Source organism: Rattus norvegicus, chromosome 2 (genome assembly GCF_036323735.1).
Source record: "Rattus norvegicus strain BN/NHsdMcwi chromosome 2, GRCr8, whole genome shotgun sequence".
NCBI classification, from domain to species: domain Eukaryota; kingdom Metazoa; phylum Chordata; class Mammalia; order Rodentia; family Muridae; genus Rattus; species Rattus norvegicus.
Window position 1 is genome coordinate 197,521,097 of NC_086020.1, and position 144,179 is coordinate 197,665,275.

The 144,179-nt window shown below is 43.3% G+C and overlaps 5 protein-coding genes, 1 long non-coding RNA gene and 2 pseudogenes across 10 annotated transcripts in view; 4 read left to right on the top strand and 4 right to left on the bottom strand.

The window, feature by feature from the left end:
• The window catches only part of Cym (chymosin), a 10,361-nt gene extending 4,150 nt beyond the window's left edge, over positions 1-6,211 (bottom strand). Inside the window, exons 1-5 of one of the 2 annotated variants that reach the window (NM_020091.2) lie at positions 6,140-6,211; positions 4,077-4,227; positions 3,081-3,198; positions 2,585-2,703; positions 455-654 (exon numbers count right to left, since the gene is read on the bottom strand). In NM_020091.2, the coding sequence (NP_064476.2) occupies positions 455-654; positions 2,585-2,703; positions 3,081-3,198; positions 4,077-4,227; positions 6,140-6,201 (650 nt within the window). In that variant the 5' untranslated portion in view covers positions 6,202-6,211. Of the gene's footprint in view, positions 1-454; positions 655-2,584; positions 2,704-3,080; positions 3,199-4,076; positions 4,254-6,139 lie in introns of those variants that run through there. The other variant, XM_039102996.2, reaches the window with a different exon arrangement.
• An 11,439-nt stretch (positions 6,212-17,650) lies between these two features.
• Positions 17,651-26,454, bottom strand: Prok1 (prokineticin 1). The gene is made up of 3 exons (NM_138851.2): positions 26,290-26,454; positions 23,867-23,992; positions 17,651-21,222 (listed from the first exon to the last, which is right to left on the bottom strand). The coding sequence occupies exons 1-3, from the start codon at positions 26,359-26,361 to the stop codon at positions 21,103-21,105; spliced, it is 318 nt and encodes a 105-aa protein (NP_620206.1). The 5' UTR covers positions 26,362-26,454; the 3' UTR covers positions 17,651-21,102.
• Positions 26,455-52,452: 25,998 nt separating this feature from the next.
• Positions 52,453-64,292, top strand: LOC134485948 (uncharacterized). The gene is made up of 3 exons (XR_010064384.1): positions 52,453-52,646; positions 55,028-55,174; positions 63,661-64,292. It is a non-coding gene; the product is annotated as an uncharacterized LOC134485948 (long non-coding RNA).
• Positions 64,293-67,145: 2,853 nt separating this feature from the next.
• Positions 67,146-72,502, top strand: Lamtor5 (late endosomal/lysosomal adaptor, MAPK and MTOR activator 5). The gene is made up of 4 exons (NM_001106462.1): positions 67,146-67,399; positions 68,223-68,284; positions 70,309-70,426; positions 72,058-72,502. The coding sequence occupies exons 1-4, from the start codon at positions 67,170-67,172 to the stop codon at positions 72,116-72,118; spliced, it is 471 nt and encodes a 156-aa protein (NP_001099932.1). The 5' UTR covers positions 67,146-67,169; the 3' UTR covers positions 72,119-72,502.
• Positions 72,503-72,641: 139 nt separating this feature from the next.
• On the top strand, positions 72,642-100,473 carry Slc16a4 (solute carrier family 16, member 4). Of its 4 annotated transcripts, none has more exons than XM_039102076.2 (9): positions 72,642-78,492; positions 79,600-79,717; positions 85,231-85,363; positions 86,213-86,356; positions 86,485-86,646; positions 88,755-89,273; positions 91,488-91,699; positions 92,606-92,699; positions 99,799-100,473. In XM_039102076.2, exons 2-9 carry the CDS (start codon positions 79,631-79,633, stop codon positions 99,948-99,950), a joined length of 1,503 nt encoding a protein of 500 aa, XP_038958004.1. In that variant the 5' UTR covers positions 72,642-78,492; positions 79,600-79,630; the 3' UTR covers positions 99,951-100,473. The 4 variants fall into 4 exon arrangements, with proteins under 4 accessions (XP_038958004.1, XP_063137726.1, XP_008759611.1 ...); XM_063281656.1 differs by having other exon boundaries at positions 79,603-79,717; positions 99,641-100,009; NM_001013913.1 differs by having other exon boundaries at positions 78,344-78,492; positions 79,603-79,717; positions 99,799-100,224.
• A 12,604-nt stretch (positions 100,474-113,077) lies between these two features.
• Positions 113,078-121,601, bottom strand: Rbm15 (RNA binding motif protein 15). The gene is made up of 2 exons (NM_001399561.1): positions 117,868-121,601; positions 113,078-113,973 (listed from the first exon to the last, which is right to left on the bottom strand). The coding sequence occupies exons 1-2, from the start codon at positions 120,731-120,733 to the stop codon at positions 113,951-113,953; spliced, it is 2,889 nt and encodes a 962-aa protein (NP_001386490.1). The 5' UTR covers positions 120,734-121,601; the 3' UTR covers positions 113,078-113,950.
• A 418-nt stretch (positions 121,602-122,019) lies between these two features.
• Rps13-ps5 (ribosomal protein S13, pseudogene 5) lies at positions 122,020-125,386 on the top strand (annotated as a pseudogene).
• On the bottom strand, positions 136,316-136,654 carry Ndufa3-ps3 (NADH:ubiquinone oxidoreductase subunit A3, pseudogene 3; annotated as a pseudogene).

The following is a 144,179-nucleotide window of genomic DNA, read 5'->3' on the forward strand; positions in this document are numbered from 1 at the left end:
TCTCTCTCTCTCTCGTAAAGGAACACCCTGTACTCTTTAGGACTGAGGTTCTCAAAGACATTGCCAAATGATTCCGGAGATCCTATCGCTTTGGAAGAACAGGTTAAAGGGCCTTATCTAGAGGTGGAAACAAGGTTTGTTTCTGTCGTTGTTATTTATAGCGCCAGGGATTGACCTGGGACCTAGCACATGCAAGCCTTCTAACACATTTTAGCAAGGCTCTGCTTTTTGAGGGGGCTGAGGGTGTAGAATGGAAACCATCTCATCTTTGACCCAGTAAACTCAGTTACATGAATGGTTCCAGTCAGGTCTTCGGACAGAAGCTTGGAGGATGGAGATAGTTTGGATGCTGATGGCTACCTTGGCAGGTAGTGTCTCCAAAGGGCAGACATTCACCTCAGTCAACAGGGCTTACCAGATTACCCGTCAGACCCTTGGTGGGTGCAGCTCCTACCTGCTCATGTAAACGGAGAACAGGTCTTGGGCCACCAGGTGCCTGTTCATCATGTTGTCAAATATGGGTACTGAGTACTTGGAGGCAAAAGTAGGGTAGGCCAGGCCCAGGATGCCATCAAATGGAGAGTAGGTGAAGATGTCACCTGGTTCCTCAGTACTCAGGCCCACAGTCTGATGGGGAACTACAATGTCAGAGACCTGGGAAGATGAAAAAGAAACTGTCGTGGTGGTTTCCACCTGTGAGCTTCTGCAGCCAGAGATGGAGGATCCCAGGACTAGGGGCAGCCAGTCTGGGATCACAGGCCGGTGTCAGAACTCCAGCCCTCTCTGTCCTGTCTCCACTTTGATAGCACAGGATTAGTTTTAGCTTAAGAGACTGGGGTGGGCCAGGTCCTCCACGTTTTCTGCTTGCTTTTGAGGAACTGCTCTGATGAGACTGGAAGGGGAAGAGGAGAAGGTGCTGGTGCAGACACAGCTCTCATCCTGGGGACAAGCCCGAAGGAAGGGGGCTTGTGATTGTTCTAAGGCCGTCTGCAGAAACAGCTGCACCTTCGAGTCGTGGTCCTCTCCCATGATCCTCCCTCCCATGGAGGCATCGCTATGCACAAAGAGGGTGCCATGTGGGTCTCCATTCAGTTACTTGCTGACTGAGCTTGAATCTTTCAGGCCCTTATCTGATAAGTGGAATAATAATGCCTGACTCTCCAACCGGTGCCTAAGCTAAACAGCTGAACAACCACTGAACGCTCACTGAAGGTCTGCTTACTGAACAGTCATTGGTACCATGCTAAAGAAAATTGTCCTTCACTTGCCCATTTCCCCAGAGGGCAGATGTGTCCACCAGCCTGCTCTAGACACACACGAAGGGCTGAAACAGGTCTCCTGCCTCTGCTCTGTCTTATAAACTGAAAGTCCCCACACAGAGCAGCAAATGTGAACTTAAAACCTGAGATCAAACCTGCCACACAGGCTACGACTGCCTCCGCATCTTAGTAGATGCAGAGTGGAATCACCTTCTGGTCCTGCCCCTCACAGCTTTTCTCATTCCCGACCCTTAGCTCCCATTGCCCCACCCCCAATGCTGGCCTCTGACCCCTTCCTCAATTGCCCTAGCTCCTCCCTGTCCCAGCATTTTTGTAATCAGCTCTTCTGCAGTGCTGTCCCCAGATCATCTCTGGCCTGGCTTCTGGAAGTGTATCACTGGGGATCCAGCTTGCCATGGGCAACCATATCCACTAAAGCATTCTCCCACACATTCTAGCTTTATTTTCTCCATGCCATACTCGGCACATTCAAAGCCATCTGACTTGTCTTTTGTATATAGACCTTGCTCTCACAAGGCCACCAGGATGCCTTTCGCTAGAAAGCATGAGGCAAGCAGGTCCTCTCTCCTCTTGCCCCACACTCTATCTTAGAGCAAGCATTCATGGTGTGAATAAATGAACAATGGCTAAGGACTAAGGCATAACACAATTCTCTCTCTTTCAGCCAACAAGCTATCATTGAGGAGTTCTGGGGTGCCGTGTGTAAGGCTTTAGAGATATAGTAATGGAGAGAAGAAAGTCCCTGCCTGGGGGAACCTTTTATCCAACAGGAATGGTCAATCGTGGATTTTAAAAAGCAGTGGTGTAGAACATGTCAGGTACAATGAGCCCTCAGAAGAAAAACAAATCAGGGTAAAGCCATAGGCAGCGTGTGATTCTACAGGATGCTGGAGAGACCTCTTTGATAGAGTAACATTCTGCAGAGAAGCAAAGGCTGGGGGAGAACTGGCCAAAGGGAAGGTTAGTAGAGGTGACGGGACCATGTGCGTGAATGTGCATGGAGTCAAGTAAACTGTGAGTGACCCAAATCCAGAAGTCTGGCCAAGATGGGAACTTGAACACCAGGAACTGGGGAAGCATTCGAGGGGAGTTCTGAGCGCAGCCACAGCAAGCAATGGAGGAGGGAAGGAAGCATCACACAAGTGGGTACCAGTGGGAACCCCTCTCAGAAGCCACCCAGTGGACAGGACCCAAGGGGCCCTCATTCCCACCAGATGCACAACCCATTGAAACTGGAACATCTTGGGAGAGAGACAGCGTCAGAGAAACATCAGGGAAGCCCAGGCTGTTGCCACCTCACTTACCGTGACAGTGTCATAGGCCAGGAAGCCCTCCACACTGCCAGTACCATACTGGACAAACAGGGGCTTGCTCAGGTTCTGGAAGGTGAAGGACTTGGATGGGTCAAAGCGGTTGTGGTTTCCTGCAGCAAAGACCCAAATTAGTGGATCCTTGGTGTCCTCTTGCCTTCAACATCCTCAAGCAGAGTGGAAAACCTCACTAAACCTTGTGAGAGTACAGCTATGAATCAGACATTCTCTCTGTGGAAAATATATAGTTTGGTCTCTCTGAAACCTGGCCCTATAGTTTAGTCAAGAAATCCAAACCCCATCCCCAAACCCGTGCCCATGTAATTCCAAACACAGAGAGAAGAAACCCTGGTGTGTGTTTTCAAAGCCCATTTTCTGTTATCTGAGTAGCTTTAGCCAAGACCCTTCTCCTCTCTGGACCTCCATTTCCTCATCTGGGAGATAGAAAAGGAAGGGACAAGAGGGGTGGGCAGAGTGGAAAGTCACTCACTGCAAACTTTGCTGCTGCAGTACACAGAGGGCACCCAGAGTTCTGAGGAGCCTGTGTCAAACACCACCTTGAACTCCTGGGGTGGTGTTCCAACGTAGATCAGTCCGAAGTACTCACTCTAAGAACAGACATCTCAGGGTCAGAGGGGTAGTCAGGGATGGGGGACACTGGGGAAGAGTTGATCCTGGGAACAGATGCCTGCGAGTCCTGAGTTTCTACTCAGAGACCTGAGAAGGGGAGCATCAAGAAGGAGAAAGGAGAGGGTGGTGCCCACTCCACACGGAGGGCTCTTCATCTCCAAGTCTTCTGCACTCCCACCCCAGCAGCAGTCTAGAATCAGCTCAGAAGCACACAGTGAGCCGGAACTACTTTCTAGACTTTAAACTTTAGAGTCCTGCCTAGGGAAGAGACCAGGCAGGAAGAAGCTAGCCATAGACCTACGGCATCTGCTGAGAGCAGGGTCCCAGGAGGGGACCCACTCAAGCTTCCACATTACCTGCTCCTTCCAGCTCCCTTGAGGCTGGGGCAGGACTGTGACCTAGATGTAGAAATGTAAACACAGGCATAAAAGCATTGGCTGTTTGGTGCCATGAGTGATGGATGGGGGCAGATTCCAGAAAGGAAAAGAGAACAATGGCACTCTTGCCTGGGTGGGAAGAAGAGAAAACTAGAACTTATTCCTTAGAAGCTAAAGACCAGGTATCTGCTGCCTCCAGATCTGATGACCACACACTAAGGCATGTTTCCTCTGATCCCAAGAAGCAGGCTGTATGGCGAAGGTCATCTGAACTCAGACCCATCCAGCAAGGCTTTTGGAGCCCTGAAGACCAGAGGGCTGCCTTTGCTGGCTCTACTGGCCCGTGATAGAGCTACTGATGGCAGGGAAGTGGCCTCCATGCCCCACAGGCTTCACAGTCCCTGAAGGAAGGGATGCCCTTGCAAGGCAGGAGCCTAGGAACATTAGAATCATCCCTGAGAAGGCCCTCCGACACTCACATCTAGATAGTTGGTCAGAGGCTCACTGGCCACCACCCCGATGTTGGAGTTCTTCTCACTGAACTCATACTGGTGTCTCCTCAGAAAGTCCTCCAGCAGTCCTTGCTCCTTCAGGGTGTTCCTCAGAGACTTCCCTTTGTGCAGAGGGATCCTGAGGAGGGGAGGTGAAGTCACCATAAGGAAGAAGACTGGGCTCCATGAACCATCCCCACACACATTCCCAGCTCAGCCTCTGGCCAGCATTCACTGACAGTACCAGTCAGTGATTTTCCAACTCTAAAAATCATACCCCCAAAAAAGTAAAATAATAGATTCTGTGTCGCTTTACAGGTCACTGTATAGAGCCATTAAATACAATGCCCTGATATTTCTTGTTACTTTTCCTTTTTCATATGGTAGAGACTCGCTACATTTGTTTTACGACATAGTAAGTAATAAGTTTTGTTACTCCTGGTTGGAAAGCCACCAAGAACACTGTCACTTACTCGCTCACCAAACTCTACCTGTGACCTTACTGAGTGCCAGACACTGTCCAAAGCACAGAGGTCCACAGTGAGGAGGACCCCTCTGTGCAGAGATGATGACGTCTCCTACATGGCGGCACCTGCTTCCAGCAGTGACACCACCTTCTGCCTATTGCTTTTCTCTTCTCTGAATAGTGTTTTCCCCAAAGTGGCTGAAAATTCTTCAAAACCTCCTCAGCATGAGCAGGACACCAAACTGGACCCCTTGGCCCCGTTTAGGTTTGGGATAATGAAGGCAATTCAATTTGAGGGGGAAAAAGATCAAGAGAGGAAACTGCAGAAAAGAACAGATCTGCCTCTGCCATGTCCCTTGGCCCCCCTGAAGACTGCCACAGCCCCCTGAAGACTGCACAGCCCCCTGAATACTGCCACAGCCCCTGAGCTTCCACCAGGAGACTCTCAAGCCCTGCGCACTTCCACAAGCAGGCTGCCAAAGCCCTGTGGCCTTCACTCTGGGGGACTCCGATGCCTTCGTCTTCAGTTTCTTCTTAAACAATAGGGTCGATCCTTCCTTCCCAACACTTTTTTATTCTGTACTTGACCGTCTGACCATTTTCTCTCCCTACAGATTAAAGCAGAACTTTGTGCATACCACAGTCCCTAAAGTGTCTAACAATCACACCGTCCCCTCTGAGAGCTAACAGAAAAGACAACTTGAGATTACAGAAGTACGGGTGCCACGCATTGGATTCAGGGACCTCTTCTTCCAGAGGAAAGCCAGCTACAACTAGAACTCGGCTGCTACCGCATGCAGAGCCAAGAGGCCAGCCATGCCTGCAATTCATCCCAGGGTCCTCAGCTCCGGCTCTGGCTCTTATGTAACTGCCAGCACACCTTGGACTTGAGAAAAAAATCATTGTCAGAGAGCCCTAGCGAAGATACTCAACCTCTTTTTAAAGATCCAATTCAAGAAGGTGTGCAGTCTTCTCTACAGTCTTCTCTATGTCCGAGCCTTGACAGAACACACATACAAGCACCTGGGATGGGGTGGGGGCAGCAAGAGTGCAAGTCCAGCCAGATTGAGCCCTGGCTCCATTACTATCTACATGTCCCACATGGTGTTGGGTAGCACAGGGACTCTCCCTGGACCATGGTCTCATCTGTAAAGTGCAATCATCTAGAGGTATGCTCGAGCTATTTTTGAGCCTTTCTAAAAGAGTTCTTAAACCAAGAAATCTATTTTAACGAGTGCATATATAGCTTCCATGGTAGGTCTAACATTATTTGAGGTATTTTACAAATATTAACTCCTGCAGTCTCATAGCAGCCCTAAAAGATGGGCATTATGAAGGCCCTAATTTCATAGCAGATGAAGAAATGAAGGCACAGAGGTAATAGAGCTGGGAACCAAATGCCAGGTAGGTCTTTTTTCTGGAAACCATGTTTTCCTATCCCCGAGGCTTCCTGTCTGGCACCCCGTCCTCAGGATCACATTCAGTGTGTAAAGACCAGAGGATGAGCAGCTCCCCTGGAGTCCCCAAGAGAACTGAGCGCTGGAAGAGCAACAGACCCCCTGCCCATCCAAAGTCCAACATTCACCTGGTGACCACATGGCTCTGGGCGATGGCAAGAACCGCGAGGAGCAGCACAAAGCACCTCATTCTGGACCACAGAAAACGGCCTCTGTAGCCAGTGCCCATCCTTTCAGCCTTTATAGAGTGGGGCTCCCTCTGGCTGGGTGCCCCCAACTTCAGACTACTTCACAAACATAGTGAGATAGCACCTACTACCCAAGACCCACACTGATAAGAACTACAAAGTCTACCATTCTAAAGACTTCAACCAACAAGGGTACACAGGCCTTCAAGCTGGGAAAAGTCAACACAGGGCCCTGCACAGCAAACCCCGATCTAGACGGGACCCCTGAGCTAACACAGGTGGGGCTACTACCAGGAACTTGTTTCATGCTGTACCTTCTGCTCTTTGAGCAGCCTGTCCCCACCAGGCCATGGACCTCCCTTCTCTTTGCCCCTTCCCTAGGCCAGACTTTACCGGAGCAGATGTCCCAGATGCTCCTGATTTGAGTGTCCCAGACCAATTTCTCCAGAAAGGGCTTGGTCTAGTCTCAAAGTGGCATCTGAGACCAAGAATGCTTGTATAATCTATCACCCCAGTGGAGGAAGTTCAACTTTCGAGCCCAGGCCAACCATACCCCAAGTTCCCACAAGGAGCACTGTTTAAAAGAGAAGGAACATGCGTCCCTAGAGACACTCAATGGAAAGAACGCTGAGAACACGGGTAGCAAATGCCTGCTCACAGCTGGAAGGACCGGGAAGGACAGAGAGGGAAGGCAGATGCCTGCCCCACAGGAAGGGATAAGGGAAAGAGGCCAGTAACAGCTCAAGGAGGAGGGGAGGCTGACACTGCATGTAGAAGGCCCACTCGTGGGTGCAGGGATAACACATGTGCAAGTATGTTGAGTGTCCTATTGGAGACTAGATCAGAAGCCAGACACTCATGCTGTCTGGCCTAAGAGAGGTTTGAGACAGGAAAGATACTAACATTTGTGGAGACAATTACGTGCCAGGCCTATGAACTGGAAAATGGAAATGAAGCCAGGATAAGGTGGGCAAATTGGAAGACAGGAGGTTCAGGAGCATGATGTACAAGAGAACATGGTGACAGCTGTCTGCTGTTAACAGGACAAACATCTGCATGGAGAGGAAGACCTGGCAAGGGTGGAGAGTGGAGAGAGAGCAGATGAGGCCGGGTGGGGATCTGAATACATCAACCTTTCTAAAAGAAGTGTCAGCTGAAATTCCACACATCTGGCTTATGGAGGCCAAAGGAGGGCCCCAAGAGGCCAGGCACAGGAGTATTCCTACAGATGGAAGGACAGGAGCCAGGCCTGATCCTGACAATGGTACCCACAGCTGCTGTTCATCACCTTCTACTCCCAAAGCCAGAGAAGTAAGTGGTAAAATCAATACTAAGTGAAGAAGCTTACTTCTTGTTTTCTTCCCTTAGGATACTGCTCCCATGGGCCAGGGCCCAGAGGCCCGGTACCAGTTGATGACCCTGAATCTGAGCTGTATCTCCTCCTTCAGCACTGAGTAAGATATACAAGAGGTGCTCAGGGGATGCTTGAATAAGAAGATGTGTAGTTAAGTGGTCTTGTCACTGGTGACGCCTATGTGACACACTGCAGATGAGGAGGTAGAAGTTCACAGAGGCCTGTAGTAAGAGCTTGGCGTTGTCTCAAGTGTCCTGAACAAATATCTCCACACTCCACTGCAAGACCAATTCTCCTTCTATCTCTTTTGTCTCAACCTCCAGACACCCCTTGAGACAGTTCAGTGAGTCCCATCTGCAGTATCTAGCACTCCAAGGCTGTTAGCTCCATTAATGGAGGGAGGGTAATTTGTGGCTCTATGTCCCCAATGGCCCCAGTGGCGACCTTTCAGGGATAATGACCACAGGTGTTACGTGCAACCACCTCTCCCACTGGAGGGTGACCACAAAGCCAAGAATCAAACATCCCTTCGTGCTATCTGCTTTTTTATTTGTTCACACAGTTGGCAACCATGTGAGAGCATTCAAGTGCATGCTGGAACACTGCCCCACAGCCCTGGTGCTAAGATAGGTTATCTGTGGATGCAAGCCACAATCTAGAAAATGCTCTTAAGAAAGACCACGATAAGAGTTGAGCACTCCCTGCCTGGCACCACACAAGGACAAATCACCTTGGTTTAGAAGGCTTATGTCAGGACCCAAGGGCACCCCTTCTTCAGCACAAGGTTTTGTCCTCCACTCAAATATAGGCACTGATGAGGACAACTGAGGTCGATTTCTTACATGTCTCCTATGTGTCTGCACTAGACACAACAGGCAGAACTATTGTCACCTCAACCCACAGGGAGTCCAGTTGAGTGAGCTCATATGGGTCTAATTGAGGAAATTCAAAGGAATTCCCCTCTCCAAATTGCAAGATGACCTAGAGGGAAAGTGTGGCTTCTGGAAAAAACATGTGTGGCCACGTGGCCTTGAATCCAGGGTCAGCTACACATTGTATGACTTCGGACAAATGTCCTTACCACTCCGTGCCTCAGGTTACCTGAGATTCAAAGATAAAGGTATCAAGGGCTAACATCCTTAATACCATAGAAACGAAAGTTCCCAACTAAACACTTGCGGTCTGAATTCAAGAGCACATAAAGAAAGTCATGCACTGGGGCTGGGGACTTAGCTCAGCGGTAGAGCGTTTGCAAGGTCCTGGGTTCGGTCCCCAGCTCCGAAAAAAAGAAAGTCATGCACTGTTGTCAAGTTGCTTTCCTTCCAGGGATGCAAGAGCGGTTCAACATATGTAATGGATGTAGTTCAGCACATGAACAAGCTTAAAGACAATCCCTACTTAAAATACATAAAGGGGCTGGAGAGATGGCTCAGTGGATAAGAGCACTGACTGCTCTTCCAGAGGTCCTGAGTTCAAATCCCAGCAACCACATGGTGGCTCACAACCATCTGTAATGGGATCCGATGCCCTCTTCTGCTGTGTCTGTCTTAAATCTTTAAAAAAAAAAAAGAGGCAAAAGAACATAAAGACTACATTACAATCTTACACAGATCTCAACAGATACAGAGAAGGCCTCGGGCAAAGTTCAATATCCCTTCATTATAAAAGCCCTGAAGAAACTCAGAATATAAGGAATACACCTCAACATAATAAAGGTGACATATGACAAACATATTATGTTAAATAAGGAGAGACTGAAAGCACTTGCTCTGAAAGGTCAGGAAAGGAACGCGTGTGCTGTGGTGGTTTGAGTAAGAATACCCCCCATATATGTGAAAGCTTAGTCATCAGGGAGTGGCACTATTTGAGAAGAATTAGGATTGAGGCATGGCCTTGTTAGAGGTGTGGCCTTGTGGGAAGTGTGTCACTGGGGATGGGCTTTGAGATTTTCTAAAGCCCATGCCTGGTCCATTTTCTTTCTCCTCTCTACCTAAGGATCAGGATATATCTTTCAACAGTTTTAACACCATGCCATGCCCGCTGCCATGCTTCTGCCATGATGATAATGGACTTAACCTCTGAACTTATTAAGTAAGCCCCCAATTGAATGCTCTCTCTTTTATAAGAGATGTCTCCTCTTCCAGGGCAGTGCTTAGAGGAACTCAGGGGGGTCCAGAGTTTGACAACCATCATAGGCTTTCCTACAATACAGCCTCTAACAAAACTAGGCTGTCTTGAACCCTGGCAATAGGATTGTTTACCTTTACACCAGAAGGTCGGGAAAGCACCCAAATCCGCATGTGGCGTATGCCCAGGCAGACTGCGAGGGGTTCGTGAGACCCAAAGTCCTTCTGAGATTGCCTAAGACAAAGAAGTACATCAGCAGGGCCTATGGTGGCTCCATGTGTGCCAAGTGTGACCGTGACAGGATCAAGCAGGCTTTCCTCATTGAGGAGCAGAAAATCGTTGTGAAAGTGTTGAAGGCCCAGGCACAGAGTCAGAAAGCAAAATAAATGTACAACATTTTTAAGTAATAAAAATCAAGACTTGGAGGGAAATAAGGAGTTGTCTTAGTTATGGTTCCTCTTCACAGCAGTGGAACAATGACTAAGACTCCCCACCTCTGTTCAATATAATACTCAAAGTCGCAGCTAGAACAATAACACAAGAGAAAAACAAAAGAGATACAGACAGGAGAAGTCCAACCATCCCTGTTTATACATTACAGGATCCCTACTTAAAAGACCGTGAAGACTCCATTGCAATCTTAGATGACGAGCATTCAGGGGGCTAGGGAAAAGTTACATGCCAGCACGAGGACATGAGCTCAATCCCCAGCACTCACAGGAAATGCTGGACATGGAGGCTCAGCAGCTCATGCTCGTACTCTCAACACTGGGGAGATAAAGAAGATAGATCTCTGAAGCTTGCTTGCCGGGCAGCGGAGCCTAATCATTGAGGTCCAGGCCAGTGAGACATCCTGTCTCAAAACCAACGATGTCTCCTAAGGAGCAACACCCCAGGTGGACCTCAGGCCTTACATTCATCTCCATACACAGACCACACATCCAAATACACATACTGCACTTACACTCACACGAACACATATATACATACCTGCACACATTCACACACACACACACACACACACACACACACATACACACACATACATACACACACATACACACACACATACACACACATACACACACATACATACACACACATACATACACACACACGTACATACACACACATACACACACATACACACACATACACACACATACATACACATACACACACACATACACACACATACACACATACATACACACACACATACACACAGTAACTTTTTTGCCAAATAGTAAACTTGCCATGAAAGTAAAAGTAAAAAAACAAAAGCGAAAACAAACAAAAAAAAAACCCAACTATGAACAAAGTTAACCAAAGAAGCAAAGAATCTCCTTAATGAAACCTTCAAAACACTGAAGAAAGAAATCTAAAAAGCTACACCCTGTGCTCATGGATTGACAACACTCACATTGTGAACTTTCAGGATGCGGATCCTTGGTGAAGCAGGTACACTACAGGGCACAGGCTTAGGGGGACCTATAGTTTCACCCCAATCTAGTCTACTTGCTCTGCTACTTCACATAGATGAAAATGTGATTGGCCAGCTCCCTACTCCTGCTCCTGCATATGGCTCCAACCTCTGGAGCTGTAAGCAAAGATAAACACTTCTAAAGCTCCCCTTGGTCACGTTTCTTTATCACAGCCACAGAGGAGTAAGTAACACAGACCCTGCTAGGTAACAGAAATGATCAGCAGAGTCAAGTGATGGCCAGCTGTAAGTCTGATGAGAAATTAATGTCTAGAATCTATAAATGGAAGTCTAGAAGCTAAATAATTTAAAAATCATCCAACAAAAAGGGCTGGTAAATTAGGTTTCAGAGGAAGAAACACAATGGCCAACACAAGTGGTTTAACATCCTTAACATCAGGGAAAAGCAAATTAAAATTAAAATATTCCGGGATTTCCTCTCAACCCTCCAACCCCCATCAGACCTATCACCAAGAAATCAAACAATGGGGCTGGAGATACGGCTCAGAGGTTAAGAGTACAAACTGCTCTTGCATAGGGCTCAAATTAGTTCCCAAAACCACAGACACTATACTTAGGTTTACACACACACACACACACACACACACACACACACACACACACACAAACAAACATTTTAGGGGAGAAAAAGAAAACACATGACAGCAAGTGCTGGAGAGGAGATAGTGAAAGAGGGACCTTTATACAGTACTGGAATGCAAGCTAGGACAACCATAAAGGAACTCCATATGGAGACTCCTCAGAAAGCTGCATAGAGAATTACCTGTGATCCAGCTATAGCACTCTATACTCAGAAGATTTCAAGTCAGCATCCATGGTGAAGGCTACACTATTCAAAACAGCCAGCCTATGGGGCCAGCCCAGATGTCCATTAACATGAACGGATACAGAGATTGTGATATAAATGCAAGGTGGAATTGTGTTCAGTTGTATAGAAGAATAAATTATGAAATTTGTAGGAAAACAGATAAAACTAGAAACCATACGATAAGTGACACAAACCTGGCAGAAGGGGCTGTGAGAGAGGAAGGAGCCTAAAGGGACAGGGAGGGAAAACAAGAGAGGGTAACAGAATATAGACGTCATGAAAACAGGAGGGGCTACTCTTTGGGATGAGGGAAGAGGACCAATGAGCAAGGGGTAGAAGAGGGTAGAACAGTGGGAGGGGTGGATAAGACAAAGTATGATGATAAGATGAATCAAAGTGTCACCATGAACTCCATTTCTAATGAAAACATATGTTCCTTTTAAGTAAAAGATAAAGAGTGCTGGTGGACCATCTTCTACCTCCTGGGGTTTTCTCATAACTGATGAGGCCCTAGAAGGTTCCCGAATGTGTTCTGAGCATGCAAGCTCTTCCTACGCTCCACAAAAGCTCTCATCCTTACACTCCTCCTCCTCCTCTTCTCTTATAACTCGTTTCTTTTGTTGTTGTTTGGTTTTGTTTTCATTTTTTAAGACAGAGTCTTGGTGGGAGCCACGGCTTACCGTGCAGACATGGCCAAGTCCAAGAACCACACCACACACAACCAGTCCCCCAAATGGCACAGAAATGGCATCAAGAAACCCCAGTCACAAAGACCCCAAGTTCCTAAGGAACATATGCTTTGCCAAGAAGCACAACAAGAAAGGCCTGAAGAAGACACAGGCCAACAATGCAAAGGCAGTGAGTGCATGAACAGAACCCTCAAGGCCCTTGTGAAGCCTCAGGCCATCAAGCCCAAGATAACAAAGGGCCCCAGCCGCAAACCCAGCCGTCTGGCTTTCATGGCTCACCCCAAGCTTGGGAAGAGGATTCGAAGCTACATGCCCAAGGGTCATAGGCTCTGCCAACCAAAGCCCAAGGTTCAAACCAAGGCGCAGGCCACAGCTCCAGCTAAGGCCCAGGCTGCAGCTCCAGCTCAGGCTCTCAAGGGTGCCCAGGCCCCTGCGAAGGCCCCATGGGAAAGGCTCCTGCCAGTGTGAAGACAGACAGACGGCTGGGACACAACCACCTACACACTGTTTGTAGATGATCAGTGTCTTATGCTGTTTTTACAAATAAACTTGAGGCAAGAAAAAAGAAAAAAAAAAAAGGACAGTGTTTCATATAGCCCAGGCAGTCCTTGAACTCACTAAGTAGCTGATGATGGTCTTGAACACCTGCCTCTTTACCTTCAAGTGCTAGTATGGTGTTTGTGTGCCACCATGGCTTTGGCTCCTCTTTTCTGGCCATTAGAAAACTGTGTGCAGCACAGTTGCTGTTCAGTGTACTCTACAACTAAGAAAAATGACGCTTGTAAGAGTTGAACTTCCTACCCAGCTGGAAAAACCTAGTAAGTTCAGTTCCCTTCTTTTTTAAATTAAACTAACTCTTTAAAGTGTATCACAACAACATCAGGCAGACCAAGATATCCGCAGGTCTGCCCTGCTCTAACACCAGCACAGCCATTGGATAGTAGACACCATGTACCGGTGGACTCAGGAACATGGAGACACGGTGTTAGCTCCATGAAGGCAGCCTGAAACAGAAATTTCTGGGGCTTGCCATTTTCCAAGAAACACCAAAAATGTGGACTTGGGGGCAAATACATATCTCTGAAATAATGGTAGACATTAAGTAATATTATACAGACAAAATAAGGTGGGTAGGGCAAAGCCCTCATCCCAGTAACAACCTAATAATGGGCTTAGCAAACCTCTACTGAAGAAATGCCTTTGGACATGGGAATCAACTAGGGTTTCTCTAGGAGAAGGGGTGGGTGAGAGGGAGGCTGTGGAGGGCAGGCCCAGGCTGGGCCGTCGAACACCAGAGAATCCAACATCAGACTACAGCTATTGCCTTCTGTTAGATCTTTACCTGAAGAGGTTAAATAAACCCCCGTCAGTGAAAACACTGCTCACCACCATTAATTAAGAAGGATTTTTTTCCTGAGATGTACACGTGTTCAAAATATCCGATATTAACCTCCAACATCATTAATTAGTAATATGCTTGTTTCCCTCTCGATGTCTTAGCTGATATCTGGCATAAGTACTTTGAAGCTAATGCTTGCTGCCCTGTGGGAATCGCAAACAGCCTTGATTATAATCTTCACCCTAAACTGAACGGACAGACCCCACGGGGCAGGGCACAGGATGGAGGGGCTGCCACATAAAGTATTAGATGGGTCTATTTGGGGCAAAGTCTAAAACATTAAAGCAAAACAGAAATTCAGATGTGATGTTGCCCACCTGTAATCCCAGCACTTGTGATGTGGGGCAGTAGGGTCAGAAGTTCAAGGTCATCGTTGGCTACACAGAGAGTTTGAGGCAGCCTGGGCTATATGAGTTGAGGTGCTCTGTCTCAAGCACCAAGGAGGAGGAAGGATTATGCCCCATTCTTTCTGTCTCCTTTACTATCCTGGTACTTCTTAGTGTTTGCATGTGTGTGCTCATACAGGCATACAGGGGTGTACATGTGTGTGTGCATGTAGACACCAGGGTCAAACTTTGGTTGCTTTCTACCTTGTTTATTCTCTCTCTCTCTCTCTCTCTCTCTCTCTCTCTCTCTCTCTCTCTCTGTGTGTGTGTGTGTGTGTGTGTGTGTGTCTGTCTGTCTGTGTGTGTGTACACACTCATGCACTATTGTGCTCATGGAAGTCTGAGGACAACTCTCAGGCCTTGATTTTCTTCTACCACCCTGTGGGACCCAAGGTGTAAACTCAAGCTAGCAGACATGCATCCAAACGCCTCTCTACCCATTGACCCATCTTGCCAGGCTTCTGCTTTGTTTATGAAACAGAATTTCTCACTCTTACTGGGAGCTTGGTGACTCAGCATGGCTGACTGGCCAGCTAGCTAGCCCCAAGGGTCAGCCTCCTCTGCTTACCGAGTCCTGAGGCCACCACCACACCAGCTGTTGTGGTTTTGGTTTTTTGGGTTTTTTTTTTTTTTTGGTTTTTGTTTTTGTTTTTTTTTTTAAATGGGAAACAAAATCATGTCCTCCTGCTTGCCCAACATAGGTATTCCTAACTGAGCTATGCTGGCAGCTCGGCTGACCCTTGCTCAGATATGAAGTCCACATTCTAGATAGACTGGAGTTCTAGCTAATGGGAGCCACTTCTGTTTGCAAAGCAGTGTAGATTTTTCATTATTTGTTGAATTGGTTTCCTCCGATGGTTGGGTTGACAAATGTCCTGAGGTGGAGCTTATCGAAGAAGGTAAAAGGTACAGAAGTCCCATATGGGAGTCACAGCTAGAGAACCAGTGAGGGGCCAGGTACTCAAGCCTGCTGGTAACCCCACAATCCACCCTGTGCCACTTGGCATAGCTGGAAACTGCAGGGAGGCCTATGCCAATGTGTGCTCGTGATACAGTTGTGCTGCCCACAATCTGGGAAAAGCCAGGGCGGATCAGAGCTGTGTGGACAGCTCAGTGCTAAAATCACAGACAGAGCAAACATTGTGCTTCACTTGCAATTGATGCCTCTCCATTTAATAGGGTCTCGAGGCACTGGGAGATACCAAGAGAATATTTCTCTTTCTGATCTTGACTGTTATCAGGCCTCGCCTCCAGGAACCGGTGTGTGAACTTGAACTTGGCAAGGAATGAACACTGTCTGAACACACAGGGGTTTCTTGCTGTTAGGTTCCTATGTGGGGGCTCTGAAATGAATCCAAAAAGCTTCTCTTCCCAGATGTTTGGTTTTCCCAACTAAGGAGAGGCATCCAAGTCTGGTGGTTTAGTAAGGGGTGTGGCACAAAAGCCCCCAGAGGCTGGGCCAGGGATCTGAGAGCTGACTCTTGGTGATGCCTTCGTAAGAATGAAAGATAAGTACCTGACCATCCCCATGTTGCGTCCATGGTGGATGATATCCTGAGCACTTCCCATTCACTAACACTCAATCTCCACGGCCACCCAAGAAGCAAGAGCTGCTGCAGCGACTACTGCTGACGATGATGATGATGATGACGATGACGATGATGATGACGATACTGTTGCGACTGCTGCTGCTGCTGCTGCTGCTGCCACTAATGAAGAGGGAAATTGAAACACATAAACTGACCAAAGTCCCAAGCTAGGAAGTAGCTCGTGCAGGCTGTGACACTAAGCTCTGGACAACCTGCCCCTTGTCAGGAATGAGACGCGCAGACTGCAGCAGCTTCCTGAGGGATACAACCATCACCGTGAGCCAAGGAAATGAAGACAACTGCAGGTGTGTCTGTTTAACCTTTGGACTTTGCTTTTGTGACAGAATTTCAGGGGCTCCTGAAGCATGCTCACAGCTCCTTATCCTCCAGCGCATCTCTCTGCCTAGGCAGCCAGCTACAGTAGTCACACTTGTAAGCCCAGCATTTGAGAGGCAGAGGCAGGAGGATTGCTGTAAGTTTGAGGCCCATCTGAACTACAGAAAGAGTTCCAGGATATCCAAGGCTACCTGACGAGATGAGATGAGATGAGATGAGATGAGATGAGATGAGATGAGATGAGATGAGATGAGATGAGATGAGAAAGAGAGAGAAGGAGGGAGGGAGGAGGGGAGGGAGGGAGGGAGGAAGGAGGGAGAGAGAGAGAGAGAGAGAGAGAGGGAGAGAGAGAGGGAGAGAGAGAGAGAGAGAGAGAGAGAGAGAGAGAGAGAGAGACTGAGGACGGTTCAGGGAAATGGTCATATGCCACATGATCTTCCCAAGATCCAAGCACTATGCTGGTCTCCTCAGCTAAGCAGGAGAGATAGGGAAGGTTGAAGCGGTGCTACCTGCGTGGAGTGGGGACACATGGCGCTTTCTTCACAGATGTTGAAGGTAAAGACATATGGAGGTTGGGGGGCTCACCCTAACCCATCTGAAATTCATTTGCCTCCGAGGTCTAGTGGCTGTCGGCTTCTAGCACTAAACAGCCCCAGCTGGGGAGCAGACAGAGAGGGTACACTTCACACACCACAGCCTCGCTCCTGCCTAGTGCTCACCACGCATGACGCTATCCTAATGGGTACGACCAACCCAGAAATACACACAGGACTGGGTGCCCATTAACACTATATCGGACCCTCTGGTCCTGCTGAGGTGGGCAGGGCAGCGCCCTCCAGGGAAGGGGAAAAACGATCCTCGTGTTCATTTAAAGACACCACAGTCACAGCAGGTTGGCACCCCAACCCTGGCCTACTACGCGTGGTCTAGTACTTTGGTACTACTGATCTCTCGTAGCCTACTGCATCATCAAAACTTCCATTCGGAAAGTTGTTGTCTGAGGCTGAAAACTGAGTATTCCAAATATGTAAGGAAAGAGATAACAGTATCCCTGGAGTCCATAGGACTCCCAATGGATACCAAGATCTGAGGATGCTCAAGTCCCTTATAGAAAACAGTGGGATCACCATGGACCTGTGCACACCCTCCCACGCACTTTAACCCTTCTGAGGTTACTTATAAGACCTGACACAATGCCATGCCACACGGTCATATGTATGGTTCAGAGGATAACAAGAACAAGCTCAACGCATGTTCAATGCACATGTACTTTTTAATATGTTGATCCCCAGTTGGTGGAATTCCCGTGAAGAAGCCCCAGGGTTCAGAGGGCTGACAAGCTGTAGTTTGGTTTGTATGAAACTATATGTAGCTTTAGTTAATGAGATATCAACCCTCTTCGCCACAAAATGAGTGCTAAATAACCATTAAAAAACATGCTCCTGTTTTCAGGGAAGTCAAGCCACTTTGCACTGCACAGTGCACACATTCTGTTGGGGTAGAAATCTTGGCTCGCATCCGGACAAAGCACAAGCCAACATGGTTCCACGTGGAAAGGTCTAATGAAAGAAGAGAAGAGGAGAGAAGTAAAGGCCAGCCATGAGCATGTGGAGGAAGGGGGGAGAGGAATGGGGAGAGAAGGGAGAAAGGAGAAGGGGGGAAGAGCAAGTGAGAGCAAAAGAACAAGAGAATGAGGAGGGGGCAAGCAGCCCCTTTTTTTTTTTTTTGGTTCTTTTTTTCGGAGCTGGGGATCGAACCCAGGGCCTTGCGCTTCCTAGGTAAGCGCTCTACCACTGAGCTAAATCCCCAGCCCCCAAGCAGCCCCTTTTATAGTGCCAGGCACAGCTGGCTGTTACCTGTTGTAACTGTGGGGCAGAGCATACCTGCCTGTTGCCATGTAACGGTGGGGGTGGAGCTTAGACAGAATGCCAACACTTAGTGTGCCCCAGGCCAGCATGTGCTTCTTCTCTACCTACATGGCAGGGTACGATTTTTTTTTTTAAATAAATTCCACACAAAGCCTCGAGGTTGGCTCTTTGGGTCAAAGGTTGAGCTGACCTTGGGTCAACGATTTGGGTCCACTCTGCAGGCTCATCTGTGGGTCAGTGTCCAACCCTGCAGCCTTTCTTCCCTCTCTAATTTTTCTCTTCAACTTTAGGAGCCTCTTGCTCCTCCTTGGTCCAGGCTCGCCCTTGGTTATGGCTTTCAGGAAGCCCTTTATCACCAGGTAGTAACTGGACAGATCAGTACCCGGCTAGTTTACCAGGACCTTACTCAGAGCGCTAAGAGCCACAATGGGGGAGTTTAAGGATGAACAACAGAAAGAGGAGACTCTGGCAGCAGATCTGGGAGCACACATCCCCACACAGTCTCTGCTCTGGCCTTATGTGTCTGGCCCTTTTGTCTGGAGATATGGGGGAATCTCTAGGCCCTGGCTACCTAAAGACTTGTGGAGACAATGGAGGCAGTCACTCAAATGAGCCAGAGATGAGGAGGAGTTCAAGTGATTAAGTTTTAAAAGCGGCTCTGCGGAGTCGCTACTTCCTGGTGACTCACAGCGGGAGGTTGGGGTGAGGGGCTTATCCACATCTGCTCTCTCATTCTAGAGAACCTGTGAGCAGGAAAATCGTAGCACCTGGTCTAAACTCAGCAGGAAGGAAACTGAGGCTTCCGTGACCGTTTGTAAGGTGGGGCAGGGCAGCGTGTTAATAAAGCGTTGTTTTTGGGGTCCTTCGTACGGCAGGCTTCTTGGCAAGCACTGTTCCGGATCTCCGATGGAATCCAAATCATGAAAAACTCCCACTTCTAATTCTGGAAGCACACAGTCCTCTTCGCGTTCCTTGCTATTTCCATTTTGTCCACGAGATGGCGCCAGAAACCAATAGTCGAAAAGGAAAGATTGAGCTGAAGCACAGTCGCTTAAATTGATAATCTTGAGAGAATGTCAACTTCGCCTCTCATTCTTCTAAAATATATTCTTCTTAGGTGCATACTAGCTCTGTAGGTAGTTTTTTTAATATCCCTATTTCTGAAGAGCATATTCCCGAATATAAATATATTTTCTAAGCTTCCTAACCTCTCCACTGTCCTATTTTTTGCCACAGCAGAGAAGACGGGAGACTCATTACACAGTCCTCAAAATTAGGAGATTAATAACGAAAACGAATAAAGTTGGGGTTGGGGATTTAGCTCAGCGGTAGAGCACTTGCCTAGCAAGCACAAGGCCCTGGGTTCGGTCCCCAGCTCCGAAAAAAAGAAAAAGAAAAAAAAAAAAACGAATAAAGTCGCATTAAATTGTTGTTTCACCCTATAGTTCTGTGGCTAGGATGGACAGGCAAAATGACAGTGTGCTGGGGGTGCCATAGGCCACCCCAACGTCTTATCTATGGAGCACTGAGGCACTGGCTGTAGACCACTGCACTCAGAGTTGCTCTGTGTGCTGCAAGGGACACAATCAGGACCCGAGGACAGTAGTGAAACCTAGAGACCTGTGAGACAAGGAGCAGCATGGGCCCACAGACTTGGAAGGGAACTTCACACCTAGGAACCAGGGCTGGAACCTGGAAGGAAAGAGATCGTGGTGCATTCAGGGAAGAGCTGCACAGGTCAGCAGAACAGGTGACAGTGTCTGTCTAAATGAACAAAAGCTCGGAAAGGACCCTGTGCTGGCCAGTGCCCAGGCTAGTGGGCCCTGGATTAAGGACTGAGCAGAGACGGGTAGAGGGCAGGATGGGGGGCGGGGGAGTGTAGCACCCTGTCTTTTCATATTTTATGTTCTTTAAGTGTTTGTTCATTCGTTTGTTTGCTTGCTTGCTCCATTGCTTGCTTTGGAGAGCTGTCAGTGTGGCCCAAGACAAAAGTGTAAGCTTTCTGAAAAAGGGATTGTGTTGTCCTAACTCAATTGCTCCTCTCTGAACTTTGTAGATGGCAACATTTTGTCACAGTGTTGTTGGACACCCTGTGTGTAGAATAAGAATTAGGTTGGGAAGTCAGAGGTACCAGCGACCTGCATGTAGAGAAAGCTCCCAGGCCTGCTTCAGGCTCTGGGCCTTGCCAGCTCCGTTCCTGACACAAATTACTGTCACTAGGCACACATGGCCTGTGGGTCAAATATTTCACATAAACCCAAAGGGACTGGACTTCAGCTCCAAGAGTTGCAGTAGGCCCATGCTAAGTCTGCTCCATGGTTTCCTCACCCTCCCATCCCTTCCCAGCCCACCTCACACTCATACCCAGAGCCTCTGAGATGCCTCTCACCCCAAACTCAAAGAGTCCCTGAAATCCTCTTGCTTTAGAATGGTGCCCTAAGAAGTGCTGACTTCGGACTTACTCCTAAAACAAGGAGCTAGCCAATGAAAGAAAATGAGGAGAATGTTGATCTTCCCCCCATGGACCCCGTGACTTAGTGACGCACCCACAGGCCAGGGCCTGGGAGGTGTGGTTTAGGGAGAAGGGCACATGCAGGAAGGGCAGACAATTGAGGAGGTCCCAGTGTCACAACTTCAGGCGGTCTGGCCAGGAAGGCCAGGCTGGCCCACTTCTCAAGGCTGCAAACTCCTCTCTGCACGCTGCTGGACTGTTCCGTAGTGGAAGATATGCTTGTCTGCACACACACGGACAGGGTGGGGAGTGGAGAAGTTGCACGGAACTAAGTCACACAGATGTAACACAAGAGGTCACCCAGTAGGGACCCAGACAGAGTCCAGATAAACTAAAAGTTGACATTCTTCAAGTCCTGGGAGCAGCGGTACCTGCCATCTGGGAACCTGGAGCACAGCAGGCTGGGTGAACAGGGACAGGTATGGTGTTGGCGTTTCCTAAAGAAAGGGATCTGGAGAGAGAAGAGGTTAGTATGTTAGCCACAGGACAGTGTTGGGGACCAGACATCAGAACTAAGCAAAGCTAGAGCCCTGCCCTGAGCAGATTCCTGAGAAGGGCTTGACCTTTTCAAAGAACTTGTCCCCGGAAGACTGTTGCCTCAGTGTCTAAGGAGAATATCTTGCAGTTTAATGATTCACCTTATGTCCTTGGGCACTTCCCAGTACTCCCCCGCCCTAAAGTTCAGTTCGTGCTTCAATTCCTGCTTCAGAGCTTTAAATGCTGTACATTCCTCTCAATAAACGAGACCTTGACAACAGAACCTTGCTTGGTCTCCTTCTTTTCTCCCCACCTTGACCCTCAGGTAGCGCCTCTTTGGGACCCTGAATAACTGGACCTGCTGGACGGGTCAGGACAGGCCTGCAGATGTCCCCTCCTACTCAACAACAATGGTGACTATATTCACCTTGGCACAGAGTGGCTCAATGATATGCCCACATCACACAGCTAGTTTGTGGAGAAACCAGGATTTGAACCCAAATACGGCCAATGTTCCACGCTCAGAACACCTGTGGGCCCATCTGCACACACATGCAGACACTCTCACACCTCTGCTCAGTGACTCTCTCTGCTTCCCTGAGGTGTCCTCAGCTCTGTGGCCAGGTTCTTAGAGCTGTGAAGGGACAAACACCCTCTCTGTCCACCGATTCACATCAAAGAGCACTGCTAAACACCCAAGGTTTCCTCGAGTTTTGAAAAGTTTGTGTGTATGTGTGTGTGTGCGCGTATGCACGTGTGTGCATGCGTGTGTGCGTGCATGCGTGTGTGAGAGGGCATAATGGGGAGAGCACGTCTGTGGAGATCATAGGACGTCTTGTCTGTTCCTTCCTTCCACCTTTACATGTGTTCCAGGGATCGAACTCAGGTCACCATGTTGTCATAGCAATGCCTTCACCTGCTCAATCATCTCACCAGTTCCCCAGTGGGTTTTAAACAGAGCAATAAGGAGACTAGGTCCAGTACCGGACTACATGGGTTCAAATCCCAGAGCAGCTGTTTACCAGGTTTGTGATAACTGACTACCTATTTTTCCCTTGCTATGCTTTGACCTTATCATCCATAAAATGGGTTAATAGCACCTGCCACATGCGGCTATAAAGAAACTGGGACTATATATATATACTGAAAACTTACTGTGGAAAAGTGGCATGTAAGAAGCGTCTAGCATTTGTTTTTTATTAATGCTGCTGTCCCTATTGGGACACTAAATCATTCTGAACTGTCTCCCATAGCCCAAGGCAATGAAGATGACAGAGTGTTTCAGCTTGCAGCTTCCTGAGCCTAAGGTGGTTAAGAACAAATTCATGCCTTGAGGGGGATTGGGAGAGAGGCTGCTGGAAAATTCTCTGACCCCAAATGAGCACTGGAGCTATATAGACAAGCCAGCAAGAGCCTGAAAGACGCTAAGAGGAACTGAATGTGGTTGCAGGCCCTGCCCAATAAGATCCCTGCCCCTTAGTGGCCCCACACTCCAAAGACTACAGGCTGTGGCTTTTTCACCTAACCCTACCAAAACCAAGACCCTCTTGACTGTCCTGTGCCCTTGGAGGCTAGAAACAGACCAAGAGCTAGCTGCTTGTGGCATAGAAGAGGGAGTCCCAAACCACTACGCAAAGAGTACACATGGACAGACCCATGGCTCCAGTTGCGTATGTAGCAGAGGATGGCCTTGTTGAGTACCAATGGGAGGAGAAGTCCTTGGCCCTGCCAAGGCTGGACCCCCCCCCCACCCAGTGTAGGAAAATGTCAGGGCAGGGAGGTGAGAAGGGGAAATGGTTTAGGAGGGGGAGCACCCTTATAGAAGAAAGGAGAAGGAGGATGGGGGCTTATGGACGGGAAACCGGGAAAGGGAATAATATCTGGAATGTAAATAAAAATATCCAATAAAATATAGGATGAGGAAAAAAAAGAAAAACGAGGGAGTCCCTCTTAGAGAGGTGTGTTGCTCTAAGTTGCAGCCCTGTATAGGAAGCCATTTTCTGTGCTTGAAGAGAGGCCATTCCTAAAAGTAAAGGACACTCACTTCAGGGAGCTAACCTGCTCCCTTTGGTATACTCTACAGACCCGTTAAACAAGACAAAGAGCTGAGAGTGGCCAGCCTGAAGGACTAGCAGCTTGTGTGATTGGTATCACCGCTCCATCAAAACCAAGGAGGCTGTACCCCCACACCAATGAGCTAGGACTATGGTTGACTTCAGAGAACTCAGTTCTAGTCCCAGCTGTGTGACTTGAGCAAGTAACATGATTTGTTGCTCCTCAATTTGCTATCAAAACTCGGGAATACTTTAAATGATAACTGTGTTCCTTCCGCCTGTCTAGAAGGGGGCAGGTGGACAGTGTTCGAACCAGAACCAGTATCCAAACGACGTTTGCAGGCCTGCACGAGGCAGCTGCCTGGAGCAGCACCACCAGGGCTGCTTGCTGGCCTTCCTTCAGCCAGAGTCTAGATCCACTGTGGGGGAAGCAGCATTAACCTTCCCCACATCGCCCTCAGAAGCCGCAGACTCCCTGCTCTAAGCTGGCCCTATGCCCCAGGATCCCTGTCTGCTGAGCCCATGCCCGTTCACACACTTGCCCATCTAATGCCAGCACAGTACCTTGTGGCTTCCAGGGTGGCACTCCTCTCCTTCCCGCCCCAGAGGGGTACACAGCCTCAGGCCCCGCAGCCACAGGCTGATAGCACAGCAGGTGCCAGCCCCACACTGGACATCTCGTTCACAGGCCTAAGGGAGAGAGAAAGGGCTAACCGGTTAGCGTCACCCAAGGGAACAAAGGAAAAGAAGCGCTATGCATCCTTGTCAGCATCTGGAGGAGGTAACTAAGCACCTCAGATCAAGAGGACATCTTGGCCTGGGTCTTGTCTCTTGAGAGGGACACTTGGGGTCAGCAGAGCACCAGACTTCATGGTGAGGCAGTCCCTGTTCCCCGGGAAACCCTGTGTTAGAAGGCATAGCTTTTCTAATGCCAGTCGACACTGGTAGAATACGATGAGTAAGAACTCTGTGGTGAAAGAGGGACGGTCCTTCATGGTCCAAAACCCCTGGATGTTCACCGCTGAGCTTGTGTTGTCCTCTGTCCTCCAGCATCCATTATGAGCTGCCTTTCTGTGGGTTCCAGGCAACCCACAGAAGCCTGGTAGACAGTTATTCCCCCCTCCCACTCTCCCAGGCTTGTCTGCTGGCCTCCCTAGACCCCTGACATGGATGTACCCTTCTAGGTTGGGCTGCTTGGACCTGCTGGGTTACCAGGTAATGAAAGAAAGTTTCAAACAAGTTAACTTTACACCAAGGCCAGGGTCAAGAAAGCAGGCAGAGCTGCATGGAGAACCAGTTAACCTGGCCACTAGCCAGAGGCCAAGTAGCCTCAGAGCTGAAGTCTGAGGCTGAGGTTTTATTCATTTTCCTCTAGTAGCAGGCCACAGAACACCATCAGGCTACCAGCATGGGACATGACAGGACCCAGAAGCTCCAATCTTTCTATTTGGAAGGATGAGGAAGGAAACAGATAGCAAACTTTTCATCACTCAGTGAAGGTACAGGTGGCAGTCACCAGCAGATAATCTCTAGCCCAGCAGGGATGCTTCTCATACCCAAGCCAGCTCCCTGAGAACTGAGGAGAGGGAAGTGGACCCCACTTGGACTCGTCTCCCTCCACAATAGTAGGCATGGTACTCTGGGAGGTTGGGCCCTACAGCTGGACCGTCACTAAAGAGCAATGGAATGCAGCAAGGTCAGGAGCTGACATCTTTCTGAGAGTCAGACAAGGAACATCAAAAGAATATGGGAAACAGAGGCAGCTGGGCATACCCGGCTTCCTCCCCTCAATGTTCTGACTGCGACTGCTCATCCTGCCCTTCCCTCACTCCCTGTGACTGACCCCACCTTCTTCTCTCATTGTGCCCTTCAATAACAGATGTCCCACCTCCCTTAGGCCTCTCTACCTGTTGCTATTCTGGAATAGATGTTGGAGCTGGCTTGGTGACACTGTGACTGAGCAGCTCATGGGTCCTCCGTGTACCCCCATCCCTCACCGTGTGAGGGAATCCTAACGTCTCTCCTGGATCTGAACCCTGGTCTTCATGATGGCTTTCATCAGTCACACTGCTGGAGGCAAGCCTGCCCTCAGAGCGTTCGCTTGCCCTGCGTGTTATTTTGAATGGAGTCTCTTTCCTGTGAAAACGAGGTTGCCTTTTCTGTGAAAACTAATATTTATCCAATTCCAGGAACTGGCTGGCTTTACGCTACACTTACCTTCCTTGTAGAAGGTTGCCGGAAGCTGAAATAAAACTTGATTCTCTCTTTTTCTTCCTGACTGTTACCTGGGAGCTCTTAGGAGAAGCACTGTGTCTTAGTTTGTAAATAGGTCCAGCAGAGGACCTCTGTCATGCAGCATAGGACATCCGAGAGGACACCGTGCTCTGAGTGACATGCTCAGTGCCCCTGCGCTGAGCCTCTACTTCAAGGTTAGCATGTTTGGAGTGCGTTCTGCCAATGTTGGTGCCACCCATATTCCCCTGGGAGACCACTAAAGAGTGAAAGGGGGTGTTTGAGCATCCTTTCTAATAGCCAAAGTGGGACTGAAGAGGGACCCTGTGTGCTTGCTGCCCTGAACTCATAGAGTGCTCTGTGAGTTACCACCGACAAGTGAAAACCAAGGTGGACACGAGACAAACGGTGCCGGGAGAGCACTCATCTGTCCTGTAGAGGAATTTCCTATGGCACACACCAAGGAATCTCCATTTTACTGAAGACTCAATGTCAAAATCCAATGCCCTCCTAATGTATTTAAAATGCTATTATATTTACCCACAACATCTCAAAGGTCGACTCTGTCTGCCAGAGTGAGGTCTAACCCATCCGAAATCACATGCAACCCCACTCCCAGGCAGTGACCACCTCCAAAATCCCCCTGGTTTAGGTGAATTGGAGCAGCAAAGTCTTTGTGGTTCTCAGTGCACACCCTGTGCAGAACCCCGATCTTGGCCCCCAAGCCAGGTCTATGGAGAATGCTAGAAACTTACCCCTGTGATCACCGCACAGTCAGAGACAGTTGCTAGAAGGAGCATGATGAAGACTTGCACAGCACCTCTCATGATCACTTGGGGTGAAGGCAAACACTGTCCACTCTGGAATCCCTCACTTCCTTCTGCACTGCCTTGCACTAGACAAGCTAAGAAGGCCAAGCTGTCCTACCTTACCTCCTTCAGATTTATATAGTCGGATCCAGGGCTGCCTCTAAATGCCTCATCTCTCTTCCTCCCATCACCAGCATTATTCAGATGAGCTCAGAGGCGAAGATGAGACCTGAATCTCCAACAGCATCACATCACCATCAGAACGGATACAAATGGACACATTGGGGACTTTGACAGTTGCTCTAACTCTTCCAAGAGCACCACACTTCAAACAGTTGCGTGAGATTCACTTGTTATCCATTTCTGTCTCTGCATCATTCTTCGCTGCTTGGGCTGCTTGGGCCAGGAGGATGGCTTTAGTGATGAATTAAGAGATTTGCAACATTGATTTTTTTTCCTCGCCCACACTGTACAGCCTACAGGAATGTAATACTCTCATACTCAAGCCATCAAGCACTATGTGAGCATTTACCCTGGATTCAACACAGAGGTAGTTGAGAAGACAGAGAGTAAGGTGGTGTCAGTTGCTGAACTTTGAAAAGTTAAAATTCCCAATATAGAGACAGGAACTACATCTGTGGTGTAGGTACTTCTCACAGATATACAGGTGGGTCTGCTCTCTAAGAAGTTCTTGACAGGGATTGGGGGTTTAGCTCAGTGGTAGAGCGCTTGCCTAGCAAGCGCAAGGCCCTGGGTTCGGTCCCCAGCTCCAGAAAAAAAGAAAAGAAAAAAAAAAGTTCTTGATTGGATTCAGAATCACTATGGCAACACACCTCTGGGTACACCATGAGGATATTTCCAGAAAAAAAAAAAAGAAATTGAGGCAGAAAGCTCTACTATGGCTGTGAGAACCATCCTGTGAGCTAAGGACTCAGATTAATGAAAAAATGACTGAGCACCAGCAATCGGTCATCTCCCCATACTTCCTGGCTACAGATACAATGTAACCTGACAGCACCTGTTCCTGCCGCCTTGATCTCCCTGCCATGATGGGCTGGACACTCAATCTGGGAGGCAAACTTAAGCCTTTGCCAGCAATGACAAGGTAACTAAAACAAGCAGTAAATGCCCTTGAAACATTTACCAGGACGAGGAGCAGAAGATAAGAAAGCATGCAGATTCCACCCTGGCAGTCCCTGGTAGTGAACTCGGGCCATGCTGGTGATCTTCCAGTAGTGTGGGTGAGCATACGAGTGGCCTTATCTGCAAGCAAACACACACAGTGGACTCAAATAGCTGGTGAGAAGGTGACTCTGTGCATGGCCTTTCTTGCTGGAAGGAAGTCCTCCAGCTTTCTCTACTACAGAAAACCAGAGAGACACAGCCATGGATCCTCTATTGGCCCATTCATCTTCTCTCCACAATAATAAAAGATAGTGTTTCCCAAGGAGTGTTTCCTAATATGTCAATACAGGATGAACTTCTCTAACCCAAAACTCTAAAATCCAGATGTCTCCAAAATAGAGAACTTTCCGACATAATGTGACCCGTGCAAAATTCTACACAGTAGGGTTGGGGATTTAGCTCAGAGGTAGAGCACTTGCCTAGCAAGCGCAAGGCCCTGGGTTCGGTCCCCAGCTCCGAAAAAAAAAAAAAAGAAAAAAATTCTACACAGTAGAACCTGGTTGTGTGCACAAAACCATTTAAAATACCAAATAGAAAATAGTCTTTAGGTATGTGTGTAAGGTGTTCATGAAACAGACAGAATTCAAGTTTAGATGTAAGCCCCATCTAAGATATACCATTGTGTATGTGCAAATATCCATTTTTATGGTGGTTGTGGGGGACCCTCAAACCTGGGACACTCAAGGTCCCTAGAATTTCAGAGCAGAGAAACTCAGTCTACAGTGTTGCACGGGCAGTTGTTTTCCACAGTCAGAGATTTGGGGGACACAGTATCCCAACCTAAAGCGTTCCTTTCTGTAGAATTTTTCAGGGTCTTTCATGGCTATACGGGAAGCAGCAAGTGGGAAACACAAACTGTGGTATTACTCAGATTCATCCACAATGCCATTTTCTCAAAGTATTTTGTGAAAATAGGGTTTACACATGCAAACGTCAGCAGGCGTCCATGAATAGTGAAAGAATCTGGAGCTCATGGCTGGGAGCCAGAATCCCACAGGCAGACACACTGACTTTTGAACCAGACTGTTTGCTGGCGTCATGACTTTGAGAATATTGCTAGTCCTCAGAGCCCCAGTTTTCTAAGGGCCTCCAGTTCCCACCATCCTCCCTGGTTCCTTCCCAGAACACACAGTTACCATGAGGAAATTGTAACGAGGAAATCTTATAAAGTAGTGGCATTGGCTGAAAGTGTTTTCCTCCCCTTAGATGTCAGTGCTTGAAGAAGCGCCAACTTCGTGAGCTGGGCATGAGTGACAGCTGGCGACTGGCACTCACAGAAGAGACCCTGGGAACTTAAGGGCGGGCTGGCATTGCTCCTTTCTTCAGAAACTCAATTAAGCAGGAACTCATGAGACCCTCCCCTGTGTCAGGACCTGGAGCTGCTGGGCACGGCATCAAATTTGCCAAGAGTAACCCTCTTGGCACTGGTAGGGTGGCTTTGTGGCTAGCAGAGAGTGTAAGGTGACCATGGGAACTAAACTGGCATCACCTCAAGGATTCAAAAGCAAAAAGATGAACATGGAGGTGAAGTGAGTTGAGAGGCGAGTTTGGGGAAGTGGGGGGAATGACGACAGAAAGTGCTAAAAATATGGCTTCCCTTCTGAGAGAAGCAACCTGATGGAGAAGGTGTGCTGGACAAATTGTTAGCAGATCTCTATGCAGCTGCAGACATGGTAGGAGCTGTGGGCAGCAGACAACATGCAGCAGAGGATTTGTGCAAAAAAACCATTTGTATGTGTGCAGATCACAGAGACAGAGAGAGAGGGAGGAAAAGAAGGAAAGAGGGAGGGAGGAAGAGAAGGAAGGAGGGAGAGAAGAGGAGAAGGAAGGGAGGGAGGGAGGGAGGGAGAGGAGGAATATGAGTGTGTGGTACACCTGGTGCGTGTCTGGCTGAAGGATTGGCAAGTATAAACCCTGACCTGGTTTAGGCTCCTGGGATGGTCTTGAGGTCATGGTCACTGGTTTACAGAAACAAGAAATCTTCCTTTAGGGACCTTGTTTCTTCAGCCTGAACTGTGCCCTATCCCGTATAACATGTCTTACAATGTATCATCTCTGTTATTGGTTCCTTATAGTGAGGTGGCTGTGATACATTTTACAAAAGAGATAAATTAACGACAGGACAAAGGGAACTCCGGCTTCCAGCCTTGAGTTCTTGACCTGGGGCAACTCTCCCCTAAGCAACACAGGAGAACCTTGAGCAAAGAGGAAAAAGTCTTTAGTTTCACTAAGTTCCAACTGAATTTTAATTTTTTTCCATTTTAACTTCAGTCTAGAACCTACAAAATGATTCATAGAACCTATGATTTCATCACCAAGAAAAAATACCATTTTAATACCATTACTACTGCTGCTAACAGCTCAAAATACCCCTTCTGCTCATCACTACATGGAAATTGTGGTGCCTGTCAGACCATTTCTAAGTTCCTGACATGTTAATAAAAAATATTACCCACTGCCACATTACAAATAGGTTTTAATAGATACTTTTGATAACTGTATTTCAATATAATTGAGTTCCTTTGAAATCTTACTTTATATATCTAAAACCATTAAACCAAAACTTTGACAGATGGTACAAACCAGCAAGAACTGCTGAGGTAAACGGCGTAGACTTAAAGAGAAGGAAGAAGGACTTGGCTTATTGTATATAGGATCGTGAACTCAGGCTAGCCATCGGAGAGAATCTGGACTACACAAAGAAGAAATTGTCAAGAAGCAAAGAAGTGACGGGAGATGGAGAGGAGCCAGTTAGAACAAGAAGGAACCAGACAGGGGTCAGACAGAATAGGGACAGAGAGCTGCGGGGTAACTTAATGTTCTACAGCTATAACCAAATCAACCTTAGACTGTGTCACAAACCTACTGCTCTCAGTCATGGACTCTAGGGCATTCAAAATTAGGATGCTGGCAAATTCAGTGTCAAGTGAGGGCCCACTCTGCCTCACAGCCAGCACCTCCCTCCTCACTGCAAGCTCTCCAGCATCTTTGTAAGGACACTACCCCATTTCTGAAGGCTGAATCCACCTAACTAAATCACCAACCAACCGATCCACGTCTTTAGCCTCTCCCGTTGAAGATTTGGTTCCAACATAAGATTTTGAGAAAACACAAACACTGAGACTGTGGTGGAATATGGCATCCACATGGAGAGGTCATGGAAAATACCCCTGGTCTCTGAGCTCCCCAGCCCTTGTAGGACTCATAATCCCATACCACTTTATCTTTAGCATTCCTTAGATTTCAAAAACTAAGGACCAAGTATGCTTCAGTCCTTAGAACCTGAGTCCCCACCCACATAACTTCACCCCACAACCTACCTGAGCTTCAAATAACTGCAAGTCTTTTTTATTCTACGATATGCAAAGAGGAGACGGAATTACAGTAGTATTAAAGAACATCAATTTCCTACCAGTGAGAAACCTAGCGACCTGGACTGCCTCGTGGATATTCCCACCCGGCCTACACCTCAGGACCAGACAGTGCAACTCCTCCTGAGCCTGTGGATGCTGTCAGGCGTCTGTCCTGTCCCTGGCACTTCTTCCTTGTATCTCTGCTCAATGGATTTCTAGATAGAACAAGCCCCACTTCCCCTTCCCATTTCCTCCTGGACCTCTGCCAGCCCCACTGTTCCCATTCCCGAGGCAGCTGCCTGTATCACCCTTCACCTTGTTAATGCCTAAAATGCCATCTTCACCATCTCCTCCCTCAGTCTGCTTTTTGTGCCCTTCACACAAGTGCCTCCTCTGTCTTCTTGTGCTAACATTTCCTCTAGGATCTCTTGTTTTCTCTGAACTCTCCTCTGCTTCCTTCCACCCCTTAAATGACTTTCCTGAGGTTGCAAACTCATCCCAAAGCACTTCATAGCCCCCAACGTGCTAATGATCTCAAGTCTGTGTTCCCAGCCACTTGGCCAGAAGCCCCTTGGACATCATCCCAGGTTAGTACCTCTCTGACACCTCTAATAAACCCCTGTCCCTTGGCACCTCTTCCCATCTGCCCTTCTAAGGTTGTTTTCATGGCTCATAATTGTAAATAACAGAATACAGCCTGCCTGGTTTAAGTGGAGAAGAAATTTAATGAGGCCCTTAAGAAGCTCATTGAATTGCTGGGTGTCTTGAGAAACAGGATGGAGCTCCGTGTCCAGAACAAAGCCCAGAGTCAGAGCACAGAGCTGCCCATTAAGGACCACATCTTCTGAAGCCAGATCTCTGTGGACAGCCAGGCCGGCAGCTTCTCCCTGAGCGTTGCTCCATTCCTGTGGGAAGCTCTTAAGTATACAATGTAACTTAATGTGGGTCTTGGTTCTCAGCCTGCCTTAGACAAGGCCAGACTCCCAGATGTGTACAGGGAGCATACAAAGCTCTCAGGGAAATGCCAATCATGTTTGCTAGTGCCATGCCTGCTCTGCTCCATTAGTGGTCCCACCGACACTGGTAGATGGATTTCCTAGACCCCTGAATTTCCCTGCATTCCTTAGTCACTGATCTCATCGTGTAAACTCCCCAACGGGACCACCCCTCAGCCTAGCTCTTCTGCCATTCATCCTCCTAGAAGCCCAGAGATCTGCTCTCACTTCCCGAAAGCGGATGTCTCATGGACTCCTCACTGATCTCAATATCAAACCCAGATTCTGAGCACATTTTCTCCTAAAACCCAGCCCATGGTTTTGAACTACCTGGTCAGACTCTCCTTTTGGCTTTATCTGTCTTTCTACCATAACACCTTTCAACAAGATGAAACTGACATCCCTGATCTTTCCTCATCCTGTTCCCTATCTCCAATCCTGGCCAGGGTCCAAACTCTAAGTTTCTGTCTTGGTCCAACTCCTTACTGGTGATGTAAATGTAAACAAATTCATCTTTTCTCTCTAAACATTAGCCATCGTCCCCCAAAGTGTTTGGACACTATAGTGACTGAATAGTAGTTTTCAAAAAAGGTCTTTACACCATTACAAACTGTGAATTTTTTTTTAACTAATTCCTTTTTTAAAGACAAAGTCTTAAGCCCTGGCTACCATGGAACTCGCTATGTTGATCACGCTGCCTTCAAACTCACAGAGATCTGCCTGTGTCTGCCTCCCAAGTGCTGGGATTAAAGGCATGAGCCGCCAAGACCAGCTTAATTTTAAGTTTATGTGTGTAGGTATTCTGTCTGCATGTATGACTATAGGTCACATGTATAGAGTACCCTAGATCCCCTACAACTGGAGTTATAAGCTATTGTTTACTGTCATGTGGATGCTGGGAATCAAACCCAGATTCTCTGCCAGAGCAGCATGTGGCCTTAATCGCTCAGCCATCTCTGTCTACACACACACCTCTACCAGTGAATTTGGCCTTCTCTGAAAGTAGTGTTGAGAATCCTGAGAGGCCGCACAGTCTAATGATCTGAGTTTGATCTCTAGAACTCACAGTGTAACAAGAGAACCTGCTCCTCAAAAGTTGTCTTCACATGTGCTTACATGCACACACGAGTGCACACACGCACACACGAACACACAGACACTAAAAATAAATACAAATAGTTTTTTAAAGCATGGTTTGGGGCTCAGGAAATGGCTTAGTAGAAAAAGAACTTGCCACATAAACAGGACACCTGAGTTCAGATCACCTGCTCCAGTGTAAAACAAAACAATGGGCTCAGAGCGCACTGCAACCCCAGAACTGCACAGGCACAAACAAGAGGAGCCCTGTGGCTTGCTGGCTGGCCAGCCTAGCCAAGGTGACAAGTTCATGCTCCAGGATGAGTGAGAGACACTGTCCTAAAAAAGGTGATAGAGAGTGATTGACCTGTGGCCTCCTCGTGCATTTGTATGTACATATCCACATGTGTGCTAGCACTAATGCACATGTACACACATGCACGAGTGCACACACACACACACACACACACACACACATATCTCACACATCTCTTTTTTTTTTTTCCGGAGCTGGGGACCGAACCCAGGGCCTTGCGCTTCCTAGGCAAGTGCTCTACCACTGAGCTAACTCCCCAACCCCTACATCTCACACATCTCACTAGTGGCCTAGAACTCTTATTGACCACAAGAGAACTTCAGCGTCCATGTACTCCAACTCCTCCTCCAATGGTTCCCAGCCTGGTGGGAAGACTCCTAACCCTAGAGGCCAAAGGAGAAAAGTGCTAATGTGCAGGAAGTGTGGAGCAAGAGGAACACAAACTCCTGAAGCCATTGGGAAAGATTTCCCCCTTTCAGTGCTGCTGAGAGAGGCCATGTCAGCACTCCTAGGCAGTCTTACCTGGCCCTGCTTCTTCCTAGGTACAGCTGGAACTTGAACCAATGAAGACAAGAGTAAGGGGGAGGGTGGGCAGAATGTCCCCGAGAGGCCTGAGCCACAATCCCTGTTTCTGGATCTGTATTATGTGTGGTCAGACCCTTCTGACCCTTGGTTTTCCATCACATCAATGTGAACTCTCATCTCTAAAACCCAAAATGCTTCAGCCGGAAGAAGCTTCGAGATCACCCATGTAGGGTCCTCAGCTCGAAGGAGGCAGAACTCTCACTGGGCTGCATAGTGACCACCATACTCAGGACTCAGGAGGCTTAGTACTGTGGGGACAGCCCTTCCCTCATAGCAGGGACCCTTCTGTGTCAAACCAGGGCTGACATAGCTTGTCCTGTTCACCCAGGACGGGTCACAAGCAAAACAGAGACAGACAAACAGGCAGGCAGGCAGACAGACAGACAGACAGAGAAATAATTCCTGTGTGTCTTCTAGCACTTGATTAAATGTCATCTAGTTACTAATCCCTCTGTTCTGCCCTTAAGCAGGGAAACTGGGCAGCCAGAAACCATAGCTAATTTTTGGAGGCTCCCTGGGTTGAGTCACTGTGGTACATTGTGGAAACCAGTTCTTTCCCCTGGGAGGGAGGGGAGCAGTTATTCAAATTCCTTTAGAGAGGCTTTCTTCTTAGCCTATAAAGGAAATGGCTTTTACTGTTCTACCATTGGTTGGGCCTGGTTTTTCTTGTCCTTTGTTTAACAGCATCCTAGAGGGAGGGGAGGGTAAGCAGATACCCTTGGAGTCTGTGTTGGTTTCCTCTGTTTGTCATAATAATTTAATGGCTTAAGAGGCAGAAATTCACATTTTTTTCTTTTTGGCGTTCTTTTGTTTGTTTGTTTTGTTTAGTTTTTAGATAGAGTTTCTCTATGTGGGTTTAACTATCCTGGAACTCGCTCTGTAGACCAGGCTGGCCTAGAACTCAGAGAGATCTGGCCTGCCTCTGCCTCCCTAGTGCTGAGATTAAAGGTGTGTGTCACCACTGTCAGGCCAGAAATTTATTCTTTTTTTTTTAAAGATTTATTTATTTATTATATATAAGTACACTGTAGCTGTCTTCAGACACACCAGAAGAGGGCATCGGATCTCTTTACAGATGGTTGTGAGCCACCATGTGGTTGCTGGGAATTGAACTCATGACCTCTGGAAGAGCAGTCGGGTGCTCTTAACCGCTGAGCCATCTCTCCAGCCCCCAGAAATTTATTCTTATACAAGACAAGAGGCCTGACATCTGAAGTCAAGGTCGCCTGCAGCCTCCGGGGAGAATGTTTCCTTGCTGGCAGCCTAGCGCCTCACCTTTGCAGCATTATCTCTGTCACCTCAGTTCTGTCTTCCCCGAGGGTCACTGCTCTTCTGTTATCATACTACACTTGATCTTAGCCAAAAGGCTGAGAAGCGATGCTCTTCTGTTATCATAAGGGGACTTGCCATTGGATTTAGGATTCATTTATAATCCAGATTGACCTCATGTCAGGATCCCGTCTGTCTGTCTGTCTGTCTGCGCCTCCAGCAGCTCTACAACTGGGTGCCTTAGTGTCTTAGCTAACTTAGCTAAACCACCCTCAATTAGCATCCTGACATCTGCATCCTGACCCTGCCACCACATCCAATAAGGTCTCTGTGACTCTGTGGCCTTTTAAAACTCTCTAGGAGCAGGTCTGTAACACACACACACACACACACACACACACACACACACACACACCATTGCTGCCCACTTAATGCCCCAGGCATCTCTGTGTTAGAGAAACCCAGCCTACCCATTGGCTCAGCCTGAAAGCTCAGGAAGTGAATCCCTTCTCACCTGAGAGAACCACCACAGGAGTGTGGGCGACAGAGAACAGAGAGTAATGAATGCAGCAACCTACGAAGTCTCTGACCCCTTCTCCTGAAGGTCCAAAGGAATACGCCCCCAGCCTGAAGAGCGTATTCTTTGTTGCATTCCAACTCAGGTCTAGCCCCATTCAAAATGGGTCGTCAAGGTATTCCCAGGGGAAAGTGGGGCTTGCTCTAGCTCAGTCATTCTCAACTCTACGGTCATGACCAGTCATAAGGTATAACTGACACCCATAAGCATGAACAGGTTCACAGAAACTACCAGAAAGAGTCGTGCAAACACATTTGTCCTTGTCACATGGAGTAGTCACTGTTATTTCCTGCTCTAGTCTAACCCGGTTCATCGTTTCATCCAGTACACAGAAGGGTCACTGTATGAAGGGGACCGTTTACCACATCTCTCTTCCCAACAGAAATCAGTGTTTCCTTTGCTCAGTATCACCTCTCCTCTGAGGAGCACTTTCCCCGGGGAGCTCATGAGCTGTGACTGCATTTCCAGCACCAGTGCTGACTCTTGATCAAAGTCGATTAAGCACACAGGAGCTGGATTGGCTCAACCATCAGCAAGTAGAGAGTTTAAAGTCCGTGCCCAGAGCAGTGACTTCTTCACACGGTTGGATGAATCAGAGGAGGAAAGTGTGAAGTCCTATTCTTCCATGGCACCACGAGACATTAGAGGGCTGAAACTCTCTAGGGAGGAAGTTTTAGGGAAAAGTCACTGCTGAAGATAACAAAGCAAAAAAAGATGAAAACAGCCAGGCTGGGTAGGCAGCTTGGTTGGTAGAGTGTTTGCCTCAAATGCCAGAAGCCCTGAGTTCAATTCCCTGAACAGTTTGACTCTTGAATCCCTTATTCCCAGCAAGTGAGACACAAGCCCTTCACCTGCCAACTGCTGTGCCCTCCCCAGGTAAGGGTTAGACTGGGCCCTCTTTTTGTGCTGTCTAAAGCAATGTGGGGCTGGTTACGAAGGGACATCGTTTGGGTGGCTGTCTATTCTGACGGCTAGATTGGGTCAGATATTCATTTCTCCTGCTATTCATACCAAATCCTACCTCTATACATCCCTATGTCTCATAGTGCGTCTGATTTAATCCTGCCCATGCCCAGTTATGCATAGGCATGTGTGGTAAATGGGTGATTCTTCCTACAAGTTCACTTGAAGGCCAGAATTTGCCTGACTGCAGCAGGCACCCAAACAGGATTATTTGGAGAGGTGAGTGAGCGTAGCCTGATGCAGGTAGAGGTTGGGGGTGGGTCCTGAGGTTCTAAGTCATTTGTTTGAAGAGGAGTATGCAGGTGAAGACTGACAATTACACTACTGCAATAGAGGGTTTTATGCAACCCGAACTAAATAGGATCCAGTGCTAAACTGCCTCCCATGCTTGCTACCCTCAGTGGTGTTTGGCATGGGTCCAGCAGCCTCTATAGACCCATAAAAACTAAGATTAGGTGACCTTTTTCTAAAACCAGAGCCAACCCACTTTGATGGTCGTGATAAGAGCTTCCTGTTAGACTTTGGTTGAGGGAAGACAAATTCAGTAGGAAACTCACAGTTAGCAACAGAATGGGTGGTTGGAACTGAAATGTTTACCCATTTCTGGGCATCCAAAGGAATGGGAAGAAATAAATTGGATCACTGTCATTAGAGCCCAGCAGCTAGAAGGGAAGAGAGTGTTCAGAGCTGCTGGGGTGTACACCCAGATATGGTTAAAATGACAGGATATGGGGCTGGAGGAGCTCAAATCCTAACAAACCCCCTTGAAAATACAGGCTGACTTCCAAGAGGACCTGAATGGAGTTTAGCACCAGAGGCTGATGGGTTGGTCAAGTGAGAAAAGACCTGAGGCTGATAAGAACAACAGAGCCAGCAGGAGACCACTTCCCTGCCCCCTAGTCCAGCCCCACCCTGGGTGATAGAGTCCAGAATTCTCCTGTGCAGTTACTCTCACGGGAAACTGTAATGCGTCCGTTAAGTGGCAAGGAGACCACACCTTCTGGGCCCCTAGCTAGAGCTAGGAGGCACAGTAAAGGAAAAATGGTGCCGGTACATCTAGGCACCAGGAGGCTTGGGCTGCTGGACTACACACACTACAAACACACATACACACATGCACATACACACACACATGCACACAATACACACATACACACACACAACTACACACATGCACATACACACACACATACACACACTCAACTATACACATGCACACACACACACACACACACACACACACACACACACACACGTAGCCCTAAAGATGTGAGGAAGGTGAGAAAGACTACGGGAAGGCATTGTCTCCTGGAGAACACTAACACAGTGGGGCACTAAGCAGGTGTGCCCCTTGGTGTGGGAATGGTGGGTGTGGCTGAGCTTGGGAATTGTTTCTGCCTGTCCTTCCTTTCTGGGTGCAGACAAGAGAGTCTGGATGCAGCAGTTGTCTTATTACCAACTACTCTCCACCAGGCCGGAAGGGAGAGCCCCGTAAATCCAGATGACTAGAAATCCACCCTTTCCTTCAGTCTCTGCTGGCCAACCTGAAGTAAAATTCCACCACAACACCTCAAAATCTACAGGGAATTGGGGCTTCTATTGAAATGAAATTTACCAAGTACGTAGAAAATAAGTGGATATAAAATAAATGTTTTTAAAAGTTCAAAAATATGGGCAAAAAGAGACAAGCAGCTCAACAAGACTGCAGAGACAACAATCTAACTTCTTGTACCTTACAGCTAGTCTTTCCTCACCACAGAGCATGAACATCACACGTGCACACATAGCACACACACTATACACACACAACACACAACACACACATACATACATACACACCACACACACATACACACACACACTACACATACACACACTATACATACACACAATACACAACACACATACACACAACACACATACACAAACATACACACCACACACACTACACATACACACACATACACACATACCACACACACCACACACACACCACACACAGACACCACACATACACCACACACAGACACCACACATACACCACACACACACCACACACACACCACACACACACCACACACACACATACTACATACACCAGTAGAGCTGCCTATCAGGGACTTTAATCTTTCGAACTGACAGGCTCAGCTTTTTGACAGCTGTCCCTATTTCCTATCTTTCTTGACAGAAACCTCATCTCGACTGCAGTCCTAACTATCACAATGCCCAGGAAATGTTTCAGGTTAAATGCTGGAAGCCAGAGGACAAGGAGACTCTTTGTAGACAAGAATTGAGATTATTCACAATTATATTCATAATTGAGCACCTTCCTTCTGTTGTCTCATGCAACCTTCTCAATAACCTCTATGAGATAGGTAGCCCCATGGAAGCTGGTTCAGGGCAGTGGAAAGAACATCAGCTTTGAAACCAGCATTTGGGTACAACTCCTGGTCCACTCTACATGGCTTAGGAGGGAGGTGGGCCAATAAATATATCCATTGCAGAGACATCAAATCCCATGGTGAGCAAAAGGAATGTTTCATGGAAGAAGGCTACTCAGGTAACAGTGTGAGTGGAGACCACTCAGCAGGCCCAGGAGAAATTGTCCCAGCCTGAATCAAGGTGTTCATGATTGTAGGGGGCACAAGCCCACCTCAGTGCATGTTGTGGGTGATAAGAATTCATCTTGGAAGTGAAGAACATGGGCACAAGGCTGGAGGCCTGTATACTGCACTGATGGATTCAGACTTGATGTTGTGGGGGATGAAGAAACACTGGAAGCAGTTAGTGTATTGAGAGACCTGGGGTGGTGAGATGGCCCACAGGAAAAAGTCCTAGCTGCAAACCTGATGACCTGAATGGTGTCCCAAGAACCCATGAGGTAGAAGGAGAGAAATGATTCCCACAAGATGTGCTCTGACCTCCATAGGCATCTTACATCTGTACGCATGCACAAAGAGATAAATAACTGCAGAACATTCTAATTAAAATAATACATCAAGAGACCTTCAGCCAGAATAAGGTAGATGGATAGTCCAGCCTAGAGATTCTGGGCCAGCTAACATCTCTTTCCTCAGATGGGATAGAAATGGAGAAAGCCCTGACATGACAGAGTAGGATGAGGCTCTAATGGATGGACCTGGATGGCATCTGGGCCCCAGAATAGGTGAAAATATAAAGTGTATGCTTAAAGTTGGGCTGGGACAGCTTTGTGGATGTGGGTGCTGTTTGCCAACGTGACAGACACAGGAAAGGAATGTATCACCACGTCCCAGCAGGAAACAGAGCCCAGCTGAGCTAGTTACTTTCCTCATTGCTATGACAAAATACCTAGGAAAGACAACTTAAGGAAGGGCTTGTTTTTGTCTCACGATTTGAGGACACAGTCCATCATGGTACAGATGGAATGACAGCAGGGGCAGGAAGCAGCTCCTTACGCTGAATCTACAATGAGGAAGAGAAAGAAACCACTGCAGTTCCCATAGCTTTCTCCTCCCCTCTCCACCCTCTCTATTCAGCCCACCACCCCCATCCAGAGGAAGGTGCTACCCACATCCAGGGTAGGTCTTCCCTCCTTTGTCCAATCTCTCCGGAAATACCCTCACACATATACACACCCTTTCTCGTAGATGATTCCAAGTCCAGTCAGATTAACAAGGAGGTTTAACCATCAAACCCATCCAATGAGGGCTGTCCATGAAGGTATAGGTGTCACATGGCTAATTACATGTGATCATGCAGGACCCTGGAGCTGAGGACGGCAGAAGGGAGGAGCTACTGCAGTCACCCATGAAAAAGCAACCTGCAACAGAGCAGACAAAGTCTCGTAGGAGACGCCCTTTCCAGCAGATCTTCCACCAAGCTCAACCAACTCAGGATCTTGTTGCAGGATATTGGACCACACTGTGAACCCTGAGATTGTGTTATTGAAAAAAACTGTTTCTAGCTGTGGCTCAGCCTCAGCACACATCCCTCTGGCACAGACACACCCTTAGTACACACCTTTAATCCCAAGTAATGAAGGTAAAGGGAGTTGGCAGAAGAAAGCCCCAGGGTTTGAAAGTGATGTCTAAGTGAGGGGCAGACAAAGTAATGAATCAGAGAAAGATTTGACAGAGTGGGATAAGCCGAACTCTCAAAGAACAGAGAAAAGAGAGGCTGCTTAAGAGAGCAGCGTAGAGACAACTAAAACAAGAAAAGAAGGAGGCAGTTTTACTGGGAGAGTTTAACAGAGTCAGGTTGAAGAGAAAACAAGTTGGACACAGGTAAAGACAGAGCGAACAGGAAGGAGCCAGAAGTAGAACAGGTTGCTAGGCTTAGTTTGAGGTCATGCGGAGCAAGCAATTCAGGAGAAGCAGAGAGAATCAGTCAGATTGGAGAGGAGTTTGAGCTAGAACAGCGAGCCAGAGCTCAGAAAGAACTAGAAAGGGTGATCTTATTCCGCAGTGAGTCTCAGGCTGAAACATTCTAGGCCTAGATAAGATTGTACAGAGACGAGACACTTCCAGGACGAGGCCTAGGTTAGCAGACTGTGGCAGAAAGCCTTGGAAACAATCACTTCAGACAAATAAAAAAATACTTCACAGGCTCTCACAAGGAACATGGCAGCATAGTAGTGAAAGCTGGGTTTCCCTTTTGCCACAGGTTGCTCTTGTGAGGACTTCACAGGCAAAACCCAGTCAGAAGGCAGCACGAGAGCCAGTGCTGCTGAACTCCCAAGTCATCCTCCCCCGGCACAGAGGAGGGGAAAGGCAGAAGTGGACTGGAGTGGCAGACACTTGAGGCTAAGAGAAGACTTGGAGAAGCAGTGCAGTGTGGCCCTGGAGCAAGTCTGTCTCTGCCGATGTTGCAAACAGCTGAGGCTCTGTTTGGATGGACATCATGAATAGTCTAGAAGCAGTAGGTAGCCCAGAGCACCAGAAGGTCATGGCTGGGTTTCCAAACCCGGGGACTTGTAGCTCTAGGCCTTGAGAATCAGACTTGGCAACTCTAGACTTTTAAAGGCAGATACAGATGCTTAGAGCTCTAATATCTCAAAGCCAGAAGCTTGTGGTTCTGGGCTTTCAAAGCCAGAGACTCATGGCTGTAGGTGTTCAAGTTAAAGGGTTTTTACTCTAGACTTTGAGTGGTTTTCAGCTCTATGCCCAGCAGTTAATATTACAACTCCAAGCTTCAGGTACTGGGGCCGTCCGTTTAGACACGGTGACTCCCTGGGACTCTTCTGCAGTCTAGTTCTTCCACATGGCCTTTGCAGTCTCCTGCTTTCTGCTGACTCAGCTCTTCGCAGCCTCTTGCCTGGTGTCTTCGCGGTTCTCCACCAAGCTGTGTATACTCTGTGCTTTGACATCCTTTGGAGTCTCTCTCTGCTCTTAGCAGTTTCTCTGAAACTCTTCATTGCACTGCTAAGTGAGTCAAGGTTTTCTTACAGCCCTGGGAGCCCTGGCTGTACTCACAGGAAACATTTTCCAGTTGTCTCTCTACCTGCTGCTGCTTCTCAGTATCTATGAGGAGGGGGTGGGGGGACATGATTTTGCCTGCTGTTCTTACAAACCGCTCAGCACAATCAAACCATAATAGAGACACAAGTCCATTCCAGAGAGGCTAGTATTGGGGCCTAATGCTGCAATACAACATGAGTGACATCTAGGAACAAGGCCTTTCCAGCTCATCAGGGGACACTTACGGAATCAGGCTGCTTCCTTAGAAAAGGGGCATGATATGCTTATGTCTGGCTTCCAACTTCATTAGCCATAGGCTTCATGTATAAGTCGCCTCTGTCTACCATTCACAGGCATTTTGTTGAGTCTCAGCATGGGTACTGCTTCTCTGGGGTGGGTAGGGAAGCAAACACAGGGGAGGTCTCTGGAGGTCACTGAGATTAATCATGATCTAAGTGAAATCTCCAGGAGCTGGTGCAAGTGGCTGCAGCAAGGCCTCCCAAAACAGAAGTTATAACTTTGGTAGCAGCCTTGATCACAGTGGTCTTCATATCTGGAGTGCAGATTCCTTGGGGTCATGGAGGCAGCTGGGCTGCTAGCATGACAGTCTAGCTGCTGACCAAAGAAAAACTACTTGATCGACAGTCCTCCTCCCAGGGCAGTCAGGCACAAGAGGAGGTCTGACAGTCAGTCAATCAAGAATCAAGTAATTTAGCCTATGAAGGAAAGATTGAAGGATGCTTACAATAAAGACCCACCATGACATTGGCAAGCTTAGTAGTACTAACAGCACGTAGCTCCTGTTCAAATACTCTTAGGTAGGACTGCCTGGCTCACTCCTAGTTGTGTGACCTTGGTCCTCAGAGGGATGTTGGAAACTGAATAATCAAGAATCATCAGTGGAGGGCTGGAGAGATGGCTCAGCGGTTAAGAGCACTGACTGCTCTTCCAAAGGTCCTGAGTTCAATTCCCAGCAACCACATGGTGGCTCACAACCATCTGTAATGGGATCTGAAACTCTCTTCTGATCTGTCTGAAAACAGCTACACATAAAGTAAATAAACTTTTTCAAGTGCAAGGCCCTGGGTTCGGTCCTCAGCTCCAGAAAAAAAAAAAAAAAAGAAAAAAAAAAAAGAATCATTAGTGGAAGTTGATATCATACAAGGGTGTGGTTGTGATTCCCTATCTCACGGCAGAGGAAAGCCTGGGGGAGGTTGAGGAGAAAGAGCTGGTGATGGGGTTGAGATGAAGTCACTGTAGACAGCTATAGGCTCCTTTCTCTGGTGCTAAAGCATTCTCCCTTCAACTTCTGTCATTAAGATTCCCTTTCATCTCCCCGCTACCCCCAGGTCTCTGTTGAGAGAGGGAGGTCTCATGTAGCCCACATTGGCTTCAAACTCACTACGTAGTGGAGGCTGGCCTTGAACCACTGATCCTTCTGCCTCCCTCTCCCAAGTGCTGGGGTTTCACATGCACCACTGCACTCTCAGATTATGCATTTCATCTGCCTTGCTTCCCATGTTCCTCACTTGAAAATGCAGGCACCTTTGTATGCCAGCCTCTGTGAGCTGACATGTTTCTGACCCTACTAGTGGAGAGAATGAACTGAGAGTTCATTCTGAACACTGAGAGTCCGCCTCTGAGAACCAGGACAGCCACTGACAGGTGACGGAGGGCAGAAGATAACCTGGAGGAGGAGGTGCCAGAAGAGATTGACTACAGAGTAGAGAGGTGGCTGGAAGACCCTGAGTCAATTTGCTGGACATTCAGTAGAGATAACCATGTGTGAGGTTGTGTTTAGGACTACAGGCCAGAGAATAGAGTAAGGCTCAGCCTTCATACACAAGGACAGTCACCTAACAAAAGCACAGGGTCCCTCCTCAATAGAGCTGCCCAGGTGCCTAAGTACAGACCTCTGTAAGTGTGATAAGGTCAGGTATGTTAGAAGTTGTCCTGTCAATTAGCAAAGACTTGCTTGGCAGTGAGGGAGGGAAGAGAAGCATGCTGACCCAGCATTTAGGGCCAACTTTTGATACAGGGAGCAGTGAGACACAGCTCCTTAAGACAGATGCAAGCAGACAGGAGCTGGAGGAGGTATGAGTGTCTAGACTTGAACTTCTAGATGTTGGGCATTGTTCCTAAGGAGGAGTTGTTTGAGAAGAGCATGGTGAAGTAACTTCTGAGGCAAACGCTGGTGAGGCCTCTTCTGTGTGAGGCACTTGGGTAGTGTTGTCATAGTGATTGTGACAAAACTTCTTCTGGGGCTCCAAACCACTAAGCAAAGTCATAGCCCTGGTTCCCAGTGAAGACATGAGTTACTCTGACGAACAAAGCCCCTGAAGATTAGGCAACCCAGCCCCTACCAATGCAGCACACAGCAGCCATACCCTCTCCTCCTTTTGTGGATATGAGAAAGCTAAGAGGCAAACCAAGGCCAAACAGCCAGTTCCTGTGCTCAATAACAACAAATCCAAGAGATCACCTGAGGATTATAGCATGAGAGCTGCCATGCGGGAGAAAATGGTTACTTTCTAGATCCTAGGAAAGTGTTCCAGAACTGCAGGGCTTCATAATCACCCTGGCTGAACCACACGGACACTTAGGGGTTATAAGATGGTCTCTGTATGAGTACCAGGGCAGAGAGAACCTATTCACCTGCCCATCAGAACTCCAAGGTCTTACCCAGGGGAGGACATTACTTCCTTCCATTCAGAATGCAGCAATAAACAAAGCTGCCCAGGGAGCGCTGAAATTCAGTGCTTTAGACTGATGATAAATCTGTGCTAGCCAATATCCCACTACGATTACTCAGCCATGCCCCCGCAGAGTCCTCTGGGGAGAAGGGGAAGCTTAGTTCAGGAGCTTCACTACCTCTCATTGAAGAATAATCCATCAGTTCCTTAAGCTGCATAGAGAGCCCATGGGTTATTGTCGATGATGTTATTATCTAATACAAACTTATATGAGCTTTCATACATTTGAAATGTTTCACTAAAATAAATACAGGCAATTAAAAACAATTTCCTCAGTGACAGATTAGAAACCTTCCTCGGAATATTGGTCTTAGCTACTTGCCTTTTTTTCTCTCCACACAAAATTTGGCAACTGAATGTGTATTTTCTTTTTTTCTTTTTTTTTTTTTCTTTTCTTTTTTTTTTCTGGAGCTGGGGACCGAACCCAGGGCCTTGCGCTTGCTAGGCAAGTGCTCTACCACTGAGCTAAATCCCCAACCCCAAATGTGTATTTTCTTTAGGGAGTGAGACTGGGGGACCTTTCCATTTAGGCTGCATTTACTGTGTGTCCTGAAATCCTGAGCCACACACATAGAATCAGTGACAGATCTCTGTCACTTGCTGTCCCTGAAGGAAAGGGTGCTCACCTCCAGGCTGGAGCTCTTATAGAGGAGGAAAGACTCTCACAATTAGACACACCAGAAGAGGGCATTGGATCCCATTACAATGATTGTGAGCCACCATGTGGTTGCTGGGATTTGAACTTAGGACCTCTGAAAGAGCAGTCAGGGCTCTTAACCACTGAGCCATCTCTCCAGCCCCAACTCACACAATTGGAAGGACTAGAAATGTCCAGGAGCGAAGGATGTCTGTGCAGTGCCAGCAGATCTGCCCTGTGTCTTAAATCAGAAAATAACAAAGCAAGAAAAAAAATCCTCACCTCTCTTCAACACAGCTTCCGCCGTCTGTCCCACCCCCTTTTCTCTGTGAGAAAACAAGTGAACAACAAGCATGAAGTCTTCTGAGTATTTTATTCAACAAGAACTTAATGTGCAGTTTAGCCTGTGATTGCAATTAATTCAGAAATAGCAAAGAGTTTCAGTCCCGAGGGCAGTGCCGGTTGACCCACAACAGATGCTAGAGAAGGAAGGGCTTTGAGACTGAGTCTGAAGCCACCTCTGGGCTCAGTGGGAAGGGTGCCGATGTTAACTATCGATGCCTGCCTGGGGCGTCAACACGCTGGCATACATGAGTATACTCTCTGACCAAGGAATCTACAAAGAAACTACCCATTTATACTGGGAAAAACCCTAGTGAGATAAAAAATATTTACAGGTCCAGAATCAAAGGAATTGTAATTCCAAGTGGCAGCCCTGAGGTTATATTTTTGCTTAAGATCACAGAAATCAATTCGAGCAATGCAGTTAGCTTCTGGGTTCAGGTTTCCTTGCTGGAGTCACAACGCTTCCTTGGGGAGCTGCCTGCGGACTGATGGTGTGAAGACTTGATTGTCAATGCTTTTCTCTAGGGGTTCACAGAATAAACTAACTTCTGCTTGAGTGTGGTGGTGCATGCTCCGGCACCCGAAGCCCTGAGACGAGTAAGGAGGTTAAGTACCTGGGTTACGTAGCAGAACCCTACTATGCAGGCCTTTAAATACCAGCACTCGGGAAACAGAAGCAGGCAAATCGCTGTGAGTTCTAGGGCAGCCACAGTTACATGGTGAGACCTTATCTCAAACAAACACACACACAGTAGAACCCTGTCTCAAAACAAACAGAAACAAGAAAATCAATTGCTTCTTTTTGGAAAAGCCTTTTGGCAATGAGCCAAGGTTGGCCCAGGGAGAAAGCCGATTAGGGGACAGCAAGGTGATGATGACGCAGGGTTAAAATGCTTGCTATACCACCCTGGTGATCTGAATCTAAGCCAGGAACTGCTTTTCTGAACAACGATACAGAGATGCAGGGGCACACCTCTGTGCCTCCAGCACTCATGCAGTGAAAAGGGAGGTGGAGACAGGAGACCTTCCTGAAAGCTAAATGACCAGCTAGCCTGGGTACACTGTGCAGTGGGAGAAACAAGGAAGATCTTGTTACAGTGTGATGGAAGGCAAGGACTGATTCCCAAAAACTTATTCTCCACACATGCGTCATGGCACATACGTGCCTGCAGTCACACATCATGACATATGAGAGATAGGGATGTGGAGGGTAGGGTGGGATTGCCAGTACTTCTTAAAAGAATTTTTTAAAAGGCTGCCTAGTGATCCCATCTTTTGGAATATTAGTCTCATCTAGGTCATATGACCCAGACTCGTGGACCAACCAACTCCTGTAGGGCCTGAGGGTTTTTCTTAATGCTGATAGTCTTCATTCTTCCCTGAGTTAATGACTATTCTCTCAATGTGTTTCATTACATCTCTGAGAAAAACAAGACCTAGTGGCTTCACTTCAAGGTCAGGGGTTCCCATCATACCCACAGAGGCCCACGTTTGAGAATTGATTCCCACAACAGGATCCTTTTAGGAGCTGAACTAGAGAGGCAGCAAGGAGTTGGCCACCCTGACAGGGCTGTGCACACCTCTCATTTGGTTCTGAATCAACTGTGGACATGCATATGAAGGGGAACTCTGACTGTGGGGTATCTTTCTGAAGACTACTCACACTGTGGACCCATATTTATTTTCTTTCTCTCTCTGATAGACTTTGACCAAGATAGCAATCCTAGGCTAAATAAACTTTGAAGAATCATGAAAAATAAGGACTACTGAAAGAATGTTAGTGTTTCTGGGGGCACAGACCAGAAACCAGGTCTATGACTAGACATAAGGCAAAGAGGTTGGGCAGCACCCTGTGTGGTTCCATGTTTGTGTGTGTGCACCTGCACGAGTGCACAGGTCTGAGCACAGAGTGGGGGAAGGGGCTGAAAGAAAAATACTAATCTTTTATTTTGACATGATGGGACTACCCATGGTTGGGTTGTTTTGATTTTCTCGTTTACTGTTGGAGCATTAAAACCAATTAAGCCTTATTTTTAAAAGGGAGGAAAATGAACCATAAGACAGAATGTGAATATTCAAGTCATATAGAGCTGAGCCCAAGGTCTCATCTTTTATGTCTTTGTTAGTTGACGTCCTTAGACAAGTTATTTAACTCTTCCAGGCTTTTTCTTTAGTCTTTCCTTAAGTCACTTAAGTACAGCATGCTTAAAACAAAAGGCCAGATGGATGGTGCTAAGAAGACATTCTTGGATTAAAACAGAGGCAGAAGAAACACCCATTCAAAGCCTGCCCCACATGTGGCCCATACATATACAGCCACCCAATTAGACAAGATGGATGAAGCAAAGAAATGCAGGCAGACAGGAGCCGGATGTAGATCTCTCCTGAGAGACACAGCCAGAATACAGCAAATACAGAGGCGAATGCCAGCAGCAAACCACTGAACTGAGAACGGGACCCCCGTTGAAGGAATCAGAGAAAGAACTGGAAGAGCTTGAAGGGGCTCGAGACCCCAAAAGTACAACAATGCCAAGCAACCAGAGCTTCCAGGGACTAAGCCACTACCTAAAGACTATACATGGACTGACCCTGGACTCTAACCTCATAGGTAGCATTGAATATCCTAGTAAGAGCACCAGTGGAAGGGGAAGCCCTGGGTCCTGCTAAGACTGAACCCCCAGGGAACGTGATTGTTGGGGGGAGGGCGGCAATGGGGGGAGGATGGGGAGGGGAACACCCATAAAGAAGGGGAGGAGGAGGGGTTAGGGGGATGTTGGCCCGGAAACCGGGAAAGGGAATAACACTCGAAATGTAAATAAGAAATACTCAAGTTAATAAAGAAGAAAAGGAAAAAAAAAAAGAAGAAGAAGACGTTCTTGGTTTCCTTTGTGGAGACTGAAGGTCTAGAGAGGAATGAAGCTATTCCCAAGGAACCAGAGACTGGAGTTAGATGTCACTCCGCTGCCATCAGAGCAGTCCGTGGGAAGAGAATACAAAAAAAAAAACCCTGCAGTCCCCCGCAGAGGGACACCAGCAGACAGCAGACCTGTTCTGAGGCCCCTGTGCGCGCTTGTGAGCTGGGATGGGGGTGGAGATCCAAGCCGTGCCTGCAGACGAGTGAAGTAGCTAGACTTCCAAGGCACCAGGATGACGTGGGGCAGGCGGACACGCAGGGATGCAGCCACGCACGGCTCCAAAGCCCTTTAAGGACACTGCACAGCCTAGGAAAAGAGGAGGCAACCCCCACAGTACTCCAGAGGGGTCTGCCAGAGGAGCAGCTCCAGCAGGCCTCACTCTGCTGTGTAAATCTCCCTCCAAAGCACTCAAATTAATTTCAATAAGAGCTCCCTAGAGCTCCCAACTGTGTCACCCAGACTCCTCCTGTCCTGAAGACAAACAAGAAAAGGAACAGGCAGAATTTGTCAAGAAATTAATTGAAAACAGCAATGAGAGGCTCATGAATTTGTAATAAGCCGGTAATTTGCTTTCTCAAGGGCAGACTTGAATGCTTGTTTCTCCCCATCTGGGGCTTGCTGACCCAGGGCCCCCAGGCTTCTGGGAAGAGACTTCCTGCCACCAACAAACAGCTGTTCCTTGGCTAGCAAAGCCACAGAAATGCACATCCTTACCCCTACCCCAGCCCTACCCCAGCCTACCCCAGCCCTACCCCAGCCCTAACCCAGTCCTAACCCAGTCTAGCAGCCAGAGTCACAGGCTGCAAGTAGTCTGTGTCTAGGGTGTCTCTTTCAAGAAAAGCTAGAAATTTTTCTCTGGGTGTTGTGTGAGTCGGAAACATCTATTCATTAAGTTTGGATTACAAATTTGCATTGGTAGTGTCCTTTTTGTGCTGATGGTTAAACCAAACCAGAATCTAAGCACTATAGAGCTAGAAGGTAACAGAGAGATTGGATCCCAGACCTAGGGCGTAGCAGAACACTCAGCTTATCATTTGATGCGGAGAAAAGGAGAGTGCTGGGAGCTCACAGAACTGGCCATTGCCACTCCTGACTCACTCTGCCCTTCCCTATTTACTCTGCCCTTCCCTATTTAACAAGCCAGTTACGAGGTGAGGAAACCAAGATGAACATGAGACACAGTCCCCAGTCCCAAGAGACCAGTGGGGAAAATGGAGCATAAATGACTGTGATGTTAAGAAATAATACTAATAATTCAAGCCCTGGCAGCGGGGCCATGTGAGAGAACTGCTTGTGCTGCCAACCTCATTTGGGGCATTGTTTCACAAGCCTACCCGGGAACTGCTTAATGACCTCGGGGAATGCGTCTCCCTGCGAGGCCATAAAGCCTCCTCTTTATGAAACTGCATGTTACTCTGTATGTCTTGTCCAGTAAAAAAATTGTAAATTGTTCTATGACTAGAATTACAGAGCAGATAACACCAAGGAATATGAATATATATATATATATATTAATTCCTCAGTTCTGCTGCGTTTTTTAACTGTTTAATTGTGGTAAATGCACCTAACATGAAAGCTCCCGTCACAGCTGCTTTCCGTGTGCCGCTCGGTGGCGTGAAGTACATTGGCATCGTTGTAACAACCATCGCCACCAACCCTCGTGGGGCTTTTCCATCTTGCAAAAGTGAGACTCACTTCATTGAATAATGTGTCCCTGTTCCTTCCCTCCCTCCCTCCCTCCCTCCCACAACAGCCCCTGGAGCCACCCTTGGGCATTGTGTGTCTGTGAATCTGATTACTGACTATTCTAGGTACCTCATGTTAAGGGAAGCTAGACAGTACCCGTTCTATGTTACTGGTTTATTCTATGTAGCCCAGTGTTTCTACCATGCTGTGGTATGTGAGAGAATTCTCTTCCATTTTAAGGGCTAAAATACATTTCACTGTACATAATATGTCAATTTTGCTTTTTCATTCATCCACTGATAGACTCTTTGGGGTGCTTCTTTTAGCTAGTCTTCTGATTCATTTTTGTCAATTCAACACAATTAGGGTCATTCTGGATGAAAAAAAAACTTAGTTAAGAAAATGGTTCCTTGGGGCTGGAGAGATGGCTCAGCGGTTAAGAGCACTGACTGCTCTTTCAGAGATCCTGAGTTCAAATCCCAGCAACCACATCGTGGCTCACAGCCATCTGTAATAGTATCTGATGCCCTCTCTTCCGGCCTGCAGGCATACATGCAGGAAGAACATTGTATACATAATAGATAGATAGATAGATAGATAGATAGATAGATAGATAGATAGATCTTAAAAAGAAAAGAAAATGGTTCCTTAATATTAGCAATAGGTAAATCTATGTAGCAATTTTTTAAGCTAATGGTCTCTGGAGCCACACCATCCCGGGGCAGGTAGTCCTGGATGTACAATAAAGCAGGATGAGCAAGTCAGTGTATATGTGGGGGATAGAAGCAAGCCAGTAAGCAGAACTCCTCCATGGCCTCTGCTTCAGTTCCTGTCTCCAGGCTCCTCCCTTGAATACTTGCTCTGACTTCCTTGAATGATGGCCTGTAAACCATAAGTTGAATCAAACTCTCTCCCCCAAGTTGCTTCTGGTCATGGTGCTTCTCACAGCACCAGAAAGCAAACAAGGATGGCTATTATGAGCAATGACTACATACATACATACTAATGTGTACATGGTACACACAAATATGTGTGCAAGACCTTTTTCAAATCCTTTGCATATACCCAGAAATGTAGTTACGGAGTCGTCGAGTAATAATCTTCGTTGGATTTTTCTGGAGGAAGCATTATATTCTCCATGGTGATTTATCATTTAACCTCCCCTCTAACAGTTTTTCCACCTCTTTGTAACAGTTCATTGTTTCTGAGTGTTTAGCGCTACAGCAGTGATTCTGACTGTGGTCTTGATCTACAATTCCCTAACCATTAATGATGTTGAAGGCCGGTCCACATTTGCTGGCTCTTTGTCTACCTTCTTGGAAGGAATGCCTATTCAAGCTCTCTGCCCACTTCAAACTGAGCGCCTTGTTGCTGAATTGTAGGGATATTTGGGGGGTATTCTGAACATCAACCTGTTCTTAGATATTTGACTTACACATACTAGCCCCCATTATTGGGTGGCCTTTTCAATTCTGTGGAGTGTCCTTTGACACACTAAAGTTCTTAGTTTGGCTGTGCTTCCACTCACCTATTTTTCTCTTCTGTTGTTGTTCTTTTTTTTTTTTTCTCTCTTCTGTTGTTTACACAAAACATTGGAGCTCGAATGTTGGATCAGTGAGACCCAATGTCATCAAATTTCCATTGTTTCTATTTTTTTTTTGTAAGAGTGTCATAGTTTTAACATGTTAATCTTCGATTCATTTTGAATTTAGTTTAATATACAGTAAACAGGTCTGACTTGATTCTTTGCATGTGGATATCCAATTTCCCAACACTGTGGTGAAAAGACCATCTTTCCTGCTGAATCATCGTGCTGCCCTTGTCAAGATAATCAACTGCATGTGCAAGGGCAACCGGTTTTGGTTTTAAACTGGAAATTAGTTTCTAACAATTTGCAAATGCACCTTGAACAGGCTTTGCTCTCTTACTCATGCCTTCATCAGTCCCTAAGCCCTTGCTAAGCCCTTGTCACATATCCTGTTCATATCTGTAGGAGAATTGTATCTTTAAATTCTGGCACAGTGCTGTGGGAGTCATGGCAAAGCTCACTTCTTACTGGCAATTTGCAAAGCTTTCCCTTTGAGATCAGCCTTGTGAGTAGGGAGAAATGGGGTTATGGGCATATATTTCAGATGCTAGGGATGGCAGAAAACTGTTTCCATCCTATTTTTTCCTTGTCGTGCCCAGTGGAAGCCAACGGCCAACAGAGGTAAGTACTGGGCTGGCTGCTCCTCTCCTGGCTGCCACACTTCCCCTAACCCACAGGCTTAAAAGAGCCCAGCCCTTTCCATCACAACTCCCTCCAACTCCCATTCGGCTTTAGCTGGGGAACCACATTTCCTGGCTGTTTCTACCCACCACAGAGAGCATCCATGAAATATTTCCTGACAGACTCTAAATGTTACCAACATCAATCTCGGGATAAGCAGCAAACAAGCATGAGACAGAGCCGCCATCTCTGTCTGGTCCAAGGTGGTAATAATTAGGAAACCAGGATGAGGCCTGTAGTGCAGGAGTGACCTTGGCTTTGGCCCCAGCCGGGCCCTTTCCTCTGGAGGGAATCCCTCCCCATAGTTGGTATGAAAATCTCAGGTATTCATATTACTTGTTTGTTTTATTTTTAAATTCACAATGTTGCAGTCACCTAAGCTTTTTATCCCATGGCCACAGCATCTCCTCAAGTTCTCAGAGGCATTGTCTTCTGTGGCTAGTCGTGCTGGAGGCTCAGCTGCCCACTGCTCCTGGTCTCTATTCTTCCCTTAGGAATCCATTACATAGGCACCAGGAAGAAGCTCACCTCGATGAACCCGAAAAGCTGCTGAAATCCTTGGCCTGTGGCTTTACCCCTGCTGGAGCTTCTGCTGTGCAGGGTCCCTGCTAAGGGACGTGACATCTAAGAAAGGGCATCTCCTCCTTGAGCTGAGTGAAGCTGGCTAAAGACAGCCAAGGACAAATGAGTGGAGTGGGAAGAGGACACAAGGTTCTCCACTTTGGGAGATGCGTTGTTTTCACGACTTGTGTGTGGGGAGTGGCAGGCTCACGGTCGACCATCTTTGTCTGGTTTTACTCTTTACTATATGATGAACCTTGGGCAAGGCAACCTCTTAAAATCTGTTTCTTGGGTCTTAAAATGGTGCAATTAACACAATAACACAATACACGAAGCTTCTGAAACAAACCCCGATGTGTGACACAGCAACAGGTAGACTATAAAGTAGCCCCACAATAATGATGGGCTTCTGGTTACCTGCTACATCATAGCCATCTTAACATCTAAGAACACAGAACATGTTCACAGGCCTGTTGTGGTGCTGGTGAGACAGGTGGGAAGTATATGATGTTGGTAGTCCCACAAGATTATACCAGAGCTGAAAGTTTCCTAGTGACATCATCGTCACCTTCGCATTTGAATACAGCATGCATGTTTGTGGTGATGCTGGTGAAAACAGGCCGCTGTGTTGCTAAGCATAAAAATACCTACAGTTTGTACAGTAGATTCTACTTGATGAAGGGGATAGATGAGCGTGTCGATTAGCTTACATATGCACCGCATCATACTTTCCCTTATTTACTTCATCTATACAGTCTGTAGTAAGAGGGCGTCTCTCTTGCTCTGCCTGTTGGGCTCCATGCACCTGGCATTCACCTCCCTTTTGAGCACATCACTTTCCCTCTTGCTTGGTTTAATCCCACTTTATTTTGTTCATCATGTCCCTAAATATACAAAGGACACTATGAATGGGGCCCATAAGGGGTCATATTATGACAAAATTAAAAGTGACTTAGGACAACAAAAATGAGTCAACACGAATCATTCACCAGTCACGCACTTTAGCTATGATCCTGAGGATCGAGAGGTATCACAAGCCTCGAAGGACCTGTGTCACTGGACGGTGACACAGACACAACTTAAGAAGAGCCCTCATCAGTGCTGGCAAGATGGATCAGTGGGTAAAGGCCTTTGCCACCAAGACTGACAACCTGTGTTCAGTCCCTGAGCCCACACAAAGGAGAGGAAACTGATCTTTAACCTCTACACATATGCAAAGGCGTGTGCATGCGTGTGCGTGCATGCGTGTGTGTGTGTGTGTGCGCGTGTGCAGTGCTTGACAATAATCACCACTTCACAAGTGCCAGCTATTTCTTTAGTGTCACAGAGTTGTTTTTCTTCTATCTGCATGTGTACATACATTAAAAAAAATGTGATAGCTCCTGCCTATAATCCTAGAGCTCAGAAAGCTGAGACCACACACACACACACACACACACACACACACACACACACACGAGGGGGGGCTGGAAGAAAGAAGGAGGATGAGAGGAAAAGAGGAATAGAAGGAAAGGAAGAAAGAAAAATAGAATAGTGCCCATCTTGAGACAAGTGGAGAAAGGGCCAGAGAACTTGCTGTATATCTCTGACCCAACTCAGAAAAGAGGTTGCAGTGTGCTGTTGGAGGGCATGTGCTGAACAGAATACTTGCTGCAGGACACAACAGTGAATGATTTTGTTTTGTGCTTACACTGTGAGTATACAAACCAAGAAAAGCACAACCTTGAAATGATTTATTTATTGCATATTCTCTTGTCCAGGGAATGAAAAACTCTCTTTAAAGTGATCCACAGTTCCAGATCAGCCCTCTCCACCTTGACAGATGGGATTATCCTCGTCTCCCTTCTCCTCCGGCAACTGAAATACCAATGAGACATTAGTCTCCTTGCTTCTGACTTTCTCCTCAGGTAAAATGCCAATGGCCTAGAATTAATGTGGCAGTTGATTTACTGTGTGGTGTCTGAAGGCACCTGCTCAAATCCTCGGATTCCTGGGATGGGAAATGAGAAGACAGGTCTTGATCGCTTTATGGGACTGACTCACTGGCCTGTGATATTTAAGCTGGCTGAGTAGATGCAGTCAAGGAGAGGCTGACTCACCTCAGATCAACATCCTGAACAGTAGACAGTCCCAGCCTCTGAGTCCCAAGGCCAGGGGCACATTCACGTTCTATGCCCTTGCCTGATAACCTTTCCATACCTCAGTTAATTTATCCACAATTCAAAGGTGGATCTCAGGGAATGACTGTAGGCTTAAAATGAGATGAGAGATATGAACAGGTCTGCTTTGAAAAAATCGACTTTCCTCTCTAAATACAAGAGTGGACACCAAGTTCACAGATACTAAGATGGAGACCTAAGTGTGGAAAATCTGTAGCCATTAAACATTTTAGAAAGAGTGTCTGCCTTACTGGGCATGGTGGCACCCATCTCTAATCTCAACACTTGGGAGGCAGAAGTAGGAAGATTGTTAAAAGTCGGAGTTCAACCAGGTGAGCCAGGGCTACCTCAAAAATAAAATAAAACAGACAGAATATTTGTGGTCTTCTCTGCTGTTGACCCTTGTGGTGGCTGCCCTGTTTCTCCTGGTTCCTAAAAGCTTAGAGAATGCAAGGTACCTTGTGTGTGTTAGGAGCATACAGTTATCTATATTTCCTTGTCAGGACAAAATCTCAGGGAAAGGTAGGTTAAGGAAGCAAGACAGAGCTAATTTTGGCTCACGGTTTGAAGGTACAGTCCGCCATAGAGAAGGCTCAACAGCAGGAACATGAAACAGCGGCTCACACCACATCTTCAGTCCAGATGTGGGGAGAAGAGCACTGCTGCTCAGCCCTTCCCCCGTTTCCTTCAGTCTGAGACCTTAGCTTATGAAATGGTGATGGCCACATTCAAGGTGGGCCCCTCCTGTCTCAGTTAAGTCTACTCCTCCATGGTCATCTCCTAGGTTGACTTTAAATCCTGTCAAGTTGACAGTGAAGATTAACTGTCACAGGGAATAGACACTTCAGTCCAGAAGAGATCTTTGGCCAAGATATCTCTTCTTTGTGATTCCTCCTTCTTATCCCTTCTGAATCCCTCCCAGAGGCAGCCCTGTCCTTGAAAAACAGAGGTCTTGAGCAGCACACCTTAGAATCTGGTGCCTGCAAACAGCAGAAAGGGACCAGGCTTTGGAACAGACACAGAGCCTGTTCTTCATATCACTTCTGCAAGGGTTGCTTACTCAACGCTCAATGGAGGATTTGTTTTCATTCTCTAGCTTGCGTGTGCGCACATGTATATATGTGTTTGTGTGTGCGCACACATAAAGGTCATCCACTACCTTAGTGTGGTCCCTCAGGAGCTGTACATTTTTCTGACACAAGATCTGGAGCTCAACAAGCAGTCTAAGTTGGCTGAGCATTGAGTCCTAGAGGCCTGCTTGTCTCTGCCTCCCTAGCATTGTAATTACAAGTGTGCACCACCACTCCTGGCTTTATGTAGGTTCTGAAAGCTGAACTCAGGTCCTCCTGTTAGGCACTTTTGTGACTGAGCCATCTCCCAGCCACATCTCTAACATATTTACTATGTAGAACACAAGCTCCTTGAGGAAGAAAATCTCACTTGCTTTCCTATAACCCAGCACGGTACTTGGCAAACTAGGAGCAAAAGATCCATAAAGTAATTAAGTCTGCAGCAAGGCCACAGCATGAAGCTGGCTCTTGTGGCTGGACACACCACTCAAAATGACCAGCTCTATTGAACTTCCTGTACAACTGGCTTTCCCCAACAGAGATAGGAGTACTCTCTCTCCTTTGCCTGCTATGCAATGCTGCCCAATAAAGTTGCTCCCTAAGTAGTGGACAGACAACGGACATCCAACCTGAGTTCTCCCCTTATCAATGCAAACATCCCTTTGAGGTGACCCTTAAAGTTTTCTTTCTTAGTCACCGTTCTATTGCTAGGAAGAGACACCATGAGCAAAGCAACTCATATGAAGGAAAGCGTTTAACTGGGAGTTCAATTCCAGTGTTAGAGGGTTAATTCATGATCATCACAGCAGAAAGCAGGGGCATGGTGCTGGAGCAGTGGGTGAGCTTAACATCCTGATCCACTGAGCCTGGCATGAGCTTCTGAAACCTCTGAACCCCCACCCCGTCCCATGACACACTACACCCAACAAGGTTCCCTAATAATGGTTTCTGGTGACCATAACAATATGAGTCTACAGAGGCCATTGTCATCGAAACAACCACATTTGCTGACCGGAATCGTGTAAATGACCTGACAATCTGTGTCCAGGACCTCTTAGAAACACTTGCAGAAAGAAGAATGTCTCCTTCACCACCTCGTTTACCTACACCGGACCTCAGCCCAGAGGCTCTGGGAGCTTTCTGCTTTGCTGGCAAGGGCTGTAGCATAGAGTGGGTTATGTCCTGGCTGCAGAGGGGCTTCCAGTGCTGAGGGTAGATGTGAGCAATGCCACACCTGTGGCGAAGGTATGCCCTTCACATGTAGTTTGGAGTTTTGTGAGTAGGCATTCAGGCTGAGCTCTTTAGTGCTTCCAACATTGCCTAGGCCGACAAGGTCATTGCAGAGATCCGATTCTGTAAGCCACAGCCAGCTCTTAACTGCTTACAACCAAGCCTGATTCAGTTTGCCTCTGCTAGATTCCTTAAGATCCCAACAACAAAAACAGCTTTCATCTACTCTGAATTTGTAAAGCCCTTGAAACTGTGCTTCTGTGTGTACTCTCTCCTGGAATTCTAGAATATCAAGAGATAGGTAGCAAGTTTTGCAGGACTTGCCCAAGGTCTCACAAGAGGGTAACTAGATGCTGCGATGCACGTAAAACCCCTTGACACAAAATGTGGGTTGCAGCGTAGACTGGAAGTCGGAAGAAAACGTACTCTGCTCCGTGTTGGAGTGGGTAGAACTGAGCAGGCCATCTGTCTCTAGAGCAGTGGGTCTCAACCTTCCTAATGCTGCAGCCCTTTAATACAGTTCCTGTGTATTAAACTTAGTTTCATTGCGACTATAATTTTGCTGTTGTTATAAATTGCAATGTAAATATTTTTGGAGATAGAAGTTTGCCAAAGGGGTTATGACCCACAGGTTGAGAACCACTGCTCTACACCACCCTTTCCTCTGAGGTAAGAATCAGTAGTTCTTTACCGGGGGTGTGTGGGTAGGCAGTGAAATAAAGACGTGAAGATATTTCCCTGCCAACAAGGACTCTGGCAGGGCAAAAGTAAGGCTGGATGGCAGTGGTAGCCAATTGTTACCCCACAGACAGGGTCTCCGGAACCCACCTTGGGCTCACCAGAGTCAATGTCATTGGGTAGAGTGACACGTAGCCAATGCAACATAAGCCTGCTTTAGCTAAAAGTCTCACTGCCCAGGCCAGCCCTGAAAATATATTTAATGCAGGTAACTTCCTTTCCATTTATTTTCAAGAACTCATTTCACTTACCCAATTCTAAGCCAATAAATCTTAACATTAAGTCTGATTTGATGTGTGATGCAGACAGTCTAATTAAGGCCATGTATTTTATCAGCTCCTCTAAGCTGTCTTTTCTCTGGTCTGTAATTTTTTTAGGCTGATGTTGATCATCTTTTTATTCATAAGGGCTTCATTCCCATTTGTCATGGTTGCATTAACTGGGCATCTAATGAAGGCTTGGATATAGAAGGCTGTAGCTCATTTATCCTTGGGAGCAAAATTAATAAAGCAAAGGGAAAATTGCTTCCTGTTCCAAAATGTTTTTAGCCCACCTTGACTCATCTAAAATATATTTCACTGTGTCTTCTAGAATCAGGACTCAGCTCAGCTTTAGGACACAGTGGCTAACTTTATCCTTTACTTACTGACAGCTGCACACCCTATGCCCCTGCCTACTCCATGGCTGGAGAAGCTTGGATAAGAGTGGCCATCACCCTATTCCGCCACCCATTTGCTCAATACATATTCATTGAGTTCCTTCTGTAGCTGAGGCTCGGATATAAAATAGGTTTAAAGAGATGAGGGAATGGCTCATTGGTGAAGCCTTGAAAGCATGAAGACCTGAATTCAACCCCAGACATGTGTAAAAATGCTGGGTGTGGTGATACATGCTTGCAATGAGTGACAGAGACAGGAGGATTCCTCGGACTTGCTGGCCAGGTAGTCCAGCCTAGTTGGTTAATTACACGACAATGAAAGATGCTGTCTCAAAGTAGGTAGAGAAGGTTCCTGAGCATGATAACACACACACACACACACACACACACACACACACACACACACGCACACATAAGCACATGGCACATATGTCAATAAAAATTTTCAAAGAAGATTCAAAGCCCAAGTTAAATAGGTTGGCCAAAGTCCAATGAGTTTTTTTTGTTTGTTTGTTTGTTTGTTTTTGCTCATTATACTTTATAATTTTACATAAAACATATAGCTTTAGATAGAAAAATCTAACAATACAATCAATGTAAGCATCCCACCTGGCACAGCGTTATAATGAAGCTATGTAGATTCAGCTTCGATGTCTACAGCGATCTCTTGGCACTGTTATTTTCTCGTGTGTGTCATCACCCTGAGGAGACAAACAGATTTTCTTATTCAAATTGGCTCTTGTAATGCGCCAACCTCTCTTACATAAGTAACCCATGTAATCCTCCCTACACCTTGATGAACCAGCACCCCCATATCAAAGGCTCCCCAGAGAGAGATCCCATGGGTGGCCAGTGCCCTGGCCAGACTTCAATGTATGCCTGACTCCAAGGCCATCCACATTTGATATTTGACCCTTTCCTTACCACTCTCTAACAACTCAGCCGGCTTATACATCCTCCTTCTAGCCCCTACCTCCTACACATGCATTCTCTCTCTCTCTCTCTCTCTCTCTCTCTCTCTCTCTCTCTCTCTCTCCATTATGCAGTTTTCTGTGGCCTTGATGCCCCCTAGTGGCTCATTAGGGTCCACTGCACTGAAGGCTTGTGACAAGGACTTGAGTTGTCCACAAGTCTCAAATGAGGTTGGGCCCGGGATAACACATCTCTCTGTACCTAGCTGGACCCATCATTAAAGATCTCTCTGTCTCTCTGTCTTTTATTTTTTTATTAAATTTTCTGTGTAGCTCTTCAAACTTACTAGGTAGTTGAGGTAGGCTCAGATCCACAGAAATCCCGAGTGCTGGGATTATGGTGGTGAACCATGGCCCACCAATACTGTACCTAACTGAGTCCCTCAGGAAGGCTATGCAGGAGTCAAGGCAGAAGAAACAGCACCAAGATAGTAAGATTGGGTTTCTGATCCTGTACCACTCCCAGGGGGAGCATGTGGACTTTGGCATTCTCTGTTGTGCCTACTGGTGACTCTCATTTCTCAGAGCTTGTTTGCAGGAAAGGGAGAAACAAAAGAAACTGAAATTAAAGACTTGATAGTCTTTATATCAATCTCACTCTGCAAAAGACGCCATCTAAATTCTCCTCTAGAAAGGAGATCATGGGGGTGGGGGGATAGATTTAAAGGAAGGGCAGGGGGGTGCGGTATAGAATATGCGACTTAAGAGTAGACATTGGAATATTGAGGGTAGAAGGGTACAGAGAGTAGGAGCAAAGAAATGGGGTATAGAAGTTGGGAAGTTCACCAAAGCAAAGTATTGTTACAATACCACAAAGAACCCTGATGCCCTGCATACAAAGATGTTAACAATGAAAAGTGTCCCAGGAAGCCTGTTGCGTTTTATTAAAAAAAAAAAAATAGAGAAGGAATATGTTTGGTGGATGTGTGGTCAGGTGTGGGAGAAGGGGGTGCCTCCTCCGGTCCATGCTGAGCCATCCCTTCCCCGTGAAGGATCAGTCACAAGACGACAGTATAGTATGTGGAGGGGAGTTGAGGGGGTAGTAGAAACAGAGAGAAGCAGAGAGACAAAGTAGAAGAGTAGAGGTCAGCCATGAGCATGTGGAGAGAGGGGAGCCATGAACATGTGGAGAGGGAATGGGGAAAGAGGAAGAAGGGGCAAGAGGGCAGAGCGATAACAAGAAGGCAGGAGAGCGAGAGGAGGGGGCAAGTAGCCCCTTTACAGTTGAGTCAGGCACACCTGGCTGTTGCCAGGTAACTGTGGGGCGGAGCTTAGACAAAATGCTAATATTGACAGCTTCTGTTCCTCCGTGGCCTCACTCCCGAGATGGAGAAGGCATTGTACCCATTTCTGCTAAGTAAACATTCGGAAAACTCCAACCTATCGAGGCCGAAGCTCCTCCGTGGTAGGTGCTTGGAATTTCCAGCCACCACTTCAGAACCGGCTTTCAGCATTCAAAGCTGAGGATAAAGAGCCATCAAGTACCAAGAATGCTAACGAAAACGGAAAGCAACGCAGTCACAGCTCCCCTGTAAGCACCTCCCATGTTCCCAGCACAGGCTGCTTCCACAGCTTTACTTCCCCTCCACCCTGCTGTGCAGGACAAAAGAAGCAAGACAGAGACAACTGCCTGTGCCTGTCACTTCTGAAATGCCAAATCCCTCCCTCTTCCTGATTTCTTCTCTTCCCCTGAAAGGCCTACCTTAGACTTTAAGAAGCAGCTTAATGCGTAGGCTTTCCCAAAATCCTTTAATCATTTTTCTGGCTTCGAAATCATTTGCGATACCCTGAAGACATATTCGACAATACTGGAGCCAGTGTTCACTCAAGGGACTGAATACTTGAAGTGTGGTCAGTGTGAACTGCAATGTGTCAAAGTGCAAAATATACTTCATATTTAAAAGACTTAAGACAGGAGAAAATAATATTTTTTTAATTAATTATATGTTGAAATGACTTCTTAGATACACAAAGTTGTGTTAAAATTAATTTCTTCTGTTTTCATATGTGGCTCCCCGGCTGTTTAAAATTACGAAGATAGCTCACATTGTATCTGTGTAGACAGTAATGTGATTTAGAAAGCCAGAACTGGGTACTCCCCCTCTGAAAATCAGTCTGGAGGTTCCTCAGAAAATTGGCCAGAGTACTACCTGAGGACCCAGCTATACCACTCCTAGGCATATACCCAAAAGATGCTCCAACATATAACAAGGACACATGCTCCGCTATGTTCTTAGCAGCCTTATTTATAATAGCCAGAAGCTGGAAAGAACCCAGATGCCCTTCAACAGAGGAATGGATACAGAAAATGTGGTACTGAAAGACCTCTGGAGAGGACCTTTCCCTCAGGAGGAGACCCAAGCGCCCAATGACCACTCGGATGCAAGAGAGTTTATTGGAAAACACAGGTACCTGCGGGCACACAGTCTCTTTGGAGGATTTGTGCGCCCAGCAGCTCCAGCATGAGGCTTTTATAGGTTTCGGGGAAGCAGAAGTGGGCATACAGAAGCAGATGCATAGTTATGGGGATTGGTGGATTCAAATGAGGCACATAGACATGTTCACATATGATTGGCTATTTCACATGATGAGGTAATAAGGTATAGCTACACACATTGGCAGGTTCGGGGCGTCCTGAATGTCGGGGACTGGGGGCTTATCTCTTCCTGCCAGGTGGCCTGTGAGTCAGATCAGGTACTCCTGGTCTGTTCTGCATTCCTTTCCTTTTATGGTCTGGTAGTTCTAGCGGCGGGCGGGGCTGCCTGGACTTGCTTTTCACAGTGTTTAGCCCTGAGTCTGAATTTTGAAACTTATTCTTTTAACTTCATATTTTTAAACCTTAAATCTGTATAATTTTCCTTTCAGTACATTTACACAATGGAGTATTACTCAGCTATTAAAAACAATGACTTCATGAAATTCATAGGCAAATGGGTAAAACTAGAAAATATCATCCTGAGTGAGGTAACCCAGTCACAAAAACAAATAAACAACACCCCCCCCCAATAAAATCACACATGGTATGCACTCACTGATAAGTGGATATTAGTCCTAAAGCTCGAATTACCCAAGATACCATCAACAGACCACATGAAGCTCAAGAAGAAGGATGCCAAAGTGGGGATGCTTCAGTCCTTCTTAGAAGAGGGAATGAAAGACCCCAGAGCGGGGAGACCCTCACTCAAGTCTCGGATGATGCGACCCCCAATAACTCACGTGAGACCATCTTGCTGTAATAAACATGAGGTTTATTGATAGGAATCAGTGCACTGGGGTCGAGACTCGTATCCCACGCAGGGGCAGTGGAGTTCGACCCCCAGTAACTAAGGCAAAATGTCGAGAATACCAGTGAAAAAATCACAAGGAGGAGCTCCCTGTTTCTCAAGATTGTTTACTTTATGGTCCATCAGTTCATGGGAGAAGTTTCCTGCTTCTCAAGATTATTCTCTAAGATTTTAATCTAACTTTATGGTCAGCTAGTACAGGTAGAGGGCAGGGTCTGGAATTTGAGGTATTTAGGGCTTTTTTAAACTTCTGACTTCTTAGCTGCATTTTTTATTCTTTCAGGAACATTCACAGGAGGTAACATGGAGACAAAGTTTGGAGCAGAGACTGAAGGAAAGGCTATCCAGAGACTGTCACACCTGGAGATCCAGCCCATATACAGCCACCAAACCCAGAAAATATTGCTGATGCCAAGAAGTGCATGCTGACAGGAGCCTGATATAGCTGTCTCCTGAGGCTCTGCCAGAACATGACAAATACAGAGGCGGATGCTCTCAACCAACCATTGAAAGAAGAATGGATTCCCCAATGGAGGAGTTAGAGAAAGGATTGAAGGAGCTGAAGGGGTTTGCAACCCCATAAGAACAACAATACCAACCAACCAGAGCTCCCAGGGACTAAACCACCATTTAAAGAGTTCACATGGACAGATCTATGGCTCCAGCTGCATATGTAGCAGAGGATCAATGTGAGGAGAAGCCCTTGGCCCTACCAAGGCTTTAAGCCCCAGTGTAGGGGAGTGTCAGGGCAGGGAGGCAGGAAGAGGAGGATGGGTGAGTGGGGGAGCACCTTCATAGAAGCAGGGGGGAAGGGGAGATGGGATGGGAGGATTATTACGGGAACCGGAAAGGAGATAACATTTTGAATGTAAATTTTTAAAAATCCAATAAAAATAAATTAAGGAAAAAAAAAAAGCCAGAACTGGGCTGAGGGTAGAGCTTAGTAGTAGAGTATTTACCTAGCATGAGTAAACTCCTCAGTTTCTGCTTAGAGCTTAACAGAACAAAACAGAAAGGTCAAACCGAGCAGTCTCAATTCAGTAACATTTTAACCACTCGGGACCCCAAGGAGGCAGAGCTGATACTGTTTCCTTCCGCAAAGTGTTTGCAAGGAGCAGGCTTTCTCTGAAGAGAAAGGGGCGGGGGGTGGGGGGGTGGGGGGTGGGGGGTGGGGGGGTGGGGGGTGGGGGGTGGGGGGTGGGGGTGGGGGGGTGGTTACGCCAGCCTCCCAAGTGCTGGGATTACCAGCATGCTCTACGCTATGCAAGTCTAACACTATCTTTCAAGGGTATCTCTGAAGTGCTATTCTAAAACCTGGACATCCCACATCGTGTTACCTGATAACTCAGGTAATTTCTCCAAAGCACGCACCCCCCAAAGCCTGGATTACACCACATAAATTGGAATCCTAAGAAAGTTAGAATACTAGAACCAGGAGCTGGGGAGATGTCTCAGACAGCATTCTTACCTTGCAAATGTGGAGACCTGGGCCTGGTTTCCAGATCCCATGGGTAAGTGCCTGGACAAGGTGGCACACAGATAATCCCCAACACTGAAGAAGCTGAGATGGGTGAGATGGGTGAGGACATGAAGATTCCTGAAGCTAGCCAGTCAAGCAAACCTAATCAAAGCCCCAGACTATAGATAGATCTTGTCTCAAACAAACAAGGTTAATGGCACCTGAGGATCAAGACAAGGCTGACCTCTGACCTCAGAGAGCACATGCACATACATGCATGAAAATCTACAAACACAGTGAACCCAAGCATACACATGTATCAAGACACACATGAACATACATTCAAACACACAATTCTGGAAGCATAGCCAAGTATGTGGCTCATAGCTGCAATTATAGCATTAGAAGGCTGTGGCAGGAGAATCACACATTAGAGATAAGCCTGAGCTGTAAAGTTAAAAATAATAATTCTGCAAGTTTCATTTTAACAGTATGGTAAACAAACAGCGATCAGGTGACCGGGTCTTGGCCTCTTCTCTTATGGGTACCAGATCAGAAAACAGACTGAGTAAATGTCAGAGGTCAGATTGCTAGAGGAAGCTTAGTGCAAGGCATGCTGCACAGGAAGGGGTAGAGATGAGCCATGGATACACCATGGTTTTCATAAAACCTTCGCAGTGAAAACCTTCACAGTGTAAATAACACACACACACACACACACACACACACACACACACACACACACACCATAAAAAAAAAAAAAAGCACAGTATCGGGCTATAAGAATATCCAACCAGCACAACAATGGTACCACCAGGGCAGAGGGTGGGGAGGGGACACAAGAGCAACTTAACTGGTCACTAATAAACAGAAAATTCACTTTAGGCATTTGGGGTGTTTTGCAGCTATTACAAACAAAGCAAATAAAAACTTACTGCCATGAAAAGATACTTATAATAAATTCTGTGAAGAACCCTGCTACAGAATTCAGAATTGTATATATAATATGTACGTTGCTTTTGCATTAAAAAACATTACAAATAATACATTTGCATATAGCCATATGGAAAAGATAGTCTCCAAAACACCCTTATCAGTCTGCACAGTAGGACTGCGGCGGGTGGTTAGTTTATTCTAAAGTGTTGGTTGGGGATTTAGCTCAGTGGTAGAGCGCTTGCCTAGCAAGCACAAGGCCCTGGGTTCGGTCCCCCCCAAAAAAAGGAGAAAAGAAAAAAAGAAAAAAAATAGTTTATTCTAAAGTGTTTATACTGGTTACCAGTGAACCCAGCATTTGGGAAGTAAAGGCAGAGAGATCAGTAGTTCAAGGCCAGCTGCAAAGACTCTGCAAATTTGAGGCAACGAGGAGTTATATGACATACTGTGTCTAAAACAAAAAAAGGAAATATAAAATTTAAAACTCAGTTATTTCAAAGTAATAATACATGGTCTTCACCATCACCTAAACCTAATTTCTTTTCCTAAAACTTCCAACCACCTAGCTATCAGAAGTATCAATGCAAATTAAATTTGGCACATGGCAGTAAATCAGAGGACGGAGGTGGGAGGATTCGAGGCCAGCCTGTGCACCATTGTTGTTAAGATTCTGACACTTTCCCACCATTTAGTTTGGGGTTTCAACCTGTGCCATCTCTTCCTTTAGTCCCTTGTGTGCACCCCTCTCCATCGGTCCTGTGTGATCGGTTATTTCTCCGATACTGGTGAAATGAGTCAATTTAAACCAGACTAGATTATGTTAAAGGTAGGTTTATTGGGAAGTTGCTCTCCGTGGGCGATTCACATCCCCAAGGACCAAGGCCAGGGAAGTCTCCATGGGGAAAGAGGGGGTGGGGGAGGGAGGGAGAAAGAGAGAAGGGGGCATGCATGCAGAGAGAGAAGAGAGGGAGAGACCAAAATGTCTAGATTATGTAAAGAGGAATCTCTGGGGGAAGGGCAGCCCAGACCCTGGGTTGCAAAATTCAGGGCTGGGAATATGGCATGCCAGCTAGGGATTGAGGGATGTTGTGAGAACCTGAAGTCCAGGTATGCTATGATATGTAAAGTATACACCCCAGTCTCTTGTCCTGGAGTCAGAAACCGAAGACTGTCTTCTTGGCGATTGCCCTATTGCCTAGATGAGACCCTGCCGGATCTGCCTGGTTACTTTAAAACTTAAACAAGATCTACCTCTGGTTAGGACTGGACATTGTTTGAACCAAAATCCAAAGGTTAAAAATCACTAAGACCAAATGCTAGGCCAGGAAAAGGCCCTGGGGCCCGACCTCAGACCTCCTTGCGGATGGAGAATAATCTGAAGGCCCATTACACCGAATCAAATGCCAGCTAATGCCGGTTCTGTAGTGGTAGCTATGTCTTTTCGTAAAGAGTGCGAACGCGGCGCCACGATGAATTTGTTCCCTCTGGAGACGCCGTCCGCGCGCCCGCCTCGGTCAAGTCACGTGACCGAGGCTTGCTGTGAAGGAGGAAGTGTTTTGCCGAGGGGTCTTGGGCTGGGGCGGACAGTGTACGGGATGGAGGCGACTTTGGAGCAGCATTTGGAGGACACGTGAGTAGTGCGTGCAGCACGTCCTGGGCTCGGGACAGGGGGCTGGAGTGGGACAAGCCGCATGGACCGCGAGTGTTTCCGGATGCCTTCGGGGCGCTGGGCGGCGAGCAGGTGACTTCTGCAAACAACTGGGCCGCTCGTGACTGGATATTAAAGTTTTGCTAGGCTCTGTGAGCTTCTTTGTAGAGCTAGAGTCTTGCGGGCCCAAGCGAGAGAGGCCCAATCAGCTGTCGTGTTGAAGTTGTCCTTACAGTCGAGTAGCTCTTCAGAAGTTTGGGAAACGGATTAAGTTTGGGGAAGGGTGTCCCAGGTGTGCTAAACTGAGCCCCCGCGGTGCAAAAGCACACGCACATCGTCCTGTGTTTGTAACCCATCAGTTACTCAGCGCTTGTGAAGTAAATACATCCGTTAAGTTTTTCGGCTATCTCTAAAATTTAAAATTGGGAGGTCTTACAAGAAGACGCGCTCCCTTCAGCTTCTTAATCCCTTCCAGGAGCAATTTCTGTTACTTAGATTCGTAACAGTTTTCTTAATGAGTTGCTGTCCTAGAGCATGCTTTTATACCAAGGACAGAACCCTATAGATAACTGCATTGTTTGTGGCTTTGTGAAGCAGAGGTACCTGGCTCAGTCTGTTGTGAAAAAAAAAATCCTTTCTTTATTTAAACTACTCACAGTTTTTCTTTTGGAAGGGGAAGAAGTTTTTTTAAGGACTGATTTGAAGTGGTTAATACTCGGTGCATAGAAAACCTGTTTGTGCTACAATAATTTGAAGTATTTTCTTAATATCATCTGGTTCATTTTTCTTGCGCTCCCAAAATTAGAATGAAGAATCCATCCATTGTTGGAGTCCTATGCACAGATTCACAAGGACTTAATCTGGGCTGTAAGTGTCTGCTACTAGCCTCCCTTTGGAGTTCACTGGGAGTCTTAACTTACTTTGCTACTATTTTGTAGTTTTATTCCTGTTACTGTTGGGGTACAGAGATTATCTCTAATTAAGAGTAGATAATTGAAGCCTTTCAGTTGTTTTTTAAAGGCAGAAATATTCCTCCCAGTTCTACCGTTGGTTCTACTAAAATGGTTTTGAATAAATTTTAAGTGGTCTGGAAGAGGGCTTTAGATAAGGAAAATCATTGCTGAATGCAGTCTCTGTGCAGGGACTGTGCAGTAAGTTATTGTCAGTAAAAAAAATAGGGATTTCATAGTTAGACACATTTGACTTCAACCCCATTCTCCTATGCTGTCTGCTAGCAATGTGAGTTCAGAACAGAGGGAGCCTCTTGGGGCTTCAGTTTCTTCACTGGGTTGATTTCATATATATATGTGTGTGTATGTATACATATAATTGTGTGTGTATCTTTGAAGAGTTACATGTGTTGGGCTCTTAATTACCAGACACCCTTATTATTATTATTATTATTATTATTATTATTATTATTATTATTATTATTCCTCCTCCTCCTCTTTTTTTTTTTTTTTTAAACTTAACTCTACATGACCCTGACTGTCCTGGAACTCACTTTGTAGACTAGGCTGGCCTGTAACTCAGAGATCTGCCTGCCTCTATCCCTTGAATGCTGGGAACAAAGGTGTGCACCACCACACCCAGCCAGGCACCATTCTTAGTGTTTTGCATTCTAAAACTTAAATATCCCCCCCCACACACTCCCAGAGTCCTTTATGGTAAAGAAATTAAACTTGGAGCTTAAGTACCTCACCCTGGGTCATAGAACTAATGAATGGTTGAGATAGGATGTTTTTAAAGCTGGCTCCAAAGCTTGAAACACTCGGTACAGAACCAAGATGTGATGTTCAATAAATTGTACCAATTACAAATAAGGAACTAAGTCCAGAAAGGTAAATAGCTAAAGTTAATTAATGTCAGAAACTCATAAACCCAGGAATTCTTATGACTGATGCAGATTTTCAGAGCTCTGATCTTTTGCTGGTATGATAACTGACAGAAGTAATACAGTTATGTCTTATACAAAAAGCAGCCATTTGGAACTAAGGTAAAAATTTTGAAGCATTTGCCAAGCCACTAATGAAACATCTTTAATGCGCATGTGAAAAAAAACTGAGTAAGTAAAACCTTGACGGTGTGAAGTGAAGTTGCTATTTCCAGGAGCCTTGCAGGCTGCACCTGGGCCTGTGGATTTTTGTGTGGTGAGTGGTGATAGTGCAGAATTTCTGCCAGGGTGCTATACTGTCTGCCTCCTTAGGTTCAGGTGTAAGCAAGCACCTGGTGCCTTTATTTCAGGAATCTATGATCGGCTTGGTGGTTACCTTTTCTACTTAGAACCTGATCTAATTAGCAATACAAGCTAAAGCAGTAACAGTAAAGAATCGGGGGACGTTTGAAAGGAGCCCAGCTTATGCTAGCAGAAATCGTTGCTCACAGGTCTTCACATATGCTGGCAAGGTGATCTTACAGCTGGACTTCTGAGTAATGGCTTGTTATTTGAGGTTGAGCATAGGAAAAGAAACTCAGATTTCATTTCCCATAAGGAATTAATTAGTGTCAACAAGCCCCTTATCCATATCGAACGCTTTTTGTCACTCTCGCCTTTGAATTTCTTGGTTTCGGCAAGGTTCCTATAAAATGAAGTTAGGCCCATCAGCTGACTTGAATTACAGCTTCCTTGTATGCTTGAGAAGGTGTTTAGAGACAGTATAGTGATGGGAATGACTCTGGAAACTGCGTGTCATTTACGACTTTGCTGATTTAAGAACAACTAACTGCCAGACGTTCTCACTGATGGAGTCAGCTGAGGACCAGGTGGGATATCATTCCATGTTAGAACTTAACATAAAGCAAAAGGCTGTGAGCTTTTTAACAAATAATTCAGGAGAAGGTACTAACCTGTAAGTTCATGTTAATTTTAGACACTTTTCACTATTTCCTAGGCCGTGGTACCCTGTCGGATGAGCATGCTGGAGTGATATCTGTTCTCGCCCAGCAGGCAGCTAAGCTGACCTCTGACCCCACCGACATCCCTGTAGTGTGTTTAGAGTCAGATAACGGGTGAGTACGTGTCAGCACACCCCTTCTTTTTGTTCTGACAACCTGACTGGGCTTCCTGCGCATTCAACCGTGGTTCTTTAGTCAGTGTTCCACAGAGCCGATGGACATCCAAGCCCCATGACAGACAGACCTTCATTCAAATGAGAAGAACAGTCATGAGCAGTCAGTTTGCCCCCCCAGAGCAAAACAGTAAAAACACAAAAACTGATTAGTTGCATAGAATTCCCTAAAGTACTGTTTTAAAGATATTCCTAGATAAAGGTCTTTATTCAAATGCTAAGTGATACAAGAAAACAAAACTGTGGGGCTGGAGAGATGCCAGTGCTTAAGATGAGTGTGTGAGCCACAGTCCTGAAGATAGCAGCTCACATTCTACACCCCAGCCACACAACAGACGCCTGTGACCAAGCTCCAAGCCAGAGAGGCAGACACAAGGGTTGCTGGGGCTTGCTGTCTTCCAGTCTAGCAGAGAAAAGGCGTCTCTGGCTCAGGGATAAGAGCACACAGAAGTATCACAGCTCCAGGAATAGATGCAGAGTGATAGAGGACACCTAGCAGCTTCTTCTGACCTCCATGCATGTACATAGTTGTGTGTGCATGCACACACTTGTATGTGCACACTTGCACAGACATAGAATGTATGAACCTTTAAAAATGCATACTATGATCAGTCAGGGGGAGGGGTGGGTGGGAAAGAATTGGGTATTAATATTAATGTATATATAATGTATATGCAGATTAAAATTAGAACCAGGAGCCAGCAAGATGGCTAAGCAAATACACGTCCTTGCCAAGTGTGATGACTGGAATTCCATGCCTGGAACCCACATGGTTAAAGGAGAACAAACACCTGAAGTTGTCATGCAAGCAGCACACATACAGACACCGAAAAACATACAATAAAAATTAGGAGCTGGGGAGGTAGCTCAATGGTTGAAAGCATATACTGCCCTTCCAGAGGACCTGAATCAGTGCCCAGCACCCACATTTGAAAGCTCACAACCACTTGTAACTCCAACTCCAGAGATCTAACACCACTTTCTGGCCTCCTCAGGCACAGACAGACACACACACACATAACAACTTCTCAGGCACATACAGACACACACATAACTTTTTTTTTAAATTTTTTAATCTAAAAATTAGGACCAGGAAGGAAGCCCGGCTAGTGATAGCATATTCAAGGCCCCGGAGTCTAACTCCAAGGATTCCACAAAAAACCTCCAGAAAAAATCAGAATCATGTTGATAGTAGGGTTAAGGATTACTTTGTTTTTAAAAAACTTCAAATGTGTAAAGGATTGATTTCCTTTTTATGTTATATTTACCCGTGATTCTCAGATGTTTCATGCCCGTCTGTGGTATCTACTTGTTTATTTTATTTATCTTATAGGAAGATGTGCCTCATGGTTTGAGAATGTAGTTCCCTTATGGATGGGAAAGCAGGCAGAGGTTATGGCAGGAGGAGTCTGACTGCCACTTCTCAACAGGGACTGTTCATATTTGCTTTTGTATGTAGATATAAATTGCTGTTGTTTTAGATCTTAAACTAAATATATTAAATATATTTAATCTTATATTCAAGATACATGTATTAAGAGTGTGCTGAATATTTTCTATTTGGCTTTTCAGGAATGTTATGATCCAGAAACACGATGGCATCACAGTGGCTGTGCACAAAATGGCCTCTTGACATCTGATGCCAGCTCTCCAGTGGTCTCCCACCGGGATTCAGTCATGCCTGTCTCAGTTAACTTGTAAAACTATTAAAGTTCCAGAAATCGGGCCATTCACTTAATGTCCAATGTGGACTTCTTATTAATATGACAGTCAGTTACCAAGACGTCAGTTAGGAGTGTGGTGGCCTTGTCTGGGCTTTTGTCACTCTGCTCTTTGGTGACAGCCACTGTAGTCCAGGATCATATCCCTCATGGCCTAGAACTGTGTAGCCCAGGCTGACTTCAAATTTATGGTCTTCCTGCTTCAAACTCCTATATCCTGGGATTTAGCATTTGTCATGGTCTAGGTCACTTTGTATATAGAACTTTGTTGTGGTCAATAAACCTATTCTGAGGGAAGTTTGCTTCATTTCTGGTCTTTTAAAATTCTTATTTAATGCTCATTTTTCTTTTTTCAGTTAACAAATTGTGAATTTTTTTTTCTCTAAAAGTTCTCTATCCCACACTACTTGCTTCTCTTTCAGTGTCTTAAAATGTCTGTGTTCTTATGCAAGGGCACATGGACCAAACATTTCCCTCAACCTGAGTGACATGGGTAATATTGTAGAGTCCTTAATAAGACAAGAAACTATTTCTCATTATAAAATACAGTAGGTGCTCCTGGTTTTGTATGTAACTAAAGCCTAGGGGTTAGCATAGTCACCATCTGAACTCTTAACTGAGGGGATGCCTACATCCTTTGTTTGGTTATTTGTTTGTTTGGTTGGTTGGTTTTTCCAAGACAGGGCTTCTCTGAGTAGCCCTCACTGTCCTGAAATTTGGTAGACCAGCTTAGCCTGAAACTCAGAGATCTGCCTGCCTCTGCCTCCCAAGTGCTGGGATGAAAGATGTCTGCCACCACTGCCTGGCAGGGAGGGACTACATTTTAAACATCACCCAGAGCATATCAGAAATAGGCATGTTGGACAATTTTTTTTTTAACCATTTGAGAGTAAAAATAATCTTCAGCCTTCAGTGATTCTCAACAGAGTACTGCACAAGAAGGTGAAAAGGAATTTGTGTGTGTGTTACATTGCTCCATGTAAGCTGTGTGTGAATTCAGCTTATATGTGTTAGGACCAGAAGACAGCTGTGGGAGTTTATTCTCCTACCATGGGTCCTGGGGACCCAGCTCAGGTTGTTAAGCAGAAACTTTTACCCACTGAACCATCCTGCCAGTCCTAGTTTGTCTATTTGTTTAAATAGCGTCTACTGCTCTTTGGCAATTTAATACTTCCCTATATAAAATAAATTCTAGAACATTAGAGTAAGGTGCTGTTTACAGAATAAGGATTTTGAGTAAGATGCTTGAAGGTCTTAAGCTGGTTCTTAAGTAGAAGGGTAGTCTATAATGTTTAGGTATTCAATATATATGTTTTATCTGCACCACTGTCAAACCCATTCTGAGCATGACCTTTGTCTTACATCCGAAGCTCTGCTGACTAGGGGCCAAGTATTCAAGCTTCTGAGCCTGTCAGGACATTCTCTGTCAAACCCCCACACTGGAGACAGATCATTTTCTTTTTTTTTTTTTTTTTTTTTTTTTTTTTGGTTCTTTTTTTTTCGGAGCTGGGGACCGAACCCAGGGCCCTGCGCTTCCTAGGCAAGCGCTCTACCACTGAGCTAAATCCCCAACCCCAACAGATCATTTTCTAGTCTGTACAGAACTAAGGCTGAAGTGTGGTTGCACAGGGTTTTCCCCTGATTTGATGTATTAATTTGATTAGACTATGAGAGGCCAAGATACTTGAGTTAAGCCATTTCTGAATGTTTCTGGCAAAGGCCACTTGAATCAATATGTTTGTGAGCTTCCTGTAACCCACTGAGTCCCTGAGTAAGCTAAAGACCTGTTCTTTCTCCCTATTGTTTGATTCTTTGACCTAGGGTACTGTTCCTCCATTCCTAGACTGACTGAAACTTACACCTCAGTTTTGGTGGCCTCATTTGGAATAGAACCTGACCATTGACTCCCAGGACTGCAGTTTGCTCATTGCAGATGTTGGTCTTCTTAGTGTCTATAATTATACAAACCAGTTACTTAGAGTAAAATTTACTGTCGCCACTTCTTCTGCCAACTGTTTCTGGCTCTGAAGAACATTATTTCTTGGGGAAAGCCAGGCAAATTCCTCAGTATACTGGATGTTTTATGTCAACTTGACACAAGTTGAGGTCATGAGAGGAGGGAACCTCAATTAAGAAAATGCTTCCACCTGGGGAGACTGCCTCTTGTGGCCAGGCAAGAACGCCAGGGGATCAAGAGGGACACCAGTCCACCTACAAATCTTTCTACTCAAAACCTATCCTGTGTATAAGAAATGCAGGGATTGGGGTTGGAGCAGAGACTGAGAGACAGCCGGCCAATAACCAGCCCAACTTGAGACCCATCTCATGGACAAGCACTTGACACTATTAATGATACTCTGTATGCTTGCAGACAGGAGTCTAGCATGGCTGTCTTCTGAGAGGCTCCACCCACCAGCTGACTCAAACAGAAGCAAACACCCACAGCCAAACAGTGAATGGAGTTTGGGGACTCTTATGGAAGAATAGGAAGGATCACAGCCCCTAAGGGGATAGGAACTCCATAGGAAGATCAACAGAGTCAACTAACCTGGACCCTTGGGGCTCTCAGAGTCTGAACCATCAACCAGAGAATACCCGTGGGCTGGACCCAGGCCTCCCCACACACACGTAGCAGATGTGCAGCTTGTTCTTCACAGTGTTAGCTCCCTAAGGACTGGAGCACGGGCTATCCCAAAAGCTGTTGCCAATATGTGAGCTATGTTCTTCCTGCTGGGCTGCCTTGTCTTCCTCAGGAGAGGAAGCTCCTAGCCTCACAGAGAATTGAAGTGCCATGGTGGAAAGAAAGGAAGGTAGGCAGGAGGACCACCCAATCAGAGGAGAGGGGATGGAGTTAGGATTGTGTGTGTGAGAGGGGGATGTAAAGTGAATAAGTTAAAAAGAGAGAGAAGAGAAAAGGAAGGAAGGAAAAGAAAATGCTTTCATAAGATATGGCTGTAGGCAGGCCTTTAAGGGCATTTTCTTGCTTAGTGATTGACAGGGGAGGGTCTAGTTCATTGTGGGTGGTGTCACCCCTGAGGTGGTACTGGGTTCTATAAGAAAGCAGGCTGAGGGTTGGGGATTTAGCTCAGTGGTAGAGCGCTTGCCTAGGAAGCACAAGGCACTGGGTTCGGTCCCCAGCTCCGAAAAAAAGAACCAAAAAAAAAAAAAGAAAGCAAACTGAGCAAGCCAGTAAGCAGCACCCTCCATGGTTTCTGCATCAGCTCCTGCCTCCAAGTTCCTGTCCTGTTTGAGTTCCTGTTCTGACTTCCTTCAAAGATGAATAGATATGGAAGTGTAAGTCAAATAAACCCTTTCCTCCCCAGCTTGCTTTTTTGTCATAGTGTTTCCCTAACTAAGATACTTAGGTCTGATGATCCACTAGGACTCAAAAGATTCAGCATTTCCCTGTAATCATGTTTATTATAGTAAAAGGAGGATTGACAAAGAGAAATGGTGTTTCAGACAAACGAAAAAAGAAACAGGGCACGAAGTTCCAAGAACTCTCCTTTAGTCAAGTCACATAGAATGCACTTAATTTTTCCAGCACTGAGTTGTAACATTTATGAAATATCTTCATCTGGAAAAGTCATTATACACTCAGTGCCCAGAGGAGGCTGATCACATGAGCATTTTCTACTAGCAAGTGTCAAACTTGCAGGTTCCCAGAAGGGAGTGTTTAGCATAAGTCAGATTGTTTGCTCCCTATAGGAACAGTGATGGCAGAGATTCCCCCGAAGGCTAAGTTCACAAATGCCAGCTCAGGCCAATTCTGTAACCTGACTTTTGTTATGGTATGTTATGTTTTATTTATTTATTGGAGGGGGGTTTAGGGGTTGGAACAGGGTTTCTCTGCATATACTTAACTGTCCTGGAGCTCCCTTTGTAGACCAGGCTGGCCTTGAATGCAGAGATCTGCCTGTCTTTGCCTCCTGAGTGCTGGATCAATGGCCTGTGCCCCTGTGCCCCTGTGCCCCTGTGCCCCTGTGCCCCTGTGCCCCTGTGCCCCTGTGCCCAGCTTTGTGAGTCAACCTTTTGTTTGTTTTTTGAGACAGGCTTTTTCTGTGTATCCCTGGCTGTTCTGGAACTCACTCTGTAGGCCAGGGTGGCCTCGAACTCAAAAGTCCACCTCCCTATCTCTGCTTCCTGTGTGCTGCCTGGCTCTGAATCAAGTTTTTATACCTAAGGACTGAACAGGACAAGGAAAGCTGGGTGACTTTCTTAACCCAGTAGAGTTGTGCTAAACTCTGAGTCCCAGGGCTGAAAAGTATTCATACGTTATCAGATAGCGGAACAATGGTAGTAAGAAATTATGGTAAATTCTTACCAAATAGCTTTAGGGCCAAGAGTTAAGAGGTTATTGGCTGAGATATTCATATGTTTAAAGACTCTGTAAACACGACATTGAGTCAGTGGGTATGAGTGCTGATATATTAACTAATATCCCAGATAGCTTAATAATTCTTTCCTCTAGTTAACAAGAGTGATTCGCAATTTTTTCCTTTTTGGAGGGAGAGGGTGGGAGTGAGGGCAGGGTCTGACTTTAACCCTGATTTGCTCAAACTCAAAGCACTCTTCCTTACTTCAGCAATTGGTGTGCTGAGATTATAAGTGTGAGCTACCATAAACAGCAGTAAGAAGTATTATTAATCTTAAACAATTTTGCAAAAATAGTATTAGCAACATTTTATAGCGTTGGAAACAAATCGGAAGAGGTTAACTTACTCAGAATTTTCAGACTTAAAATGCAAAGCTGAGATTCTATCCAAACCAGCATTACTCACTAGCCCTTGACAGTTTCTATATAAAAGGTTTGATGAAAGGGCTCATCTCTGAGGACTCCAACATCCTCTTAGCCTGCCTACACATTCCTCTCCATCTCAAACCCTGCCTCAGGGCTCCGGGAGGAGCTATCATATCAAGCTCAATTCATCTCTTCTAACTAAATCATAGGTTTGCTTTAAAAGAGTAGCAATCCTGCCACCAAAGACCTTGAAAACAGTTCCATGGATGGTCACTAAAAACATTTTCTGGTGTGTATAATTATCACAAAGCTCTCTGAAAAGCATGCCTCTTCCTCTGGGTTTTGCCTTCTGCTGAACGTTTATTTGGTCTTTCCCACCAACACTACATATCTGCACCATCCATCCATGATTGTATTCACTAAGCAGTCTCCCTAACTAAGCCATCCTTCTTTAAGAATTTTAATAAAGGTTGGGGATTTAGCTCAGTGGTAGAGCGCTTGCCTAGCTAGCGCAAGGCCCTGGGTTCGGTCCCCAGCTCCGAAAAAGAAAAAAGAAAAAAAAATGTTAAAGATTTTAATTAAAAAAAAATTAGAGATGGGCTTTAAGAGGATGAAAAGTCCTGTGTTTAAAAAACAGAACAAGAGGGCAGATTTCCAGATCAAACAAAGAAATCATACTTTGGTTTAAAATACACTCTGGTTTAAAATCTGGAATGTTGGTATTGGGAGATCAAAGGCACTTTTTTGTTGACTTTTTTTTAATGTGGAAGGTGGAGCAAAGAAAGGAAATTGGATTGGAATGTTGAATTATTCAGGTAATTTTCTAGGACTCAGCCTTAATCATTTCCAAAATTCAGTAAAAAAAGAATCATTAAAATTACTCTAAGTATATATCTTCAAGGGAAGTTAAAGTAATTGGGTTCAAAAAAGTAATTAAAATGGGGCCTGAAACCCCAAATTAGTAACCATACTATTTAGTCAGTGAGCACAAAAGAGCACAGAACAAGCTGTGGGTTTGCGACTGTGGACTAAACCCAAGTACACAGGTTAAGCATCACGGAGCAGTATCTCCAGCCCCAGTGGTGGTTGAATAAAAAGCTCCCCCACCTCTGGAACAGTTTTGTTTCTCTTACAAAGCAGTCTTGAGACTCCCTGAGGAACTTTGGACAAGTGTTTCAAAAATCTGGAGTCCAATACGCCCCCCTCCCCACCCCCACCCCAGACATGAGATGTCACCGGGAGGATTTTCTCAGTTTACTCCAGTGGCTTTTGGCCTGAGGTTTAAAAGAAAAAATCTACCTTGTGGGCTGGCTGGAAGGCTGGCCTGAGCTGCTCTCAAGTTACAGCCTTTCCTCCTCCCTCAGGAAGTAAAGTCCACTGGCAGGAGCGCCTAAACCTCCGTGCTGCCCTGCTTGACTGCAATGCCTGGTTGTTTTCACCAAGTAGCGGAATGAAAAAGAGTAGAAAAAGAGTAACGCTTTAGGAAAAATAACTTAATTTTTCCTCCAACATTTTCTTGTCTTCAGAGGACTCATTTGCTTAAAGGTAAGGTGAAGTGGAGTTGGGTGTTGGGTTGGTCTTCTCAGGGGCCTGGACTGACTAGAATCTTTCTATCCAGCCTAATTAATCATCTAAGAAACATCACATATCTCACACACACACACACACACACACAACACACTACACACACACCACACACACACACACACACACACACACACACACCACACAACTGGCATATTTCTAATCTTCTAACAGACATTACTTTTTTTAGACACTACACACACACATATGGACTACACACACACACACACACACACACACACACACCAGCCAGCCAGCCAGCCAGCTTTCACAATAGAGAATGAGAATAGCGTCCATTCCTCAGGACACAGACATTTTTTTCATTCTTTCTCAATATGTAGGTATTTATTTACTCACTCCCTATTTGAAGGTCGCACACTGTGACATTCTAATCTTGAATGCTTAACATCTTCTCCTAAGGCGGAGACTAGTCTCCTGCAGATTCTAAGTCCACCATCACAATCAAAATATTTAACCTCTCTATTTAGTACCCTCTATTTCAAATCACTCATATTTCCTAAATGGGTTTCCCAATTTATTTTCCTGATCTAGTATCCTGTTAAGAGATAAGTCACTTTGTTGGGGTATCTAATTCCTTAAAATACCTAAACCCCATATAAAAGGGCTGTCCAAACCCAAGAGCCCCCTCCCAGTTTACTTTTCTTTAGAGTTAAGGGTTACAGGACTGGACTGGTAACACATGGCTTCCTCCAAAATGGGCTTATAGCTGATGGTGACCCTGACACAAGTAGAGTGGTCATTCCCATCAGGGACATGAGATTACTAACATCAGGCAGATTTCACACAGAACTAAGGAGGAACAAAAAAGTAAAATCAAAGAACAATTGGTTTTATACAATGGAGAAAAATAAAATGTACTAGTTTAACATGCACACCTATAATCAAAGCCTTCAGCAAGTGAAGGAAGGACAGCCATGAGTTCTAGGCCAGGTCAAGCTACACAGCAAGACCACATCTTAAGACCAACCAAAGAAACCAATAGAAACAATCCCCTTAAGTTTGCATCACTTTCTTGACTACTGGATCAACTGTTCTGGTCTGTCCCAGCAGTCTCTGTTCGTGACATAAAGGAAGTCTCATGAAGAAGAGGGAAGAAAAGCCCTCCCCTTACACCAAACCCCTGGATGGAGGATGGGGATGGATGGTTGTGCTTCATTTTTTCCTGGTAAGTGTTTCTTTCCCCTTTCCAACTACTGAACTGCCTGAAGAAAAGCTCAAAGCAGCTTAACAAGATCACTGAAGAAATCATGAGATTTGAGTAGACAGAAAACCACAAACTTCCCCAAATTGCTAAGATCAGAGTCCATCTTGACTGAACCCAGAAGATGAGCTGTTCCCCTTGAGAGAAAAAAGCATTCTAACCTAGTCCTCTCCTGCCTGCCTATCATCTCTTAATCCGCTCAGGCATGATTGGCAGCTCTACTTTGGCAGCATGGCAACTGGGATTTGGGGATATTGTAGTTTTGACTGTGTAAGAGCTAGCACAGGGCATTCCTAGAAAGTACTCCGCTCTGACAGGTGTGAGAGTATGCTTATAATTCCAGCACTGCGTGGGGTGTGGGGGGTGCTGAGTCAAGACGATTGCTGTGAGTCTGAGACCAGCCAGTTATACATGGCAAGACTTTATCTCAAAACGAAGTGCCCACCCACTCAGCATAACATGAACACAATGTTTCATGCTACTCATGCTGTTTTTGTCTGCTTGAGGCAAACCTAGATGTATCTGGAAAGAGGGACTGTCAACTGAGAAACTGCTTACATTGGACTAGCCTGTGGCAAATCTGTGAAGACATTTTCTGGATTAATGATCAAGTTGGAGGGCTGGGGAGATGGCTCAGCGGTTAAGAGCACGAGAGGTCCTGAGTTCAATTCCCAACAACCACATGGTGGCTCACAACCATCTGTAATGGAATCTGATGCCCTCTTCTGGTGTGTCTGAAGACAGCTACAGTGTACTTATATATAATAAATAAATCTTTAAAAAAAATGATCAATTTGGAGAGCCAGCTCACTGCCACACCTAGACAGGTGATCCTGTGTTGTTTAGAAAAACCAAACTGAACAATCAAGGGAAAACAAGCCAGTAAGCAGTATTCCTCCATAGCTTCTGCTTCAGACCTCGCCCTGACTTCGTGATGTTCTGTAACCTGTAAACTGAAATAATCCCTTTCCTTCCCAAGTATTTTATCATAGCAATAGAAAACCAAACAGAGAAGTCCCCTTCATTAATAGGGGTTGAGGATATTTCAGCCTGCTGCCCACACTCCCCGCCATAACTTAAACTCGAATTAAACTCTGTATCTGACATGTATTGTAAGGAAAGACTTCTTGCCCTTGCCTCCTAGCCACTGTTGGGGTTGCTATGCAAAAAAAGTGGTGATGTGCATTATCAACATGTCTGTTCTAGAACACCGGTGGATCCCCTCACTGTTGTGCTGCAAATAACCCTGTGTATAGTGGCACCAGCCCTATAATTCTTTAAGCACCCCTAGATCATTCTATTAACTATGAGACACACTGACAAAGACATTTTCTTCTTCACACTTGATTTACAGTAAGCAGTGCACACGATAGGAGCACAAGTCCAGATGAGTGACAGGCAGTATGAAATTGAAGGGGGAGGGAAACATAATGCATTACACCTCCCTAATGATAGGAAAGAGGGAGCGAGGGTAGATAGAGGTCCTAAGCTAGACCTGTGCATTATAAAACTTAACAAATAAAGTACCATTTGTTAAATTCTGGCTTCATTACTGGAGAACAGAATTTCTTCTCCCCTTCCATAGAAATATCAATAATGGGGAAACTAAAGATGCTTAAGCATGAAAGCCCTGCCTGGGTGGATCTGTCAAACAGTGTACACTGATGGCGTGGAAGTCTGGTTCTCCCACCCTTTTCTGCATTATTCTCAATGGATAACAAGTTATTTGATTAGTCACTGCTAATTAAAAGTACCCAATAGTTAGGTTACTAATGTTATTTGAGTCACATGATGATGGTTACTGAAGCACGAAAACGTTAGCAATGAGCTCAGCTAGCTCACTGCTCATAGAGGTAATAATCATCTGTACAGAGCAATGCATTCATTTCCATGTAACTACAAGAGTGCTCTTCTGTAAGATTTAAGCTCCCAAAAAGCAAAACTATTCTCAGTATGCTTTGTGAGCTCCTCCACCAAAGCAGGTCACACTGTAACTCACCATACATTATATATAACTGTTTCTGGGTTTAGTCTGTATCTTAGGGTTTTACCACTGTGAACAGACATCATGACCAAGGCCACTCTTGTAAGGACAACATTTAATTGGGACTGGCTTACAGGTTCATAGGTTGAGTCCAGTATCATCAAGGTGGTAGCATGGCTGTGTCTAGGCAAGCATGGTGCAGGAGGAGCTGAGAGTTTTACATTTTCATCTGAAGGCTGCTAGGATGAAGGTCTTAAAAGTCCACGCTCACAATGACACATTTCCTTCAACAAGGCCATACCTCCTAATAGTGCCACTCCCTGGAGCAAGAATATTCAAATTATCACAGTATATCTTACCTAACTGTCCAGTGACAGTAGGGAACCACATTCATATTGCTCCTCAGTGTGTGTTCACTATTGTATGCCTACTCTGAATATCCAGCCCGAAACACAGTAGCCACGCATTAAAGACCTGCTTTGGCGGGGCTGGAGCAGGGAACAAACTCATAGACACATTTATAAGTAGCCAATGAGATGGATGAAGCCAGGGGTGGAGGGAGGCTACTGAAAACATGTTAACAGCCACGTGTGATGGTACAGTTGCAGGTCATACTCCTGTACTTGCAGCAACTGGGAGGGGGTGGCAGATGAGGCTACACAGTGAAATAATCTCAGAAAAATAACAGATAAAGACCATTGGTTGTTGGACTGGAGAGATGGCTCAGCAGTTAAGGGCACCGACTGCTCTTCCAGAGGTCCTGAGTTTAATTCCCAGCAACCACATGGTGGCTCACAACCAATTGTAATGGGATCTGATGCCCTCTTCTGGTGTGTCTGAAGACAGTGACCTAATATAAATAAAATAAATCTTTTAAAAAAAAAGACAATTGGTTGTTCTGAAGTTATGTAGTTTTAATGAGGCAAGTTAATTGGTAAAGTATTTCAGATGAAACCTGGACACAGGGTGTTTATTGGACAAACTACAATAAAGGCAAGAAAACAGGCCCAAAATTTAACACAGTAGTCAGAAGTAACTGAAAATACAGATCTGTGTATTTTGGGAGAACAGACCACTAAGGTTTGGAGAGGAATCTGACAGCAGGGAACATCAGAGTCCAGAGTTGTTAGTTTAAGTACTTTGGTAAGTTTTAAATGCCAGTCACTAGAATTAGGAGGAGGAGGAAGAAAAACTCTGAACAGTTTGACTGGCTTAATCTTGGACTGGCTTAATCTTGGACAGAGTCTAAAGGAATCTTCTTAGAACCAAAAACATGCTTGCTATAGTCTTTGTGCACCTGAAGTATGCTACCTGTGTGTCCAATATACAGAATTTAACTTTAAGGCAAAAGGGAAAAAACCTCCAGAGAAAAGGGGCACAAGACAAACTCATGGGGGAGATCAAAGTGGGGAAGAATGGAATCATCCACAGAGGAAACAAAAGCAGAGAACTAGGCAGATTGCTAGAAATTATCAGGAAAAATGATGTATGGACACTGCTGAGGTCACATGACAGAAATGGCAACAATCTGACTTAGCAACAAGGAAGTCTTTGAGAATCTTGGTCAGAACACTTAGATTCTCAGTGGAATAATTCAGTAAGAGGAAGTAGACACAGTAGACTTTGAAGAAACTTATCTATGAAGGTCAGGATAAGCTAGGATAACCTTACAGAAGGATTAGAAAGAAAAGAGAGCTATTATTTTTTTTAAATATTTATTTTTTTATTTATATGAGTACACTGTAGCTGTCTTCAGACTCACCAGAAGAGGGCATCAGATCCCATTACAAATAGTTGTGAGTCACCATGTGGTTGCTGGGAATTGAACTCAGGACCTCTGGAAGAGCAGTCAGTGTTCTTAACCACTAAGCCATCTCTCCAGCCCAAAAGAGCTATTATTAAATAGAACTAACCCTAACAGGCACTCTAATTTCAAAATGAGTCGAGCGTACACACAGACACTAGGGGCGGCGGGGGAGGAAGGAAGAAGAAACTTCCAACAGCCAAGGCTACACAGAAAACCTATGTTTTGAAAAATAAAAAAAATTGAAAAACAAAACAACAAAACACTAAAACTAAATACTTTTAAGTTGGAAGTCAGGGATTGGACCATTCCTAGGTTTTTGATTGATTTGGAGGTGAGGCAATTACAATGTCTGATGAAGATGAAGCAGGACTGAGTCCTACCAAACTTAATGCAAGGCATGGGATCAAGACAAGTCATTGTCTGCTTGGTTAACTAAGGGAAAGTATAGATATTGGTAAAGATCTTTAGCATCTTTTTAAAGTCTAAATAGAAATTAATTAGAAAATTAAAAGAAAGAGAGCTAGCTGGGTAGACGGTAGAGCTCTGCCTTTGCTTTCCTGATACTCAGTGAATAGCCAACACAGCCTGTTACTGAGCAGGCCACACCCATTTCACAGCTGTCATAGCCAGACATCAAGAAGAGAACAAAGAAAAGTTCTGATTGGAGACCAATAACCAGCCAAATTCAAAAGATTAAGAACAGAGATAAACAGAAGTAAAATGGTAGCATATGTCTTTAATCCCAGTACTTGGGAGGCAGAAACAGGAAGATCTCTGTGACTTCAAGGCCAGCCTTGGTCTACAGTGAGTTCCAGGACTACATAGAGTGGCTGTGTCTATAAAAAAAAAAAAAAAAAAAGCAATCACCAATCAACACACATAGCTCACACATACAGGACAACCCCTCACATTAGTGGTCCTTGTTCACTACTAGGTACACTGTATTTTGAACTGAAATAGGTCTAATACATTTGATAGTTATATTTGATAGTACAGTTTGATATTTTTTAAATTAATATTATATTGTGGGTGCCAGGAACTGAAACTGGGTGCTCTGGAAGTACAACAGGTGCTTATAACTGCTAAGCCATCTTCGCAGCCCCAAGTTTTGTTCTGTATTTGCTTTCAAGTGAGAATGAGAAAAATGCTTAGGACTCTCTTAACTTTGGAAGCATCCTAGGCAGTTACCAATTCTTGGTCTCTTGCCTCCAAATAAGAAATACCACTATTCTGAAATAAGACTAGAAATGATGATTAAAGTGGGGGTGGGGGTGGTCACAATTCTTTACAATTAGGAATTGAGGAATAGTTGTATACAAACAGAAATGTTTTCCCCCCAAAAGGCACCTGTAATAAATAACTGCCAGAGGTAGTATATTTAAAACACAGTAGTGGTGAGTCAAGTCAGCCTAGGGTCTAAGTCTCTGGGCCTGTACCATTGTCAGCAACTTTTTTCTTAAACTTCAACTCTCAATTATAAAACAATATGACATATCCTTTTCATAAGCTTGAAATGGGAACTAAATGAGATATTTTCATGAATATGTCCTGCCACTTTAAAGAGGAATCAACTGCTTCTCCTATCCCTATTATATAACCAGAAAGCACCCATAAGATAAATCGGTAAGTACTGAGACGCTGGAGTTCTAGCCCACTTTGCATCTAACAAGGGCTTTATGCTTTTAGGTGAATGTGTTTGTGATGGGAATGACCAAGACATTTGCAATTTTCTTTGTGGTTTTTCAAGAAGAGTTTGAAGGCACTTCAGAGCAAATTGGTTGGATTGGATCTATTATGTCATCACTCCGTTTTTCTGCAGGTATGAAGCTGGCAATAAGCTTGTCGTCTATGGAGAATGACCACAAAGGTCCATGACAACACTGTCATTCCTTTAAGGCTGAACTAATGTTAAAGTTCATCTGTTAATATGTACTAATATCAATATGATATAATGAGACGTCAGAATTTAAGTTCTATTTAACTTGGTAATTAAGTGGGAAAAACTAAGGTTAAGAAGGTATTAAAGACAGGTATTTGTGGTTTAAGCCATTAATCCCAGCACTCAGGAGGCAGAGGCAGGTGGATCTCTGAGTGGGAGAGCAAGTTCTAGGACAGCCAAGGCTACACAGAAAAGACAGGGAAAGGAAAAAGGAATTAAGAATCCAAGTATTTGGGCTGAAGAGATGTCTCAGAGGTTAAGAGCACTGACTGGTGTGTCTGAAGAGAGCAACAGTGGAAAAAGAAAAAGAATCCAAGTATTTAATTAATGATTGAAAATTTTCATGCCTTGTGGTTATTTGAGTTATGTCTGGTAAGGCTTTAAACTCAGTGAGCCAAGACTTCAACCTGAAAGTGAAATCATTCAGCTCTAATTATGTGATCATAGTCAAAACAAATATTAAATCGATTTCTCCTTTTAGTTCTAGTTGGTGTTGTAATATGGAGATTAGTGATTCAAATAGTGGTAGAGCGCTTGCCAAGCGCAAGGCCCTGGGTTCAGTCCCCAGCTCCGAAAAAAAGAAAAAAAAAACCCACATGGTTTTATTTAAATTTTGAGTATACGGTATCTTAAACCAATTGTTTCCCCCCAATCAATCACATAACACACAGGTTCTAAGGGATGCCTGAGAATATTAACTTAGCAGCACTTTCCCTTTCTTTTCTCAAGGTCCCCTGGCTGCTATTATTTGTGACATATTTGGAGAAAAAACTACCTCCATTCTTGGGACTTTCCTTGTTTCTGGTGGCTATCTCATCAGCAGCTGGGCCACAGGCATTCCCTTTCTTTGTGTGACCATGGGACTGCTACCTGGTGAGTTCACTACTAACAGTCCCTAAAGGATCTAACAGGAAACCTTCCTACTTCCCATAGACCCTAACTATATTATCTGATCTACAACATTTCAATAATATGATCTAATTTCTAACTTCTGTTTTTAGGTTTGGGGTCTGCTTTCTTGTACCAAGTAGCTGCTGTGGTAATTACCAAATATTTCAAAAAACGATTGGGTCTTTCTACAGCAATTGCCCGTTCAGGGATGGGACTGACATTTTTGTTGGCACCCTTTACAAAACTCCTGATAGATCTTTATGACTGGACAGGTGAGTCCATCTAAATTTTTAAACTTTCAACATTAAAAATGTAATATTTAGCCCTCCCTTTGAATACTAGAAGTGTAGGTTTAATAAATTTCTTCTCGTGGATCCAAGGTCACTATGAGACTCTGGCAGGCCCAGAACTTGCTTTGTAGACCAGGCTGGCCTCAAAACTTGTGGCAATGCTGAGATTACAGGCCATCATGCACTACACCAAGATGAGAGGGAAAATAAACATGGTACTTAATGGAAGCACATCCCTTTCCTTAGGGAACACAAGGGAGAAATCTTCCTTAACTTTTGCTGGCCCACTCAGAATTCTCTTCAGAATTCCATGCATGAGGTGCAACTAGAAACACTGTGCAGGAATAACAGCCTTAGAAAAACAATGTTTTCTTTTTCCTCCACTCTTTCGCTAAAGCATCATCCTTCTAAGAAAACAAAAAACAAAACTCTGCACTTAAAAACAAATCTAAGAGATTAAACGGAGTATTTGTAAAAAGATTATGCTCCTACTGGACAGTCTTTATATATATTATCAACTAGGAATTTTCATAAAGTCATTTCATAATTTTCTACCTGAAGTATTCTAGTGAAATGTACTTGTTTATTTCTACCTTTATAGTAATTTTGACTACTTTCCTATGTACAGCACTATTCAGTAGTCATACAGTAAATGGGAACCTCCAGCTGATATGCCTCTAGGAAAGCTTATGCACGCTTGTTCTCTTCAGAAACACTAAGTCATGGCTTTGTTCAGGGCACCATGAAACTAACCAAGTACTCATCGTCAAAGGCAATACTAGCATGTCTAGCATGTCTTCAAGGGAAAAAAAAGTCTAAAAGACTTTCCTAACATGTTTTCCCCATGATTCCTGTGAGCTAATTCTATTATTTCCTACACCAAAATCCAGTCACTAAGATTTATTTAAAATACCCATTTTAAATTAAATTTGTGCCATTCAGATTACCAACCCACCTTCCCATCCCCTCCTGCTTTTTTAGCAAAAACAGCTTCTTTCCAATTTCCTGTTTTTTCAATATCTAAAGTATTACTTCTTTTTGCAGCATGTATATTGTTAATAGATTTACGTGCCTTCAGTTAAAATTTGGGAGGCAAGGAAGGACGGCTCAGTTAAAGGCATTTTGTTCTTCCAGATGACTAGAATCCCATTCTCAGCGTTTACATCAGACATTTCACAACTGCCTGCAATTCCAGCTCAAGGGGATCTGATTCTCTTTTGCCTTCAGTGCCCCTCCCCCAACACACATACAAATAAAATGTTTAAGTAGCATGGGAGGTAAAGTAGTATTTTCAAGAATTATTGGTCTATGGAGGTTGGCCTTTTCCGAGCCTATGAATAGACAGACAGTAGCATGAACTGAAAGGTTGTTCTTTAAAAACAACAAACCTAGAGCATCCTGTACTTAGCTAGTCAGAGTTGACCAGGATGGGCTTGAAGTGGGGTTCATTTGCCTCCTAATGTTCAGATGCCCTAGAGGATGTTGGCACCCCCAGCCTCAACAGTACTTTTCTTGTTCCTTTTTCCTCCTTCATGACCTCTGTCCTCCCATTCCCAAAGCCTGGATGGGGAGTTCAGTGAAGACTTAGAAATTCTGTTCAGCTTCAGATCCATTCCCATTCTATCCTGTTATCATGGTAATAAGGATGACGAGGATCTAGGGCTGCTGGACCCCTGTGTTTCCTTACAAACTTGAACTGAATACAGAACTGATGGGTCATTGTTCACTAAACCTCAAAGGAAGTACTAGTGGCTACAGACCCACTTCAGGGGCTGCTCAGATGAAGATGACTGTGCTCTGCCTCTTGGAGCTGGCCATCTTGTTGAACAAAGCTTTGAAGTGTAGGAGCAAATGTCAGTTTGAAGATGACAATCTTGAGCTGGGGCAGAGTGATGGATGGCCTAGTATGCACTAAGTCCTGGATTCAATCCTCAGCATGAACTTCAGTGTGTGTCTGTGACCCCAGTACTTATAAATTAAATTTTCTATTTACTTGTAGTGCTGTAGATGGAACCCAGGGTCTCAGGAGAATACTGAATGCACCTGACAAGTCCTACCTTTCTTATGTTCTCAATTTCTCTCCCACTTAGGTGCTCTTATATTATTTGGAGCTATTGCATTGAATCTGGTGCCTTCCAGCATGCTCCTAAGACCTGTCCACATCCAATCAGACAGCAATTCTGATATTAAAAACAAAGGTAGCATTTTGTCTGCAACTGGACCAGAGTTATCACACAAGACAGAAACACCAAACCGCAATAAGGCACAAGAGTCTCTCATCAAAGACAGTGCTGTGAAGAAATCTGGACAACCTACTACAACTTTAACTGTCTTAGAAAATCAAATTGAAGAGATTAGCACTAGGCCTCATAGGAACAGGCCGTTACTTATGAGCAATGACAAAACTTACAAGAAAAAGTTTGTTTCATGGAACTGCAAAGAAAAACTTCTAGATATTTCTCTCTTTAGAAATCCTTTCTTCTACATATTTACCTGGTCTTTTCTCCTGAGTCAACTAGCATATTTCATTCCTACCTTTCATCTGGTAGCCAGAGCAAAAACACTTGGAATCGACATAATGGATGCCTCCTACCTTGTGTCTGTAGCTGGTAAGAAAAACCTATTTCAACCCTACCTACCTACAAGGAAAAATGAACTTAGCTTGATAAGTTTATTAAATTTTATTTTAAAACAGAAGGAAAGAGGGGAGAAAGCAAGAGAGTGTGAGTGAACTATGGAATGGCTAGGAAGAGCACGTTTTCTGAGGTTAAACAGTGTGCATTTTCTTATGCAGATTTAGCAACTGCTATCTTTCAGATTCTAGTGGACCCTAACTCGCCTTACTCACTTTCAGGTGTCTAACAAAGTAGTTATCAATTGTTCATTGGGAAGAAACGTTAATTTCAAATGCTGGTGCTTGCTAAGTGTCAACAGCTAATCTGGGAAGAAAAAATTCTCAGCTAGAAAACATAGTAACTTGAAGGATTTTAAAGCTTGATTTCCCAGGCCAGCTCTTGCTCTGAATTCTCTTCTCTTCTCTCCCTCCCTCCCTCCCTTCCCCCCCCCCCCCCTCTGTCTCTCTGTCTCTCTCTCGGCTATGTGACCTTGGGCAAGCATTCTCCTCCATGCCAGGATTTCCTTTTCCCATCTATAAGATAGGTATAACACACTGCTTTTCCTCCCAGTTGTCACTATTATGAATGTAATGTAAATGTAATTTACTGTAGCACCAGGCTAGCATAATATTCTCCTGGTATTTGATGCTAAGCAATTTTCCTGTTGAAATAATTTAAGAGACAAATATGACTGTTGAGTTAATCACTAACCCATAAGCTCATGTTTAAAATAGAATATAGGCTTAAAACACAAAACTATTCTACGTAATCACAAAATGTTGGGAGATAAAATACTTAAGTTGTAGATTCTCTCAATTGACAAAGCAGGGAATCAGAAACAAAGAATGAAACTGGATGTTTTGCTCTAATTGAACAATTCTCAGCATTCGACTTACCTTTTCTTCTACAGATTTCTTGGGGAAAACAACTCACTAAGCACTTACAAAGCTGGAGACACCTAGTTTTAAATGTTCTCACTGAAGAGATGCTTTAGTCAAAAACTGCTGTTACACAAGAGCACTTTCAGTTAACCTTTGTCTTTTACTGTCTGAGAGAATCCATTTGGATCAAACTAAAGCCATACGATTAGGCCAAATAGCATAATAGTCTCAATGTACATACTAGGAAACTACTGGAAAAATACACAGTAGCATCACTTTTTAGGTGCAATTTATGTTTGAACCCCTAAAATTCAAATCAACTGGAGAGGCTACTGTGTTGTTTTGTTTGTTTTTGTTTTTGCTTTAATGCAGGGCCTTACGTATGCAAAGGAAGCACTGGACTGCTAAGCATTCTATCCCCAGCAATATTCATGCTAATTTTTTTCTTTTGTGAGACACAGTCTCACCATGTAGCTCAATCTATCTTAGAACTTAACCATGCAGACCAGGGTGGCGTGGAATTCACAAGCAATCTACCTCTGCCTCTAACTGCTGGGATTAAAGGCATTCACACCACACCAGGCTTCATATTCTTGATGAAGACTATTTTTGGTATTTTTAACTGATATGTCTTAGAATAGGGTAAACAAACAAAAAAAAGTGCTTCTTAAACTTTACTCATACCACCTATGTCCCAAATAACATATTTAAATGAATTATGAATTTTCAAATTAACTTTAACAACCATTGGAGATCTTAAATTCCAAGCTTCATTAAAAAAAAAAATACAAAAGGGCTGGAGAGATGGCTCAGTGGTTAAGAGCACCCGACTGCTCTTCCAGAGGTCCTGAGTTCAATTCCCAGCAACCACATGGTGGCTCACAACCATCTGTAAAGAGATCCGATGCCCTCTTCTGGTGTATCTGAAGACAGCTACAGTGTACTTATATATAATAAATGAATAAATCTTAAAAAAATACAAAATTTTAATTTTTCTGATTTTACCATATGACTCCTCAGGACACTGAAGTTTCATATCACTTGTAGGATCTTTGGAGAGACTATAAGACCTCTTCAGATCATGGTCTTATCAAACAGGGATTCCACATACAATTAGAAAATGCGCATGACAACTTAACGGCTTCATGTTCAGCTGGAGGCAGCATTCTGATATTTTATTAGATATTTAGAGGAGAAAAGTAAGGTACATTTTCCCACATGTATTCTGGCCTCAGGATGGCGTCCTATTACTTGGGCAAAGATGCACTTACACACTCTCTTACCAAAGGGTTTAAGACACTGTCTGCCTTTGTATTCACTGTTCCAGGTATCACTGAGACAGTCAGTCAGCTCATTTCTGGATGGATTGCAGATCAGAATTGGATCAAGAAGTATCAATACCACAAGGCTTACCTCATCCTGTGTGGTGTTACTAACCTGCTTGCTCCTTTAGCCACCACATTCCCACTCCTTATGGCCTATACCATCTTTTTTGCCATTTTTGCTGGTGGCTACCTGGCACTAATACTGCCAGTATTGGTGAGTAGACTCATTCATTAGTAATAAGTGACTTAGTCCAAGTATCAGTAACAGCCTTCCCAAGAATTCAAATTTTGTATTAACTTTTATGATTAGAAATTATACAGGACTTCAGAAATCCTGCAGCTAGTTATATCCTGTCATGATTCACCTAACCATGTGAGGAATAGAAGCTAAAAGGACTAGCCACACAGGAAAAGGAGGAACACAAAGACCAGCAAAATTCCAACTATCCTTGTGTTTACTCCTATCAGCTCCAGGGGTCTCTAGCTCTTGCTAGAACACAAGTATCTAAGTCTGCTAACAAGAACTGTGTCTGTGTACTGCCTTGAGACCTGTGTACTTTAAGGACATTGTTTGAACAAGTTCTCAATTTTTACCTCAAACTGGCTTAAACCCTGAACTCAAATGGAACTAAAATGGTTTTTAAGTTATGTAGGATAGTGTATGAGGCTTAGGCAAAATCCCTGGTTCTCAAAGCTGAAATCAGCTCCTGTGTTACCAGATCTCATTTAAACCCATGGTTGGTAGTTGGCCATGGCTGGATTTAATATTACCTTAAGCTCAGATTGCAAAATACTATTTCCTACTTGAGAAGGAAGATAATTAAGGTTTGGGAGGTAAAAACACTCGAACCACATAAAAGGTTAACCTATCAAGACTAAACACCAATGTTCCCCCACTGATAAACTGAAAACACTTGTGTTGCCTAGCCAATCCTAGTTTCCTAGTTGACATCTATTCCCTTTCCTAATACTGGGGATGAAAAGCCAAATCATCCCAGGAGTCAAACTATTCAGTCTGAGGGTTTCCTTTTTAAATGGTATTTGCTACTCCCTTTGTAAACTAAGACACAGGAGAAGTTCATCCTTAAAATGGCTAACACTAAATTCTCATTCCCTATAGGTTGACCTATCTAAGAATTCTAGAGTACACAGGTTTTTGGGATATGCCAGTTTCTTTGCTGGGATGGCTGTTCTTTCTGGACCACCAATAGCAGGTAACAACTAAGCCACACCATGAGCAAATTTCAATGAAGAATATAGAAATCTACATCAATGGCTAAGGTTTAAATGCTGTACTTGATTTCACCATGTTTGCTCTACCCTGATCACCAAATCAGGAAAATCTGATAGTTAATTCTGTAAATGTGTTGTATTTTACTGAAAATAACCAGTTTCCTAAGTGATATTTTCTGTTTGCTGATTTAAAAATTTGACTTACCTGCATAGAAAAAACTATTCATTGGTAAAAGGCTTATATGGTAGATTCTCACAAGACTCAAGGTCTCATCTATTGATCTTACTGACTGCTACGGTGTTTCCATTGTCCACACACAACAGGGAACTCACCTTAAAATTACCTTTGCTATTTTTAAATGATTTGTTTTGTTTTTAAAACAAGGTCTCATTTCCCCAAGTCGGCCTCAAACTCCCTATTCACCCAAGGAACCTTAAGAACTTTCTGATCCTTTTGTTCCTTCCTGGGATTACAACTGTGAAATCAATTACCTGGTGTATGCAGTGGTGGGGAGGCAAATCAAGCTCAGGGCACTCATGCTAGACAAATCATCTGCCAACTGAGCCCATCCTCACTTTTGCTACGTTCAGACCATAGTTGAAAGCAGTGGTTCTACCCTATCATTTAAAAAACAAACAAAAAAATATGTATAGTGACATTAAGTTTGTACTCTTATTTGTTTTTGAGGCAGGATCTCATGTAACCTACGCTGGCCTTAAACTCACTACCCTAGAAGATGCTGGCTTTGAACTCTTAATCCTCTTGTGTCTGTCTCCCAAGTGCTGGAACTACAGGCATGTGCCACCATTCTTGGCTTCTATTTCCTTCCCTATTTTTTTTAATGAAAAAGAATAGACTACAACACAGAATCATTTTATTGTGATACTTTTATTTCATGCATACACCTAATGCATTATAAAATATATTTGTTTTTAGTTAAGTCAGAAAAAATGTTTATAGTTTTTTTTCTTATCCAAAGTCTAGAATACTTAGAACTATATGTAAGGATAAATGGAACTCCTTTAGCCACTAATCCTAAGAATTTCACTTGGGCAGTCATAAATTTTCTAAGTACTAACAAGTCAAAGGTGGTGGTTAGGCCACAGGTAAAGGCTCCCATCGATTTCTAGTCAGTGAGTTTGTTGCTCACAGTATCCCAAGTAAGACTACGATCAGACACAACTAAGACATCTCCCTGAGAGTGGTTATGTGGCTAAGCATCTTGTTAAAGGGAGAGGTTTCAGGAGGCTTTTATTTCTCTAAGTCATTCCTCTATGAAATGATAAAGAGAACTTTATAAAGACCATTAGGTCTCTTCCCAAGTTCCGACTTCAGCAGCAACTACCAGAGAAATACTGTAAATGTTGGCTTTCAAATTAACTCAGTTCTTCGGACTGGAGCTGTAGCTCAGTGGTGGACCACTTGCCTCACACACATGAGGCCCTAGGTTCAATTCCTAGAACTTAAAAACCTAAACTAAAAAAGAGGAAACTTGATTATTGAGAGGTATGGGAAAGTCACATAGTGACTGTTTTCCCTTTAAATCTAAACGTCTAATGGTAATCTTCAAAGATGTGAGAGACTCTCATTGTTACTTACCCATATCTATTAACAAATGAAAAGCTGGAATTCCTATAAAAGAATATAGGCATATTTAAGTAGGAATCTGGCAAACAGTAAATCCTCAGTCAAAATGTTTGTTTAAAATGGTACCAATGAGTAAATAAACAATATACTTCTCTTTCCTGTATGGGAATGAAAAAGAAAAGAAAAGTTAGTTCTTTTTTTTTTTTTTTCTTTTTTTTCCAGAGCTGGGGACCGAACCCAGGGCCTTGCGCTTGCTAGGCAAGCGCTCTACCACTGAGCTAAATCCCCAACCCCCGAAAAGTTAGTTCTTTACAATATTTTAATAATCCAGGAAAGAAAAAAAGCATAGGAAAACCATAGAGATCATGTATTTTTTTTAAAACATGCACAATTAAAAATCTATAAATAGAGCACATGGGCAATATTAATTACTTATATACTTTTATCATCATGAATATGACAAGAAATATAGCAGCAACAAAATTCCTTAAGAATTCAAAGGACAAGAAGCCAAAAGGCTACCCTCCCCACATGTACTTCTCCACAGAACACTCCCTTGGCCCCTTCCAACTAGATTCTTTCTATCCTTTTCTATAACTAATACAAATCCAATTGCAATTAATATGGCTCAAATCAGACCCAGTTTCTGGTTGAGGATGGTTACCAGACTAAGAGTGGGTTAAATGTCACACAGCACATTCAAACCTGCTAGTTTTTGCTGGTAGATAACATCCAGAATTATACCTTAGTACCAAGATTTTAACTTTGAAAGGTTGTGGGGATATAATAATTAATTTGAAACCCTGTCATATTTCTAGCATCTGCCTCCTTTAACATCCAATATTGAACATCTGATGAAATAGATAGAACCCTAACTCATCTATTTCCTTAACTTGAAATGTGTGTGGAACAGTTCAAATGTTGAACTCAAGTTATTTCATAAAACTAACCTGTTTTGGACAAACTCAAAGAAAACTTTAAAAACTTAAAAAAATTTTTTTCGGTTTTCTAAGACAAGGTCTCATTGTATAGTGCAGGATTCCTAGAACTTGCAATGTAGTACAGGGTGATCCTAAACATAGAATTCTCCTACCTTTTTTTTTTTTTGGAGACAAGATCTCAATTCTCCCAGGCTGGCCTCGAACTTCCTATATATAGCCATATACTTCCATTTCCAGAGTGCTGGGATTACAGGCATGCATTATTGTACCTGAGGCTGGGCTCGAACCCAGGACTTTATACGTGCTAGGCAGGCACTCTACCAACTGAGCCACACCCCCAGCTCTCCTACTTTTTTAAGTGCTAAGATTATGGGCATGGGTCACCATGCCCTGCTTCAGAAAAATTTCTCTCTCTCTCTTTTTTAAAGATTTATTTATGTATTATCTATATGTACACTGTAGCTGTATTCAGACATACCAGAAGAGGGTGTCAGATCCCATCATAGATGGTTGTAAGCCACCATATGGTTGCTGGGACTTGGAACTCAGGACCTCTGGACGAGCAGTCAGTATTCTTAACTGCTGAGCCATCTCTCCAGCCCCAGAAAAATTTCTAATCCCTAAACAAATATAAGTTGGTTGTGTTCCAGAAGAGGCTAAAGTCCCTAAAGAAATTCTCCATAGATATCTAAATATTCATACACACATTCACACACACACACACACACACACACACACACCCATTCTCACGTAACATATTTCAACCTTGTATGTCAAAGATCACAAACCCATCCAAGGAGGTTTCTGTCTCTTTAACAGGAATGCTGTTAAAGCTGTTATGAACTGTCAGGCCATTCCTAGTCCCACTCTATCTTCAGTTCAAACACAATACTGAACAAAACTTCTAGCTGATCCTTGCTCCACCATTTACCAAATTAACCTCAAAAGTTTTATCAGTTATGCTGACTGATAGAATTTCTTAGAATAAAATATGGCTCAATCTCTGGTCTGTTAATAGTTCCATTGTGGAGACTGGAATGAGTGGAAGACTACTGAGAAGGCAGAGCAAAGTTCTCTGTCTGTACAAATAAAAGGGAAAACATTAACACTGAAGAATATGTAAACTGTTCATTATCAGGTGGTTAATTTGCCTCAAACCATGCCACCCACCCAGCTTCACTCTGACTCAGCATCCCTAAGATTGATGAACATCTATGAAAACATCAAAAATACATTTCGAATACCTCTATTGTGGCTTAAAAGGAAGAAATTATCATTCTGCTGTTGGAAAGGCCAAGACTAGAGTGTCCAAATGCTAATCCTCTAATAAAACAGCAGAGCCAATGCTTAAGTGCGCCTACTAAATCTTACTGCAAATTTCTATTTTGGGGCCTTTAATGAGATCTTATCTTAAAAAGGCCCCAAGATTTTAATTTGCTAAAGCATATTTCCCAGTATTTATTCATATAATGGCATATACAGAACATTTAAATGGTTTACAACACAACCAAGGTAAGAGATAAAACTGCTATACCCAACCAGTGGCCCTGAGAGACAAAAAGATCAGGATCTTACCAGGCATGGTAGTATATACCTTTAATTCCAGTATTTGAAAAGCAGAGCTGATAGATCTCTGTGAGTCTGAGGCCACCCATGCTGGTCTAGACAGCTAGTTCTGGGCCACCAACTGGGTTTGTCTGATGAGACACACATCTCAAAATAAAGAAATAAAATCACTGTGTCCATACACCTTGGAAGTTTGCCACTGTGCCTCTTACCCAACAGAGGAAGTTCTCATTAATCTGGCCATTTTCAGAATTTTCAATCTCATAATTGAAGTTTGATGGAGCTTTGGGATTAAGGACTTCCTGGATATATTTTAAATTCTAACATGATGATAAATGGAAACACAACAGCAGGCCTAATAACAGAAGCCTTCTCTTCTTTTTTTTTACATTTATTTCTTTACTTTGTGAGAACAGCCTATGGAGTCAGTTCTCTTCTTCCATCACGAGTCCCAGGGATAGAATTCAGGTGGCCAGGTTTTGCAGGAAGAACCTACCTGTGAAGCCATCTTATCAGCACCCTAAAAGGACTCTTAGCTCAACATTCTGAAACACATGGTAATGAGTACTGCTGAGCATATTAAATTCCCTTCCCCACGACTTCACTCATAAAATCACATAGAAAGTTTGTTGGTTGACTATCTTTAAATCCAAAATAATAAATCTTTGGGGTAGTGATATGATGTCATAATGGCAAAATTTCCTACCATAAGTGATTCATGCACAAAAATATTAAAATATTATATAAAATTATCTTTAGGAAGATAGAGAGATGATGGCTCAGCAGTTAGGAGCATTTGACCCTTTCAGAAGGTCCAGATCCAGTTCCTAGAATCCATACAGCAGTTCATAACTGAAACTCCAGTTCCACAAAATCCAATGCCCTCTTCTGATCTGAGGGTACAAAGCATGTACATGGTGCACACACATATACATACATATGTACATAACATACATTTTACACACAGAGACACACATGCAAAATATACAAACATAAAAAGACGAGTACATTTTTAAAAATTAGCTTTAGGCTGTGTATATAAAGTATACAAAATATAAATAAATTTTCTGTTCAGACTTGGGTCCCATTCCTACCGTATTAGCATGTGTTAAAAACAAAATACTTAAAATACTAGGTATCTTGGATAACCCTTCTTATCCCTTAATAATCAAAGATTTAGATTTAAGTGGCCCCCAGGTAAGGCAAAAATTCAAGCTTGATTGGTATTAAAACTTGGAGTAGTGAACCTTTGTCTACCATTAAAAATTAAAGATTATATATTTGACTCTGGATCTCAATTAGAATTTTAAAGATGTTGGCATTTCAAATAACACGTATAAAAAGAGGTAAAACATTCAAAGCAAATTATCTCATCCAACTTGAAATATGCCAAGTGATTCCCTTTTCTGATAAAAATACTAAATATTTTAAGTCTTATGTTTCAGATACAACATTCTTTTTTAAAGGTGTATGCAAAAGGAAAGGGTATAATGATTTGCTCTTGAACCAACTGCTGTCTGTGCATCCTTCTACTAGCACTATCTACATCACTATCAAGAACCCTAGTCTTTTCCTATCATGCTAACATTTGATAACCATCAGAAATTCACCGGACATGCACACATACACAGAAGAGGAGGTGCTGCTGCTCCACCTCCCCTCCTTTCTAGAAAATCCCACAACTCAGATTAGTCACCTGTTTCTTAGGAGGTTATAGGTCATTCATGTCCACAGAATACAAAGACTCATCCTAGCTGACCTCATTCTACTCCCTCAACTAGCCCCTAAGAAACTTAATTTAGAGGTCACTAATCAAATAAAGAATCAGTAAACAAATTACTTAAAAGTTAGCTGAATTTAAAGATCTATAAAGCATGCCAATTCATGTATTACATTAAATTAGAGAACATAAAACTACCACAAAAGGAGCCAGAGTTTAGCTTAGTAGTAAAGCACAGGCTTAGTTAGCTTGTCTATAAATGAAGCCCTGGGTTCAATACACAGAACCAACTAATATAAACTCCACACCCCAGAAGTCAGAGCTAAATAAGAGAATAAGAAAAGGCAACAAACAATCACACTAAATGGGATTTGGGGGTGGGGAAAAAAAACCCAGAAAACAAAAAACAACAAAAAACATAGCCAACAAAAAACCCCGTAAGCACAGTATTTCCTCCCCTCTCTTCACCAGAATATCATCTGCAGTCCCAGAACCATACAAGCATACGTCACATCACTATCTTTGTAACACTAAGATGTTTCCAGAGTATAGACTTCTATATGAACTGTTAAATGTTGATTTCCTCCTATCACACAGTGAAAGTCATTTCTAAGATGTCTGACTTAGGTTCTGGTATGTGTCATTGACCAAAAGATTTCAAGGCTTCTCCCATTCTATTTTAAAGAGCATCCAGTTAGGAATGTAGCCCAGAGGCAGACTTTCAGGAAGAACTCATTTGCTTTTAAACTTAACATATTTATCAAGCAGTTCTTTCTCTTGTGATCACAGTCCCTACCCCAATCTTCTTCCCTTTATAGAATTTACCAAACATATAATTTAAATGATTAATATCTATTTTCTACTAAACTATAAACTATGAGGGCGGGAACCATGTTTATCTAAGCTCAGTAAAGGAAAGAAGGTTCAGTTTTTTTTTTTTGAAACAAAACAACTTTTTTATGATTACTTTCCTTTTAAGAAGGAACAGTACCATGTAAGAATCACCATAAAATGAAGTGCTGTGTCCCTAATTTTCTCCAATCTCTACCCTAAGACATATTTTAGAGACCACAATGATTTTTTTTTTAAAATATTGTTTCTATTCAGATGAAAACGATCCAGTTTCAAGTAACACAGTGAGAAGCTCTAGTCCAGTGGCTCACAATACAGACTAAGAACAGGAGGCACCTTCCTTCAAAGTCGAAGATTTGCTTGACAGTTACAAAAGGGTCGCTTCATTAACAGAAATCGTTCCTACCTTGCAGGCTGGATATACGATTATACACAGACATACGTGGGCTCTTTCTATTTCTCTGGCACCTGCTATATCCTCTCTTCAGTTTCCCTTTTTTTTGTACCACTGGCTGAAAGATGGAAACTCAAGCAGTCTGACCTTCTAAGGACTACAATCAAGTAAGAGCCTAACAAAAAAAATCTAAATAAGCTACTGTAAGTAAAAGCTTAGAAGAAAAAAAACTTTGTTAAGAAAGTAAACCATATAATTTTTAAGATTCCTTCCTACTTTATTAGCACTGCCAGGAATGTCCAATTGGTGGAAGGAGTAATAAATGAGTAACAACTTAAACTGTTAGTATTTAATCAAATAAGCTAAAAATTGAATCCATTGAAGCAGCTACTTTACTATTAAATGACCAAAGGAATATTCTACAATAAATCAATCCAATTTTTCATTTGTGCTATGGTAATTCTGTCATTAAAATATGCAACAATTGTAGACTACTTTTCTTTTATTTAAATATAGTAATTGGTTAACCAGAACTCTGGAATCTGAATAAAGCCTTACTTAGTGACAAGAAGGATAATACCCTCTCCAAAACATTTATTGTTGTTTATTTATTATAAGTACTTTATTTTATTACTTTGTCTCTTAAATTTCTATAATGTACTACTATCTAATAAAAATAAAATTGCTAAAATAATCTTTATTTGATCATTTGAATGGTATTACTGTCCACTTAAACAGTATTACTTTGTTATACTTAATTCCCTAAAATATATACATTAGGCATCTACATGACTCTTCAGAGTTCTAAGTTTCATATGGAAGCTGAAGAGGTGATTTAGGAGGAAATACATTTACATCAAAAGGGATGTGACATTTATGGCTAATTAATAATGGCTCTTACACTAAGCATTTACATGTGACTAGTGAACTCGAGGCTGTTTAAGAGAATAAAAAAAGGTTTCTGAGCAGGGCATGGTGGCATATACTAGAAATCCCAGCAGTCAGAAGACTGACCTGACACATAAACATCTTGAGTTTGAGTCAGTGTGGCCTACACAAGATAAACTATGTCCAAAATAAAAACCATTTTCTGGGGGTTGGGGATTTAGCTCAGTGGTAGAGCGCTTGCCTAGCAAGCACAAGGCCCTGGGTTCGGTCCCCAGCTCCGAAAAAAAAAGAAAAAAAAAAATTAAGGGCTCAAAAACCATTTTCTGTAACACAACCTCCTTTAATCTCTTTCAGAACATTCCAACTACTATTTTTGCACCCTTACTCTTCTCTGTTTAAAACCATCTATTGGTTCCTTAATAAAGAAAAACCCTAAACTGAAAGCTTGAATTTGTTCCCAAGATGTGCATTATTTGATATTTTCCAAATAAGCCTTTGTACAAACTTTACCATCTGTACAATTCCTGAGGCTGGCCTTCTTTGACCTGGCCCATGCCTACATATCAGTATAATCCAACCGACTCAAATGAACACTGTTCCCAACATGTGGAATTTCATCTAATGTCCTTTACAGTGCTGGAGACTGAACCATTAGCACCACAGGCAAGCACACTATCACCAAGCTGCATCTCCAGCACCCTGTCTAATGTTAAACTGGGCACAGACTGAGATGACACTTCAATCTTCTCTACTGGTTTTGTTGATACAATGTTGATGATGTGTCCTAAGGCCTGCTGTAACTCAGGAACCAAATGAGTATGAAATCTCACCTATCTCAAAGATAGTAAGTTGCTCTTATTTAAAAGGCCAGTTTTTACATTTTAAAAAATTTTACTTGTCTATTTTAAATAAGATGTGTGTATATATATACACACACACACACACACAAACGCACACCTGAGTGGCCTCAAATTCACAATCTGCTTAAACATCCTAAAAGTATAGGTGGTATATCATCATTACCAGCTACAGGTTTTTACATTAAGAAAAACTGTCTAGTATCCTTTTATTTTTTAAATTCAACACACACCATAACATAAATAAAAATAAGAATATGGTGCTAGAGAGACGAGAGGACCCAGGTTCTGGCAGGTACCCATTTGCATGCTCTCATACACAGTCTGGAGCTCCAAACATAGGGATCCTATGGCTGCTTCTAGCCTCCATGGGCACCAGGCATGCACAAGGAACACAGATACATGCAGGCAAAACACCCATGCATATACAATAAAAACAGTCTAAACAACACACACATACATGCACGCATACATGCACGCACGCACGCACACACGCACGCACCTTTTACAAGCAGGGAACAGGAATCAATCTTGGCTCTACTATTTTCTACCATATGATCTCCTAAATTGTTATCTGAGCCCCAACTTTCTCCTCTGCAAAATGAGGATATGATTACCTACCCACTTATGGATTAGTGTGAGGATTAGATGAAAATATACTTTCCAAGCAAAATATCCTTCATAAAGAGTAATCACTACTTTCCTTTCTTCTGCCTTCTATGTCAAAAGGATAAAACCACTAGGAACCAATCTCAGTTTCCTCTTTCATTTGAAGCAACAATTATTGTCAAAAGACTATAGCAACTTAGAGTCTTTCCAAACCTCAGGAAAATTAAGTAAGACCTACTGAAGAATCCCACATTGGGCTGGAGAGATGGCTCAGTGGTTAAGAAAACTGACTGCTCTTCTAGAGGTCCTGAGTTCAATTCTTAGCATCCACATGGTGGCTCACAACCATTTGTAATGGGATCTTCTGATGTGTCTAAAGACAGTTACAGTGTACTCATATATATAACATATATAACATAAATAAATCTTAAAAGAACTCCACATTGATTTAACTCAGAGTGGCTTTATCAATCTCGAACACCGAAGTTTTTCATCCTGCTAAATGATAACAAGGCCCTCAAAACCTTCAACTTCTGAACCTCCTACCACTACTTCCCTGGTACTGGGACTCAAGTATGTGCTACCATGCTTACCATAATCCTTTGTTTGGGAGGGGATAGGGGGAAGGATGAGGGAGGGGGTAGGATTTCTCAATGTAGCTCTAGCTGTTCTTGAAATTATTCTGTAGAGCAGGTTGTCCTTGAACTCAGAGATCCACCTGCCTCTGCCTCCATGCTGGGATTAAAGGTGTGAATGAAACATTACTGCCCAGCAGCCTAGCCTAATCTTAACCTTCATACGACCTTCAAAAGCATTGTCTATAGTGCCCATTCTCCAAATGAATATTGAAAATCAAAGAAATACAATATTAAGTAAATAGAAGTCATAGCTCAAATAACATAAAACCACCCATTCTTCCTTTTTATTATTCTATCCTTCATGGTACCAATAAACTATAAAAATTAACTTCACTGAAACAGCAATAAGTTTGCTTGGCTCAAGACTAACCTAAAATTATACTAGAATGAACCCAATCTTCAAAATAAAACCACACCCATTATCTGCTATAGAGGCTGGAGAGATGGCTCAGTGATTAAGAGCACTGACTGCTCTTCCAGAGGTCCTGAGTTCAATTCCCAGCAACCACATGGTGGCTCACAACCATCTGTAACAGAATCTGATGCCCTCTTCTGGTGTGTCTGAAGACAGTGACAGTGTACTCATACGTAAAATAAATAAATAAATCTTAAAAAAAAATTATTTTCTAGTCTCCCAGTGGTAAATGTTCTTGAACCATAGATTAAATCCATTTTGCTACAAATATTTACTTAGGTTGTTTCACATTTAGCACTTGTGTTCTTTCTTTTTTAATTTGTTTAATTTATCTGAATACACTGTAGCTGTCTTCAGATACAGCAGAAGAGGGCATCAGATCCCATTATAGATGGTTGTGAGCCACCATGTGGTTGCTGGGAATTGAACTCAGGACCTCTGGAAGAGCAGTCAATGCTCTTAACCGCTGAGCCATCTCTCCAGCCCAGCACTTGTGTTCTTAACATAGACACAAAAGCAACAGTAACAAAATAACCAAGTTATGTACAATCAGCTTTTAGAACAATTTAAAATTAAAGTTTTATTATGGGGAGTGGGGTGTGTGTGTTAGGGATAATTAGCATTGCCTAGAATCACTAAGAAATATAGGAAAAGTCAATTAAGAAGATGAACCTTTAGGGCTGGAGCACTAGCTGCTCTTCCAAAGGACTTAAGTTCAATTCCCAGAACCCACATGGAAGTTTACAATCATCTGTAACTCCAGTCCCAGGAAAGCTGATGCCCTCTCTTGGCTTACTTAGGCACCAGGCACACATGTGATACACAGAAATACATGCAGACAGGTGGACAGACAAGACACTCATACATAGAAAACAAAGCAGAAAGACAAACCTACTGGTGTTACCTGGAATTTCTGAACTCTGACACAGGAGGATCTTTGAGTCCCATTCCAGCCTGAGTACTACTACATAATGAGGCTCCAACACAGATCCACTTCAGCAGAAGCCATTACACTACAAATTTTTCAATCAGAAAACAATGAGCAGTGATATCTTAGTAGTAGTGTGGTGATACATTCAGCATTCTGAAGGGTGAGGCAGGACTGTCAACAGCTTGAGACTAGCCTAGATGCAGAGAACGAAGTAGAATCGGGGTGACTGGGCTGGTAAGAGGTGAAGGGGTTCCCTAGATTTTTAAAATGTATATCTCTGTATCTATGAATGTTCTGCCGATGTGTATGTTTGCTCACCGTATTAGTACAAGGCCCATGGAGGCCAGAGAGGGCATCAGATCCCTTCTGACTATTTACAATGTTGTGAGCTGCTATGATGGATAATACTAGGGATGGAACCTAGATCCTCTGCAAGAACAGCAAACGCTCTTAACCACATCCAATCTGCTAAGATCCTTTTATTTTAAAACCAGGACAAACTTAAATAGATGTGTCTGGATGCTCGACAGCAAGCAGTACACTAACTTTCTAGATATTTTTTCAAATTCTTGCTTCCCCCTAAAAATCACAAATTTGATTCTGTTTCTACCTTATACAAGCCCAGCTAGCATAACAAAAATTAGTAAAAATCATATAAAAAAATTAATAGTCCACTTTCAAGCATGAACTAAGGACCTGTAAAATCTTTTAAAATGAGTTTACTTTTCCCACTGATAAACTTCCAACTTCTTTCCAGATAGACTTTCATGATTTAGTCCAGGCTAGCTTCAGTCTTACAATCTTCCAACCCTATCCTCCAGCTGTTGGGATTATGTTCATGTGTCCAATACTTGACCAACTTTTACAGCACACACTATTTTCACAAGTGGCATATCTAGATGGAAATAAAGCCAAGGACACTCCTCTTTGGTCTGCATAACTTACATTCTGTTAGTGGGAAAAAGATCACTTTATCCCTTTAATAGTATGTAATATTACCTCTAATACCGCTTTTTAAAAGTGAGAGTTCAGAATGTCCTTCTACCTCAGAGCTAGTCAGATTTTAATGTTATTTAGATGCACCAACTTGTTAGTCACAAGTTTGTACTATCAAGTAAACCAACATCATGTCTAAATTCTACAGCTGTCTGGCAAAGTCCTCTGGAGCCACAACCATAGGATGACAATAGGCTCTGCCTAGTTGGGAACAAGTGCACCCAAGAGGCACCTCCTACTTAACTGAGAAGAGGCTAAGAACTTGTCAGTAAAGTAGAAATTGTTTTGCAATAGGAAAAAACAAACAAACAAACAAACAAACTGGACCTCTACAAATGAGACTTTTACAATGCCCCCTATAACATATTCTATATGCCATTTTTTCACTTTCCAGAAAGGTACAACAGAATAGGGTAAGTCAATATTGTGGCCCACGTGAATAAAAAATAAACTGAATATAATCATTCTAATGAGTTCATTAAATAATGAAGAAATATGAAGTCAGAGTCACTACTAGAAAACTAAATCCATATTTAAACCCTCATTATGTTTAATGACTTGATGTCAGTTTCTCTCAAATGAAAATTAGTAGTTTCTTTTTGAGAACACTTTACCACTCACTCTTATGTGGAAACTGATACCAGGCCATAGTTAGTAAGATATGGGTTTATAATATGGAATTAAAAGAAACTTACCCTTTCCCTCTGTGCAGCTCTGACTTCCAACCCAGTTTCTATAGAAACAGGAGGACAATGCCAGTGCCAGAAGTCTGGCAATTAGAACTCATCTTTTAGTTGCTGAGTTATAAAGCCATATCCAAAAGGCAGCTATAGGTTTTGTCAGTAGTTCCTAAAAAGAAACCCAGGAAGAAAAAAAGATGTTTAACTAATTACTGTACTTAGAAGGCTACCTTTAAACCTGGCAGTTAAAAAAGTAAGGAGAGGGATTCAATGTTCTTTCTCTATATAAAACATATATAGATGTGTATGTGTACACACACACACACACACACACACACACACACACACACACACACACAGAGTTTCAATTTAGTCATCCCTAAAGGAAAGTAAACAAAACAAGGTATCTCAAAAAAACAAACAAACAAACAAAAAAAAACAACAAAACCAAAAACCAAAAGCCCAGATCTCATTCCCCACTAAAAACAAGTCTCTCATTTCTGAGGATAAATCACTCTATAATATCATAAATGAATCTTTGAGAGGTCCCCCAGAGATGCTGATATTACTGAGACTGATGAAAATTTCCCTTAAATCACATATAAGTTTAAAAATAAAAACTATAGAATATGAAAATAATCTGATTGTAATTTTTCATTGGATATCAATGTGGCTGCTTGGCAAATATACTTCAGAATCCTTTAACATTAAGAATCTACACATTAAAAATACCATTCTTGCACATAAAACTGGTATAATGAAAATTAAGAGTACCCTTTGAATACTATACTTGGCCATCCGCATGAATATTAATATTTGTTTTCTCCCTGTATTCTTTGGTATTATAGACTGAGTCTTGTTTCTATGTGAAGAAAATTAGCCTGTGAATTATATAATTTAAAGACAATTTAATTAGGAACCACTCCTCAATCATGCCCACATCCACCTTCCCAAACTTCTAGGTCAGAGGAAGGAAAGTTCAGTGATAGAATATTTGCTGCCCATGTAGGCCCTAGGTTCTAACCATAGCAAAAATAAAATAAAATAAATAAAAAATAAAACCACAAAATGAAACCCAAAACACTAAATCACAAGACATCAACGTGTGTGTGTGTGTGTGTGTGTGTGTGTGTCTGTCTGTCTGTCTGTCTGTCTGTCTGTCTGTCTGTCTTGGGGAATATTCTATCTCATGATATGCATGAGACAGCAGGAAAGAAAAAAAACCCTAACAACATATTCAGAAATCAACCAAGTAGGATAGGCAAAAAACAGTAATCCCTCCTATCTGTTAACTAAGGCTGGTTATTTTCTGTTGACCTTAAGCTGACCGCAATACTCTTACTCCTACTTCCCTTGCAGAAAATAAATAAATGTCTACTTTGTGTGTGTGTGTGTGTGTGTGTGTGTGTGTGTGTGTGTGTGTGTGTGTATGTCTGTGTGTGTGTTGGTTTTCTCCTGGTTTGTTATTGTTTTCCTGAAACAAAGCAAAATAATAAATGCTTCACAGTTAATTTTCACCAATGCAACTTTGAGACTTATACATAAGGAATAAGATTATAATTATTAATTTTATCACACAGAACACTGTATCTAGATCAAAAGCAATTTCTTTAATTTTTTTTTTGTGTGTGTACATGGTGCCAGTACCTCCCAAACCCAGGTAAGTATCTGCCAAACCTTAATGTCCGTATGAATTATCTGTAGATTTCCATCCCACCTACCAGGTCTGAGATGAAGCTCTACAACTCTTCATTCCTAACAAGTGATCCTAATGTAATGCTATTCAGCTGGGGCCATGTTTCTGGCAACAAGGATCCTCTATGTTCAACAATATACATAGTGTACTGAACCAAAATTCTGCTGGTTTTGTTGTTGTTGTCTAGCAATTCTTACAAGGTTGTATATTTCTGAGGATGTATAAACTTTGTCTCTAGAGCAGTGGCTCTCACACTGGCAGCACAGTACAGCAAGTGTTATTTGGCCAATTATACAAAGGAAAAAACAATTCCTGAGGCTTTGCAGAGTCACTCCATCCACCACAATTTAAATCAATCTGAAGAAGAACCTTAGCTATTGGAATTAAAATTCCCAAAGTTCCTCCAGGAGTTTTCATGTACAGTCAGGGTTGAGACCTTTGCTACAGAATGCAGAAAAATCCTACTTAAGGAGTACAGTTTAGTAATGTGTTTCTATAACAAAGATATAAAGGCATATCCCAAGTACTTGAGAAGTAGAGACATAAAAATAGAAGTTATAGGTCATCTTTTAGTCATATGGAGAGTTCTAGGCCTGTCTAGGCTATAAGACACTTTGCCTAAAAACAAACAAAAAGTGTATACTAAACTATAAGATATTCATCTTGGGAGACAAACAAAACTATTATATTCAACTTCTATATGATAAAATATAATTATCTGGAATATTGATTTTTAAACATTCATTAAAACATAAAAATATGTAACACCTCAGCGTTAAATTTGATGACAGTTCTACTGTTGACAGAGGTGCACTAACAGGCTTACCCATATTAAAAAATGTTATTAAGTCCTTTTCCTGGGTAAAAAAGTAATCCACTAGTTACCTGAAAAATAATATAATAAACTTCAACAATTTACACTAATTGCAAAAATCTGTTTTGCATAGATAATAACTATTTAATGGAAAGTCTTTCCTTTTAAAAACAGTCTCACTTTTCATACCTTGGATGGCCTGGAACTTGCTACATAGAGCAGGCTGCCTGCAAACTCAGGCATTCATCCACCTGCCTCTGCCTCTGCCTCTGCCTCTGCCTCTGCCTGTGGACTGCAGGGACAATAAAGGCATGTACTACCATGAGCAACTAGACCCTTCAAAGTTTAGAATAAAAATTTAGTTTGATAGCACTAGAAAAAAATATGAATACAGAAAGCGCATTTCAGAAACTATGTATGAATACACTGGAAAATGCTATACTAGTTTAATAGAACACAAACACTATGAAGCAGCAGATGATGTACCAGAAAGAAGACCATTCTGAAAGCTCAGGGTGGTCAACAGGTAAAAGCCTTAAGGAATAAAATCTGAATAACTACCAAAAAAAAAAAAAGCACTAAATGAACCTTCAATGGTATAACACATACTTAAAAATGCTGGAAGCTTTGTTTCAATATAAATTTTAAAACACACAAAAGAGGACCATCAAGATGGTTCAGTGGTTAAGGATACTTGCTGTTAAAGCCTGGAAACCTAAGTTGAGCCACATGACTCCACATGAAGGTAGACAAGGAAAAACAACTCCATAAAGTCATCCTCCCACCTTCATGTGTGCCCACACACACACACACATACCCCACATGCATACTTTTTATGTGTATGGATATCTGTGTGTATGTTTGTGAACCACACGCCTGCTTGGTGCCTGAGGCCAGAATAGGGCATCAGATCCCCTGGAACTGGAGTTATAGATAGCTGAGAGCTACCATGAGGGTATTGGGAATGAAAGCAGGGTCCTCTGGAAGAGCAACCAGTGCTTTTAACTTGAGCCTTCTCTTCAGCTCCAAAAAAAAGTAAACAAACCCCAAAAGAATATAATCATGATGTTTATAGAAATGCTAATTTCCTTTGCCCATTATGGCATGTATGTACATGCACACGCATGTGCACAGACATACACAGAAATGCTTTCAACTTTAAGATAGAATTCAGCCATATTATTCATATTAACATCTGATATTTCAATACCTCTCTAAGTTCCTTGTTATCTTTCACCTGTGTGTGGTGTGTGTGGGGATGGTGGTGGTGGTGGTGGTGGTGGTGGTGGTGGTGTGTGTGGTGTGTGTGTGTGTGGTGTGGTGTGTGTGTGTGTGTGTGGTGTGTGGTGTGTGTGTGTGTGTGTGTGTGTGTGTGGTGCCCGGGGATCAGCCTTATGCACCGTATGCTAAGTGCTCAGCCACTGGACTACATACCCAATTCTTCAATTAAATAGTGGCCTTTCTTTTAAGGCAAAATTAAATGCTCAGCAAGAATTAGTACCTTGAAGAAATAACAGATTATAAAACTGCTACTTAAATGACAAATCTTTTGTTTCATTTTGAGACAGGATTCTGCCATGTAAAAGTGCAGACTGGCCTTGAACTTTATTCTGCCTCCTAAGTGCTGAGATTACAGGCATGTGTCACAGCATGCAGAACTTAGGTAGCAACTTTAAGTGAGAGTATTTAGACTTGTTCAGTTTGCTTCAAATAACAGCCAATGATCACAGAACACAGCAGAATTACCTGAGAAGCTTGTAAAGGAACAAACTCCCAGACCATACTGGTCCTTAACAAATCTCAAAGTAGCTAGAATGGAGGAGTAAAAAACTTACTTCCTAAATATTGCAAATGTTAATACAATATCATTTGCAATTATATGCCCAAACATTTCCTCAAGTTTACAGCTTGAATTCTATCTATGGCTTTCATAAACAAACAAACAAACAATCAAAAAACAGTGAGGCAAAATTAATGAGCATGAGAGCCATCTAGCCAGGACAAAGGCCTGGTTAGAATCCTGGGTCCACAGTGTCAGATTAGAATGTAGAAAAGTTAAATAAGGCAACGTGCATACAGCACTTTGCAGAATGCCTGGCATTTAGTAGTTAGGGGTTGCTATCAATGATTTATCTCCCATCTTCTCAAATTGGCTTGCCCTTTGTAATTCCCTATTTTGTTGACTACTTTTCCAGCATTTAGTTTATACATCTTTTCCATTCACCTATATTATTTATTATTCATGTGTTTCTCTGACCTGTCTATCAAACTCCTTCCACCATCCCTTATCCTCTTCTAATAAACTTTTGTTAAGCCTTTCTTATCTATCCCAACTTGAGAAACCTATTCATATAGTCATATCATTATTATCTATGAAAGAAAAATAAAACATTAGCAACTGACCTGTTACATCTTTTCTATTATCTTAAACTGCTAAACTTTTCCCTGGTGGCTGATTATTTATTTACTTTGTTATATCCAGTTCCTAAAGCAGTACAGCACTCAAGGGGTATAGCACCATTACAGTGGTATAAACTACCTGATATTTCTATTTCCTACTCTCTGAATCTTGACTCCTAATATACTATCAACATTCAAATTGTTAAAAACTTATGGAAGATAAATATTGCAATCAACTGAGTTGAAGCATGGTAAATTCTCAGCACTCAGAGAAGCAGAGGCAGGAAGATCTTGAGTTTGAGACCAGTCTGGGCTTCATAAGCAAGACCCGTCCCAAAAAAGCCTAAATAAACAAAAAGCTTGTAAACTATGGAAACAGCAATTTAGAAAATCTAGGTTGTTTTACTTAAGGCAATGGGTCTTTTCAATTTTAACCACTTCTAAGCTTTTAAAAGTGAACTCAATTCAGAGGTCTCCTAGAAGAATATGCTACATATAGATTATGCTAAAGACATGGAAACCATACAAACAAATTCAAAGAGCAGCTTCTACATTTTAAAACCAGAATATTCCACCAGTTAATTATCCTTCAATGCAGCTAAGAATACTAAATTTCATGAATACCAGTTTCAGAACAGTTGTTACACTGTGTACCTTCTCATTTTGCATATGGTTTTATATAATACATTTTAAAAATGCTGATTTTAATGTTTTCCCTCATTCTTGAGATGAAGCCTGAGACTTGCAACATAATTCTCCAGTTAAAATATTTGCCTACTAATTGGCAAACTACTTGATTAAAAAGAGAGAAAACATAATGAAAACTGGCATTACCACCAGGTAAGAACTGCTTGGAGATGCAAGGAGAGCTCAATTAGCAACGCCTTAAGTGAACTACCTCATGAGCAAACTTGGCTTAAAAACACTTTAACACACGGGGAACCTAAAAAGTTCTGTTTTTTTTTTTTTTTTCATTTGTCCCTCTCACTTAACAGTGATACATAGCTGGGGCCCAAACAAACCTATCAGGGAAAGTAGCCAGTATGGACTAGCTACTATAGTTACCAGATTCCCTAAATCTTATGAACAGGATGAATAGTTCTATTTAAAAATCTCTAAACCCATTTAAAACAAAGTGAGGAAGTTGTATGATATACAAAGAACGTGCACTTGCTTATTTGATTATTATGCAGTGAGGATGCTCAGGCTACTAGGATAACTGGACAATGAAACTGGCAAGACAAAAGGCAGACTTTTCAACACTGCCCATTCATTTCCCTCAAGTTGCAGTTGCCTAAATTTTATAATCTCTTTGAGGGACAAGAAAACAAATATTAAGACTATTTTGGATAAAATATTTATCATTTCCAATAATAATTAAAAAAACTTAAATGATAGCCGCAAGTCCTCTAGTACCATTAAATCACATCGAATGTCAAAAACTTGAGACACCAAGACTCAAGTCTGTAATCAAATGCTAACACTTTGGCTCCCACATTAAAATATTTTTTTCAGATAACAAAATATACTCTAAAATAAAGCACAGAAGAATTACCAAGAACAAAGTTGCAGAATTTTATAAATACCTAAGTGAGGAGAGGGAGCTTAACACCCGCAGTGTCTAAAGACTTCCAAGAAGAGAAACATAACCAAAGCATTAAATGCCCTCACCCTAGTAATTATATTTTTGACCTCTAAAAAACCCTCTTACCTGTTTACAAGTTTATACAGCTGTTAACCACTGGAACACCACCTTGTAGAGTATAACCGTGGCATCCTTGGTTGATAATCACCTGTTGCCTAGCAATCATCATCCCGCATGGAGACAAGACAGCACTAGGGCTCTTCCATCCGAGGTTAAAATTCAAAACAAGCCCAACAAGCCTGCATGTCAAGGTGGTCTTCGTCTGCAACTAAAGTTTAAAACTGGCAAACAACCATGGTGTCTGAAGCCAAAGGTGCAGAACTGCTGGCTTCCTCTTGAACTCCAGCGTTGTCACTGTGCACTGAAGTATCCTGCTGCAAACAGGGGAGTTTTTCTCCTGTACTGGGAACCGGCTTCCAAAGCTCAAGAGCCCCTGTACAGGATAATGCAGGAACTAAAGGCAAACAAAATCCTCCTTAAGGATGCCTCCATTTTTTCCTCACAATCTGTACTACCAACCGAAGTGATTGGGCCTGAGTGTGCGTTCGAACCTATGAAACCGTCACGGTGCATGCGCATCCAAGGCATGTGGAACCACAGGTCAAATAAGGCACAGATACCAAGTAACGGTTCTAATTACAAATGCTAGCTCTCAGGAACTCTTCATCCATTCAGAACTAAACCCATCACTGCATAACTCTGGTAAGAAGCCCCTGGAGACGGAGGAGCTCCTCAAATGTGTCAGGAAAGGCTTTATTAACATCATCATTAACATTTAAAAAGCAACCGGAGCATTTCTCCTTCTTTTGGCAATTTGGTGCAAATGTTAAAAGTGCAAGATAATGCAACTTCAAACTTTTCTTCAAATTAAAAAATGAAACTAAAGCCAAACGTGATGGGTGAACAAAATAAATCAAAACTTAAATTTCAGGAACTCCGGCTCTTCAACCAGCAAAGCCCCCGACTCGTGCACTGTGGTGGGAGGCTTAGAGTGCTTGCCCCGCTTCTTGCATGCCAGCAAACAGCACCCTCATCGTGTGTTGAGGACCGAGAAGCAAAGGATCCCCTTCACTGCAAACAAAGGGGGTCACTGTAACACTATGATCCTTCAGAATTGACACACCGTGATAGTCAAAATGAAATTGATGATCTCCCTGCTTCTTGCTCAAGACATACAAGATCTGAGCAGCAGCAAGTACCCCCTCCGCTGCAAACAAAGGGGTCAAGGTTTGCCGTCAATTCACTTCCAGGCAGAAAAACATTTTCCTCAAAAGAAACAATTTATTTAGAATAAAACAAAAGCAGCTCAACTGTGAGCCCATGTTTGAGTGACAGCTACTTTTAAGCTGTGTGAGCCATAAAAAGGGTTTTTCTTTACTTTTCCAGAAATCTTGTGTACACAGCACAAAGCAAAGAGGTCATTTTTCCACTTAAAACACCGGCATTGGCATCACAATAGCAGATACACAATGTTAAGCTGCCATTTTAGTAAAATGCACAAAATACTAAACAGATTAGCTTTCTTCCATCAGAGGCCCATGTAAACTCCACATAAGCCACTTCTCTTCAAAAAGGTCCATTAGAGCTTTGAATTCCGTATCTTCATCCGATGTTCACCAGTTTTGCTTGCGGGAGGGGGAAAAAAAGGTTATTCAGTACAAACGTTTACAGTATTAAAAATATATATATTTCCCCTATGCCATTATAGATGAACATAGTATTAACAAGACCTTCCTGGATAGTCCACTTTAACTTCAAAAAGCACCAATAATATCCACTGGCACAATCCTTGAAATAAATTTACTATGTGAATACACAAATAACAAATAAAACAATAGGGTGTGACTTTTTAAAAGACTTATCAAGGATTATAGGACTGAAGATACTGTTTATCCTCAAAAAAAAAAAAACAAAAAAAAAACAAACAAACAAACAAAAAAAACCTGACTAACACATGGCCAAATGTTCAGGAAAAAGCAAATTTATAATTAACCAATATCCTCTAAACACAACTAAAAAACTGGAATAGAAAGATGGAGTTTAGACAACTTTTAACCCCTCTACGCTTATTTATATTATTCATATGGAGTGATAAAGACTGCTCCATTACTAGGTAGATAGGGGTTAAAGCTACAAAGCCATTTACAAACCACCTTTACCTATGTTACCAAAGACAGTATAGGTGTTTCTGTTAAGAAAACACACATACAATTTGCTAAACAGTCAGAAAATACTTCAGGACTCATACTTTTCAATTCTGTTTAAGTCACATAAGAACTCTTCATCAAGCTTAACAATTTACTGTAGTTACCTGAAATCATTTCCCACCATTAAGGATATCACTTTAACCAGAAAGCTAACAAAGCTAACTCTGGTTCCTGTTCTCATACCTTACTCCTATTTCAAAACCAGACTTTGTGAAAAAGACAGGTGGAAAAAGGTTCAGAAATTGTCTCCATTTTCTTTTTACTTAAGTCATTAAGGCCCTCTTCAATAGAAGATCTCATAATTCTGTTACTACAGAAGTTTTGATAAATGGTTCTTATATGGATACAAACTGCAGTTCAAGCTGTGCTTGCAAAATGAGCAAGTTTATCAGCTAAAAAAAAGCTAACTTAATTTAAAAAAAAAAATTAAAGAAAAAGTCAGTGAACATCTGCCCATAACATAGTTTTTAAGTAAACTACGACTCTGACCCTGAAAAACACCTTTTACTGCTATGTATCAAATGATCTAAGAGAGTCAGTCACATAGTTTACCATCTTCAAGATATACCAAAAGCTTATAGAAGCCAGAGGATGTACATTTTAAGAGGTTAATTCTGAAAGGAAAACTACCTTCAGTTTGATGGTGTACAAGTACACATTAAAAATTTAGGACTCTGAAAAATTCTTTACAGGAAAAATCTCTATTACAACCAGCAAACACTACTCCACAATTAAGTAGAACCATTTGCTAGAAGCTAAGTGATTGCTTAACTTTCCATAAACTTTGAAGCTGTGATCATAAGTTTTAATCTTATTTTTACCACTATATTTAACACATAAATAGCATACTTAAGAAGCAGTTACGCTAAAGTACTAAAAAAAAAAAAAAAAAAAAAAAAAAAAAAAAAAAAAAAGGCTGTTAAAATGAACATTCAGGGAGGCCAGAGGATGATGTTAGATCCCATGGGACTAGGTGCTGGGAACCAAACCAAGGTCCTCTGGGAGAGAGCCAGCATGTGGTATGCAGACATACATGCAGGCAAAACGCTCATACGCATAAAATAAAATTTTAGCAATTTTAAAAGAATATCCAATATAGGATTCTGATGTGGCTAATTAGAAAAACTTACACTTTGCTGTCAATCAAACTCTGAAGGTTTTAAGTGGCTAATTGACAAATATTATGAACCTGCACAAGAGTAGGCAACACAAATAAGATGGCACTCTGTCGGTAAGCACCAAACTAATTTACATATTACAAACATTTGGGAATGGCATCAAGCCACTCATGTTTCAAAAATACTGAAGCACTAATTGATCAGATCTAATAAAAATGTAGCAGTGTCAGATAAGGGTTCAAATAAGCATGGAGCAAACCATTACAACACATTTGATTAATAGTGAAATTAGATGTCACAGACCACTTCAAAAAAAAAACAAAAACAAAAAACAAAAAACAAATAAAAAACTAAAAAGTAATGACTAGTGAATTATTTAAACTGGAAAAATCTACCTAGCTAACTAAAAACTGTACTTAAACCACATGTAACAAAGTGTTGCATTTTTGGAGGCAAAAGACACCTAAAGTCTTAGTTGGAGGATTTCAGTATTTTTCTTACAGCACACCTTTGTGCTCAGAAGGTCTAGTACATTCTTTTTCTCAAAAAAACAAAACAAAACAAAAACCTCCAAATTAAAATAAAAATCATAAATATATAGTAAAAAATGGTAAGTACGATGTAGTGATGAGGTTTGCATTCTGACATGCTTTATATATAGCCATAATGAAAAACTAAAATTATGTGACCTTTTTCTGGGTTATTACTGATACCATTTCAAGACTACAAGCTTTGAAACAAAAAGAAAACAGTTGGGTTCTGCAAGGCTTTGAGTAAGTCATGTTCACAGAATAGAAAAATGACCATGATCCAAAAACTCAAGTTCCTAATCATAATTAAATACTGGGCCCTAGTTGAAGTCCTCAGTACTTAAATCAAGGAAGAAAATCACATTAAGCCTTAGAAATCACAAGTGGTAGCAGAAGGGCACATAAAACAAACAAAAAAAGTATTATAAAGTAACAGAAGCCCTTATTAAAAACCAGATGTCAAATCCTCAGCTCTCAATTTTGTGGGGAGAGGGCTTGATGGGGGTGGGGGTGGGGAATCTGTGCAGGTAAGTTAATTACAAGTACAAGAAAAATCAAAATTAAAAAAAAAATAGTAATAATTAAAAAAAAGTTTTTCTAACACTGACATTTCAAATTTCTCCAGTCAGGCAACAGTTAGTCAAACATTAAATTTCAAAAATATTCAAAACAGTGTCACCAATATAATGCCACTACTCTTGTTTAAGCAACAACAACAACAACAACAAAACCTGAAGGAATTTTCTTCAAACAGTTTGAAGGCATTTCACAATAATCTTTTAAAAATTCTGTAATTTGGATGTTTGACTAATGTCTACGAGGGGAAATAAAAGGATTACTTATAAACCTGCAGACAACTCTTACTGAAACCAGAAATTTCTTAAGTGGATACAAAAAAACTTCATTTTTGGTTTTGAAGTATGCACAATAGAACTGTATTAACTACACTTCTCAGTCAATTAGAACACTATCCTGCACCTAACTTACCAACAAATTTTCATTTTAAAAGCATTTACTCATTTTTTGCATACCAGTTTAAGATGTAAATGGTTCATAACACAAGTCAACTTTTACCAATTACTGCTACAAACATGGGATACAAAACTCAAAAACTAATGATATATTAAAGCAAACTTTCTGGGAATAAACTGTGTATATAAAGAAATACGCAAACACCTGATTAAAATAATTGGACTTTGCCAATACCTGATCAAATTTTAGTCACACAATGCTTCTAGTATAAATTATCTATGCACCAATCAAATCATTTTCAGTACAGTGTAAATATTTTCAGAAGGTTCCTTTCTCCAAATTATGATTTTAAAAATTGTGGGTTTATCATTTTGAGGATTTTTTTTTTTTAAAAACTCAAGATTGAAAAAGAAAAAATAAAAAACCTGAAGAAAAAGAAAAATTATCAGGGTAAGAACTCCTAATTAAAGCAAATCTATCTTCCTGCTACCTTCAGGGCATCCCTTTCACTTAATAACTAAACTGCCCCATTATCTATTTTAAGGAGGTTTACAAAAATATATATATAAAAAAAAACCAACTAAACTAAATGAAAGAAATTTTCATCTGATGCTGTATCCCATTACACATCACAAAACAAGGAACCATGTCAAAGTAGTAAATACAAGTTACACATGGACTTTAGGACGCACCACGGACAATGATCATGACCAGGTAATCTTCTTCAGATTTGGCCAGTGCCTTGGCAGGGGAATCCAGGAACTGCTGAGAGAACTCACAAGGTGGGAAGGCATGAAGAACCCCGGTGTTTTCCTTGTCTTTATTGCCTCCCACAGGGAGGCTGATCACCCCAGCTGCCTGCTTTTGCTTTAAATAGGACACAAGGTTCCTAAGTGGCCTCTGAGTAGAGGCGGCAGTGTCTGATGTGGCTGAGGAAGAGGAGGATCGGCTGTCAGAACTTCCAGGTACAGCTAGGAGAATGGCATAACCATTAGGCCCTGCCACTTTGATGCGTCGAGTTACTTCATCCAACTTGGGCTGGTCCAAACGGAGCCGCTGAGTGATCTTGAGCTGGGCTACTTTGCCTCCAGTGGAACCCTCCACAAGTAGACTGCTAGCAACTTGGAGGTCACCCTGCAATAGATGCATGTTGGAAGGGAAGTTGCTGTTCTTCAGTAGAAGCATGCCCTGCCAAGCCAAACAGAGTTTGGGAGAGGATGCTGCCACAGGAGCTGTCCCTCCATCCTGTTTCTGGGAAGGTGGCTTCTGCTTTGATGAAGAAGTGCTGGCACTGGGTGTATTGCCATCAGATCGGTCTTCCTTTTTCAGAGGGGTTTTTCCCTCTGTGGGAGCAGCTGTCCGGTGCTTCCTATCCCGTTCAGCTGATGCAGAGTTTTTACGGTCTCGTTTGTCACTCTGGCTCTTCTCCAAACTGCCCCGTCTATCTCTGACTGGGGAAGGCCTTTCCAAGAGTAGAAGACGAGATGATCGATCATTGTCACTGTTGTAACGATCTCTGTTACTGCTCAGTTCTGGACTTCGGTCAGGAGAAGGAGTGCAGTGACGCTGTTTTCGAGGCCGGTCACTCTCGGGTGATCTATCAAGATGCCGTCCTCCACTTTCCTCAGGCAGCCTTCGCTTCCTTGGCTGGTCCCTGCTGCTAGGCAAATCCCGGTCACCTCTGTCCCTGTCCAGTGACCAGCCATCCCTCCTTCGATCCAAGCTATCCAGTGGCTCATAAGCAGTGACGGCACTAGTTGCAGCCCGAGCACTGCGTTCCCGAACCGGTGGCGGGGGTGGCACCCAATCAGAATCGGGATAAAGGTCCCTATCACGATCTCTGTATAGTAAGGGTGGTGTCCGGTCCCGAGCACTCCTCAAAGGGTCAGGTGCTCGATGTCCAAAAGTATCTGTCACTAGTTCATAATGGGTTAAGGGCAGAGGCTGAAGATACTGCTGCTGGTAACGATGTTCTGTGTCTGCAAAGTCTACCCTAAGGCGACGATCTGGGCCACCAAGTGGGAATCCACGCATATGGGTCCAGGCAGCATGAGCTGCATCCAAGCTTTCATACTGTATATATGCCCAACTGTCACCTTTTCGGTAGTCTATGGTTCGAATGGTGCCAAATCGATCAAATTCTCGTGCCAGGGCAGCAAGAGGCACCCAAGGTCCCAGACCACCCACCCAAAGTCGGGTAGTGGGTGTGGCTTTCCCATAACCAATCTTGATTGGATTCCGAATTATAATTTTGCCAGACATTGCTATTTTGGCCCTGTGAGACATGTCTAGGTTCTCAAATTTGAGAAAGCCGTAAGTACTGGTCTGGCCACGAGAAGGCCTCTTAATGTCCACTTCTGTGATGACTCCAAAACGATCAAAAGCCCTTCTCAGATCATTTTCTGTCACAGTGATATCTAAGTTGCCCAAGAAAAGTGTCCGGTTGGCACGCTGATCATCCTCAGGTGATATCTCATCCACTTCTCGGAATGGAGCAGCACCTGCTCCAGCTCCCACCCTCGGCTCAAGACTATATGCTGGCCGCACTCTGTCATAGAACGGATAGTCTCGTTCTCTTTCCAGCTCTCGGGGCAATGGTGGCGGGGGTGGAGGAGGCAGGCGGCCAAGAGCCAACTGCTGCAACCGGTAGTCTCTGTATCCCAAAGCAGCACCGCCAGGAGAAAGCGATCTCTGACCTCCACCTCCTCCAGGGGCGTGCCTGTGGCTACCTACAGAGCTTCCGACCACGCTGGACGACGGGGCGTAAGTATCTTTGTCTAACGGGGAGCGGCTGCGGCGCCGGCTCACATACACGGCTTCTATCTTCAGAGGCCGGTCATAGAGCACCAGGCGGCCTCTGGCATGCTTGGCCGCCCTCGCGTCCTCTGGCCTCCGGAAGTTCACAAAGGCTACCCGCTCATCCCCGCTGCCAGAACCTGAGAGATGACTGATTTTGACACTTACATCACCGAAGCGTTTGAACTCGTGAAACAGTCCGTCCTCCACCGCTTCGTCACTCAGCTGGGACCCCAATTCGCTTATCTTCAGGGTCTTGTACTCCACGCCGTCCCCGCCGCCAGGCGCTGAGGAGGCGGCCCCAGAGGAACGTGACTCCCCGCCTCCACCCCGGGAGCTGCTGCGCGACTCGCCCCCGCCTGAGGAATTTTTGGTGCTTGGGGAGCTGTAACTATGCAAGCGGCTACTGGAGCTGCCCCCACCGGTATCATACTCGCGGCTGCCGCCTCGGCTGCTGGACTTGTCCAGATGAAGGCTCCGCCGCGACCCGCCGCTGTCCGTCTTCCCGCTGCTGCTCCCATTGCTGCCGCCAGAGCCCCCTAACTTCTTGCTCCGTTCCCCACGAGAACTGGAGTCCTCACCGCCACGGGAGCGTTTGGGCTTGACTGGCGAGCGCTCCTTTCCTTTCATTGTTGAGGGTCGCCGGAGGTCGTCTCTGCGGAGCTGACTAACCCGCCACCCCGCGCTCGTTTCACACAGCGGACTCGCACGCCGCCATCTTGGACTCCGCCGCGGCAAAGGCTCCCGCCCCGCAGACCTCATTGGTCAATTAATTCACTCTTCAGCTTTCTCATTGGAAAAACTATTTGTCCGTCTTTACATCTCCCCGCGCTCCGGGAAGGCGCCCGCCCCGACGCTGTTATTGGGTTCCCAACGCCCTAATCGCAGTACCTCATTGGTTATATTCGTTGTCTATCTTAACGGTTCCTCGCGCCAGGCTGTAGCTCCGCCCCTCGCACTTCATGGTCACCTGACCCAAAGCCTAGAAGCGTTGATTGGACAAAAAGTCTGCCCTGTAACGGTACTTCTAGCACGGCGAAAGCAGCGATCCCACCTTCTCTTCCCTTTCATTGGTTTATGGCCACGTCCTTTAAATCACTACTTGGGAAGTCTGGACATCAGTTCAGGCGTTTTTCCCTGAGAACTTGGCTCTCTCGGATCTCGCGAGAGACAAAGAGCTCGCTCGCTCACTCGCTCGCTCTCTTTCAACCCCAGTCTTCCAACTTCTCCGGCGGCTGAATAAAGTTTAAATCTGATTGGATGTTGACGAGGAAAATGATTGGATAAAAGCGCTGTCCATCACTCACTTAAAGGAGTAGGCCCATAAACTGAGGAGTCTGAAGGTGAAAGACTCTACCACGCGCTTGCTGTGCGACGTCACTTAGCTGTCGCGAGACGGTGACAGTGAGTCAGGCCCGCCTCCCCGCGCTTTCGGCGTTCTCTTAAACATTTGTTAGGTCCTACGGCGTACTTGCCTGTGCTTCGGTCCTTCGAGTCTGGAACTTGCGGGCTCCGCACTGTCCTGTCTGGGCGGGACAATGGGCTCGGTGGTCCTTCCGGCTGCTGGCCCTCGATCCGCTTAGGCAGCTGTCCCGGGAAGTCCAGCCGACACCATCTTAGTTAGCAGCCTGAAAAAGCCCCACCCCCGTGCGCGAGAAAGCGCCTGCCCCGGTCTGTGCGGCTGGCTGGGGCGGTGAGTTCAGGGTTCACTGAGCCTCGGGTCACGCTGACGCCCTGGGCGGTACCGAGTCACAGCCCGCCCGCGGACATAGGAAACAGAGCGCAGCCCTGGCCGCCTTGGGCCCGGCAGTGACCTACACTCCGGGCTTCCGGGCCTACCGACTGGTCTGACCTGCAGGACCACTTGCAGGCCTTTTTTGCTTCCTGATTTATGTTGTGAAAATGTGTAGGATTTGCATTCATAAAAGATTTGTGAAAGGTAGCTGTGCTTAGCTTTAATATGTAACGCTTCTCACTGTGCGGGTACTACATTTATCTCGTTTCTTGGACCTCAGCACTCCGATTAATCCATATTAGGATCCAGTAACATGGCCACCTTGTCCCCTCCTAGATCCCCCTCCTTTGACTCCTTTAACCCTGATTCAAATCTAAACGTCTCCCCGCCACCAACTTCGGTGACCCCATGCATCTGTAAGGAGTCTCGTAAGCTTGTGTAATACTGGTGATCATAAGATTAGATGGGTAGGGGTTGGGGATTTAGCTCAGTGGTAGAGCGCTTGCCTAGCAAGCGCCAGGCCCTGAGTTCGGTCCCCAGCTCCGAAAAAAAGAAAAAAAAAAAAAAAAGATGGATAGTCTATACCACTGGTGCTTACCTCCTGGTGAGGGGAAATAGGCTTTTTTTTTTTTTTTTTTTTCTTTTTTCGGAGCTGGGGACCGAACCCAGGGCCTGGCGCATGCTAGGCAAGCGCTCTACCACTGAGCTAAATCCCCAACCGCGAAATAGGCTTTTTTGCAGTCTCCCCAAATATGTACCTTGAAGACATTAGAAAGATTCTGGTATTCCCATCTTTTAAGACTGAGTTGAGAATGTGTTTTAAAACAGGACATTTTACAAGGTGATAAGAATGCCCCCCCCAAAAAAAACCCTTAATTCTAAATTTAAAAGCTATTTGAAGACTAGATACAGCAACCTGATTAGCCCTATTTCAGCCGATTTGTTTTGTTAGTATATAATCTTGAAATTGGTGAATACTTGGTCCAAAATCTCTTGATTACATCAAAAAGATTTGAAAGAAGCCTGATAGGTAAATTATAAACCCCAAAATACTATAAAGCATAGACATACTTGTATTAAAAGTTGCTGTTGTGTGGCTTTTGGAGCACCTATATCCCAGCTACTCTTGAGGGTAAGGATCATAAATTCTTCATTAGCCTGAGTAACTTGATAAGTTGGTGAGATTCTGTCTTAAAACCAACCCCACACAAAAGAAGTCTGGAGACACAGTTCAGGAACCTTGGGCACCTAAGTGAAGCTCTAGGTTCAATTCTTAGTGGAAAAATATTCTTTTTTTTAAAGCACAGTATAGAGTTTATTCAGGGCATGGGGAGGGGAGTTAAGAGGATAGGAGAGAGAGAGAGAGAGAGAGAGAGAGAGAGAGAGAGAGAGAGAGAGAGAGAGAGAGAGAGAAGTTGAGGCTGGCCATGAGCATGTGGAGAGCAGGGCGAGGGAGGGAATGGGGAGGAGAGATTGGGGGCAGGAAGGCAAGAGCAAGAGAGGAGCAAGAGAGAACCGGAAAAAAAATATTCTTTTAAAGATTTTAGCAGGCCTGGTGATGTACCCCTTTAATCCTACCACGTGAAAGGCAGAAGCAGACAGATCTTGCTGAATTCAAGGCCAGATTTGCTCTTTGCTGCCAGATCTCCGCCATCATGTAGGCTCCGGCAAGGGCCTGTCCCAGTCGGCTCTGCCCTACATCCACTTAAGCCCTGCATCCTGAAGTGGTTGAAGTTAATGTCTGATGACGTGAAGGAACAAATTTACAAGTCGGCCAAGAAAGGCCTAACTCCCTCCCAGATAGGTGTGAGCCTGAGGGACTCACATGGTGCGGCACAGGTCAGTTCTTTTGTGACTAGAAATAAAATCTTGAGAATCCTTAAGTCCAAAGGCCATGCCCATGATCTTCCTGAGGATCTCTACCATTTGATTAAGAAAGCAGTTGCTGTCCGAATGCACCTTGAGAGGAACAGAAAGGATAAGGATGCTAAATTCCGCCTGATTCCGATAGAGAGCAGAATTCACCGGTTGGCTCCATACTATAAGACTAAGTGTATGCTCCCACCCAATAGGAAATAGGAGTCATCACAGCCTCTGCTCTAGTGGCATAAATGCTGTTGTGTACATAAGCACTTTGAGTAAAAAAAAAAAGACCAGCCTTATCTATATAGTGAATACTAGGCCTGCCAGGATTATGTAATGAGACCCTGTCTTTAAATATTTATGTGAATATCTGCATGTATGTTAGTGTTCTAATCCCCAGAGAAGCCAGAGAGGGTGATAGAGCCCCAGAGAAGCTGGAATTACAGGGTTGTGAGTCACCAACATAGGCCTCTGGGAAAACAAACTGTGTCCTCTGTAAGAGCAGCAAGTACTTTTAACCCCTGAGCCACCTCTCCAGGCCTGCAAAAATAATATTTAAAAGACCGTTAGCATAAATGCCATCAATCAGAGAAATATGTGTATAATAAACTACCAATTGTCGTTTTAAAAATTGTGTGTTGCATATACATGCTTACATTTTATTGAAATTATTACAGAAATTGCTCTTAGGCGCAGGGCGGAGGCTCTGGAATTAGCAAGAGACTTTTTGACATTGTAAATAAAAATTTCCTTGTAGGATTTAGTTTAAAAATATACAATAGTAGAATATTTTCGGAAGAGCACCCCATGTTCTGAACGCAGAGACTCGACAATCATAAGATCATGTCAATCTTTTTTCTTTAAGTCTATCATCTTATTCCCATCCTTGCCTACTCTATTATTCTATTCCAGGCATGTCCAATGCATTTTGCCTCAGATGTGGAATCCACCATTCCTTCAAAAATGGTTCTCTTTAGTGGAAAACAATACTGAAAAATAAAACTTTGGATATTGGGAGATAAAATAGTTGTACATATAATCTCTAAAATAGCATAAAGAACTTTTCATGGGTGTGTTCATCTATTTTAAGATTATATGAATACTACAGAAAAGGACATTGGATTAAACTTTAACCTGATTACTCAATGTAATAGTCAATCCAGAAAAACTATGAGTGACTGTTTTCAGCCTAAATCGATTAACATAGTGACTCACTGATGCAAAGGCAAGATAAGGACCAGTCAGTGTAGTTCCTGGACCTAATGGCAGGAGTCTGAGGGAAGCAACTGAGAACTAGAAACTAGAACTGAGAAAGATTGAAAGAGATGAAAAGGGACAAACAACTCAGTGGCTCGTCCTTTGGAAGCATCAGGGAGCTTGGTAAAAGCTAGGAAGGCTTCCAAGGGAACTGGAGTCCTTCCTGGAGCCAAGAGGACTGGTAAAGTTAATGCTAACAGCAAAGGCCATCACCTTTTGGCAGTAAGAGTCAAAATATAGCCTGTTACATGTTTGCCCATGACAGAACAGAATGATGACCTAAGCATTAAAAGTGTAATCTTTTTATTCTGCTTGTACTTGACTTTAAGCAAATGTTCATTGAAATAGAAAGCAAACATTGAGAAGACTTGCTGTGATTAAGTGATTTATTTTGTTTTCATTTCCTTGGGTTCTTTGAAGCACTAAGCTGTGTAAGTGAGGTTTAGCTTTACACGTGTACCTTGAGGAGGGCTGAGAAAGGATAAACCTGACCCGTGGTATAAAGGGCAAAGACTTGAAACTCTTCTTTGGGTGTTGTCAATAAAGTTGTTAAGATGCAATCCAAGCTTTCCTCTTGTCTCCAAGTGATCAGTGGCCAGATTCAGGAGGGCAACTGCCCTCAGTGATCATGGTGTTTATGACTAGAGTTAAGCTAGCTACAAATTCCCCTAGCACCATAGTAGTGCATTGTCAACCTGTTCTTTTAGTGCTCTGCCAAAATCCAAGAAATAGTGGTGAGGAGAAGCTTTTGTAGCCCATTTTGCTTTAGTATTGGCCCACTGGAGTTATACTACTGGAATCCTTGAGGGAAAGTTACTAGCTTTCTCTGTAAAGTGTTTTCACCATCTCCTTTAAAATTTCTCTTAAATATGAAAGAAAAAAATCAAAAGTACATGCACAACTTTAAAAATATCAGTATAATTTCAATGTTCTTTCCATCTTTATTCTTCCTGGGTTTTATTGTGTTATATCTAGACAATGCTTGCAATATGAATTTATTGAGAGCTGTTTAATTTCCTGGTATATGCAAACAGGCCTAAAGCTTGAAACTTAACATTTTTCCCTTCCATAATAGTAGATTAAAATTTTCTGTCTCATATCCCGATATAAAATGAGTGATCTCTTTTTTTTTTTATTAACTTGAGTATTTCTTATATACATTTCAAGTGTTATTCCCTTTCCCGGTTTCCGGGCAAACATCCCCCTCCCCCCTCCCCTTCCTTATGGGTGTTCCCCTCCCAACCCTCCCCCAGTTGCCGCCCTCCCCCCATAGTCTAGTTCACTGGGGGTTCAGTCTTAGCAGGACCCAGGGCTTCCCCTTCCACTGGTGCTCTTACTAGGATATTCATTGCTACCTATGGGGTCAGAGTCCAGGGTCAGTCCATGTATAGTCTTTAGGTAGTGGCTTAGTCCCTGGAAGCTCTGGTTGCTTGACATTGTTGTACTTTTGGGGTCTCGAGCCCGTTCAAGCTCTTCCAGTTCTTTCTCTGATTCCTTCAACGGGGGACCTATTCTCAGTTCAGTGGTTTGCTGCTGGCATTCGCCTCTGTATTTGCTGTATTCTGGCTGTGTCTCTCAGGAGCGATCTACATCCGGCTCCTGTCGGTCTGCACTTCTTTGCTTCATCCATCTTGTCTAATTGGGTGGCTGTATATGTATGGGCCACATGTGGGGCAGGCTCTGAATGGGTGTTCCTTCAGTCTCTGTTTTAATCTTTGCCTCTCTCTTCCCTGCCAAGGGTATTCTTTTTCCTCATTTAAAGAAGGAGTGAAGCATTCACATTTTGATCACCCATCTTGAGTTTCGTTTGTTCTAGGGATCTAGGGTAATTCAAGCATTTGGGCTAATAGCCACTTATCAATGAGTGCATACCATGTATGTCTTTCTGTGATTGGGTTAGCTCACTCAGGATGATATTTTCCAGTTCCAACCATTTGCCTACGAATTTCATAAAGTCATTGTTTTTGATAGCTGAGTAATATTCCATTGTGTAGATGTACCACATTTTCTGTATCCATTCCTCTGTTGAAGGGCATCTCGGTTCTTTCCAGTTTCTGGCTATTATAAATAAGGCTGCGATGAACATAGTGGAGCACGTGTCTCTTTTGTATGTTGAGGAATCTTTTGGGTATATGCCCAAGAGAGGTATAGCTGGATCCTCAGGCAGTTCACTGTCCAATTTTCTGAGGAACCTCCAGACTGATTTCCAGAATGGTTTTACCAGTCTGCAATCCCACCAACAATGGAGGAGTGTTCCTCTTTCTCCACATCCTCGCCAGCATCTGCTGTCACCTGAGTTTTTGATCTTAGCCATTCTCACTGGTGTGAGGTGATATCTCAGGGTTGTTTTGATTTGCATTTCCCTTATGACTAAAGATGTTGAACATTTCTTTAGGTGTTTCTCAGCCATTAGGCATTCCTCAGCTGTGAATTCTTTGTTTAGCTCTGAACCCCATTTTTAATAGGGTTATTTGTTTCCCTGCGGTCTAACTTCTTGAGTTCTTTGTATATTTTGGATATAAGGCCTCTATCTGTTGTAGGATTGGTAAAGATCTTTTCCCAATCTGTTGCTTGCCATTTTGTCCTAACCACAGTGTCCTTTGCCTTACAGAAGCTTTGCAGTTTTATGAGATCCCATTTGTCGATTCTTGATCTTAGAGCATAAGCCATTGGTGTTTTGTTCAGGAAATTTTTTCCAGTGCCCATGTGTTCCAGATGCTTCCCTAGTTTTTCTTCTATTAGTTTGAGTGTGTCTGGTTTGATGTGGAGGTTCTTGATCCACTTGGACTTAAGCTTTGTACAGGGTGATAAGGATGGATCGATCTGCATTCTTCTACATGTTGCCCTCCAGTTGAACCAGCACCATTTGCTGAAAATGCTATCTTTTTTCCATTGGATGGTTTTGGCTCCTTTGTCAAAAATCAAGTGACCATAGGTGTGTGGGTTCATTTCTGGGTCTTCAATTCTATTCCATTGGTCTATCTGTCTGTCTCTGTACCAATACCATGCAGTTTTTATCACTATTGCTCTGTAATACTGCTTGAGTTCAGGGATAGTGATTCCCCCTGAAGTCCTTTTATTGTTGAGGATAGCTTTAGCTATCCTGGGTTTTTTGTTATTCCAGATGAATTTGCAAATTGTTCTGTCTAACTCTTTGAAGAATTGGATTGGTATTTTGATGGGGATTGCATTGAATCTGTAGATTGCTTTTGGTAAAATGGCCATTTTTACTATATTAATCCTGCCAATCCATGAGCATGGGAGATCTTTCCATCTTCTCAGGTCTTCTTCAATTTCTTTCCTCAGTGTCTTGAAGTTCTTATTGTACAGATCTTTTACTTGCTTGGTTAAAGTCACACCGAGGTACTTTATATTATTTGGGTCTATTATGAAGGGTGTCGTTTCCCTAATTTCTTTCTCGGCTTGTTTCTCTTTTGTATAGAAAAAGGCAACTGATTTATTTGAGTTAATTTTATACCCAGCCACTTTGCTGAAGTTGTTTATCAGCTTTAGTAGTTCTCTGGTGGAACTTTTGGGATCACTTAAATATACTATCATGTCATCTGCAAATAGTGATATTTTGACCTCTTTTCCGATCTGTATCCCCTTGATCTCCTTTTGTTGTCTGATTGCTCTGGCTAGAACTTCAAGAACTATATTGAATAAGTAAGGAGAGAGTGGGCAGCCTTGTCTAGTCCCTGATTTTAGTGGGATTGCTTCAAGTTTCTCTCCATTTAGTTTAATGTTAGCAACTGGTTTGCTGTATATGCTTTTACTATGTTTAGGTATGGGCCTTGAATTCCTATTCTTTCCAGGACTTTTATCATGAAGGGGTGTTGAATTTTGTCAAATGCTTTCTCAGCATCTAATGAAATGATCATGTGGTTCTGTTCTTTCAGTTTGTTTATATAATGGATCACGTTGATGGTTTTCCGTATATTAAACCATCCCTGCATGCCTGGGATGAAGCCTACTTGATCATGGTGGATGATTGTTTTGATGTGCTCTTGAATTCGGTTTGCCAGAATTTTATTGAGTATTTTTGCGTCGATATTCATAAAGGAAATTGGTCTGAAGTTCTCTTTCTTTGTTGGGTCTTTGTGTGGTTTAGGTATAAGAGTAATTGTGACTTCATAGAAGGAATTCGGTAGGGCTCCATCTGTTTCAATTTTGTGGAATAGTTTGGATAATATTGGTATGAGGTCTTCTATGAAGGTTTGATAGAATTCTGCACTAAACCCGTCTGGACCTGGGCTCTTTTTGGTTGGGAGACCTTTAATGACTGCTTCTATTTCCTTAGGAGTTATGGGGTTGTTTAACTGGTTTATCTGTTCCTGATTTAACTTCGGTACCTGGTATCTGTCTAGGAAATTGTCCATTTCCTGCAGATTTTCAAGTTTTGTTGAATATAGGTTTTTATAGTAAGATCTGATGATTTTTTGAATTTCCTCTGAATCTGTAGTTATGTCTCCCTTTTCACTTCTGATTTTGTTAATTTGGACGCACTCTCTGTGTCCGCTTGTTAGTCTGGCTAAGGGTTTATCTATCTTGTTGATTTTCTCAAAGAACCAACTTTTGGTTCTGTTGATTCTTTCTATGGTCCTTTTTGTTTCTACTTGGTTGATTTCAGCTCTGAGTTTGATTATTTCCTGCCTTCTACTCCTCCTGGGTGTATTTGCTTCTTTTTGTTCTAGAGCTTTTAGGTGTGCTGTCAAGCTGCTGACATATGCTCTTTCCTGTTTCTTTCTGCAGGCACTCAGCGCTATGAGTTTTCCTCTTAGCACAGATTTCATTGTGTCCCATAAGTTTGGGTATGTTGTACCTTCATTTTCATTAAATTCTAAAAAGTTTTTAATTTCTTTCTTTATTTCTTCCTTGACCAGGTTATCATTGAGTAGAGCATTGTTCAATTTCCACGTATATGTGGGCATTCTTCCCTTATTGTTATTGAAGACCAGTTTTAGACCAGGTCCGATAGCACGCATGGGATTATTTCTATCTTTCTGTACCTGTTGAGGCCCGTTTTTTGACCAATTATATGGTCAATTTTGGAGAAAGTACCATGAGGAGCTGAGAAGAAGGTATATCCTTTTGCTTTAGGATAGAATGTTCTATAAATATCCGTTAAGTCCATTTGGCTCATGACTTCTCTTAGTCTGTCGACATCACTGTTTAATTTCTGTTTCCATGATCTGTCCATTGATGAGAGTGGGGTGTTGAAATCGCCCACTATTATTGTGTGAGGTGCAATGTGTGTTTTGAGCTTTAGTAAGGTTTCTTTTACGTATGTAGGTGCCCTTGTATTTGGGGCATAGATATTTAGGATTGAGAGTTCATCTTGGTGGATTTTTCCTTTGATGAATATGAAGTGTCCTTCCTTATCTTTTTTGATGACTTTTAGTTGGAAATTGATTTTATTTGATATTAGAATGGCTACTCCAGCTTGCTTCTTCTGTCCATTTGCTTGGAAAGTTGTTTTCCAGCCTTTCACTCTGAGGTAGTGTCTGTCTTTGTCTCTGAGGTGTGTTTCCTGTAGGCAGCAGAATGCAGGGTCCTCGTTGCGTATCCAGTTTGTTAATCTATGTCTTTTTATTGGTGAGTTGAGGCCATTGATATTGAGAGATATTAAGGAATAGTGATTATTGCTTCCCGTTATATTCATATTTGGATGTGAGGTTATGTTTGTGTGCTTTCATTCTCTTTGTTTTGTTGCCAAGATGATTAGTTTCTTGCTTCTTCTAGGGTATAGCTTGCCTCCTTATGTTGGGCTTTACCATTTATTATCCTTTGTAGTGCTGGATTTGTAGAAAGATATTGTGTAAATTTGGTTTTGTCATGGAATATCTTGGTTTCTCCATCAATGTTAATTGAGAGTTTTGCTGGATACAGTAACCTGGGCTGGCATTTGTGTTCTCTTAGGGTCTGTATGACATCAGTCCAGGATCTTCTGGCCTTCATAGTTTCTGGCGAGAAGTCTGGTGTGATTCTGATAGGTCTGCCTTTATATGTTACTTGACCTTTTTCCCTTACTGCTTTTAATATTCTTTCTTTATTTTGTGCGTTTGGTGTTTTGACAATTATGTGACGGGAGGTGTTTCTTTTCTGGTCCAATCTACTTGGAGTTCTGTAGGCTTCTTGTATGTCTATGGGTATCTCTTTTTTTAGGTTAGGGAAGTTTTCTTCTATGATTTTGTTGAAGATATTTACTGGTCCTTTGAGCTGGGAGTCTTCACTCTCTTCTATACCTATTATCCTTAGGTTTGATCTTCTCATTGAGTCCTGGATTTCCTGTATGTTTTGGACCAGTAGCTTTTTCCGCTTTACATTATCTTTGACAGTTGAGTCAATGATTTCTATGGAATCTTCTGCTCCTGAGAGTCTCTCTTCCATCTCTTGTATTCTGTTGGTGAAGCTCGTATCTACAGCTCCTTGTCTCTTCTTTTGATTTTCTATATCCAGGGTGGTTTCCATGTGTTCTTTCTTGATTGCTTCTATTTCCATTTTTAATTCCTTCAACTGTTTGATTGTGTTTTCCTGGAATTCTTTCAGGGATTTTTGTGTCTCCTCTCTATGGGCTTCTACTTGTTTATTTATGTTTTCCTGGAATTCTTTCAGGGATTTTTGTGTCTCCTCTCTATGGGCTTCTACTTGTTTATTTATGTTTTCCTGGAATTCTTTCAGGCATTTTTGCGATTCCTCTCTGTAGGCTTCTACTTGTTCTCCAAGGGAGTTCTTCACGTCTTTCTTGAAGTCCTCCAGCATCATGATCAAAAATGATTTTGAAACTAGATCTTGCTTTTCTGGTGTGTTTGGATATTCCATGTTTGTTTTGATGGGAGAATTGGGCTCCGATGGTGCCATGTAGTCTTGGTTTCTGTTGCTTGGGTTCCTGCGCTTGCCTCTCGCCATCAGATTATCTCTAGTGTTACTTTGTTCTGCTATTTCTGACAGTGGCTAGACTGTCCTATAAGCCTGTGTGTCAGGAGTGCTGTAGCCCTGTTTTCCTCTCTTTCAGTCAGTTATGGGGACAGAGTGTTCTGCTTTCGGGCGTGTAGTTTTTCCTCTCTACAGGTCTTCAGCTGTTCCTGTGGGCCTGTGTCTTGAGTTCACCAGGCAGCTTTCTTGCAGCAGAAAATTTGGTCTTACCTGTGGTCCCGAGGCTCAAGTTCGCTCGTGGGGTGCTGCCCACGGGCTCTCTGCAGCGGCAGCAACCAGGAAGACCTGTGCCGCCCCTTCCGGGAGCTTCAGTGCACCAGGGTTCCAGATGGTCTTTGGCTTTTTCCTCTGGGGTCCGAGATGTGTGTGCAGAGAGCAGTCTCTTCTGGTTTCCCAGGCTTGTCTGCCTCTCTGAAGGTTTAGCTCTCCCTCCCACGGGATTTGGGTGCAGAGAACTGTTTATCCGGTCTGTTTCCTTCAGGTTCCGGCGGTGTCTCAGGCAGGGTTCCTGCCGCTCCTGGGCCCTCCCCCACGGGAGCCCAGAGGCCTTATACAGTTTCCTCTTGGGCCAGGGATGTGGGCAGGGGTGAGCAGTGTTGGTGGTCTCTTCCGCTCTGCAGCCTCAGGAGTCATGAGTGATCTCTTGACAGCAAGGTTTGTCTTATCTGATACCAAGAAAAGTACATAATTCTATCTATGAGCAATCAATCATGTTGGGATCTAGTTTGCATTATAAAGTGATGAACTTGTGGTTTGTGGAAAGTTTTAAAATCAGAATTTTATATGACAGACTGGGCCAGAGGATGGTTAAAAGATTGAGGCTAGCCTAGGTTATATTGTGAGTTCCAGCTCAGGTTGGGTTACAGAGAAAGACCTTGTGTCAAAATATATATGTTACTGATAGCAAAAAGCTTACCCATTTAAAGTCAGTGAGTCTTAGTATACTTACAAAGTCTTGCATCTATATATATATATATATATATATATATATATATATATATATATACATATATATATATATATCCTTTATTTATATACCTTATAAGGTACTGATGAAGAGCATGAACCAGTCAGTTTGGATCAATGTCAGCTACGCTGTGGGCCTTGGATGGACTATAAGTCCCTCTGGGCTTTAGTTTTATTATCTATCAAATAGGGATTACCAAAGAATGGAATCTTCTCAGTGAGGTTAAATGGGTTAGAACATATACAAAGCCTAGAAACAGTATTTGCCACATGGTAAGTACTATATGAATGTGTTCTGTGACACTGGGGAGACAAGAACAAATGTCTACTTACCTTGGATAGGGAACCAATTCCAAAGCAAAGTACAGATCTCACCCAAATCCAGTTTGGTGAGCCAATGAGTTTGATTGGCATTTCTTACAAAAATACCAGTGAAGAGTTAACTATAGGAAAAGAAATGACTTAAAGATAACTGTGTCACCAAAAAACCAACCCAGCACACCACACAACAAGTTGCAAAATATTCTTTCCAGGTAGCTAGCTAGGTTGGCTTGAGTTTCTAGGCAGCTCAGCTGGTATCTTCTTCCAGACATCTTGTTTTGTTTTCTATTATGAGCAGTGAAACTATGAAGATAATTTTATTCTCTAGAGTGGACTGAGTAGATGAAGGATGGAGAATACATGGTGGAATTACTGGATTAAAAAGCATGTTGAATCAGGTGTGATGGCACATAATTGTAATCCCAGCACTCACTGAGAAGAATCAAGCAGCTTATACGAGTTCAAGTCCAGCCTGGTCTACATAGTAAGTTATAGGCTATTCTGGGCTACGTAATAAAACCTTGGGGTCTGAGGCAATCGACTTTTTCTCTCTCAGTAATGTAGATATAGGCCAGATTAGACCAGATTAAAAGTAGATAAAGGCAGGTTTATTGGAAAACAGCTCTCCAATGGGTTCACCACTCTCACTTGTGAAGGTCAGTGAAGTCACAAGCCCAGGCTAAATTGAGGTTTTATAGCACTAGGCAAGGATTGTGGCCACACATGGTCAAAAACTGAGCCCCTGGATGGGCTGCAGGAAATGTTCAGATGAGGAGTGATGAAATTTAGCCTGATGTTTCCTCCATGTGGGTGGGGTTGGGGAGAAAGAGGGCAGGTAGGGTTTTCCATCGTGAGCAGGGAATGAGCAGGGGTTCCAGCCTAAACGGTGGAATGGACTGTGTGGGGGGATTAGGAAGAGGAGATAGAGTCAGACAGAAATATTGAATGTTAAGTTTCACAACAAAATGTCGAGTTGAATTTTTAAATTTATTTTATTTCTATGTTCTTTGGTGATTTGACTGCATGTATGTCTGTGTGAGGGTGTCAGATTCCCTGGAACAGGAGTTGTAGACAGTTGTGAGTTGCCATGTAGGTACTGGGAATTGAACCCAGGCCCTTTGGAAGAGCAGTCAGTACTCTTTCTTTTTTTTTTTAAATTTACATTTCAAATGTTATACCCTTTTCCGTTTTCCCATCCATAAGCCCCCTATCCAACCACCACCCCCTTCTTTATGAGGGCGTTCACCTGCCCAACCACCCCCTCTTCCTGCCTCCCTACCCTGACATTCTCCTACACTGGGGCAGGGGAAGGGTCCAGGCTTGACAGGACCAAGGGCTTCTCCTCCTATTGGTGCCCAACAAGGCCATCCTCTGCTACATATGCAGCTGGAGCCATGGGTCTGTCCATGTGTACTCTTTGGATGGTGATTTAGTCCCTGTGAGATCTGGTTGGTTAACATTGTTGTTCTTATGGGGTTGCAAGCCCCTTCAGCTCCTTCAATCCTTTCTCTAATTCCTCCAACAGGGGTCCCGTTCTCAGTTCAGTGTTTTGCTGCTATCATTTGCCTCTGTATTTGTCGAACGCTGACTGTGCCTCTCAGGAGACAGCTATATCAGGCTCCTGTCAGCATGCCCTTGTTGACTTCATCAATATTGTCTAGGTTTGGTGGATATGTGTGTGTGTGTGAGTGTGTGTGTGTGTGTGTGTGTGTGTGTGTGTGTGTGTGTGTGTGTGTACACATACATAGGCTGGATCTCCAAGTGAGGCAGACTCTGAATGGCCAAACTTTGTCTCCATATTCCCTCCTATGAATATTTTTGTTCCCCCATCTAAGGAGGACTGAAGCATCCACATTTTGGTCATCCTTCTTGAGTTTCCTGTGGTCTACGGATTGTATCTTGGGTAATTAGAACTTTTGGGCTAATATCCACTTAACAGTGAGTGCATACCATGTGTGCCTTTTTGTGATTCAGGATATTTTCAGGATATTTTCTAGTTCCATCCATTTGCCTATGAATTTCATGAAGTCATTGTTTTTGATAGCTTTGTAATAGTCAATTGTGTAGATGTACCATATTTTCTGTATCCAGTCCTCTGTTGAAGGGCATCTGGGCTCTTTCCAGCTTCTGGATATTATAAATAAGGCTGTTATGAACATAGTGGAGCATGTGTCATTATTATATGTTGAAGCATCATTTGGGTATATGCCCAGGAGTGGTATAGCTGGGTCCTCAAGTAGTACTATATCCAATGTTCTGAGGAAACACCAGATTGATTTTCAGAGTGGTTGTACCAGCTTGCAATCCCAACAATGGAAGAGTGTTCTCTTTCTCTACATCCTTACCAGCATCTGTTGTTACCTGAGTTTTCGATCTTAGCCATTCTGACTGGTGTGAGGTGAAAACTCAGGGTTATTTTGGTTTGCATTTCCCTGATGACTAAGGATGTTGAACATTTCTTTAGGTACTTCTCAGCCATTTGATATTTCTCAGCTGAGAATTCTTTGTTTAGCTCTGTACCCCATTTTTTCATAGGGTTATTTGACTCTCTGGAGTCTAACTTCTTGTGTTCTTTTTATATATTGGATATTAGCCTTCTATCAGAGGTAGATTGGTAAAGATCTGTTGGTTGCTGTTTTGTCCTAATGACAATGTCCTTTGCCTTACAGAAGCTTTGCAATTTTATGAGGTCCCATTTGTTGATTCTTGATCTTATAGCATAAGTCATTGGTGTTCTGTTCAGGAAAATTTCCCCAGTGCCCATGTGTTCAAGGCTCATCCACATTTTTGCTTCTATTAGTTTGAGTGTATCTGGTTTGATGTGGATGTCCTTGATCCACTTGGACTTAAGCTTTGTACAGGGTAATAAGAATGGATCAATCAGCATTCTTCTACATGCTGACCTCCAGTTGAACCAGCACCATTTGTAGAAAATACTATTTTTTTCCATTGGACGGTTTTAGCTCCTTTGTCAAAGATCAAGTGACCATAGGTGTGTGGGTTCATTTCTGGGTCTTCAATTCTATTCCACTGACCTATCTGCCTGTCTCCCATGAGCATGAGAGATCTTTCCATCTTCTAAGATCTTCTTCATTTTCTTTCTTTTATCATACAGATCTTTCACTTGCTTGTTTAAAGTCACACTGAGATCTTTTATGTTATTTGGGACTATTGTGAAGGGTATCATTTTCCTAATTTCTTTCCCAGTCTGTTTATACCCAACCACTTTGCTGAAGTTTTTGTTTTGTTTTGTTTTGTTTTTTAGTTTTTTAGTTTTCATATTTTTATTGGAGGGCAACAGGGAAGGGACCGATTCCATCAACAGAAGTATTCACAGGTTCTTGATCCATTCCAAGCTTGGGCCCAGAGGTTCCTGTGGGTGGCTGGGCACATCAGGCATGTTCCCATTATCTCTCACAGGCACTGGGTAGTTGTAGGGTGTGGCCTTGTTGATCATGCTAGCATACTTGGTGTAGGGGCTAATCATGGGCATAATTACAGCGAGGCCCCAGACAGTGAAGGACACCACCAGCACCGGCTCCTTTGCCCAGGCATTCTTAAGGAAGGCGGAGATTCTAGCAGCCATCTTGGTCTTGGACAAGAGCTTGCTGAAGCTGTTTATCAGGCTAAGTAGGTCTCTGGTGGAACTTTTAGGGTCACTTAAGTATACTATCATATCATCTGCAAATAGTGATATTTTGACTTCTTCCTTTCCAATTGTTATCCCTTTGACCTCCTTTCATTGTCTGATTGGTCTGGCTAGGACTTTTCATATTCTTGATTCTAATTCTTTGCAGGGTCCAAGTGTAGCAAATATGTTTTTTATATTTATGCTTTATCTTTTCATTTTGTTTAACCTTGCTTGCATTTATTTATTTATTTATTTATTTATTTATTTATTTATTTATTGTTTGGTTTTTGGTTTTAGTTTTGAGACAAGTTCTTTGTGTAGCTCTGGCTGTCCTGGAACTCCCTCTGTAAACCAGACTGACTTCTAACTGCTGCCTCTACTTCTTGAATGTTGAGATTACAGGTTATTAAATTTATACTTAATAAATTAATTCATGGTCGAGTTTATTAACCTTTTATAATTACCACAGTTTAAATCTTATTTTAAAAATTCTCATCACTTTCTGGTACTGTCACTGGTATTTGCTTCTTATAAATTTTATAATCAGTTCATGAAGGCTTGTGAACAGCTGTCTGTAATTGCAGTTTTGTTAACTCTATGAATTCATTTAGAAAAATACAATACGTTTTTAAAGGCTTTCTTCATTTCAGCACATAGATCTAACTATCTTTTCATTAGGTTTATTTCATTTCCTTCATCAACTTTTTTATGTTAAGATTATTCTTAAGTGTCTTTTTCATCCTTGTTGTTAGTATTGAGATTAAAGCTCATTGACATTCTGGAAAAGGAATACAAAGCTATGAACAGCTTAGGCTTCAGCTGAGAGAGCCTTGCACATCATACACATCATTAATATGTTCTATGTGCTATTCCAATGAAAATATAGGGAGAAAATTATATGACATGATCTCTATCCAGAATTTGCTCAGGTAGGCCAAACCCAGGTATACTTAAAATTACCCAGAGTTTAGTTCTTTGTTGCTGTTTGTCTGAAGACAATCTCATGCCTTTTCAGTCTAGGCTGGTCACTGACATATGATCACCCTACCAGCATCTCCCTAGTGCCGAGAATATAGTAATGTACTATATAATAATACACCTGGCTCTAAAATATATCATTTTAAACTGGCCCTAAAATATTAGAACTAATACAAATTTAAACAAACTCCGTGTAAATAATTAAAGACAACTTCAGCACAAACCAGGTAGCCAAGAGACTTACTTATATGTATTCTAACAGTTCAGTCTATGCAGTACACATCAAATGAAATTTTGAGTAAGTAATGTTTTTTTTAAAGGTACTAGCCCAAAATTGTTCACCGTGTGACTCTGGCATTAAAGCTTGTGTGAGGGTGTGTACACAGTAAGAATGTGGGCAAGTGTTGGGGGTAAATCGTAAGATGTGTTGGAAGAGCTCAGAGGCTCTGGAGCAGGACAAACAAATAGTACCCAGGGGCCGAATCATTGCTGTAACTGTGGAGAGAGTTGACTCTTATTTCAAACCTCTTTAGATATAGAGAAGCAATCCTTTCATATAGTTGAAGTTAGTGGTACCTCTAGGGTTCCTCCCAGCTTTGAAATTTCCAGATTCAGGAAACAAACTTCAGTTACATGGGTAAAGGCTGGGCCCCAGAGAACATGGTTAAAGATGGGTATTATGCTAGAAAGTTCTTGAACTCTCTTTGGATTAAAATGGCAGATACTCTAGGGACTGGAGCAAGTGTTTCTGCATAGTACTTTGTTTAAATGAACTGAGAAGGGAGCGTATCATTTCCTTTCCATCCAGTTTTTCAGGAACAGAGAGAGCTTTCTGGGGAAGTAGGTGGATATCTGTGAATTAACACGTAGTTATTAGTTATGTGTGGGCTTGGCTGCTTTTTCAACAAAGGACTTCATCTAGACACTGAGGGAGTTCTTTTTAGCATCTCTCCTAGTACAGTCCTTTTTTTTGTTCAATGAATCATTTCTACACCCTTCCAAACAGCTCATTTGGCCCTAAGGCATCCTGCTAATCCATTCTTGATTTAGCAGTTTAAATGAGTTTTCTAAAACACAAATCTAGTGGCTTCTATACATCTTCAGATAAAGTCATGAATATTCAATATAAGGCCCTTTCCCACAGGCCCCCATGTAGTGTGACCTTGGTAACTACTCTAGCCTCACAATGCTATCCATCTATCCCACTGACCTGCTTCCTGTCTCACATAGCTCTCCCATTTCAGGTTATGTGTTTGTCACCCTCATCATAAGGTGAACTCCTACTCATACTCCAGGTATATCATTTCACTCAAAATTTACCCTCCCCTCATGCAGTTTTGCATATAATCCCCAGAAAATCCTGCGGTAAAATTTGGCTGTAGGGTGCAAACCTGAATTCCCTAGAACATATGCTGGACAACAGTACTGTTTCCAGGAGATAACCTGGATGCCTATATTCGTGCCATACCTGGAAGCAGCAAATGGTGGAGAGAGTTCTAAATGCCTCTCAGAAGGATGTTCCCAATTCAGCTGCCCTGGGAGTCTTAATCAAAGGATTAAGAGTCTCCTGGTTTTTCGAGACAGAGTTTCTCTATGTAGCCCTGGTTGTCCTGAATATGGCTCTGTAGACCAGACTGGCCTCAAACTTACAAAGATGTACCTGCCTCCACCCCTAGTGTACTGGGATTAAGGGCATTTGTCACCATGGCCCAGAGGATTTAGGAGTCTTATAAGAATGGAAGCAGAGGCAGGCAGATCTCTGTGAGTTCAAGGCTAGCCTGACCTACAAAGTGAGTTCCAGGACAACCAGGGATCTGCCTCAAAACAAAACAGAACAAGTCTTAAAGGCAAACTTTCTAAATGGATCTCAAAGTACCGACTGCAGAATAGGCAGCACACTAAGTACTTGCTCAGTGAATGAACAGAGGGAGAGAGTGTGGAAGAAGACAGCCCCTTAACTAATGGTCTCGTCTTTTCATAGAAAACAAACCTGCCATTGCACCTGGTACTCAGGTGTAAAGGAGATCTTGAAGCCTGTTAAGGTGTGTGTGTGTGTGTGTGTGTGTGTGTGTGTGTGTGTGTGTGTGTGTGTGTGTGTGTGTGTGTGTGTGTTTGGGATGGGGAAGGAGAGAGGTGTAGGGGAGGGGACAACTGTCTGGAGATCAACTCAGGGTTTCAGGCAGGGCAGCAAACACATTTACCAAATAAGCCATCTTGCCGTCCTCCCACAGTACCCAGCCACTGACTGGATTCTAAGAGTTATGCGGCTGGAGAGATCACACAGTGGTTAAGAGCACTTGATGCTCTGCAGAGGACCCAGATTTGGTTCCCACATGGCAGCTCACGACTGTTGATAACTCCATTTCCCAGGACTTAATGTCCTCTTCTGACCTCCACAGGCACTAAATATACACATGATACACTTATATACATGTGGGCATAAAAGGAAATAAAGACATCTTAAAAAATTTTAAGAGTTGTCATGAACACTTCAATAGTAACTAAATTGTGATAAACTTTACAATGAACATTTATTCTAGGTTTTAATTTTAATTTACTTTTTAAAAAGATTCATTTATTTTATCAGAATAGAGCAGCAGGGTCCTTGGAACCAGAATTATAGATGGTCATGAACACCATGTGGATACTAAGAAACAAATCCAGGTCCTCTGCAAGAGCAACAAGTGGTCTTAATGACTAAGCTGTCTTTTCAGGCCCCATTAACTTCCTTTTTTAAAAATCAAATCTAATGTTTCCCTTTCTTCTCCCCAGCGCTCACTTCCTTTCATCTTGGTAGTCTTCAACAACCATTCCTTCTTGCTTCTCTCTGTCCTTGTTTCTTGACCTGTACTTTGAATTTAATTTCATTTCAGCTTATTTATTGGCCACCTCTGATGTACCCGACACCAGGCTATCACCATTCGTATATTAACTCGTTCATCAACCTTAATTGAGTTCCTACTGGCTTTTGGGCAGCATGCCAGAGACCGGGATCTACAGATGAACAAGCCGTAGTCTCTGGCATAAGAAGCTGCTCCTCCTGGCGAGGGAGAAGTGCTAACTGTGTCATGGAGTGGTGAGGTGATGAGAGGGTGGAACTCAGTGCCTGGGGCCCTCTGAAAAGGAAGCAATTACTTGTCTACAGGGGACATGGCTCCAAGCATTATGCTTGGCATGTGCCAACCTTTCAATAAATATTTATTACACAAACAAACCCTTCATGGCAAAATAGTAGCACAAGCGGGGCCATCAGGGAGACCTTGCTGGATAAGTAGCGACTTCCAACTCAAGGGGCAGAGTATTGGGAATGGAAGGGGATGGTGATGAGGATAATGTTTATCAGAAAGTAGCATTTTTCAGTTGTTACCACTTGCGAGTTTTGTGCAAATACACGTTTAAAGCTATATTACACACAATATTAATTTATAAATCCAATGTAATACATTTATAATTTAATGAAAAGAAAATTAGTACTTTCATGATACAAGATACAGAAACTAAAATAGGAAAGCTGATATGTAAATATATACATTACAGAAAGCTGACATGTAAATATATACATTACAGAGTCTTCAGCAAAGCCATGCTGATGATGAGAATTTTTTTTTACATTTAACAAAACTGGGAATGAATTGCTGGGTGGTAAAGTAATGGATTTGTAGACTAAAATTTGGCACCCATGCTAGAAGCAAAATCACTTAGGACCTTGTTTTTAAAAGGAAATTCCTGAGCCCTAGCCTCTATAGTCACGGGGATCCAGAGAAATTAGAATCGATAAGAAATACCATGTATATGTATGTTAAAAAACATGGTATATGGTTAATTTAACCACACATATGGCATGTATGTGACATGTATGCTTTTATTATATGTAATACATATTGTTACTTATAAGGAATTTGTTCAGGGAAAATTTGGTAAAACATTCTTGTAATCTCATTTACATAGAAGGATGAGGCAAGAGGGTTATGAGTTAAATTTCCTTCTGGGCTTCATAGCCAAATTCCATCAAAAACAAACAAACAAACAAACAAACAAAAGTCTGGTTGGCACAGATATTTTATGGTGGTTAAGAGCTCCCAAAACCTAGTCTTGAGGCACAAGAAGCCAAGGATGCTCATGCTGTACTGAAAGCTGCTAGACTTGAGACCCAACAAAAATGAATGCTTTGGTTTGGATCTGAAGGCAGGAAAAAGCTCGTGCCTATCCAACACCCCTAGGCCTGAGTAACCTCTTAGCCTTTTTATTCCACTCAGGTCTGTTGTCCATTAGACCCCTCCCTACCCCTACATATACTACACTGATTTACTCTGTAATTAGTTCAAATGTTAATGTCATCTTTTTAAAAATCTTCATAGCTACATCCAGAATACAGTTTGACCAGTGGCTGGATGTCCTTGGGTTCATTAAAGTTGACACATAAAACGAACCATCCACAGTATTAACCATCCACAGTATTAACCATCCACAGTATTAACCATCCACAGTATTAACCATCCACAGTATAACCATCCATAGTATTAACCACCCACAGTATAACTATCCACAGTATTAACCATCCACAGTATTAACCATCTACAGTATAACCATCCGCAGTATTAACCATCTACAGTATAACCATCCACAATATAACCATCCACAGTATTAACCATCCACAGTATTAACCATCTACAGTATAACCATCCGCAGTATTAACCATCTACAGTATAACCATCCACAATATTAACCATCTATAGTATAACCATCCACAGAATTAACCACCCACAGTATTAACCACCCACAGTATAACCATCCACAATATAACCATCCACAGTATTAACCATCCACAGTATTAACCATCTACAGTATAACCATCTGCAGTATTAACCATCTACAGTATAACCATCCACAATATAACCATCCACAGTATTAACCATCCACAGTATTAACCATCTATAGTATAACCATCCACAGTATTAACCACCCACAGTATTAACCACCCACAGTATTAACCATCCGCAGTATAACACATATTAAAATTTGAGGCCCTCTGCAGGCCACTTAAAACCAGATTTTCAAGGGAGTGATGCAACCATAGTAGCTGGTAACTACTTAAGAATAATCCCTGGCAGCTAATGGGAAGTAGGAGCCAATGGAGTAGGGTAAATGGGGGGCACGGAGTAGAAGAAGATGGAGGTTAGGAGGTCACTATGCAGGGCACAGTGTTCCCCGTACTGGTACTACATAGCAAGCTTTCCTATCTGTAGATCAGGAGTTTGGGGAAGACACTATTTCACACTTGAGCTCTTCCGTGTCATTGAGGGCAGATGTTGGCTGGGGCTTTAGTTATCTCTTTCAGGCAGAATATTCACTCGTGGACATCATTTGGTGCCAGCTGTCATCTCATGTACAGAACCTCTTCAGCACAGTCATTTGAGGACACTGAGACTTCTTACATGGAATCTGGCATCATTCCAAGGGCACAAGGCAGAAGCTGCCCAGCTTTTCTGGCCTAGGCTCAGAAATCACACAATATCTCTTCTATGCCCTCTCTTGAGGGAAGCAGTCAGAGTCCTGTCCAGATCTAGCAGGGTAGGGATGAGACTCCGATTCTCGATGGGACCCAGCCAATTCACACTAGAGGAGAATGTGAGATGGTAGACATTTGTGCTGATGATAATGCGTTAGTGATCAACTCTGAGACATCGATAATGCTTCAGTGTTGCATCAAGGAAAGAAACAAAAGCCCTTCTCCCAGGAGTAGTTTAACCAAGAGTGAGTCCAGATTTGACCTCTCTACTTCATGTTCCCTATATCTCTTCCATCCTCCATCTTCCTGTTGTGTGAGTCTGCATCTGTGCCTGCCTAATGGTTCTGTGTGTCCCTGTGTGTCTATCTGTGTGTGTGTGTGTGTGTGTGTGTGTGTGTGTGTGTGTGTGTGTGTAAGACACTGGCTCCAGAGATCCCAACTAACCAGATGACAAACATCATTGTTTATCAACTAATATCCATAAATGGCTGATTATTTCAACCCTTATGATAGATTTTAGGAAGTTGTTTTCAACTTCTCTGTTTGCTGCTTTCAACAAATTACCCAATTACCCAACAAATTAGCCTAATCACCAGGGTGGAGGTGGGGGGGGTGGGAGTGAAGTGAGGGGGTGGGGGTGGAGGGGTGGGGCATGGAGAGTACACAACTTAATATTACAACTGTGCATTAGCTTGTGTTTTAAAAGTTGTTCACATGGGAAATCCAAGGCAAGTATGGTTGGTTGTTATTTTGTTCTCTTAAAGGCAAGTTAAAACAGTCTGAGGTCACAGTAGGCTAGCAGCCTTAAGTGTTTCTGTGACCTTAAGATGTATTATTAAATCTGACTGTGTGGTCCAGCAAAAGTTTCAGTCTGTTAGAATGTAAAAGATATTTTTGGAATATTGCATCACCACAGACACTTTGGCCCATCTTTGGGAAATACAATCTGACACAGCTCCCAGTTGACCTCTTCCGATCTGACCTTTTATCTTCTTTTCTGTTTTTTTTATAT

Coding starts and splice junctions, on each gene's coding strand:
- Prok1 (NM_138851.2), bottom strand. CDS start 26,361: ATGAGAGGTGCTGTGCAAGTCTTCATCATGCTCCTTCTAGCAACTGTC. Junction 23,993..26,289: donor ACTGTGCGGTGATCACAGGG/GTAAGTTTCTAG, acceptor TCTCTCCCTTAG/GCCTGTGAACGAGATGTCCA. Junction 21,223..23,866: donor GCCACCCTGGAAGCCACAAG/GTACTGTGCTGG, acceptor TTCTCTCTCCAG/ATCCCTTTCTTTAGGAAACG.
- Lamtor5 (NM_001106462.1), top strand. CDS start 67,170: ATGCCAGCTAATGCCGGTTCTGTAGTGGTAGCTATGTCTTTTCGTAAA. Junction 67,400..68,222: donor GAGCAGCATTTGGAGGACAC/GTGAGTAGTGCG, acceptor TCCCAAAATTAG/AATGAAGAATCCATCCATTG. Junction 70,427..72,057: donor TGTTTAGAGTCAGATAACGG/GTGAGTACGTGT, acceptor TTGGCTTTTCAG/GAATGTTATGATCCAGAAAC.
- Slc16a4 (XM_039102076.2), top strand. CDS start 79,631: ATGAAGAAGAGGGAAGAAAAGCCCTCCCCTTACACCAAACCCCTGGAT. Junction 79,718..85,230: donor TTGTGCTTCATTTTTTCCTG/GTAAGTGTTTCT, acceptor TTATGCTTTTAG/GTGAATGTGTTTGTGATGGG. Junction 86,357..86,484: donor GACCATGGGACTGCTACCTG/GTGAGTTCACTA, acceptor TTCTGTTTTTAG/GTTTGGGGTCTGCTTTCTTG.
- Rbm15 (NM_001399561.1), bottom strand. CDS start 120,733: ATGAGGTCTGCGGGGCGGGAGCCTTTGCCGCGGCGGAGTCCAAGATGG. Junction 113,974..117,867: donor GGTCATGATCATTGTCCGTG/GTGCGTCCTAAA, acceptor CCCTCCCGCAAG/CAAAACTGGTGAACATCGGA.